The sequence below is a fragment of the Cynocephalus volans genome, chromosome X, assembly GCF_027409185.1.
Source record: "Cynocephalus volans isolate mCynVol1 chromosome X, mCynVol1.pri, whole genome shotgun sequence".
NCBI lineage: Eukaryota > Metazoa > Chordata > Mammalia > Dermoptera > Cynocephalidae > Cynocephalus > Cynocephalus volans.
Window position 1 is genome coordinate 55,764,782 of NC_084478.1, and position 142,598 is coordinate 55,907,379.

The 142,598-nt window shown below is 51.5% G+C and overlaps 1 protein-coding gene across 9 annotated transcripts; it reads right to left on the minus strand.

Annotated features, from left to right (window-relative positions):
- Positions 1–2,165: 2,165 nt before the first annotated feature.
- On the minus strand, positions 2,166–117,784 carry BCOR (BCL6 corepressor). Of its 9 annotated transcripts, none has more exons than XM_063083387.1 (16): positions 117,751–117,784; positions 27,558–27,683; positions 26,174–26,252; positions 22,402–25,245; positions 21,696–21,749; positions 21,029–21,215; positions 14,248–14,508; positions 13,534–13,878; positions 12,591–12,916; positions 11,996–12,250; positions 7,062–7,228; positions 5,654–5,799; positions 4,733–4,810; positions 4,384–4,540; positions 2,847–3,134; positions 2,166–2,552 (listed from the first exon to the last, which is right to left on the minus strand). In XM_063083387.1, the coding sequence occupies exons 2-16, from the start codon at positions 27,641–27,643 to the stop codon at positions 2,510–2,512; spliced, it is 5,316 nt and encodes a 1,771-aa protein (XP_062939457.1). In that variant the 5' UTR covers positions 27,644–27,683; positions 117,751–117,784; the 3' UTR covers positions 2,166–2,509. The 9 variants fall into 9 exon arrangements, with proteins under 9 accessions (XP_062939457.1, XP_062939462.1, XP_062939456.1 ...); XM_063083392.1 differs by lacking the exon at positions 117,751–117,784 and adding an exon at positions 46,587–47,299 and having other exon boundaries at positions 13,534–13,776; XM_063083386.1 differs by lacking the exon at positions 117,751–117,784 and adding an exon at positions 46,587–47,299.
- Positions 117,785–142,598: the final 24,814 nt, after the last annotated feature.

Sequence of the window (142,598 nt, forward strand, 5' to 3'; positions counted from 1 at the left end):
CTAATTTATACCATGCCTGCTCCACACCTGTGAGAGCACTTGTCTACCTATGATGTTGAGTCCTTCTAAACATATGGTAAGCAACTCTACTCCCCAGTGTAATCTGGTCCATACCTGTGACCCTCTTCACTCCCATGGCGAGCTCCTCTACACCCATGGGGAGTTCCTGGACTGGGGTGGTGAACTCCAACTCATCCAAACTTTTCTCTGCCATGGTGTGATCTCCCAGTCAGTTCTTCTACATCCATATTTTCAACTACCCTGATTGTCCCTGCAATAAATGTCCTGTTTACCTGCTCCTCCAACTGCATGAACCACAGCCATAAGCCAAGCTCATTCCTTTCCCAAAATCTGTGGCTCCCACCTGTTTTCTTGCCTTAATTAACAGAATGACCTTCACCCAAGGTAGAAACCTCAGGCAGCCTCAGGCCCTCCCTTTGCTTCCAGCCCAAATACAAATACAAAGAGCCAAATAAATGCCCTTGAGTTTGTTATTTTTTAAATTTAGGCTCTTGGGAGCCCCTTGTTGCCTACAGTAGTTCAGACTCACCAGTCCTCTTTTGCTTTTATCATTTCTGCAGCTCCGTTTTACTGGTGTTGCTATCTGCTTTTTTCATTTTGCCACTCCCACCTGCTGTTTGATAACTTCCTAAAAAACAAAAATCTCAGCAAACTTACCACTGGTTAACTCTGGAGTGAAGGAAGGGGTATTGGCACGGAATGACAATAACTTTCTTATTTTGAAAATGCTTGGATTTTAACAATTTAAGGATTTTTATTTAAAAAGAAAAATAGATCAAAAGACCTTGTTGGTTGTCTTTTGTCTTCAGGACACATACCCAATCCTCCCCAACAAAGGACTCTCATTCCTCACACAGGGTTACCTGACCATGCTGGATTTCCTCATTCCCAACCATGCCTCACTCTTCCCACCTATCAGGCCAGTGTTTGTTGGCCCTTTTCTCATCTGCCCTCCCCTCTCCACATTCTTCAAGACCAGACTCAAATACAGTGTCCCCATGGCCTCTTCCTTGACCTGGCTACCCCCTTCCACTGGCTCTGCCTTGGCCTTCTCAGTGTTCAACTCAAGAGCATAAAACCCTCAAGGATTTGACACTAGAACTCAAATGCTTACATGGTCTATGGAAGGGCTAGAGGAATGGGGGTCAGGGACAACTCTGGAACCACGGAGTTCAAGAAAAATCTGCTGAGGCTGTCTGTCATCACTATTGCCACATCCACTACTGCATTTCATCACCCACAAAGCTGAAGACCAGATGCTGGAGTGCTGGTCTAGTCACTCCAGCTGGCTGGCATGTCTCCCCAACCTTTCTTATTGGCAGCCACTATAGTAGAAAGGTGCCTCTACCTCATGTTGCCTTCCAAAATGCATTCAGAAACCTAGCTGCAAGGGAGTCGGTAGTCCTCAGCTTTCTAGTGTCTGCAGTAAATGATAGGTGTAGAAGAATGTAGGATGGAAATCAAGTACTAACGACAGTACGCAATGCAGATACAGCTGGAAAAAGGAACAGAAGTGGAGGGGTTGAAGCTATATGCTGTGACTGTCAGGCCAGGTAAACTTGGACTTGATCCTAAAGGTAACAGAAAAACAGGAGGCCCGGAGGAAGAGAAGTGAGACAACAAATGCCCAGATTAAGGAAAAAGCACTCCTAATAATAAAGGGTTGGCCATAAATTGGGACTACAGTAGGTCAAAGCCAAAGGCAATGCAAAGAGACAGGGAAGAGAAGGACCTGAGAAGCAGAAAAATATATATCCAAGAACTGGGCTTTTAGAATAGCACTCCAAATCATATTCTGAGTATAATTTTTCTGAAATCCTCCAGTCTGCCTTGGTTTACAGAGACTATAAATTGCTTTAAAGGTATCTATAGGGAATTGATAATCAACACCATTTAAAACAAATAGTGACAACAATAATGCTGTACCAATACATAGGACGCAAGATACTTCAGTTTTCTCCTTTCCTTAACAGGTTTATTGCCTTTTAAGAAAATTTTTGTAAAATATAAATACAAAGGCAGAGAAAAATTACAAAGTTAAAACACAGATTTCAAACATAAACACACAAGTCAGAAAATTTTAGTTTTATATACATTTTCAAGCAAACTCAACATATTATGTTAGTTTTCAATATTTTACAGGGTACAGAAAAAAATAGCTCAAAGTCTTCTTTAAATAAGAGCATAAAATGTTTAAACATATAAACAATCCGGTTTGATGCGTGAAAACTAATTTCACAGCTTTTAAATTAGGATATAAAAGTTTCATACAATTAGTTGTTGTGTGTGGATGTGGTTTGAATTATATTACACACTACTGGATTACATCCAATAGCATTTACCTGGCCCAAGCAGGTACTCTGTAAACAAAACATAAAGTTACAACATCACCAAGTGCCTTCACCAAATTTGCTCCGCCAAACCAACCACACGGTTCTGGCCACACTTTACACAGTTATGGCCTCTGTCATCAGAGCTTTGTATGAAATTAAGTCAAAGTGTGGAGCTCCTTTTCCTCATTTTTTTTCCTCCTTAAAAAAGAAAAGAAATAAAACAAATGTTCCAAGTAAAGACAAACATATCCCAAAGCATGTGTGCATTGAAAAGAAAAACATTATAACAGCTTCATAAAAACTGACTTAAAAGTTTAAAAAGAAAAAAACATGATTCTAAGTCCTTCTGACTGAAGTAATTTCTCTTATATAAAGAAGAGATATTTTCATATGTAATAGTGTCCTTTCTTTACAGAAATAGTTGTATTATGACACATATGCACAAGGATTAACACTATAACACACTGTACATGGTGGGTTTGGTGAGCTCACCAGTAGTTGTCTGAGACAATGTCGCTGGGGTGGAGCCACTCCATGGATGAGCCCAGCAGAGTCTGAAGCTCGCTCGTGAATTCCACCAGATCTAACAGCTCCTTACTTTCTGGATTGAAGGCTTCCAGGTCTTTGGAGCAAGAGAACAAGAGACTTGCTGAAACCTGCCGGTAAAACTCTGCCTCTGCAATGGTGACAATTTCCACATTTGGAAAATTGCAGCGGAATATGCGGGAGGACATTTTCAATTTCTTAAGCACGTCCGAAAGCAGTAGCCAGTTTCGTGGCCTGCAAAATAGAAAGGAAAGTGGTTCAAGCTTCTCGCCAAATGAAAACTGCTCCCAACTATTAACTACCACACCCCAAGTAGACCACAGCTGGTTACGTTCACTTTGACACCCCCCCCATCTCTCACCATACCTACTCTGACTACCGTCCTCTTCTAAGGTAAGGGAGTATCTCCTTCTACTGGTAGGAACTCTGGATTCATCTGGTCTTATTAAAAGCACATCTAGGGAGGACCGTCTGAACCAGCCTCACTGCTCCCATTGCAGATGGAAATCAACAAGTAAAGTCCTGCTCATTCAGCTCTGGTCACACCTCTCCAAGTACCCTTCTATAGTCACTAGGAGAAGCAAGTCTATATCCCAGCCTCACTGATCTCTCTTCTTCTCAGACCCTCACTAATAGAGCATTATAAACACAGAGGGCTATCTCTCTTTTCCTTTCATACATCTCCATCCCCACCCCTCCATTATTTTGGGAGTGACATTTTCAAGAAGGAAGGTATACATTCCTTACATACAACCTTCCACACTTTATGATTTTAGTCACTGTTTGTAATGGCATACATGTTTATAGCTTCAGAGCCTGAGCAGGCAGTTACTCATTAAGCAACTTTCTTTGTTAACACATGGCAGAGCATAATCTCTTGACACAAGGTGCCTCGTTAGCGCAGTAGGTAGCGCATCAGTCTCATAATCTCTTGACACACACACAAGGGATTGGTCACCAGGGTACAGTGATCCAAACATAGGGGCAAGACTGAATCTAACCAAATCAAATGACACACTAAGATCCCAAGTATAACAACTGTCCTAATCTTAAACAGGAAGGTGGTAGGTGTAGTCCAGTATACCTCAAAGACCTGGGAAGGCCCCTATGGTGGCCTGTTGGGGAGGCTCCTAGGGAGGACCCCTTCCCAAAGTGTTTAGTGACCAAAGTATCCAAGGCACTGACTTTTCTGTGAAATTCCAGTCACTGATTTCAATGCCCTTTGGGCTCTGGAGCATGACTTAAGCCTTGCTCTTCTGATGAGGGCAGTTTATACCATGCTGTGACCTACCCCTCACCCTGCTGGGTATAATTAAGCTGATGTATACCCTTCCTGAAAAAGAACTACTGCATTATGTGAGCGTCACAGACATTTAAGAATTCACTTACCCACCCACCCTCATCTGCTTAAAGGGGCTTTCTAACTCCTGCCAACCCAAAGCAGCTCAGATAGTTTTCAACCACACCATATAGCCATGCTCACCCCTGAGCGACAGACACTTGGATGTTATAACATGGTAATAGGGGGCTTTCAGAAAATTCAAATTCAAACACATCGCTATAGGAATCGTCACCATCCTCATGGTCTTCTGGTCCCGGGGGGTTTGCTAAAACATCATATCCACTTTCATCATCTGGTTCTAATGAAGGGCCAACAAGAGAGAAAGGAATCAGTAAGCTATAGCAAGGTTTCAGCTGTTATCAAAAAAAGGACTTTTCCCAACTGAGTCCTGCTCTGGGACCCACCGCCCGCTTCTACCCTCTACGACCAGAGAGAACTGTCCTCTAACTCATTCATTTCCCACTGAATTAACAAGAACAATGATGCTTACCACACATGGAGCTGCCATAGAACTCCCAAGAGCCAGTGGAGTCATCATCACTGCGGCCCTGTAGGTCATTTAAATAATCTGGAGAAAGAAAGAAAACATTTTTTAAAAAAAGATAAAACCTACTGGTGAGAACAAAATGCTGGCAGAGTTAGGGGGCATTCTTATCAATTCACGACAGGCTGGCATGTCACTTCCTGTCTTCCCCTTTCTGTACGCCTTCGATGTTATTTTCTGTAGCCCTTTTCTCTGCCATATCTGACCAAAACCTACCTTTGATAGACAGACCACCCTGGCCCACCAAAATGAAAGCTAGACTGGCAAACTAAGAGTTTTTTCAACCCTCAAATGCAAAAATAAAGTAGCATTATACTTATGTATCTCTTCTTTGACAGACTTAGCTGCTTTTTCCAATAAGTAAATGCAACTTATAGTAAACAAGGGTGGGTCACAAGTGAGCAAGTGGTGTTCTTTGGCAGTAAGTGTCTGATAAGGAAATTTAACTGCAGGTGCCTGACACACATGAAAACCTGTGCTTCTGCTTTAGGGATCTTGTAATTCCTAGGGCTTAAACAATGGTTATCAAGTGACCAAACACCACAAAACTATCCAAACAATTTTATGATGGGAGGTTTGAGTTATTTCACCCAGACTTGAAATGTAAATTTATGAGCCATACGTAAGTTTAAACTGCATTTGAAGAAAAAGAAGTGACTTTAGGAAATCTTTTAAAACATTAGGGTGAATAGATCAATTAGTTTGACTGGAATAAGTTTACATCATACAAAAGGCCAAATGCCCAGCTGCTGTCCTAAAAAGTTTTAAAACTCCAGCCTTTTGATTTTTGCCCAGTTAAATCCAAATCGAAAATATCTAGTTACCATCTAATTTCTGAATAAGACCATTTCTTGAATTTAGTTGTACCTGTTAAAAACTTTTCCATGAGTTCGCTGTGGGTCATTTTCATGATGGTTCTACCTGAGTACGTAGCCAAAGTGGGGTCAGCACCATAGGAGAGGAGCAAGCGGACAATTTCCAAGTGATCGTTCTCTACGGCATCATGCAGAGGCCTAAGAAGAGATGCGCAAGGGGATTAAGATCATGCACGTGACACTTGCTTCCCGAATCGTCACATTTAACAACAGGCAAAATTGGGTGCATGTGTATCTTGTGTACTCAGCCTCCTAGGGACAACGTTTCACCTAGGAGGTGTGCACTGTCACTGCCATTGCACAGATAGGGAAACTGAGGCACAGTGACTGGCCCAAAGTCAAGTGAAGAGTTACTCTGCTATTTCGACACCTCACCCTTTACATGGCAGGTGAAGGGACTATTCCAGGCCTAATTCTCAAATGGAAATCTATCTTAACCAAATGCCTAAGAAGTTCAAGCCCAAAATGAACTTTAGTAACAGACTGTGTAAAAGTAACTTACAGGGGGAGAAAAAAATCCCATCATTATGGAAGTCAATACAACAAGCAACTGTTATATACCATTTAAAAAAAAAAAAAAAAAAAGCCACCTCTGCACTGAAAAGAAACTAGGTGCAAAGGGAAGTGATTAGTGGTAGACTCTCCCAAAAACCTGACCCCAGGACCTCACACAGGTCAATGAAACCCTCTGGCCACAGAAGCCAAGGGCCCAGTGGGTGTGTTCTCAGGAGGGGACAGAGGCCTCCCGCTCACGTCTACAGGAGGGGGGAACATGACAGGGGGACGAGACTCCCTGCAGTCCCATACTGAGGGAATGCTATTTGGAAAATGTGAAAGACCAAATACATTTCCACTTGGCTATTTTTGTGACTGTCAGAAAACCCCAGTACCCTGCCTCCTAGCAGCATCCCACTCACACAACCAGGAAGATGCTTGGGCTGACTCAGACCTGGGTCTCTGACCAATAAACCAGGGTTAAGGCCAGGGCCAGGGCCAAGGATGTGGGTGGGGACAGCAGGCCCTGCCCAACTAGTGGAGGGGCAGTTGGTCCTCTATCTATACTCTCAGGACTGTCAACTCACGTATGTTTTAAACACAGTGATTTCATAGATGGTGACGAAGAGGCCAGGGTCTTAAAAGGCAAAACCCCCGGATTATCCATGCGAGTCTCATATTTTCAGAGGCTTTGGTCCAGAGCAGCATCTCATGATTAGCCAAGATTGGGAGCTTCACATCTCAGTATGCCAGCAATGTCTGTTGGATTCAATTCTAGAGGACTCGGCCATCAATGTGCTTATTACATGTCACTCTCCAGTTTTCCTCCTGGGATTCCCACATACCCTGAGAACCACCACTTGTGCCCCAGCAGGGCCAGGATGAGAGCGAGACACACCACTGACCTGGTTCCATCCTGAGCACTGCAGTTGACATCAGCGCCATATTCAAGGAGATGTCGCACGATATTGAGCCACCCCCTAGCACAAGCTTCATGCAGGGCACAGTAACCTGCATTGTCTCTATGATTCACGTCACAAATCTTGTTCTCCAGGCAGTACAAAACCACTTCCTGTGGGGAGGGGAAGGGGAAGGCCATCAGATCAGCACACAATGAAACTGTAAGGGGGACCTCTCTGTTCAAAGGCATACACCCTCAAGCCTAAGAACCCACTGTGGCTCAGGCAGGCCATGGAGTTTTGCTTGACGAGGGGCAAACACGTGTGTGAAGGGCTTGGTGACAGGACAGTGTCATCTAGGGCTCTGCAGGCTGGTGACTGTGTTTGAAACTTGGCTCTGCTGCCCAAGCTGCCTGGTCCTGGGCGAGTTATGCTTCAACTTCTCCAAAGCCTCCATTTCCTCCTTTGGAGGAGAATAACAGAGCCTGCATAGGGCTGTTGAGAGGATGCAATTAGAGAGCCACAAAAGCCCTTAGCCCAGTGCCTGGCATAGTGAGTACAGAGGGTTCCGCTGCTAATATTTCAAACGATGCATTAGTAAGTACAAGGGCATCTCACTCAATCAGTTCATTGAGTAGTAGAACTGGATGACTACATGTATTTAGGTAACTAAAGTAAGGACAACTGATTCGTAAGAGATTAAATGACTGGAGAACATTTCTCAACTTGGAGAAGAGGTTAGCCAGGTCTTCATGCCCCTTGAAAAGGCCAGGAATCAGAGCCTGGGAGGCAATGCTTCTGTTTGTGTGCTAAGTATAGTTTAAGAAGGCTCTTTCCACGTACCACATATACTATCAAGAAATGGCATAAATGCTTTCAATAACCCCACCCTCTCTTTTGCCTCACTCTCCACCTCACTCAGGGCTGAATCAATATATTTCCATATTTACTTAAGTTAATGACAGGAATCTGATATACCACATATGCAACCTACACATTTCTAGAACTAAATAAAACAGGCCTACCCTTCTCCCTTTGCAGAACGTGTTCTGTGTCAACAGTATGCCTGAGAATCACTGTTATTAATCTTACTTCTTTGGCATGTTAAAATATTAATATGAACCGCTCCCAGTAAGCAGACCAGTAATTTATTTCATGTTTTGTTACCTTGATTGAGAAAGTTTTTAAACACATACAACAGCCTCTGCCACCAGAAAACAGGTTACACTATGTTCCTACAAGTCATGTCCAGCAGAGAGCTGTTAGATTCTGAGAACTGGGGGGTAGGCAGAGCATGTGGGTGGCTAAACACATGGCCCACTTGGTAAGGGGGAGCTCAATGAGTCACAGCGGGCCTGCCTTTATGACCATCTTAAATAACTCATCTGTTATACCTAAAACAGGGGTCATTCTAGCCACCTATAAACGTGAGGTAGGTTCTGAAAAACCTTTTATGCCCTTTCAGTCAAAGGTGATTACTCACTTGGGTGCTAACTAGAATGTTCCATATGCTCCCCCTGTGAATCTGAAGCTGCACGCTGGTAAACCTGGCCATCTGTGCCCTGGTGCTTCAGGTCACTGCAGCAACTCCCTTCCAAAACAAGGGGAGGAAGAGAGAAGGCATGTCCACAGAAGCGTTTCTTCCTTCAGGTCCTAACCTGCCAGAAAGCCCACAATTCTCTGAGCTCCCAGGCCACCTGCCCCAAGCACTGGTATCCAGGATACCGCATGAAGCTGCTGCTCTTTTAGCAGGCCCTCACTAGCCAGACTCGAGTGGACGGCTGCAAGCTAATGAGTTGTGTGCCCCAGCCAGAGAGAGGCCTTGTCACGTGACTCTGGGATCAGCTCAGAGCGCCACCGACTGCTGTGCACAGATCAATTTACCCGGATCCCGGCAGCCTGCCTGGTGTCCCATCAACCCAGGCTTTATTTGTTCTGACAATTACAGCCTTCACCTGGAAACCTTCATCGCTACTAGGGCTGATTTTACGGAACCTAGAAATGAAAGGATGAAGCTGAAGTTGTAAGTCAACTCTCTTTTCCTGGAGGACGGCAGGAAAGGCAGCAGTAACCCAACGACCAGGTCAGATGTTTGCCATGGCCTGTCCTACCTCAATCGTGTTAGTGTCACTAATTCCTATAATACTTCTCATTTCCTCAAATGAGTCTTATGTCATCCCAATGACCTATGAGATATCAGGAAGGAAAATTGGTATTGTTCTCATTCAACACTTGGGGAAATTGAGGCCCAGAAAGGTTAAACCCCAAGCTCAATTAACATGTAGTACGAGACCTGTAAATCAGGTCTTTTGGTACCTGGATAGTCCAGCCATGACCAGCATCCCTCAGACCCTCTCAGTTGGGATCCTAGCTGGGCGGGTGATGGCCTCACCACTGTCACCAACAGAGAGAGTGGTGAAGACGCTGGACAAAGCCTCCTACCCAATATATTTCTTGGTTTATTTTCTAAGCTAGAAATGGGAATGTTCTAAGGGCAGCCCACCCATCCCCAAACAAAATCAAACTGTTGTTGTTGGACAATTCTCTGTTAAGCAGCTATAAGCCGAATGCCATTAACCGCAAAATGTAACCATAAAGGCCATAAACTCAACATTGTTAATTAATTAAATGCCTCATTAACTTTTTAAAAAACATGATTTATTCAATTCATAGAAAATTTAACCATCACCACTAAATGCACGAGCATGTGGTTCCACATTGGCATTTTAGCCCAAGAAAGAAAAGCCTCTTTACCTGGATGGAAAGGTTTGAGTGTACCTGGCCTTTTAGGGGGTCTAGCTAACACAGATCTGAAGGGTGTTACTAAACCTCAAGAACCAGCTTAATACAAAACAAAACTCAGCCTTTTTGTTGCACATGGTATCTTTAGCTGAGCAGAAAACAACAATGGCAAAGACTGACTTCAGGAAAACTCTCCCAAAACGGCATTCAAACCACATCTCACTGGGGTTAAGCAAATTGTCCTTCCACTTTAAAAGGTTTAAATTGCCACATCTGAATGGCCCATCATCCCAACATTTTAAATTCTGCCTAAAGAAATTCCAGAAAGTTGGATTCAAAGTTAAAAGTTTTCATATAGTAGTTAAAACATTCCAGCATCAAAACTGGTAACTTGTGAAATTTACATATTGAAATTTACATTTGAAGGAAAAAAAAAAAGTTGGCCTTACATAAACATTCCTAAGTCTGCCTGAGCCATCAAAGGCAGGTAGGCTGAAAAAGTATGGATCAAATGCTCCTTGGTCCAAGCCTCAGACCCACTGGCAGTATGAAAATAACCAAAATGGAAACTGTTCCTTAAGAGGACCCAAAGGTCCCTAGTCCCAAAGGAATGAGACTGGTGAAAATGGTGCCATGATCAAAGACCAGGCCAGGAGCCCCACCCTCTATGGCCAGCAGAGTTTACTGCTCTCCTGCCCTTCCTCACCTCTGGAGCTTGCTGGAAGCACAAGCCTAGTTGGTAACGAGCGGCCTCGCTTGCTGGAAGGGAATGAACGCTAGGCATGCCGCATCTACCCTGTCCTCCTAGGTACTGCTGCTCTCAGCTTGTGGGAAACCAACTGGCTGCCACTTGGTTTTAATCCGCAAGTAACTGAGCTAATTACCAAATCCTTCCAGAGAGTTCTCTCCAAGATAATCCAGATCTCAAAAAGAGACATGTTACAAACAACAGCACATACAACCAAAAATACCACACTAGTGCATCAAAGGACCTTCCCGCAGGTGTGCACAGACTTCCAAGTTCCTACAATCATGCCTCAGGGGGAGGCTCTGGATCAACGGGAGAATGGCAGCCGGGCGGTCCCACCAGGAAGGGCACAAGGCACAACGGACAGCAGCAGGGTCAAGGTGTGGGGGCCGGAGTTCTGGCCAAATCCTATGAGCCTCCAGCTGAGTGTGGGCCCCCCACCCCCCACATACCTCCACACTCAGCTCGCTGAGCTACATTTTAATTTCACCATCCAACTCCCAGAGGGCTGATGCCAGCATAAAAAAAATGCCTTTGCCCTGTGGGCTATTACATCACAAGTTCAACTGACAAGTGTGTGGTGGGAGAGACGCATGGGGGCAGAGGGAGTAATCTATCTCAAGGAGGTTTGAACTGTAAAAAGGGCAATTCCAATGTGAGCCAGTCCTGGAGAGGAGCTGGGTCCAGGCGTGGGGGGAGAGCTGGGCTTGGAGCCAGGCTGCTGGATAACTGTCTGTCCAAGTCATTTAACCCCCATGGGACTCAGTTTTCTCATCTGAAAGCGGGGATAATACTAGTTACTACTAATGAAGATGATGAAAGGGTGACATGAGTTACTCCGGATCATATGGGCTTAGAAAGAACACATGGAGTGCTTGGTCAATATAAGCTATCATCGTCGTGGGCCATGCTGGGTGATGGGAGGAGCAGTGAGTATGGGGCAAAGTCTGGGTCTGAGTCCCTTCTCCTGTCCTCAGCCCAGGGGCTACTTTACCCTCTCTCACCTCAGTGCACAGCCGCTTCGGGCCTGCTCCCCCCACAGGGCCACCCCTGCACCCACAGCAGCACCACAACCCCAAATAGAGCTAACAACTTCTCTCCCCCTTACTAATCAGAATGCAAAAGGGCTCATTAAAATTCCCCCAGTCGCCAAGCCCTGGGTTATGTCAGATTTCATATCAGAGATAAGTGAGCGAGACTGGAGGATGCCGAAGCAGCCTACCTGCCTGAACATGAACTGAACATCAGAGAGGCCTTTCTTTTCACACCACGATTGAACAAGCCACCAAAGAGACAGCAGCGAGAGTGGGGCTAACACAAACATCCTGTTGGAGCACCAGCCCAGCCCCCTGAGGTGAAAGGGGTTGGGATCTGCTCTCCAAGTCCCTCCCCTGCCCCAGCCAGTGTGCCACCCCCCACACACCTGGAACAGCAGCACAGGGACACTCACCTCATAGCCAAGCCGGGCTGCCCGCTGCAGGAGGGTCTCACCAGCATTCTTATTGACAATAAGTCTCCGTGCTTCTGGTGGCATGGGGCGAGACTGGGTGGTCTCTTGAGGGGAACTTGAACGTGGCAACTGTGTGGACTGGGAGGCTGGGAGCAATTGCTGCAAGCGATCGAAGGGCTTCAGCTCCTGCTTGGCTGGTGACAGATCATAGTCCGAACTGGGCTCGGGCCGCTTTCTGAATCTTCGGACAGTCACCTATCACAAAACCAGGTAGTGCACACAGTTAAGGCTGTGGGTGTCCTCCCAACACCCGCCTCCACTCCTCCTCCCCTGCACTGAAGATTGCACTTTTTCTCGTCTTTTGGGGGAGGGGGTGATGTCAAAGGAGGGTAGGGGAAAGGGGGTTTTATTGTTTTTGTCTAGTTTAAAATTTTGCTGCCACCCAGAAGACATGCTCCTCTGGGACAGTGGAGTGATGTGTGGGGGAGGAGTTCAGGAAAAGGAAAGCTTTGTCCCTGAGAAGCAGCAGGAGAAGCAGGCAGGCGGGTGGGATATGCTCCCACAGGCCCAAGGGGAAGCAGAGGTCGAGAGGTACCTTGCCCTCAGCACTCTCCACATAGTAGTCCCCTGTCAGCGACAAGCCCCGCCTGGGCTCCTGAGGTATCAAGTGCTTGGTTTTGCACAGTCTCTTCCCGGATGGCTTCTCACTGTTGTCGGTGTATTTCTGCAGCAGGGAGGCAGCCTGGCAATCCTCTTCTTCGTCTGTGCACAGCACATCTGTCTTCTGGCTTTCTTTAATTTTCTGCTGTTTGGCAGGCGGCCTCGAGGCTGGCGTGCAGCTTGGCTGAGTCTGCTTTTTGCCGCTTGCATTGGTGGATGAAAGGCTCTTCATGGGCGGAGAGCCGGAGAACACAGGCAAGCCTAAATACGGAGCGGGGCGGGCGAGAGAGAGGAGAATCAGGCGTTACACAGTCATAGCCGGTGCAGAAAGAAAAGCCCATTGTAACACTGATCACTGGAGCGGTCTCAGTTTTTAAAGATACACCAATTATGTTTTCAAAGCATTAATATTTTAATTATCCCACATTCAGATGGCAAATAGGTTAACCCACAAGATGCCAAGTGGCAAGTTTCTTCAAAGGGCCTGGACAAGAGGACAGAAGCCAGCTCTTCCTGCTGTCCCGCCCCCGCCCACTGGCCCAGGCGCAGGGCCTGCCCAAGGCTGGCCAGCCTGGGTGCTTAAGACCCGGTGAGTGGAGAAAGCCTGAGGCTGGAATGAGGGTGCTGGCAAGGCCCTGGGGCCACCTGACTCCCCTTCCTGCCCAGCCATGGGCTGGGTGTGGAGCAGCCCAGGAAGCCAGTCAGGTCCCTCTTCTCAGCTGCATTCTAGAAGGAAGTGGGGAGGGCACAGGGAACAGAGTGAGCAAGGACATCCCGGTCAGAGTCAACTTCTGCAGCCTAAGTTCCCTTCAAAGGCCCTTTCCTACAGAGTTTCCTCCAGGAGCAGGGTGGGCACTCACGGAGTGGCCTCCACACACCTTGTTCATTGTCACTGGATTTGAGGGACTCTTCCGACCAGCTTCTGTTGCCTTTGGCCTCTGCCCTTTTCCTGCCAGGTTTCTCTTCAGTGATGTTATTCCCCTGGGCAGCAGCCTCAGGCTGAACAGCCTGGGTCACTTCCTTCCTGCTTTGCCGGCCAGGTTTGCTCTCTGCTGCCGACAACTGCTGCTCCCACCGTTCTCTAAGGTGCAGCAAGTGGCGTTGTTTTTTAGGATGGAGCCCTGTTAATTCAATGCACACCTTCAGGTTGGTCAGCTCACTATAATGTGGGTCTTCTAAGTGGTTAGAGGAACTGTTTGTCATTTCCCTCTCAGGCCAGTCATCTAATGGAGAAATAACTACAAATTAATCAAAAAGCCCCCTGGGGGGAACAAACTGTCTTACACATCACTAATGGGGAGGGGGGAGGGGAGGGGGGTGGTCACTGTCTCAACTTGAACATGTCTCTGGGCTGGAGAGCCTGCATCTGGCTTGCAGGGAGGAGGTGTGAGCAGCTTCCCAGGGCTCCAGGGTGGGAATCTCCCAGAGATGGTGTGGGAATGGAAACAGAAACGCTCTGCTGCTGTGCCCATGGTGTCCCCTCACCGACTGTCTACGGGGATGACACGCCACACATTCATCAACACCTCCTGGCTGTCCCCGTGGCCACATGCACAGGCCCCCAGTAGGCAGCTGAAGATGACCGAGCTCACCTTTAGAGACCCGTCTTCGCTTGGCCTTTAGCAGAGGGTCCTCTGGCAGCTCTTCCACGGGGGTCTCTGTGAGGCTGCTGTCCCCTGAGACTTTGCGTTTCCTGTCTAGCCGGAGGGTGGGGCTGTGTGGCATGTCCACAGCTGCGGAGTCCGCAGGCGGCTCGCTCACAGGCTGCCTGTCCACAAAGTACTTCTCCACAGGAAGATCTTTGTCCTCCGGGGCTTCAAAGAGATCGTGTTTGTTTCCAGCACTAAACTCGCCTAAGGGGAGGGGAGACAAGAGGACAGAAACGAAAGACCAAAGTCACCAGGAGAAGGCCGGATTTGGGGAGCAGGTGGGACCACCATGCCCAAGGGAATCTATTGATAGACCCTTCTTTGGAGACTGGCGGCCCCCTCACAAACTGGAGGTACAAAATGCTCAGAAATAGAACTTTTTCTATCTTTTTCTAGTGGGGACATGAGGGAACAAAGAAAGGAGATGAGACATCAATATTCTCTTTTTCTAAGGCACTATATCCTTTATTTCGGCAGCAAGATCCAACCAAGCCAGGGCTGACCTAAAAATCTCTATGGAAACAATTGCTGAGGTCATTATTTTGAAATAAACGGAATGATGTCAGAAGGAAGAGACCAAATATCCCCATAATGACATCTACAGAAGGGATAACACCAATATTCACTTGGGCCAACAGAGGAAATGAGGAGAAAAGAAGGGTGGGAGCCAGGGTGTTGGAAGAAAACCTAGATCCTTGATGGGCAGGAGTCATGGTCTCTCCCAGAGAGCTCCGGGCCTATTGGCCAGGCCATCACTGCAGAGGGAGGCAGGGAACCCAGGCAGACCCAGGGGTACTGGGAAGAGGGGCCTGGAAAAGCCACAGGCAAGGTTTCCTAGCACACGCACAAATTCAGAGACAACTTCAAAGAGCTCAATCTGACGGTTGCACACACGTGGTGGGAAAAACATATCACCAAAATCAAGGGGCTGCTCTCATTTCCTGTCCAAGATAGGGGGACCCCCATGGGGACGCTGGTCACCCCAGCTGGCACTCTTCCTTCACTGTCGGGAGTGTCTTTGCCAGGCCAGGTCGGTGCGCCACTGCTCATCCCAGCACCCCATGCTGCTTCTGGCTCCCTCTGCTCAGCCTACCATTGAGGTGGGGCTTTTCCTGGAATCTTCTCAGCCCAGCGTCACTTCCAAGTTTTGCCCTAGCCCAAGAAACAGCTCGCTGACTGCTTTGCTGTTGCATTTTTTCTAATACACAATAAAGTAAAATCGATAGTTACTTCACAACCACCGTAAGGTTAAGGTGTTCGTCCTTGGCCCACTATAACACTCCTGCACCTCAGCAGGGAGATGAGTCTGGAATGTCAGTAACAGTGAGCTGAGCTGAACAGGTCACTTTCTAGACGCAAGATAAGCAGACGCCTCACATGCTGACCTTACCCCTCCTTTCCCCAGCCCACTTCAAGTGTCCCTCCCACTGTGACCAGCCCCACTCATCCCCTCAGCAGCCCTCTCTCAGGGGCACTCTCAGCGTTTAGTGGCAGTCTGCCACGGAGGCGAGCCTCACCCTGGCCTTGGCTAACCTGTGCTCTCAATGGTGGAAGGATCCGCTCACCTGCTCTTCAAAGGTGTCTCAAGGCAGAACAGATGGAGCTGTATCTACACTTGCAAAGGAATGGCAGAGTCTCCCCAGCCATCCCTCCTCCTCGCTCACGATGGTGCACCATATGGACTGGGAGAACTGAGTCTGGGACTCAGCACCCAGACCACTTTAGGGAACACCACCCCAGGTCTCTGTAGCTACACCTGGCACTGAGTGGGCACCCAAGAACACAGCCAAGGGGAGTCTTCCATCATGGGAGAGTCCTAACACAAAGCTTGGCCACAGCAGAAGAAAACACACAAGCTGCCCAAACCTCTGGTCCCTGCTTTCAGGACCATGCAGATGAGATGACTACAACTTGGCCTGGGGATGAGAAAAGGGTGGGCTGCGGGTCCTCACTCTGCTGTGACCCTCTAACTACCCTGGCAGTAACAGCACCTCTTTACAACTCGGCCCCCTTCAGCTATAAAGTGGGACCATCACTGCAAGCTGCCTCCCTGGGGTGGGCTTCACAAACACAGCTGAGCAGGGCAAAGGGAAAGGTCAGAAAAATTACTTTAAAAGGATGCTAAGACCCTCAGACCAGCTTGAATCTTAGCCCCGATATTTATGAAATTTTAAGATGTGAACTCTCCTAGTTACACCATTTGACTCCCCTGGTCCAATCAGCCTTCCAGTGTAAGAACCATCTGAAGAAGCACCATGTGCAACTTTAAAAATGCACTTTTAAACGTTTAAAGTGTACTTCCCCCTTAGATAGGAAAGATGGCAGGTGACTGGGTGATGTCCCAATGCCTTCCAGGGTCACAATCAGCCAGCATGCAGCCTTGCCACCTCAGATCAAAAATCTCTTAAAAAAAAAAAAGGGGCCGGCCCGCGGCTCACTTGGGAGAGTGTGGTGCTGATAACACCAAGGCCACGGATTTGGATCCCTACATAGGGATGGCCGGTTAGCTCACTTGGGAAAGCATGGCACTGACAACACCAAGTCAAGGGTTAAGATCCCCATACCTGTCACCTTAAAAAAAAAAAACAAACTCTTAATCCCAAGTGTTTCAGATTCCACTTCCACATTTCACACTTGAACTCCAGGTCACATATAGTTGCCTGTACTTGTAACAGTCTTGACCCTGTCTAAGGCATCTTAGGGAGAAGATTTCCACTTAAGTTTTCACCCTTACTTCAAACTATTTTTTGTTTTTAAAGATGACCGGTAAGGGGATCTTAACCCTCGACTTGGTGTTGTCAGCACCACGCTCTCCAAGTGAGCTAACCGGCCATCCCTATATAGGGATCCGAACCCGTGGTCTTGGTGTTATCAGCACCGCACTCTCCCAAGTGAGCCGCGGGCCGGCCCTCTTACTTCAAACTTTTTAACAGTAAAAAAAGTTTCTATCTCACCCACCTGATCTTTTGCCAAAACTGCCAGTATCTTTTGCACACAGAAAACACCTGGAAGACTTGTGATCATTTATTTCACAGGCTTGTGTCAGCAGACAGTGACTGGGGACCTCGTCACCCTGCTCCTCGCTGAATGAGAAAACCCCTACGAGACAAGGGGTCTTGCCATCTCTGTCTCCTCTGGGGTTCCTATCTGGGAAAAGCTAACCAATAGGGGTGGAGAGGGTTCCCCTCCACATACCACCTCCTGCTCCTCTGGTTCAGGTGGGGCAGGGAGGACGGGGGAGTACACTGCACACAAGCTCACTCCCTTGAACCCCCACCATTCCCCATTCAGCTGGGGGTGGTATTCCAGTGCCTGGAAGTCTGTGGCTCACCTTAAGGATGGTCCGTCCCTTCCTGCCTTGTCCCTAGGAACCCCAGAGAGCAATGCCTGTGGTTTCTCATCCTGAACTGTTATCAGAAATCCTCCATCTTCCCTTGCTAAATTTGGGTTTCACTGAAATCACATCCACCCACACATATAGCATAGCTGCTTTCCTCTCCATTCTCAAGAAGATCGTTTCCCAAACTAGGTCTATCCCCCTTCCCCCAATCCCTGAGCCTCTCAGGGTAAAGATTCTGATTCCCCTCAGTGTAGGCCCCAGGACCTTACTCTAGGGTGATCCATCTTCTATGGGACAGTAATAATCCTGAAGAATAGCCACTTGACTGCCCAAGGTACACATGGCCACCAGCTATGGAGGAGAGCTACATGTCACATTCCTGGACACTTCAACTTGGAGCTCCTCAAACAGGGCTATTCCAACCACTACCCACAGGATTACCTTTGAGGGCAAAGAAGATGGGTGGACAGATAGAGAGACAGAGGTCCTAACCATTAGGCCCCACCATCACTGCTCCTTTAGGCCCTTCCAAATGCAGGAAGCCATGTGCTCTTGGTCACGCAACGTAGGCAGGTGTGAACGTGGCTATGTTGTTCATGGTTTAACATTTGCTCCCTGTGGCATGGTCACATGACTCACAGCACATACATCCCATAATTTATCATGGTTATGCCACAGCAGTACCTCATGGAAGCATCACCATGGCAACATTTACAAGTTGCCATGGCAACAAAGCAACTTCAACACTGTTGCAGCCACGCCTAGTGAGCCCTAAACAAGAGAGTACTGAGACTTTTGAGGGTTATCCATGATGTCAATTTCCTTTGTAAGTAACGTAACAAAGCATCTCTGCTCCAAACTCACAGTAGTTTACAAAGCATGCAGGTGCTGCTTTCCTGGAAGAGAAGTTTCCTGAGTCAAGAAGTCCCATGAAGCTCTCTGACTTAGGCTTCCTCTAGTTCCTGCCCAGGCTCTGCCATTGAGCAGGTCTTAGGTACTCCTAGCCAAGTGGCTGGCAAGGGTTACCATTCTCGAGAAAGAAGGGCCCCATGCCTCCTTGTCTGTTTCAAAATGCCACTGATGGTTCCTATTAATGAACTTTCAAGGTTGAGGAGCCTCCTAACCCACTTGTTAACTTCTGAAATGAAAATTTAACTCAGCCCCCAAACTATAATAAAGAGTAAATGAAAATCTTGACCATGGTGTTTTCAAGTTCATTCATTTTTCCTAAACAAGCCCCTCCCAACAAGACGCACCCGCAGGCGGTGGCTGAGGCTGTGCGAGAAGCACCTGCCATCTCAGAAGCTACTGGTGACCCAGGCATCTGAGAAGGGAAGGATTCGGGGAGGTGTCCTGTACCCTTCTTTGTGACCCCTGCCTGCCCCTAATCCTCATCCTAGCTCCCAGATTCTCACAGCTTGGCTCTTGGCCACCATGACACCCCTGAAACAAGAACTGAAGAGACCCACGGGGACCAGGGACTGGGCACCAGGGCCCGAGCCCACATGAAAGATGTGATGGTCAAGAAGGCCCAGGTAATTTGCAGCTGAATGGACCCAGCACCTGCTGTCCCCTGGATGAGGTAGCAGTGGCAGCAGCAAGGACTACAGCTCCGCTAGGTTATTCCTCTTCAACCACACACAAGTCTCCAGAAGAGCCTGGGGATGATGACCCACCTCCTCCTTTGCCCCAATCTTTAAAAATGAGTCCCTCACCTTCCCCAACCCTTCTTCTGTTGTCACGGCTCATCATCCGGGCAGCACTCAGTGGCAACCTATGGTTCTCTAGCCCCTGTCCTGGGGACTCCAGGAACAGAGTCTGCTGGCCTGAAGCTTAGAGAGGTTTAGGGGAGGGGTAAGGGAGGCCTTTCTGAATCATCAGGGGCTCGGCCCTGCTCCCCATCAGCCACACCAAGTTCTCGTCTCTAGGTTCAGCAGAAAGATGGAGAAAGACACAGAACTTCTCTGGGAAGCTGGCAGAGGTGAGGCCACTCAGATGTGAATTTGAGGGCAGCAGCCACCATGGGCCTGGCCATGTTACTCAAAAACCAGAGAAAGGGCAAGAAAACTTGAAGCTGGCTAAGTTCCCATCCCTTCCTCCGGCTCCCCTCACCATCCACTCAGAACAAAGAGGGATTCTCATTGGTGGGCAGTCCCCCTCTCCTAGAAGCACCTTCCCCTCAACTCAGCCTTGCCCACTTCTCCCAGGTCCCTCTGAGAAAGCTTCCCGAGAGCCAGTGCTATATGGCAACCAAGAAGAGGGCTGCGCGTCTGCAGCGAGCACAGCGAGGAGGAAGGCTTTCTTCGCCTCTTCACCTGAGGGTGGCTTGGCCCCTCCATTGCCCCATACATCCACCCTCTGAGGTGCAGCAAGTAAGGAAACTTCAGGTACAACAAGAGTCCCTGACACTTGGGTAAGGCCACCACTTAGTGGCAAAAGAAACCACCTTCTTCAGGACTAACTTACAGCAAACTGGTCCTGGTTTAGCTTACCCAGGAGCCTGGCAGGTGGCCTTCATCAGCCCAACCCCAAGGTTGAGCTGGGGGTGGGGAGAATGGGGTGCTCTGGGCAGCAAGAGCCACACTCTCCCTGACCACAAATTCTCCTCAAACTCCACCAGGCACTGATGACCTGTGCTGGGAACGCCAAACCTATGCCAAACCAATGGCACGGAGCTCTCACATGCACCCACCATCCCCTCCAGTTCACCCAGACACTCTAATTCATGTTGGCCAATGAGGTTTTTGAGGTGCAGAGCAGGCTTCAAGGCTCAAGCATGCACAATGGAGAAACAAAGAGCAAGATCTTCTCCACTGGCTGCCAACACATCTTATCACCCCGGAAGTCTCGTGAGCAAAGACTAAAGCCAACCCCAGCGGCAGACCAGCTGTTGGGACTGAAGACAGTGTCCTGAGGAAGGGTACTAGTTTTCTCTCCACATTTCACCTCCAAAACATGAGCTACCCCGTCTGGTGGGAAGAGCCCCCCCATGTATGTCATGCTGTCAGATGGCAAACAACGGACACAGGAAATACTTATGTTCACCTTCTCCAGTGCTACAAAACAGCACCTATCAGTACCCCACAGGCTTCTTACCCCCATTCCTCTGCTACATTGCACTGAATTGTTACTAACCATGGGATCAGTGTTTCTTTGGTAAAGGAGATGTGTTCCAGGAAAGAATCTTTCACAGATGTCTCCTTCCTGGCTGTCACAGTGTTCAAAAGGACAATCAGCCCTTTGCTCCATTTCTCTGAGCAGATGCGACCCGGACCTCAGGCCATCATAAGTGAATCGCTTCCTCTTGCCTCCCTGGGCTCTGGGAGCAGGTTCACCCATTCTCACCAACGTGGTACCACACACAAGCTGCTCAGATTTACTTACATCTCTCACTGTCATTCTGGTCAGCAATGGCCTCCTCCAGGGTGACCGACTTTGGCTTTTTGTCCTGATTTCCTTTCAACCTTTCCCAGTCGGCTGGGCTGAATTTGCACACCTCGGAGTCTTTGGTTGCTGGGTGGCCACCTTCTCTCTCTTTCATCTCCAACTCTGAGAAGCGCATCATTGCACGCTAGAAAGGGAATGGAGATGAAAAAAAAAAAAAAACAACACCTTACCATAAAAGCTATTTCATTTGCCTTACCTTAAAGGAAAGTATTTTCAAAGAAAAGTTTGCCCAAAACCAACCACAATTTATGAGATACAACTCAAGATATTTTAAAGTTTAACAGGTAAAATTTAAGAGTATCTATATGTAAGCAGTCACACATTCTTTACCCATAAAGTCATATGTATATAGATATATATGCGGTGTGTATGTATGTCATACATACACTATTGCATAGAAACAGACATTCTCTTTTGAAGGTAAATAAAACAAAACAAAAACACAACGCAAAGAAAACAAAACAAAAACACAACAGAAAAGAAACAAAATGCACAATGAGTAAAGACGACCATGGCCCACAAACTTCCCTTTGTATATTTGGAAATGAAATTTAACTCAAAAGGTTTATGTAAGATTCTAGTAATAAAAATTTGAAGAACTGACCTCACAGTAAGCAGCAGGTAGACATAAAATACTGTCCTCTTGTAATCCTTCCATCTATGTAATTAAAATGGGCACTCAATGGATCATTTAGATAACTTCATCCATTTTTATAAGCATAAACCAATTTTTTTCTTAACATTGCAAAACAATTTGGCTTTATTCATCTTTTAATTAAAAGTAAAATATCTTAAGGAAATTCCTATACAACATCTATCATAATTCACTAGCAAGTTAAATACATACTCTATCCCTTTAAGCGAACTATCTTTTTCTTTTTTTTTCCTTTTGGTGAAAAACTTGCACGAATCCCACAGACATGCGGCTGCTACACATCTCTACCAAGTATCAAGTAAGGCATTCAAAGCAGCACTTATAGGTATATCCGTTATCTTACAGGCAGAGAAATCAAAGGAATTGGTAGGTAAACGTCATGCAGTCTTTAGACATCCTTCATAATAATTAAAACCTGTTATCAGCATTTGACTGGAGTTCTCTTATAACCTACAGAATAACTTCAAGTATCCAGACATACCTAAGTGCTACCACTCACTTCCCCTTACTGGCCACATTTCATACATTCAAATTACCATAAGCTTCATTAACTAAATCTGACTGGTGCCCTGCCCTACCATACTCCCCCAATCCTCTTTACACATTAAAAAACTGACAACTGGTAAAGTTACTGCAATTCAGGTGGGGGGCTCACCTGCAATGCCCGCTGCTCCCGGCTGAGCTGACTGGAATCTGCATACAGTTCGGTAGTGACACACTTGAATCGGTCACCCACGTAACCCGCCGAGTTTGCGATTCTCTTTGCCAGCTTAGATGGCTTCGGTTTCAGAACTTTGCCATCATTTGATTCTGCCTCCTCGGCTCCATCTTTGGTATAGGTGGGGGTGATGTCCACACTCGGTGGGGCACCGCCCACACAAAATGGTTTGGGATCCTCTTGGGTTTTACCAAATGTGACAGCAGGGCCATCGCTTCCCAGAGTTGGCTCCAGGAATGGGGCTGAGACTGGCATCCCTAGGTTCTCTTTGTTGGTACCTGCTGGAACACTGTCCTTGCTTAAGCCGAAGACCGACTGGCCTGGGGCCTGCTTGAAGCTATAGGCCTCGTGGAAGTCACTGATACGGCCCAGCTCCTCTCTCAGGGCAATGAAATCGCGGTGCTGCTGCAGGGCAGGGTCAGTTGGGGGCTTGACGGGCTCAGTGCTCTGGCCAACACTCTCTGCTGCGAAGCCAGGTTTAGTCACATTTGCGTCAGTTTTAGCATCTGGTTCTTCTCGGAGAAGGTCTACATAGACAAGCTTGTCGCTTTTGATCACAGTCTTCCCTTGATTCCAGCTGGGGTTCGGCTTCAGGCTCTTGTCAGTGGGGACTTCTGGGTGTAATTTGGTGCTGCTAGCGTCCAGCATCTCAGAAAACCGATTCCGGAGGGTTGGGTCCTCATAGCGGGCTCTCTCGTGGGACCGGGACCTCCTCTCTGGTTTCTCCTCCTTAGTAATCTCTATGGGCGTGTGTGGTATCAGCATGGGATGCACCATGCCCAAACCCAGGGCATCTTGGTAGGTCACAAACTCTGGCCGGCCTGTGGGCAGCCCGTAGGGCAGTCCAGGCTTTGGGGCAAGGTGTCCAGGAAAGAGACTGCCGTTGGGTAACAAAACTGGGTGAGGGTAGACAGGTCCCTTGCCATGTAAAGAGAGGGGACTTATCGCAATGCCCTCAGGTGCTGGGTAAGGGAGGTAACTCCTGGGGTAGGGAATTGGTGGGGACCTGAATGCCTCATTCGGAGAGAGAAATATTGAGCTCGGCGGGAGGCCATTCTCGTTTGCTTTGAAACTTGGTTCTGGGTTGCTGGCTTTGGCACCCTTGCTGCTGGTGCTGCCGCTGTGCTTGGCAGGCGTGGTCGGGGGCTGGCCCACATGCTGAATGACAGACGGCGTGGTGTCCACGGAGCTCCTGCTGGTCTTGGTGCCATCTGCATTGGCATTGGGAGCTGGCGATGCAGAGGCTGGGCGGCCCGCGCTCGACACTGACCCTGAAACGTTAGTGATCACGGCGTCCGTGCCGCCCATGCGGGGACACGATGAACTCCTCTGCTGTGGTATGGCCCAGTCCAACGCCTTGTTTTTCAGCGATATGCTTTTGCCATTGTTCTCTTCGTTAGGACTTGGCCCAGGCACCACCCAGGATGAGGGAGCAGTGCTAATGATTTCAGATCTATAGATAGCACAGCCATTTCCTGGAGGAGATAGTGTTTCTTTTGGAATCTCACTTCCGGAGAGCACTAAGCTGCTCCCAGCCCTGCTGTGAACCAGGACTGTGGGGGCCATCTTTTTCATGTGGTCTGCTTTGGAAGCATCTACATCCACCACTTTAGAAGACAAGTCGAGTGGCTTATCCGTGACGTCTTTGGTAACACTTTGCTTCTCCAACAGAGGAGGTGAGCCACCATCCTTCCGCTCTTGACCTGCTGTTTTGCGGATGTGCCCGGGCACTGGCTGGGCACTTTCGCCCCCCTCGGGAGCCTTGGGATACTTGCCATTGGAGAGCCTAGCCGTGGGGAACTCACTGTTGACCGTCACGTATGGCTTGGACAGGGTGACAGAAGGGGAGGTGGAGATCCTGGCATAGTGCTTGTGGAACTCCGCGTAGGTGTCTGCAGCAGGCTGGGTGGGAAGATGGACCCGGGGGGAGGGTCGAGGTGATGGGGGCAGCAGGAGAGCTGTGTCCCCTGGCAGGCCACTGCTGACCACCTTGGCAGAGGGCACCCTGGGCTGTTTACTGTTCTGGATGTGGGGATAGGCGTGGGAATCGACAGGGTTCCCAGGGCTGACGCCCATCTTCCATGGGAGGCTCTTGTCTGCGCAGTGAACAAGAGGTGGGATGGCTGGGGCAGCAGAAGGCGTCGAGAGCCTCATGGGTGAAGCCAAGGATGACGGGATGTGGGGACTGACGTAGTGAGGTGGTGGCAGGTAGAGGAAGCGCTCCCCATTGGTGCAGACCGGAGAATACAGCGGCTGGGCCAAGCTGTAGGACTGCTGAGGTAGCAAGGTCTTGTACATGTTCAGTGAATACTTATTTGGCGAGTCAAGGAAAGGGTAGATGGCCGGCGTGGCACCCTCCATGTAAGGGTTGACCCAGGGCAGCCGCAGGTAACTAGCACCATTGATGTTGAGAGGGCTCTGTTTGTCACTGGCAGGCCTGTCCAAGCCCAGTGTTTCTGCTGTGGCGACAGCACTTTTTTGTATTCCAGGCGGTGTTTTGTATATAGCACTGAAGCCATTTGGGGGTTTTCCAGAGACAGCAGAAGCCTCCACTGTCTCGGGTGTATTCGGTTTGAACTGCATCTCTGGATTTCTTTCTGAAGAAAACCCAAGGCCACCTAGAGTGCTCGTGGCAGCCTCCCGACCTTTCTCGGAGCCTAGTCCACACAAGCTAGAGTAGACGATGTTTCCGGGAACCCGGAGTCCTTCCCGGATCAGGCCAGTGCGATCCATGCTTAGCGCTGCCAGGCCATCTATCCGATGGGCTGTGCTCGCATCCACCTTTGCAGAAGAACAACACGGTGTTACTTGGGACCCTCCTTCAAAGCAGCAGCACCCATCCCAAGGAGAAACACCAACTGGCTTCAACATCCCAGCAGAAAGGGTTAAAGACAGGATTCCCAGGGTCTGTTCCCTTTCCCCTTATCCAAACCCTTCTGCTGTCTGCCTTTCCCTGTCTGTTCAACTAGTATCCTCAAAGCATGTAAAATATTGATTCCTTTAGACTTGAGGCCCATATATTAATTCAGTCATCTATTACTTTGGAAAATTCACCTTCTCAGCAATTCTGAGAATATACCAACTCCAATACCCTCAGCACCACCCTCATAGGGCACAGAACTCACATTAACCCTCCCTGGGCCTGTTAGGGTTGGGGTGGGGTGGGATGTTCATTTCATTTTCCTGGATGTAGAAAAGCATTATCTAACAGAACAAGAAACACTCTTCAGTGGGACAATAGGAACTGAGGACTTTAGCTGGCTCATTTCTAAATCCATAAAGAGGCCATGGGTCAAACTGTGGTTGCGTCTTTTGACTTCCTCTCCCTGGTGTCTGAAGAGACAGTCCTGTGTTTCAAATTTTACTGGAAAGGTAAGCCCTAAGGAGCTTACTTGGAGGCTGAAAATTTATCCAGCTGGGAGCATTGATGTGGCACGTAGCTTACTTATCTAAGAAAAGGCGGTACACATCTCACCAGTCACTAGGGGATGGTGACAACATGTGGCAAGCATGTTGAAAGGAGTGCACCGCCAAGAAGGCAAGTCAGAAAGAGGTTGGGTGGAGGTCGTGTCCGGAAGCACAGACTTTCTCCTCAGCCCTGCCATGACCCTTCCCCCCAGGCCCTTTAATGGTATGCAAATGAATGCTCGATTGATTACTGATCACTGATATTCAGATTTCACATCAATAGAAGCCATTAATCTCTTACCACGTTGTGGTTCAAGGGATTTTCTTCCCTCAGTTCCAGTCTGGTTTTTGAAGCATCACCATCATTTACAGGAATTTTCCTATTTAAAAGGACACACCAACTTCATGAAAGCATTCCTCACTGAATCCATCTTTCATAGATCTCCCTAGCACAGACCAGGTGCTCCTAACCTGCCCCTCTAATGGCCCACATTGAAAGTTGCCCCCAAATGGTAATTCAACTTGACTGGGAAAAACCAAGGAAAGGCAGAACCTTTCACATGCGGACATGAATCACAAATATGTCCGCGAGGTGGGTAAGCCAGAAATTAAGCACAACCACTTTTCCTATGCGATCTCTCTCTAGTGAGGCCAAGAAGGCCGATCTGAGTTCTGCTGTCCTAGCCAGTCCACATAAGCTCTCCTGAAGGGCAGACATTAAGTAGCAAAATGGCCAAAGACCAAAGGGGGGCTGAAGCTTGGAGTCTGTGGGCTGGCTGCATCATCAACCACTTGTGTTACCCACAAGGCCAGCTTCCAAAAGTTGTCCCAAAACAAAGTTAGGGACCATGTCCTGCAAAACTGGTTTCCATGGTGATAATGAAGCCATATTTGACTGCCTTTATCAAAATGACAGGGGGATACACACTAGTATCATACAAATGTCAGCTGCTCCAGGCTGGAGAGGAAGCTGCACATCTGTGCCAGGCTGCTGCGCCTGCCCTGGGACTTGTTATCAGAGAGCATCGATAAAGAAAGTGCTTGGTGCCAACTTCCAAATCCCCAGGATGAAATCGCTGACAAGTAGCAGAGGAAAAGTTTCATCATTACCCCGAAGAGCAGCTTCAAGCATCTACTGCTTAGCTACCTTGACCCCACACTCCAAAATTCCTGATTAGGAACATAACAGAGCCGTCGGGTGACTCAACCCAGGCGCCAGTGGCCTCACCCAACAGGCAGCGGAAGACAACCAGAAAGCCTGGGCTTAAATGAGAGAAAGGGTGGCTATCTCCCCATTTATTACTGAGCAAACTATTTGTTTTAAAAGCACATCGAATGCCGATCCACCTGGGCCCACACTCCTGACATTTAGAGTTAAAGCAGCATATAGACTGGGATTAATTCTCCTTCATAAATATGAAATAATAAATTAAGGACGAAAGTGCACTGAAAGGCCGCTTTAGGGGCTAATCTTTTAAAGGGCGGTGATGCTTCGCTGAGCTGGGTTGCCTGTTAAAACTGTAAATCAAGGGCCGCCAGCTAGGCAGGAGCTCATTCTTCCCCACCCCTTTTGGGCCACTCCAGCTGTGAGAAGGGGAGGGGGTTTCAGCATGGGCTCCGATCAGGGCTGCGGGGCAAGGGCCCACCTCCCTCTCCTCTGGCCTGGCCCAGGTAGCCACATTCACCTGTCTTCGCTTGTCCCACACATGCGGACCCTCTCGCTGTTCATCCAGCTGTGAACGTTCCCATACAGGGGAGTTGCTGAAAGCATGTCGTCTTCTTGGATGGCAGCTTCGCTTCAAGCGTCTAGTCTGTGTGAAAGGCAAAAAGAATCCCAGGGGGTTGAGTAAAGGAGGGCCAAACAGGGAGCTCAAGAAGGCCTCTTTCTAGGCAATTCAGACAGGATGCAGACTGTGCATGATGGCCTACAGATGTCCAGGGGCCAAGGACACATCTGACCCGAATGTACAGCGCAGGGGGCTACAGCTTCCCTGGCAAGAAGCCCTGGGGGTGGGGAGGAGTTTAAAGCAAAACCTGCAGTCCCATCCAAGGGACAGCACACCTCTGCACTTGCCGGGCCCCTTTCCCAGCCTTTGAGAGTGTATAGCGGTCAAATAATATTATTCATTCTTGCCACTTGTTAAGGAAGGTAAGACATTATTCAAGGCAATACTATGGCAATAGGCTTAAGGACCACTGCACCTGGATGATGAATTTCCAAGACTGTTGTGTGTGCAACTTACAGATCGAGGGTAAAAGAGTCAGTTGGTTGGTGAGGCGCCCCACCCGAGCCCTAGATTAGATTAAGCACCTAACCCAGGTGGTTTTGCCTGGGAGCTGCAGAGGGAGGTGGCTGTGTAATTCAATGACGCTTGCTCGCTGGGGACAAGAAATCATTAGTGAGCGCAGAAGTCTTAGCAGCCCAGGCTGATGGGCTCCAAGCCGTTGGCACACGGGGAGCAGGCAAAAGCCACCCATTTTCCACCTCCTGGGAGCGGGAGGCTGGTGAGGCAGAGGAACCCAGACCACCTCCCCCTGTCACCTTCTCTGCCCACCGCCCCCACCCACATCACATTCTAGTTTGCTGCATGAGTGAAGGGTCAGGACAAGCTGCATTTTATTAACAGGATTATCACGGCGCGTGATTTATCCTCGTGCAGGATTTTAATTGCTCTTTGGAGGTTGAGCCGTTTCTTTTGACTGCGCTTCAGCCCATATCCTGCTGTTAAATGCTGGGTTAATAAGTAGGGGAGCCTTTAATGCCTGGGACCGATGGCCCTCAGCAATTCCCTGTTCTCAAACACATCTCAGTTTCCCTTGTCCAGCCCAGCCACAGCATTTTTCTACAGGACCCAAACGTGAGTGTGAAATAATTGGTGTGCAGATCATCAGGGGAACTTTTCTTTCTCCTCCCTCACACACCCACCCAGTTTCCGAAAGCCCAAATGTTCCCTAAGTCGATACATCTCCTTTGTTAGCAAGAAAAAATATGCAAATGCCTGCTTGCTTTTACACTTTAACACACGGAGCAGACCTGGGGGAGCAGGCTGCTAGTTCAGTTGGGTTGGAGGCACCAGGTCCCGGCACTCTTCTGGGAATGACTGAGGGTGGGGGTGGGGGAAGCACCTGGGAGGACTGAATCCAAAAGCCAGGCTATCCTTCCGCATGTCTTTGTCCTTTCTGGGTCTTTTGTCCACCAGCATCCCCCATTGGCCCCCATCCATAGAACAATGTCTGTTAATCAAAATCCACATGCAGCGACACACCACGCATAGTTAGAGCTCAACAATGAAGCTGGAAGAGAGGGAAAGGGCCCTGAGAAAGAGGCAGGAATCTGCAGAGATGCGTCAGGCGGAGTGGGCTTCTGAAAAGCTATTTCCCTAAGAAGAGTCTCTTTCTTTAGACAGACCATAAGTTTCTACTGGGCTAGCCACAGCACCCCCAAAAGGACTGACTAGGGTGTTGAGGAAGGTTCTGTGGGAGCTCATGGGTTTTTCTTCCATCTTCCAAATACACCAATGAAGTCGGGGAGGCCACCACTATTGCTGGGCAGATCACAGGCACACTCAACAGTGTCCCCTCCCCAACTCCTGCCACCCATTCTAACAAAAGGAAGACATTCTGGGTGGCCTAATGGAGAAGGTGGAGCATCATTCCTTGGTGCCAGTGTGTCTTGGTCATCGGGCTGCAGCAGTGGGACTGCACCATGCCATCCTCGCACTGTTTGCCATGCTGAAATGCAGAAATTACATCAGGAGCAAAAGGATCACTTAATCAAACCCCCAAGACAAGGATGAGGGAAGGAGCATTAGGAAACCTCAATCTTCTGGTGTCCCAGTACTTAAAAACCGGCCTCCCCTTTAAACAAGGTGCCTTCTACACCCCTCCTTTAGCAGCCACTTTGTGAAAAGGACCTCTGAGCACCACTCTGAGGAATAGAACCATCCCCCCCAAAATCCCAGCTTCCCTTGAAAGGGCTTTTCTTCAGAAAAGGCAGCCTGGACTTAGTGGAAAGGTGAATGCAGTGTAGAGGCACCTGGGACCAACTGGGTGCTTTCAAAGCCTCTCCCCTTCTCCAGGGCTCATCCTTTGGGGTTTTCAATATTAATGCTGCACAGATAAATGACACCAGCCTTCAGAATGAAATGTTCTCACATGCACAGGGTCAGATGGAGGGTTGAGACCAGGAGTCTGTTTCAGTGTCAGCTGTGTGAGTGTTTGGGGGGGAGGGGCTGAACATAAAGATGCAAAGTGGGGGGGGGGTTGTTTGATGCTTGGATCCTGCTGTGGACTGCGTGCGCGCGCGCACACACACACACACACACACACACACACACACACACACACACACACAATCTTTAGCTGCCCCATGAACTTTTTGTGAACTGTTTAAAAGTGGAGGTCTGTTGAACAAACAGCGGCGCCACTGCCAGCCATAATTTCATTGCAACAAGCTAAAGACTTTTAACTCTTCAGGTTCCTGGCCAAAGATGGAGCAGAGTGCAACTGGCCAATGAGCAATGGCCCCAGGATGACAAACAAGAGCAGCCCAACCCCCCAGCAGAAACATCCTTAGCAAAGGCCACTGCTTACACCAAACCACTATTCAAGAATGGGAATTACCTTTACCCACACCCTACCCCGGCTTCTCTGGGGCGTTGGGGTAAGAAACAAAGAGACTGAGAGGCAGAGGTGTAGCGACACTCAAGCTGCTTTGCTGCTACATATGAGTTATTTTTCAGGGCTCCCCCTCTTCCCTCCACATGCAGGCTATGCTTCTAGAAGTGCCAAGATGTGTGAAGTCACTCATGAAAAGCACTTTCTTTACGAGCACCAACCTACTTCCAATGTGAGCTGCTAAGCTGCACCTTGGCTCTGGATTTTAACCCTTTTTTCCAGTAGTGGAGAGAAGGGGACAAGGATGTGGGATAGGGATGAAGAGGAGATGGCTGAGAGAGCAGGTCAGACAGGGAGAGTGTCTGGTTTTTCAAGAACACACTGGGAACTGTAGTGGCTGTGTACTGGAACACCCAGTTCCAGGGGGGAGACACCTGGCTTGCAAACACAGGCACACACCACATGGTCTCCAGCTCTTAGTACGGTGGTGGCACTTGAAAGTGTAGGAGAGCTTGGGTCACCCTTGACAGACTCTGAGCAGCCAAGGGTTAAGATTCCAGTACCTGGGCTTGGCCTGAACACTGGGGAGAAGAGCCTGATTGGCAGAAGGGGGTCAGAGGGACCAAGGTGAAGAGCCGTCACTCCAACCTTGCCATCCCTGAGAAGGGGCACTGCTGGCCTATGTGAAAGAATGAAGGAGTACCACAAACCCCAAGCAGCACCCACTGCCACCATTTTGCTGATTCCTGCCATAAGGACACCACTATAGACTAAGGAAAAGGACAGAACACTGGTTTCTTCTTTAAAGGCGACTTGTCCCTGCAGACGACAAATAGCAGGTTGAAAGGAAGGAGCAAAGGCCATGAGAAGCTGGAGATAAGTGAAGGGAGGGGAGGCAGCACAAGGCCACTTTCTCTCCACCCCCGTCCCTGTTGCACCAGGCCACTATCCACCTGCCTCCACCCTTGAGGTGGCAATCAGTTCAAGTTTGCACATTGTGTTTGTCAAGTGGCACCGACAATATGAAAAGCATGGCCACCAGACCATACCAACTTCCAGAAATCAAACCATGCCTTCTCGTCTTCATAGACATTGATGGTTACCCTTCTTAGAGGCTTTTCTAAGTTTCTCTGTATTTACCCAGAGGGTCTCTCTCACTAGTGTCCTCTTGCCCCCCCCCCCCCATCAGGTAGTTATCCAGTCAGTGGCCAGAAGGACTGAACAGGTTTCTGGGGGCTTCAGGCTCAGGTGGCTAAGCAGGCATCTGGGATCCCAGCCAGTGTGCTGGGGTCTTCTGTGAGCTGGGGAATCTCTCCAGGTAAAGGGTCTTACTCCCTGCATGGCTGGTTCCCTGTAGACAGCACGCAGGAAGAACATGATCACCACAGCCTCCCAGCTCCCACCCTTACCCGAGGCTGTCTCTGGGCAGGTGGCCGAACCTCTCCAACCTTGGTTCCCCTCTGTAAATATTTGGCACGGTGTTTTCCAGAGGACTAAGCTGCACTATGGACTTGAGTTTTGCCTGGCAATAGCTGGTGCTGGCCACATTTAACCCCATTAAACAGCATCTGCCTCCACTAAACATACTGTATAACAAGCCCCAGAACCACTGCATAGTTTCTTTGTGGCAGTACCACCGCATTGGGAGGGTGGGGGCGTTGAGGTAGGGACACAGAAGAGGTCTGGCCAAGGAGGGATGACTTGCAGCAGTGCTGTGTGAATTTCACAGAAGCCCAAAGCTAACCACGCCAGCCCTTCCTGGAGCTGCTCCAAACACAGACTGAGTCACAGCACCGCTGCACTCCTGGTGTCAAGGAAGGGAGAGGTGAAGAAGTTCCTATTTTAGGATGTTGGGGGGGCTGTGTGGGGGTGGGAGATGAAAAGAAAAAGCTCTTCCGGTTGTGGGGTATGGGGCGGGTCCTTCCTGGGCTGCTTTCCTGGGTGTCATGTAGCTGGGGAGTAGGGGAACCCAAAGCTGTCCCTCAGGTTCTGGGCAGGGTCACTGGCTTCCAGGAGTGTGGTCAAGGGAGGTCGCTGGCCAGGTCTCACCCTCCACCACAACGTCAGTGTCTCAGTGCCGGAGACGGGGTGCGTGGAGTGATCCAGCCATCCCAGGTGCTGTCTCTTGGCCGTGACCGTAGCCTCCAGGGGCGTCCCCACCCACACCTCCAAGTTTTGCATTAGTAACGAAAGTGGGGGAAGAGGGAGACGGGAAACTCGCGCGGCCCTGACCTTTCCAGCACCCAGAACCTTCTCTGCCCGCTCCCGAGGCGCCCGGGTCAAAGCGGAGAGCCACCCGAGTCGAGATTGAACTTGGCCCTCGGCTGCGGCCGCGATAGCGGTAGCGAGGGAAAGAGGGGGAGGGGCGTCCCCTCCCCGCGCCTCAGTCCGGAGCGCGATCGGTCGGCAACAAAGGGATTTTCTCTCCCACCACACACACCCGTGCTGTTCGGGGCTCACCCGCCGAGGTCCCGGTGCGCCACGGCACACACCCACACTCTCGCGACGCGCCCCCGCCGGGCCTTCCAGGAACTCCAGCAGTCCCTCCCGGAGGAGGGCCTGACCTCCCCAATCCCCGACCCTAGTTAACCCCTGGGACCCTGCGGCCCCGCTCGCTCCTCTGTGGTCCCCTTTCCCGAGCCCCCGCCACTGAATCTCTGACAAGAAGAAATTTGGGTGGGCGCAGGGAGAATCGGGATTAACCCGAGACCTCCAGGGAAATGCCGCGGAGCCCACCGGGGGAACCGGCACTACAGACCCCTCCCCGCCCTGCCCTCGTTCCAGGCTTTCTTCTGATCAGGCTGCTGTGCTGCTCCTCTGGAAGCCTCCCCTAGAAAGATGTGAGCCAAGTGTAGCCAGCAGTTAAGGGGGTTGGGGTGCGGGCCTCGGGAGTTGCGGGGGAGGGCATCAGCAGAGACCCACCCTGAGAGTCTGTGCCAAACCCGGGATGCCGGCCACGCAACTCCCTCCCCAGGCAGAGCCATGGCCGGGGGTAAGTGTCACGGCCTCCCCCAACTCAGAAACCAGTGATGAACAGACACTTCCCCTTCTCCTGCGAAGTCCTGTCCAGGCCACCACCTGGGCTTTTTTGTTCTTTCACTTTCCTTCATGGTTGTGCCACACTGGGAGTAGAGTAACCACGTGCACATTCAAGAAAGGGTAAATTTGGAAACAGGTGTCCCTCAACAGGAGGCCACCCAGAGCCAGAAACCTAAGTTGAAAATCAGCTCCCACCATACATACCCTCCCCTTTCTCCTCCTTAAAAAACCACATACATGCCCCCTTTGGTCTAGTCCCTACAGAGCTGGATCCCCACTTGGGAGTCTACACAACCTGAGGGCAAATTCAGAATAAATGCTCCACAACACGCCTCCAAAGGCCAAATCAGTGCATTTCTGTCTCCACCAGGGCTTTGTGGGAATAAAACGCATTTAATGCCGCACCCCCCCCAACAGAAAGGAACAAGCTATACCATAAGGCTAATAACAGCTATCATTAGTAGACACAGGAAGCACAAAGGAACTTTTAACGCATAAAAGATGCATAAAACGCAAGGGGGTCCTGCGATCTGCATGCGGGTTCCTTGCTGATTGTGTGGAGCCTGGGAGCCCCAGGAAGGCTGGGGATGAGGGTAAGAGGAAGAGAGGGGCACCTACTTTCTTTACATGGAACAATAGGAATCCCGTGTCTGCTACTCAGTCTTGGAACTCAGAGCACCCAAAACAAAGCCCTGCAACAACTGCGGTATAGATGGGGGCCCATGAATTTTTGTAGCCCTTCAGAGCTTAATTACTCCTCCTTGATCCGTGGGACTAGACACGACACCGCCAAGGTTAAAATGCCCTGAACAGCGCCGAGCAGATGTGAGCGAGCTGGCAGACGCGCAAATGAGGCCTGCCTCGGAGCACGATAACAAGTGACTAATACATTGCATATCGTTGAAAGAAAATTATTTTTCTCTAATTTGCATTTGCTTGGGGGTAAAAAAAAAAAAAGCCAACCCGAGTCCCTCCTCACAAGCACGAGTCTAATCCTGGAAATACGGCCCGGCTGCTTTAAGAGAGCTGGAAGGAGGGAAAGACTGCCAGTGTTTTGGCGTTACAGACTTGTTTATCTTTCCGCCTTTCCTCCAAGGCGAAACTCGTTTTGCAAGCAACATTCCTACAGAAAATGGCACACGTCATAAAAAGAGACCAATTTATAGAACTGGCACCGAAGTTCATGTATCACTCCAGAAGCATCTCCCAGCTCCCCATGGGGAACCCAACTAGATACAGAAGTCCACGTTAAAACTCAGAGGGTAGACCTGGGGTGTGGGGGGTGGTAAGGAACTAGATTTGCAGATCCTGGAGGCTGCACACCCAGGGGCCAAAGTCACATAGGGCCGAACACAGACTTATGATCCTCCAACGCCCAGGGTGGGCATGGGCTTCGACCTTGGTATTCCAGGGGGAGAGAGGTGAATTTTTACACCCAGAGTGCGCTGGTCCAGCCCAGAGGCAGGCCCCCATTCTTGACCTTCCAAACCCTGCCTGCTCCAGCCAGCCATGCATCCCCAGGACTTGCCGGAGTGGGTGACTGCCACCACCAACTGCTCTCCCTCCCACCCTGGCACCTCCATCCCTACAGGGCCTGGCGGGGTACCAGGAACTCAGAGAAGGCCTGTGGCTGTGGGCATCTATAGTTGATGAAGTCAGAGTGGGTGGGGCTGCGGGCAGGCCTTAGGACTGCACCTTTGTGTCCTGCAGCTGAAGGCAAATGCGCTCTTGAACACGGAAAGGCTTGGAAGGGAAGGTTAACGGGTGCGCATAATCAAAAGCCAACCTGCACCACCCCTTCCCCCAAGACACACCCCCCCATCAGGTCCTGAACCTGAACTTGCGTTTCCAATCTGGGGAACAGTGCCGAGTGCACAGAACACAGCGCCCGCCTGTCTCTAACTTGTCTGAATAACAGGGCCATTTCAGAGGGGAACAACGGCCTTCACAGCCTCTGCAATTTCCAGAAAGCCTTCAGTTAATAACACATTCTTTCCAACAAGCTTACTTAGGGCCGAAAGTTATTTTCCCAAATCTTATAAACTCGCTCATAAGCAGCTGAGGGCCTAGGTCCACAGATCCTGGCCAAACCCCTCCAGACAGAGACACTTGTGACCCCTGTGGGCCTTCTCCTGCCACCTCTGCCTAACAAGTTTCCTAAACCACAATGTGTAAACCATCCCACACCCCCACCCCAATCCTGGGAAGTCATAAAGGTGTGTGTTGAGGATGAGGGGGTGGGGGTGCTGCTGGACTTTCTCTCACCTGAGGACGTGCTGGACAGAAAGTGTCAGCCACCTCTGCAGCTCCTTGCGGGCCTGCATAGTGCGCGCTTTGTGTAAGTGCTGAGGAGGCACAGCGCTGCTCGCGCGCCAACAGCTGTCACATTATTTGCACTCGCTGTAAACAGCCTTCACATTCCCCCCTTACCACATAGTTAAAGCCAGACTAACAATCCACAGTTAGAGATCAAACCAACAACAGCAGCATTGTGTCTGCCTTTGCTGCCTTCGCACCAAGCCCAGCAGCTGGCAGGTTTCTCCGGAACAAGGGACCCCCTTCTCCCCCCACCCCTCCAGGCTCCAGCCAAGGCTAGCCAAGGAAGCATGCATTTGTCAGTGCTGTTTGTTAAAGCAAAAGAGCACCGCCATTTCGCAGAGATTTCTGTGTGGTTTATCAGCCCTTTCCCGGAGTTTGCTCCTTCTGGTAGCTTGGGAAAGCATCATGGGAATCAAGGTTGTTCAGATTCCTGGGGCTGGTTTCTGTGCTCAGCAAAACGGGGGCTGGCCTGCCTTGGCCAGGCTTGGGTGGGGGCAGGGAGGCCTGAAGCTCTCCATGCCATGCATGTCACAGCGGCCAAGCAGGTCTGCACTTTCTGCAGACCACAGCAGAACACCTCCTGTCTTTTGGAGATTGCCCAACTCACTGAATACTTACTGGTCGCCCCACTGATCAAAATGTCTCCTTTATGATTTTTGGTTAAGTTGAACATTTCCATAATCGTCATTATTAGCGCAAATTACACGCCTAATCGGTCCTTAAATAGATTTTAATTAAATAATCATACAAGGCTCATTTTATGACTTAAGAAAGGCATTACTTTTCGTTATAAACTTTCCACCAGGATATAGAATAACGATAGCAGACAAATACTTATTCTTTGAAAATCACCAATAACCGATAGGCAGAATGTCATGAAACATGCCCTGTTTTACCTTCTGAAAATCGAAGCTGAGACCAGACATATCACAGCTGAACAACTTTCCTCCTGGGATGGGAGGGGATTTCTTCCTCCAAAGAACTACTTTTGGGGCCGGCCCCATGGCTCACTTGGGAGAGTGCGGCGCTGGGAGCGCTGAGGCAGCAGTTGGGATCCTATATAGGGATGGCCGGTGCGCTCACTGGCTGAGCGTGGTGCGCAGGACTCCGAGCCAAGGGTTGCGGATCCCCTTACCGGTCAAAAAAAAAAAAAAAGAGAGCTCAAAAAAAAAAAAAAGAACCACTTTTGTTCTCTCTTTGGCCAGTGGAAATAAACCCCAAATGCTACTTTTCCTTACCCATCTCCAGCTAGTCTCTTCTAGAGACCACTCCTCCCCCACCCCCATCCGCTTTCCACCCCTAGTCTGCTGAGAGTCACTGTGCAAGGCAGGCAGGCTGTGCTTGTTAAATGCTGTTAATAAAATAATAAATACAAAGGACGGAGGCTGCTGGTTCCATGGGTGTTTTGACTGGAAATGCCTTGGCACTTGTCATGTGTTTATGGGAGGGCAGACAACTCCAGGATTTACATAGTTTGGACATTTCTGTACTTCATTTATTCTTTCCTAAATGACGTAGGCCTCAAGCTATTTCAAGTTTGCATTTGTACAGAACTGTTAAATGCCTAGGAGTTTCTCCAATTCAACCAAGTTTTAAATCAGAACCAAAGCTGGAACACACTCTCTGACTTGCCCAACTCCACCCTCAGCCTCTGTTGCTGGAGAAAACAAACAGACCCTCGAAAACAATCCTCAGTCCTCTAGCTCCCCACCTTCAACTCCCCTCCGAGGGCCCCTAGGGCAAAGGTTAAGGCGTTTTCAGATTCCAGGCCAGGCCCAGGCTACACACTGTGGCAATCACCGCAGTTAGGCGCATCCTGTCTGTACACTACCTCTAAAATAGTGAGCTAAAATGGGGGGGAAAGTGCTGGCCTGGTAAAACCCACTGTTCACAAAACAATGTCAGCCAAGGCTGTAAGGCATTCTTTACAGAGGGACCAGGGATTCGTGCCTACTGAAGCTCTTTCAGCACAAAGGCTTTTAGGGGAAGAAGGGAAAAAGAGGGAGGGGGGGAGAGGAGGAAAGAGAGGGAGGGAGGGCTCCTGTTTCAGAGCAGGCATCCCCTGAGAGTCAAGAACCAAGTGTAGCTTCAATCAAACGCTGACTTCCCCTCTGGGAGTCGAGTAGGAAACCTGATCACAGTAGCTTACTACCGGCCTGGATCCATACAGGTCTGGTTTTCTTCTCATGCTAGTAATTTTTTTAAATACATATCGATATAAAAGAAGCAATCCCTGGCAGACTTTATTGAAAACCACACTGAGCCCTCATAACATCCGGACTTAATCCCTATCAAACAAACCACAGCACCTCTGGCCTCTGCAGCAGCCCACCCCCTCTCACCTCTTCCAACCAGGTCTCTGCCCTGCAGCCGCTGCTATTCCCTCCCCCGAAATGACGGGAAGGCTTGCCAAAGAGCACCTAGACACCAGTTCTGAAATCAATTCCCCACCATATAATGATCCCACTTAGGGGGGGAAAAAAAATCCAAGTCCTTGCATATGGAATCCTTTAAAAACAGAATGCAAAGAACTGTAACAAAGGGGAAGAGGAACCCATGGAGGCGGACCCGGAGGATACCCTTGGAGGGGAGCTTTACTCTGCAGCCTTGCTCCCAGGACACTGGCCTAGTAGGTCTCAGGGAATCTCAGAGGGAATCAAGGGCAGCAGGGAATGGAGGAGCAATCTATAGCAACAAGATCAGTCAGTCAGAGCAATTATTAATCCTCAGGGCCTACTACGTGCCAAGTATTCTTCTTTGATCCTAAAGGTGGATAATTATTCCCAGTCTTACAAATGAAGAAACTTACTCAGGCTCAGAGGCCATAAATAACTTGCCCCCAAGGTCACACAGCTAGTAAAAATGGGCCACGGTCAAACTCAGTCCTGGAGTTGCGGAGAGGAGCCAATTATTGGTTTAATTGTGCCATTTGAAATCCCTATTTTCACATACTGTCTCCTTAAAGAAGTTCGGAAGGCTTCCTGAGGCCTTGCATACCTAAGTACAGGGTAAAAAGATAAGCCTTTAACGCCCATGTAACTTGGTCCACAATGAGCCTTGAACCCAGTTTCTCTGACGTTTGGTAATCTCTTGGCCCATTGAAAGTGTTTCATAATTTCCCCTACATCCTACAAATCTCCCTACAACTAAATACCCTGGGGGTGAGACCACTCCACTTTCCCTTCCTCCAGTAGCCCAGAATAGACAGGAGTAGGTGGGTCAGCTACACTCAGGTCTCTGGGAGAAGTGCTGCCTACTAGGAACAAGGCTTGCCACCCTACTTTTGCCACATAAAGCAATAAATCAAATTATCTAGATAGAGCGAAGCCCTTTGGAAGGAGCACCTACACCTTATCTTTCCTAGGGTTCAAACAAAAAAACCCCAGGGACCAAAGTGGGGTGGGAGAGGGAATTAAGAGGGAAGTGGCTAGCGAGATGAGGGCCCTACTGGACCACCAAGTGTCCCCACAAAAACACAAGCCCCGAAGCAAGCTGGGGGATGGGGTATCTTTCCTTTCCCCAACCTTTCCTCCCAGAAGCGCCTGGAGGCAAATCACAGGGCCCAACATCCCCTCCTCATCCGACCCCATCCTCAATTTCTAGATCTGCCCCAGGCTTTCAGATACTCCGGGAACTACCTACACCCGACGCCGCAGGCCCCACTGCCGAGAGCCATCTCCAGCTCCGCTCGGTGGGGACGGGCACAGGCACCGGATATTCGGCCGCCCCAGCGGGCTTCCCGGCCCCGGACCGGCTGCTTCTCCGGACGACGAAGCTCCGGATATGCGAAATGGCTCCGTGGCGCGACCGGGCTGGCGAAAGCCTCAGCGGCGGGAGGGATGGAGGGGCGACGGTGGCGCCGGACGCTCACCCCGCTGGCCAGCCGAGCACGCCCCCGCGGCCCGGCTGCCCCTGGTTCTGGGCCAGCCCTCCGCAAGTGGCTTTCTTTCTCTTTTTTAAACTTTCCAGCCTTGGCGATGGGGCAGGATTTTCAGCCCTTCCCCCCAATACTCAGGTCGGGCGGGCCCTCCCAACCCCTTCGGGAAGGCTACTCCCCCCGCCCCCGGCACCCCTAGACGGCGACCCCGGCAGACGCCTCCCCCCACACACCCCCCATCCCCGCCTACTTGGGCCACCTGGAGCAGGCGGCTTCCCGAAGCGGCCGCAGTCCAGTCGAGCCTGGGACCGCAGCGTCCGGAGAGGAACTCCCTGCAGCCCCAACAGTCCAGGCCTGCCCGCGGCGCGCGTGCAGCGCGCCCTACACATAGCGCTCTCTTGGAAAGGTCTAACGCTTCGAGAGGGGGGTGGAGACGACGGCAAGGCGGGAAGGGGGAAGGGCTGCCTTTTTTTTTAACTCTTAAGATGCAAGAGTTTTGGTGTCCCTGGCACGATAGTGAGCGCCCGTGCAGAACAATAGAAATGGGGGGGGGGAGTGCCGGAAATGGTGCAAGAAGACCCTTATAACCCTATAAACCTGCCCCCCCCTTGGCAATTACCATAGCATTGAGACCCCAGTGCCTTCAATGCAATAGTGCCTTTTTATAACTTTTTTCCCGAAATACGTCCCCCTCCCCACATTTTGAAATAACAAGGGCAAAGATAGCTCCCAAAGTTGTGACCTCCCGAAGCTCTTGGGTCTTTCACCTGCTCTGCCCCTGGCACCCTGACCTAATTCACCCTCCTTCCCCAACGGTTTCCCTGGTTTGCACCTAGACAATAAATTTAGTTTAATTTAGCTTCCGGTCTTTAATTTTAGCAGGTCTCCTTTTTGCATGCAAATCAATATGGCAATTACCATCTAAAAGCTCGCCCAGCCCCGGGTCAATGTAAATTGATCATTGTCCGCCTTCCACAAAATAACACCGGGAGTCTGTGGTGCATAATGAGATTATACTGGAAACTGTCTTTTAGATCACAAACTATATTTTATTCTGTCAGGATCTTCTCCGAGCGGACTTCCCCGCTTGTCTAATCACGGGGAGCCGAGCCCGTGAGTGCTGGCTGGGAAGACAGAGGTGAGCTTGTGCCCCGAAAGGGGGCCTTCTACAGAAATATAGCAGAAGAGCACCGTTAGTGAACTCCAGTTCAACAAAAAGTCAGATAGATATCCCTTCTTGAGGAACACGTTGAGCGCAACCAGAGTAAGCCGTCGGGCAGGGCTGGAGATCGGCGGACACCCCCGGCCAAGTGCTTGCGACAAACGCGGCTCAGCCACCGCGAGGGTGGACGGAGGCCAGTTACTCCGGCCCCGGCGGCTTCTCCTCCTGCCTCCGCCACCTAGGCCTCAACAGCGCGCCCGGCTTTGCGAACAGACGGAATCCCGTTGGTCATAACACTGGCAAAGAAGGGGGGCGGGGCCGGCCGAGTCCTCTCCACCCGTGTCTGGGTGAGGCCCCCACGAGGCCCGATCTATGAAAAGGACGTCCGGGGCTCCGATGCAACTCTCTCGCCGAGAGCACTGCCCTCCCGCCCCTCGGCAGCCCCCTGGGCACGGGTGTGACCCCCCCGGGCCTAACAAAGGGCTTTCTGAGCTCCTATCCGCCTCGGGCCGGCGGGGGAGGGGTGGACCCACGCGGTCTCCCGCCCCGCCGCGCCTAGCTGGATCGGCTCGGCCCGGCGCCCTCGAGGAAACCACCAGGATGGCATTGTCAGGGCTGCCGAGCGCTCCTAAGGACCGTCCTGGGGCTCTGGCGGCACTGTGGCCTGCGAGTCTCCTCGCCCAGCCCGCGGCCGGGCCCGGCCCTGCCCCGCCCGGCCCGGCGCGGGCTCCACCCAAGTGCGGTCTTCCCAATAAAAGATGGAATTCCCGGCTGGGCTTAGACAAAGAGGGACCGCGGCAAATCGACGCCGCGGGCAAACCAAACCGTACCCAGAGTTTAGTGCGCGATTGGGGTCACCGAGGCGCCTGCTAATCCACCCTACCCAGTCCGTCCCCAGCGTGGTCTCTTCCAGGAAAAAAAAAAAATTATAGCCTACCAAAATGAAAGCATACCTCTCCTTTATTCCTCCCAGAAGCCACTTCTTTCGTTTCTATTTTCCCCGTCCACTAGGCCCTGAGCCACCTTAGCAAACAGGACCCCAGCTGCCCAATATCCATTCCTCCCGACCAAAACAGAAAGCTACTCCTCTTTCTTCCACCATCCAGCCACTCAAAGTCTAGAACTCAATTTGTTCAGAAGCCTTACCTGCTCAACACATACACTCTTCCCACCCCTCCCCACATACACTCTTCCCACCCCTCCCCACATACACTCTTCCCACCCCTCCCCACTAGAAGGAACTGTAACTAGAAGTAATCTTAGTTAACGGAGGGCCTACCCTTTGGTAGGCTGCTTTGCCCTTAGTTTCCTTCTGGCCCAAAATACATTATTTCCCTGTAAATGAGTGTGTGAATGTGGTTGTATGGGCCACACTTCCATACCCAAGTCGGCCTCACTTCGCAGGAATGTCTTGGCGTCAGGCATTGAAGAGTTTTTGTCATTCAGCCTGTGTATCTAAGCATGGATGTATGCGTGTAAATGCTTCTTGTGTTTCCAAGTGACCCTCTTCACACCTTTAAAATGGGCTTTTATCTCTGGAACACAAGTTACAGAAATTCTGCCCGTTTCCAGCTCAACAAAGTCTGGGATTTTTCTCTTAGAATATCACCATACATCTCTGTATTTGCATACCCATGTTTACATTCCCCTTGGCCAGTTCTTTATCTCTTATGTATCTCTTGTTCCATTTGGGAACCGGAGCCCAAGTGTCTTGATTTGTCTCAGCACATGTCATTTAGGCGCACAACTTAATCTGAGCATTCCAGCCGAAAGTACACCTCCCCACTACTTACATTCTTCTTGCTTTGACTGTAATGTTGCTCATTCCCAGACCAGAACAGTATGGCTTTGCAGTTTAAATGTAAATATAGAAGATCCCTTAGACCACAAACCCTTAAAAGAAAGGTTGAGGAGGGGCGAGAAGCCAGTGGAATATTAGTAATGAGTTATTTATGCATAAGGTAACCCGCCCACCAATTTCAGGCCTGGAAATTTTGAACTAGACAAATGTCTGCAGAGTTGTATTAAATTTTTAGACCAATTCAACATTAGCCCTATATAAGTATACAAATGATGGTTCTCTTAACACATAGCACTGTCCAAATCCCACATACACATATCTCATTCTAACTCCCCACAAGTTCATGATTAAAAGGGTGTCATTTATTTATATGGACAATTCAAAGACTACTTTGTTCTCTCCAATGCATACTTATACACACTGGCCTGGTATTTCAGACTCAGGTCTTTGGTCTGCAGCAGCCTCCTTCAGAGGCCCCACGCGAGCATGAATTGTCTCTGGGAAAACTGAGGTCTACCTCTGCCTCTCCCAAACTCCTTACTTAAGTGGGGGTGCCCAATGTGTGTTCACAGTTCCCTCACTGAGAAGTAATTGGTCAAACTAGATTTTCTAGAAGCTGTGTTCGGTTTGTCGAAGAATCGAGCCCAATGCACCAGGATATGACCATGCACACACAGAAGAGAAAGGAAAACCCTAAGCCTAGACTCCTGCCACCCGCCCCCCACGAGCTACTTTGCCTCCAGAAATTTCTAGTTGGCTCTTTGACCCCCTACTTCATTACATTATCCCCATAGCCTTTAAAGGGTTAAGAGAAACCCCCGCAGCCTTTCCTCCACCCTGCTCGCTGGGCCCGCAAGCTAGCTCGCTCACTCTCTGCTCACCGGAGTCTGCTGCCATCTCCGCGGCCCCCACCCCACCCCCGTCCTTCAGCCGGGAGGGAGCCTGCATGCCTGTCTAGACCGATCTATCACCGGCACACCAACAACACCCGCGAGAGCGCGGAGACCCTGCCCAGGTCCCCCGGCCCGCACGGTTCACAGCGGACAGAACCCGGGAAGCGTGACGCCTGCAGGGTGGGGGTGGGGAGCCTACAGGCGCTAGCAGCCCCCAAAGCACCACAGGTCCACCCCGGCCCCCCGCGCTCCCACCAGGCCGGCTGCCGGGGCACAGTCACAGCTCTGCGCGCTGGGCAGTCCTATTTTTATCTTGTCTAATCCCAAACTGGGCGGGGAGCACAGGCGTCGTGCTTAGAGAACAAGAGATAGGCGAGGGAGGCTGGGAGGAGCAGCCAAGGAGCGACGCGAGCGGGAGCGAGTTAAAGACACAGCGGAGGCGACCGCGAGCAGGAAGAAAGAGCGGGCTGCGCGGGCCTCGCGGCGCCGCAACGGAACGCGCCGCCCGGCGAAGTTACACTCGCCTCCGGCCGTCCCTCACAGCCGGCCCCTCCCCACTTCCCAGCGGCGCTCTCCGCAGCCCGGACCGCGGGGCCCCGGCCTCTGTGGAAGGCGGAGGCCAGCCCTGCAAAGGGCTGGAGAGAATCGCTAATGAGCTGTGCGGCCCATTGATCCAGAGAACACTTCCTAATTAACTCTCAGTCACCTACTGGTGACAGCGCCTCAAAGGACAGCGCTGGGGCCGGCCGAGCCCCAGCCCCGACCTGCCAGCAGAGCGCCTGGCGCCCGCACCCCGCACGCTCCCCTAACCACCCCAGGCAATCCGTGTGCGTGGCGGTGTATAACCGCACACTGAAGGCCAGCCTCGGATCAAACCTGGATGGCACATTAATCCATCGCCTCCCCTCCTTCCTCTACGCGATGAAATCGTGCCCCAAATAAACACGAGAATCAACACTGCAGAGCCCAGACCAGATAACAGGTCGGGGATGGAATGGGAAGGGTCGAGAAACGAGCATATTCCCCAAGTGTCCACGTACAGGAGTCTCCGAGGCCGACTATTTAATGCCTTCCACACAAGCAATTCTGTTGGCAAAACCGAATCCAACACCTCCTAAGGATTGATTTCGGCCCGCGGTGTCCGTTTCTAGTGCCACAGGAAGTGTCAGATGGCTAGAAATACCCAAGTCTGTCTGCGCTCACCACCCACCACCTTCTGGGGTGGGCCACTTCCTTCTCATTTTCACTCCCAGGCCATTTTAAGGATTTTTCTCCAAGAGGCTACCCCTAGAAACAAATACCACTATCCATCTCCTAGCCTCCTCTCAAGAAGGGGGCGGGGGGGCGGACAACACAGCTAAAATCCGAAGCTGTCTAGTCTAGACACAGCTAGGGTTATGCGAATACCTATTTGAAGCGCGCTGGTTTCTTTTTAAGGTTTGTTTTTAAATGCACATAACCCTCCCTCTTCCCTCTTCCATTCCCCCAACCCCCAACCTTCAGACGCCGGTGGCGCGCGCCCTCGCGCGCGGGCACTCACAATCTCTAGCTGGAGATCGCAGACTTTCTGGAAAAGATTCATTAACAGCAAATTAAGCCTCGCCCGGCCTCGGCCTACACGCGGCCACACTCAGCTGTCTCCGGGACCCAGAAACGTGCCCACTCCAGCGTGCGAGCGGCGGGAAGCCCGCCGGAACCACGCGTGCCCCAAGCCGCTCTACTCCGCACAAGGTGCCCCAAAGCTCGCTTGGTAAACAGCAGGCGCTCGTCGCCGACTTCCCGAGCCCCCGAGTTGGCGGAGGGCTCTGCAGCGCAGCCACCCGCCCGTTCTCTGCGCGGGCCCCGCGGCGCGTCGGCGCTTTACCCTCCCAGCCCCGACCGAGGATCGCGCCCGGGTGCGCAAGTTCCTCTTCGCCCTGAGCCTCCGCACCTCACGCCCTCCGAGTGCGACCAACTTCCTCCGGCCGCAGACTTTCACACGCCCATCAGTGCTTCCCACCAGAGTCTCCACTGCCCAGCTGAGGGCCCAGGTTTCGCCCGCCCCCGCCCTCACCCTCCCTTACCGCCACCGCCTCCGCACAAGCATTCTGCTCCCACCACTGGGGGTCCAGAACTTAAATCCTACCTTCACAACTGCGGCGGGGGGGGGGGGGGGGGTAGGTTAGAGGTAGGACGGGGCCGCGGATTGAAATCATACAAGAACCTTTACAAAACAAAGCGTCTGACCTGGCGGGCGGACGGGCCGAGTCGGAACCCCTCGCTCTGCTCGATTTCCTAGTAGCTTTTTTTTTTTTTTTTTTTTTTTAATATTAATCCACGTGATTCGCGCTTTGGGGCAACCCAAGAAAAAAACCGGGACTCCCCTCCCGAGTTGCACGGCGGCGGCGGCAGGTCGAGCTCTGCTCGGCCCGAGGCGCCCGCCACACACCCTCGCGCACGCACACGCCGTCGTTCCACTCACAGGAACAACCGGCCCCCAGAGAGGCGAGACGAGGCGGCGGCGGCTGGGGGTTTTTACAGTTCTTTCCCGAGTCGAAAAAGAAAGCAGACGGGAACCCGCCGCCCTCCCCTTCCTGCTCGCGAGCTAACGCCGAGCCGAGCTTCCCAGCTTCCAGCCCACCCCCCCCCTCCGGCCAATTCGCGGCGTTCAGCGGCAACCGCGCTCCCGCGCAGACACACTCAGGCTGCAAACTTCCACTCCGCGAACTCCCTGCTCTCCTCCCAGGCCCCAGGGAGGTGGCAGGCCCCCCGCCGCGCCCGCTCCCAACCTCGCGCCCACGCGGGGTCGTTTAGGTTGGCTGTATTTTAAATAACTTATGCCACTGAAATAAAAACGAAAGCGAGCAAGGCAGCCGAAGGCAAGCCAGAAGCAAAAGCTTCGCGGGGTACGCGAGAGTGTCGGGGAAGAAACCCGGGGCGGGCGGAGGCCCCGGGGGAGGGGGCCGACTGCAGTCCGCGGCGCGCCCGCCCGCGGCCTCCCCGGGAAAAGGTGTTCCGGGCACTGACCTGAAATCCCCGATCGGGGAGTAGGCAGGGAGCCTGCAATCCGGCGCTTTGAAGTTTTCCCCCGAGCAGACTCGAGGCAGCGAGGAGCGGTTGGGTGGGTGGGCAGAGGTGTGCGGGGTTGGGGGGGGTGGCGACGTTAAAGAGCGGAGGAGCCGGGCCGGGGAAGCGCGGCGAGCAGCAAAGTTTGCTGTCCCCGGCTGCCCACAGTCCGCTCGCGTAACCGCGCTCGCTCGCCTCCCTCGCCGTCTGCTGCCAGCCCGCTGCCCTCGGGGTCGGCCCCGCGGAGGGGTGGGCTCTTGGCCGGGTGGGGGCGGGGCGGGGCGGGCTCGGAGCCCCAGGGCAGGTGGCGACGGCCCCGCGCGATCCTCCGGGCTCCCGCAGCTGGACTGGGCTCGGCCGGGCTCAGCACCTCCCGCGCTGCCGCTGCCGCCCGCGCTCGGGCAGGAGCCCCAGCGCCATGTTGACGGTTCGCCGCGAGCGCCCGCTCCGGCTGGGTGTTAGTGTGTGTGTGTGTGAGTGTGTTGGCCAAGTCGTCCCTGCGCGGCGACAGCGCGGCTTGGGCTCTCCGCCCGGCGGCTCGCGGGCTCCCCCTCCTCCGCCCGCCTAGCTCCCTCTCTCGGTCGCGGTCTGGGCTCCGGCGCGTCTCCCCGGCAGCCGCCGAGCTCGGCCCGCGTTCAGCGAGGAGCGCAGCTCTGCCTCGCCTTGCTGTTGGGAGCCCGGGCTCCGTCTGCCGCCGCACGCCGAGATCCCAACGCGTCCCCCTCCCTGGTTCCCTCCTCTTCCTCCTCCCCCTCCCTCCGCCCGTCCCCCCTCCCTCCCTCCCTCCCTCCGCCCGTCCCCCCTCCCCCTCCCTCCCTCCCAACAGCCGCCTCCCCTCCCCCCGCAGGCGCAGCGCTCGGGCGACAGCCGCCCGCCCGCCCGCCGCCTCCAGCTCTCGCAAGTTTGAGCTCCCCCAGTCTCCGCTCACCCTTTTCTGCGGAGCCTCCGCGGTGGGGCTTCGGGAGGGGTGATTCCCCAGGAAAGGTTTGCCCGAGTTTCCCCGGCTGTCATCGATTCCCGGCCGGGCGCATTTTGGCCCCTCCAGGTCCGAACCCCGGACCACTTGGGTGGCGCCCCCCTCGCCTCCTGCCCTGCTCTGCCCTCCCCTCCCCTCCCCAGCTCGGAAGCGAGTTGGTTGCGCACGCCTGGCCCGGGCGCACGTCCTGGGAGAGCCGGAGACCGACTTGGGCGGCGGCAGCGACGGCGGCGCGGGCGGCCCGCAGAGCCTGAACCGAGAGGATGGGGGCGGCGGGGGCGGCTCTCCCAGCCGCGCGCCGAGACTCCCCTCGCTACCCAGAAGGCCAGTGGAGGACCGCAATTACCATAAAGCGCCTCGCACTCCGCACAGCCAAAGCTGTCAAACCCCAGCGGCAGCCACCGCTGCCGCCTCTAGCCACCAGCGCTGCGCTCGCCTGACCTCGCGTCCCCTCCAGCAGAGCCTAGCGAGTGTGTGTCCGCTCCCACCCCCACCCCAGATAGCCCCCTTTTCCCAGAGGAGCTCTATCCTATTTCGGATATGTAAGAGCTACCTGAAAACGCCACCCGGGGCAACACTGGCCGTTCCGCCCGAACTCCGCGCCCGAGTTCCCCGGACGTTTCAATTGTGTGGGAATCGTTTGGAGACGGGGGGGTGGGGTGGGAGGGGGGAGCAGCCGTGGAGGCAGAAGAAGGCGAACGGGCGGCGGTAGGGGAGCGGAGATCCGCCTGAATTTCTCCCGGTTCTCGAGCATTTCACGGTCTGCATCTCAGATGGTTGGAGGGTCTACCCTGGCCCCTCACCCCAGCCTCGGGAGATTATCTCCCGCGTTTTATTTTCCTTGGCAGGGAGCAACTTTTGGCTTACACCGTTCGCCCCATAAATTTCCACTCGGTAACGTCGTGCTGATCGGTGTTCGGCGGCGGCGTACAGCCTGCGCCCGCAGCAGTTCAATTCAATTGACACGTATTGAGCTTCTCCAGCGCACCCGGCGCGGCGCTAGGCGCGGGGGGGGGGGGGGGGGAGGGCGGGGACAGGCAGGCGGGAGGGGAAAGCGAAGAAGCGAGGTTCTGGCCTCCCCGGAGCACAGAGCCTCAAGGGCGAGCTGAGAAGCCCCAGTTCGTAAAGCTGGCGGGAAGGGGTGGGAGTGGGGGAGGGGGTATTCCGGCCTAACCGCACCCAGACTGCGGGCCCCGACTTCGCGGCCAAAGGTGACCCCATTCGGCTGCTCGCTAGGGTCTCTTTATGCTGGGAAGGGGGTGGAGTGCCTCTTTCTGCCTAAGGACAAGATGGTGCAGGCTCGATGAGAAAATAAATCCGAAATGGAGGTGGCCTGTAAATCCACACGGAAAGTTTTAAAATATCCTGGAGTGTCCCCATGCCAAAAATAATCAAAAGCATCTCAAGTTGATTACTAAGTCAAGGTCAAGGCCAAAATCAGCTTTAGCTAGCAGATATTTTCCCTTTTAAAAATTAGACTCACTAGTGACTGCGTGACTGGTATTAGCTGCGATTTTATTCATTCTGTTTTAGTTCTCAGCACATAAGTCATAAAAACAGCCCTTCTCAAAGCAGAAGTGAAACATCTCTACCGTTTGAAACCCGAAACTTCAGCAGAATTAAATCTTCATGCTCCAGAGCTGCTTATAACAACTGATGCAAAAGACAGGCGGGCAAGTGCCCGTGAGAGCAGTGCCCAGCAGGGCTGGGCCACGAACGGTTCCAGGACCCGCGCCTGCAAAACAGAATGCACGCCTTTTTCTTCTGGTCTTTCTGGGGGTGGATGTCTCTGAAAAGTAACCCACACATTTTTTTAATCTCCGGTAACAAGCAGAAAGACACCTGGACTATTACGCTGTAAAGCTATTTTTTATAAAGACATTTTAGGGCCAGACATTAAAAGTTATTAGACTGAACGCATGCGAGTTACAGACACAGCTGGAGAAAAGGCCTCTGGTTGTGTTGTGTGTTGTAGCAACATTTCTTTTTGAAGGGACTCCTTTTATTCAAAAGTCTAAAATAACCGGGAAGGCTGAAGTTGGCTATTTGTGGGGAAACTCTCTGAAGGTGGTTCCAGGCGAGGAGGCCGCTATGCCGCTGCGGACTGGGAGGGAGAGCTGGCCTGGGCGAGTGCGGAGCCGTGCCAGGCTCTTCCGGCTCGGTTAGGCCGCACCACAGAGGCCCTGGCCCGGTGCCCGGCCAACTTCTCTCCCCTCCCCTAGTCTCCCCAACTCTCCCCCCAGGCACAGGCTTTTCCCTGAGTTCAGAGTCGCATGTAACCGTCCAGAACTTTTGGAAAATCCAGGAACCGAGCACGGGGCCAGCGGCCTCTCCGAGTCCTGCGGCCTCCCGGGGCTGCTGACAAAGAGGCCTGTTTGTCTAACTTTAAAAGTCCAAGAGTTAAAATGAATGGGGGGGGGGGTTGCTGTAAATGCAAAGGGGCCGCGGGGAGGGTTGATTGCGGGAGAAATTTGATGCTGGAGACAAACAGGCCAGTAAATTCGCCTTTGACGTAATTTGCAGTATTCACCACCCTCCCACTCGCCCTTTAGTAGGGAGTCTCGCCTCCGTGGTATCCCCGTGCGGGCTGGTGGGATTAAAGAGTTTCTCTTCCATCTCCTAGGGATATATTTTCCAACTCCGTGGGATTTTAAAAATATCTTATTAAGGGAGTCCTAAGAGGCGGGGGGTGGGGGGGGGATTCGTGACTCACTGGGAATTAAAATGTGGGATTTTCCCGAGGTGCTCTAAAATGGAGGGGATGGGGGCGGGGATTACACCTATCTGTCCGGTTAGTTGGAATTATTCCCAGGAAGAGCAGCAGAATGCTGTCGAAGGGCAGTCCCATCTTGGTATCCCCACTCACGAAAGGGCTCCGGGAGCTGGGGACGCCACGGGGCCTGCAGCGTGTGCGGACGGCCCGGCCCTTCCCCTTCCCCCTCCTCCCCTGCCCTCCACGAGCCCCTCGGGAGCTGACCCGGGGGTCAGGCCGCTGTACCCGGCACTCAGCGAGGGGAGGATTTCAATGAAAGTAGAGGAGGAGGCGGAGAGAGCGAGCGAGGGAGCGTAAGGGAGGGGGAGGTCGCGCAACCAGCAAAGAAATAAATAGGCGCCAAAATGAGAGGTGCCGCGGCGTGGGCTGCCCCTCCTCCACCTGCCCCAATCCCATGGAAGGGTCCCTTGGTTATAACGTACCGCTCGACCTCAGGCTCTCGGGAGCGCTCCTGCTGCAGATTGTAACCAGTCTCTGCAACTGGGCAAGCAAGTTGGCCCTCTGGGAGCAGGCCTGGAGCCTGCCTGCCCTTTTCAGGCTGACTGTGCAAGACCTGCCAGGGCCTCTTCCACACCTCCAGCTAAGTGCAAGCCTAGAGGAAAGGTCCCGTGGTGAGGTCCTTATCCTGTGTTTGGGAGGACCCTGGGATCCCAACATTGTGTGTGTGGTGCATGATTTAAAAGTGTGTGTTTGCAGACACTCGCATATATTTTAACATGTATAGGATCCAAATCATAAAGGTAGGTAAGCCTCAGATGGTCCCTCTCAGACTCAGACGCTGTTCTCAAGGCCTATGGCACTCGTTACTGGAACAGGTGGGACTTGGGTGATTACAGATAAATGTATTTCTACTTTACATAATGTGGGATTGTCTATTACTGTTTATTTTTAAAACACACGAACACCCACACAGTCTTCCGGTCACTTTGTAAAAGAACTCTGGGCTTACCTAATGACTTTTTATCCACTGGCCCACCCTCCAAGCACAGGGCATATATCTGGCTTCTCCTCCTTAACTCAAATGAGGTCACATCTGAAGGCCCATCTTTGTCCCAGGGATTTCACTAATCCGGAAACATCTAAAGGTAGCTGCCTTACAGGGGACAAGACCGCTGGACTTAGGGGTCGCCAGGTTGAAGATGGCTGCTCTTTCTCCTGCCTGGCCTCTAGAGGCTTATCGAGTGTTTGGGGGAGGAAGGCCCAAAGGGCAGGCACTATGTACTTCCTAGCAACCTTCTCCCAGAATTTCTGGTCTGAGCTCGATTTATGTCAGGCCCTGAGCTTCCCGAACCCAGACACGGGTGAGTAAACTGCCTCCTACACTTCGGGGACTGCTGCGGGAATCAGGACATAAATACAGGAGGTTTCTGGGAGGTTTGGCCAGGCCCTAGCTTAAGAGCCCTGGAAGCCGCCGGGCTGGGCCGGATGCTCCTGCAGATAAACCCGGACGCCACGTCCCGCCCCGGCTGCTTATTTAGCAAGGCGCCTCCTGCGCATATTTTCCCCGGCTGGGGGCAGTGAGTGGGAACCGCAGCGAGAGGGGGCGGGGAACCACCAACTACTCGCCCTCGGACCCCGCTTGCCAGCCTTTCTCCCCAGCCGTCTTGTATCCAGCTTCCCTCCTCCACTCCCGCGGGTCCCCTGCGGAGACGCGCCACCGCGGGACTGGAAGGATTTTGAAGGCTCCACCAGCCCCTTGCCCGCGCCAGGAAGGGGGATGCGGACCAGCAGATGGAAACGCGGCGCTGAATACGTCTGAGTATCCCTAAATACCTCTGAGGCCCCCCCCCACAAAGTCGGGCACAGAGGTGAGTGGCGCGGGATGGTTGCCTCGAAAAGGTCGCATCCAAGAGCAAAAGCTTGGGGCTCGCGCAGGGCTGGGGATTCCAAAAGGCTTAATCTGCGACACATTTTCCCCGCTCGCATTCCACCTCCCGGCCCACTCGGCTCTGCCTCCACCCCCGGTGCTCACTCCTCCCCCATCCCTGCGTTTCCAGCGTGTTAGCAGCCGCGCAGCCCCTGGCCGCGAGCGCGGGGGGTGGGGGGCACAGGGTGGTTTGTGTTGCGAGGCCTGACAGAACCTTCTGTGTGCGGCGGAGGGAGGAGGCTAATGCATAATGCACAGCTCCTGGAAGCCGGGCCATTAGCGGCCTGTCGGTGACACAGACAAACGACTGAGAGGGAGGAGATCCAGCTCGCTCTAGAGTTTAAATATACCAGCGTGGTGGGGAAACGCCATGATTTAAAAGTGTGTGTTTGCAGACACTCGCATATATTTTAATGATTTCCAGCAGGCTTTGCGTCCCAGCCTTGCATCCCTGGAAGGGGGGATGAAGGCAGAGAGGCCTCAACCCGACCCACCACCAGCTTTTGAGATGAAGCGGGGAAGAGGTTGGTAACGCAGTGCTGAGAAAGCGAGGCCTGGGGAAGCCACACGACCCAAGGCCATCCCCAGATCTTTTTTTGTTTTTTAAATCTAGTCATCGGGCCTTTCATCCCGGACTGGACCCTCTATGCTGTACCAGAAAGGCCTGGAGGAGAGAATTAATCCTGCCACCTTTGCTTCCCAGGAGCCCATATTTTTGAATCTTCCTTTTCCACTGACAATCCAGAGACCTCCTTCCTCCCTGTTTAACACACCAGTGTTTTTTAGCAATTAAGGCGAGAAGGGGGTGGGGATAAAGATAAGCCAATTTTTTTCCGCCATGCAAGTGTGAAAGATAAGATAACGCTAAGCTGGGGCAAAGCGGCTGCTTACAACCTCCCCTCAGCGATTTTGATCGGTCACTTCTTATCTCGAGAAAATGCTCCTTTCGAAAACTGCATCAAAAAAAGAAAAAAGGGTGAAGGAAAGCATTTTCATTTAGAAGTGACATTTAAAACCCACCTCCCCTACACCAACAATCCCCTCCCCATTGGCCAGGCGCCCCAGGAAAGTCTCACCTCGACTGTAGGGTTTCAGACTTTCTTGGGGGGGGGGGGGGCAAGATTACTAGTGTAATTAGACTGAATAAAACCAGGGATGCGTGATGAGGCTTTATCCTGCATCTAACCTAAGCTTGCGGCCGGGTTTTCCTTCACTTAGTTACTGGTCGATGTTAGTGTTTCACCATCGCGCTCGTGTGCTGAAACTAAACAGGTAGTTATATTTGGGATGGTCATATAACCATGTCAACACGAAGTGGTTGTTAATGCGAAATAATAAGAAACTCTGCTGATTTTTACAGGCCTCTGTAAAGGGAGGCAAAGGCATCCCACGCCCCAGAAATCAAGAACTCTCGGCCGAACCGGACTCTCGGAGAGTTATATAAATCCTCTTTTCCGCAAAGGAATCTCAAGAAAGGTTTTCAGGAAGATTTTTATTTGCTGAAGGCTTCGGTATCGAACTTCAGGCCCGCAGGGCGGCCTGCAATTTCCCCCCAGCCTCGCTGCTGGCCCCGGCCTCTGCCCACCTCCCACTCCGATCTCTCTCCCACCCCCAAGATGCCATCCCGGGTCGGCATCTTGGCACCCGGTGCACGCCGAGTCTGCTCCCTCTGGGCCAGGCTGCAAGACCCAAAGCCTGGGGCCAGCCGCGGCCTGATTGTCCCCAGAGAGCCGAAACCGCCAAGCGGGGAAACCCCTCTCTCGCCCTTCCCCGAAAAGCCTGGCCGCGGCGTAAGCGCCGACCGAGCGGGCATCCGCTGACAGCCGGGCCTCACGTAAGGTCCACACGCGTCCCATTAGTCAGCCCGCGTTCCCCTCGGGCGAGCCGTCTGGCGCGGCCCCAAAGCCAGGCGCAGGCGCGGACGGGGAGGAGGTGCGGGGCCGCAGCGAGCTAGGGGCGGGGGCGCGGGCCCCGACCGGGCTCGGTTCCGCGTTCCTGGGTCCGCGGGTAAGCTGAACCGGCGGGGCAGGCCGCTCCCTGGCTGGCGCCGGGGCGCCGAGCTGCGCTTCACGTGCCCGCCATATCAGCGGCGGCGGTGGCTGCGAGGAGGGGGACTGGGAGGCGCGCGGCCGCTCCCGCGGGGTCTCCGTCCCTCCCCCGCTGCGGGCTGGGCCGGGACCACCCTGCAGCCCCCATCCCCGCTCAAGCCTAGAGTGGCGTTGCCAGACGCCGAGAGGCTCCTAGGGCGCCGTTTTGAGAGCTGCGCGGCGGCGGCAGCAGGGGAGGGTGCTCCTCGCGGCCTCCCCGGGAACTTCCCGGCCGCCCCGCCGCCGCCGCCACCGCCGAAGTCAAGGGGACCGGAAGCCCTCGCGCCGCCTCGAGCGGCCTCCGCTGGCCCCCAGGGCTGTTCCAGACGAGGGATGGCCGCGCATCACCCCTGATCCCTCCTGGCCTGCGCCCTGGAGTATCCCCATTTAAGCTGGGAGGACCCTCTTCGAGGTCCGGTGAGACATTCTTCTGCTGCCGCCATAAGCACGCCACCTCCTCCCTCTCCCAGCCCCGCAGCTGGAACGGGAGGGGCGCGGAGCCGCCACTCCGGCCGGGCAAGAACACCTGCTCCCGGGCCCTGCAGCTGGGCGCGTGGTGCTGGGAGAAGCTGCCTACTGTTGTGTGCAGAGATCGCGGAGGAGAAAATGGGGCTCCGAAGCACAGGGCCAGGAGCAGCCGAGCTTTGGCCACCCCTATCACCCACCCACTCTGGGCGATCAAGCCTGAAGCCAGAGGGCTGCTGGAGGCCCGAGTCTCCTTTCGAGGGTCGAAGAGCCGCCACCCCTGGGATCCGGCTTCTGGCCTTAGGAGATCGTTCGCAAGACAGATGGGACAAAACCTGTTTTGGGAGCCTTCCCGGTGTCCGCCCCCGTTCTCTAAACCAGACACACTCATCTCCCCCTTGGCCCCACTCTAGCCTCCGGCGAGTGACGAGAGTAGGTCATGACGGCACCAGCACCCCTCCATATACACACGTAGGGACGTAGGGTATGATACGGGATTAGACTGCCATTCCGCGTGGGGAAAGGCGGATGGATTCTCCCCATCTCGGAGCCCCGAAAAGATCGGGCGGCCGAGCTGACCTGCGCCGCTTACCCTGATTCACCGCGGCGGCACCCCCCCCCCCGTCCCGCCCTCCCCGACTCTCCTGGCCCAGGGCCCGGCCGGGGAAGGCGTTGTTTTGCCAGCGGGAGCCGAGCGAGTGAGCAGAGAAAAGCCTCCCTGCTCTAATGAGAGTGCACACAGCGCTGCAGCGAGGAGGATGATTACCCGGCAGGCGGGGGGGGGGGGGTGGCGCGGGCCTGGGCCGCGGGAGGCGTGTGCGGCGGCCCCGCGGGCTTGGAGTCCCCGCCTGTCTGGCTGCTAATCGCACGCTTTCTGTTACGGAGGCAGGCGGGAGCCGGCGGCCGAGCCCAGCGCCGGCGACTCGGCGGGTGACACGGAAACATGGCGCAGCGCCCCTCCCCCCGCGCTCCCGCCTCCCGCCTCGCACTTCCTCCCGCCCGCGCGGCTTTTGCAGTTCTAATGCTCTGCTTTCGGCCTGGCACCATTACGCTAAGCAGCCGCTTCTCGGCAGCCCCGCGCGTCTCTTTCCCCTTTGTTTTCGGGGTCTATAGAAAACGTTTGCTTTTGTCCCGAGCTCTCGTTAAACCAAACTTGTGGTGGCAACGGAAGGCGGTGCGGGTGGGGAGGGGCCCGGGGATTTTGGCAGCAGCAGACCAAAGCGTGGTGGAAACTTCTCTCGCTGGGTTCCCCGCCACCCCGCCTTCCTCCCCCTTCCACCCCCACACACAGACCAGCCGGCCTGCTGACTCTTCCCCCTTCTCCCCCGAGAGGCCCCAGCGCTCCAGGAAGGAGGTCTGGGCCACAGGGACTGTGACCAGTGCTAAAGAGCCCAGGGTGCGTGTCTGTGAGCCTCGAGTTTTTGGCACTCGGTGACCTCGCTCTCGCAGCCCCGACTTGCCTTCCTCTCCTTCCTCTTTGGTCATTCGGGGTTTTATATCAGGAGGGAAGAGAAAGTGTTTCGGTGGTTTTTATTTTAAGGGTTTGTTGGAATCTCTCACCCCCAACTGCACAGCCGCCTTTTTTACAGGATCTAGGGAGAGAAGGGGGTAATGTGGGCTCTGCAGGGAAAGGGTCGGAAAACCTAGCCCTGGAAGTTGGATCATACTCTACTGTCAGGCTCATCAACACTCGGTCGGCACGCGGGATGGGGCGACCCTGCAGAGTGGGGAACACGAGGGCCAGGTTCCTCCATCCAGGAGACGCCAAACCTCCCTCCCTCGGGACGAAAGACCAGGACCCTCCCCCCGCCCGCTCCCCAGCCCAACGCGCACGCCGCGGCTCTCCGCACCGGAGCTGCTCAGGCGGCAATTTTTTAAGCCTGCAATTAAGCGAGGCGTCGCCGTGTCCTCTGCTAGTGTCGATCCTGTCAGTCGCACATGGCCTTGGTGCTCCGGTCCGAGGCCCCGCGATTAGTCACAGGCTCGCTTCGCTCCTTCCCTAATCCGCCTCTGCAGGCAGCCTGGGGACGCGGCCGACTTGGCGGCGCTGGCAGGGAGCCACCAAGCGCGGAGCGGGCCGCCTGGCCAGTGCTAGCCACGCTGAGCCCAAGCCGGCGCGGGCCCCAGGGTGCGGGCTTGGCGCCCCCGCCCCTCTTACCTCCCCTGACTGGGGCGGCGGCGTCCCTCCTCCCGCCCCTCTCCCGGGCCTGCGAGATCTGTTTGTGTGGTGTCATTTGCATAAAAATAGGACAAGTGTTTCAGTGCGTTCGAACGCGGGAGGCGAAATCCTTATTGATGTGTCTGTGTGGAGCCTTCGGTTGTCGGAGCGGTTTGATTTAGGGTGTTTGTGTTGCCTTCTAGGAGAAATGAGAGGAAATCCTGCGCAACGCCTTCGGCAGCCCCGGCCCCCCAGAGTATCCCCCTCTGCGCAGCCTGGAACGGTCCACCGCCTGGGCCCCGGCGCGCCAGGTCCACAGCGAGCAGGCTGAGGGCCAGGCGGGCGGCACATTATGACTCATAAAACCGGGCGGCCTAATCACCAGCTGCCAACCCATTTACATGTGGCGCTTCCCAATGCTCCCTTCGCCTGGCCGGGCCTCCCGTGGGTTCGCCCCATACACGGCTAGAGCCGCCAGTGGGAGCTAATCAAGTAGCCGCTCCTTCCCGTAGGCAGCGGGGCTTCTTTTCCCGGGCGACCCCCGCTCTCTCCGCCTCTGCGCCGCTCGCCAGCAACTCCTCAGCTTGGACAAATAGCTGGGAGGGTGCCGGCCGCGCGGAGCCAGTAAATCAATCATTAACTCTCCGGTGAGGCCTGGCTAGGGGAGGGAGCAGCGGCCAAAGACAAGTCCGCAGGGCGAACGCAAGGCCCCCACCACGGGTTGGCAGCTAACCACGTGCCAGCTAACAGGGTGCGTGAAGGCGGATCCCGCCGGGGCTTCCCGGGCCCCTCCAGAAGCCTCCGCCAGCCAGGCCTTTCAAGCCCGCACCTCGCCTGGCCGGGCAGGTCGGGTTGCTGCGCGGCCCCTGGGCGGGCTTGAACGTTAACGAGCTGCCTCGGGCCTCAAGGCCTGCTCTCCCCAGGAGAGCGTGCCGCGCTTGGGCAAGCTCCTAGGATCCGGCTGGGCTCCTCCTGGCTCAGGCTTGCCAAACCAAACTGATCGCACCCCGTGTGGACCAGCTCTCTGCGACACCCTCCTCCCGGAGCCCACGGTGGGGCTGGCACGTAGGGGGTTAAAAGCCCCGGTTCGCCCTGGCTCCTTGGCGCCGCGGAGGAAACGCTGATCAAAGTGCTTAGGGGCAAGGAAACGCACGTGCGGGACCGAGTCGAAGGAGGCCGACTGGAGACGGCGCTGGAGCCGCCCACCTCGACCCGCTTCCCACACTCCCGGGAACGCGGCGGCGGCGGCGGCGGCGCTGGCCCGCGCGATTCGCTCGGCGGAGCTACGCGCGGCGAGGCGGGGAGGGGGGACGAGGGGGCGGGAGGCGAGCCCGGGCTGCGCGCCAAGAGGCCCGGAGCCGCAGATTAGTCACCGCTCGGCTCGGCGCTCAAGGGTGCTCCAGAGAATCGGGAGGGCAGGCGTCGGCCCCGCTCAGCCGGGCTCCCGGGGCCTCGGCGCCGGTACCCCCGCCCCCACCCCCGCGCGCGCCCGGCGCGGCTGGCTTGACTCTCAGGGACTCGCGCAGCCAAGATCCACTTGTCAGTTCAAGGGCAGGACAGAAACTCTGCAAGCGGAGTCTTGCGAACAGGAAATTTCTCATTGACAATGTGCTGCCCCTCCCCCACTCGGCTTCAAAACAAAACAAAACCCCAGCGCGGGTGGCCAACGCACCCAGCCTCGGCCCGCCGCAGCCTGCGCCCCTCCACGACCCCCGCTTCTCGGCCCCGTCCCCGGGAGTGGAGAGCTTGCCGAGCCCCGGCCTCCAACGCAGGCGGCAGCGGCGGTGGCAGCGAACAGGCCCAGGTGACGGGCTCGGCTAGGGTCCCGCGGAGGGCGCCTGGCTGCCACCCTCCGGCCCGCGGGCGGGGTCGGACGGGGACGTGGAGCCCCGGAGGCTCCGCGCCCTCTCGGGTTCTGAACCCCGCTGTGCGGTTTTGCGGAGCAGCTGGAGACTCCCAGGTCAACGGCTCCCTGGAGCGAGTGGGGGCGGGGAGGCCGCGCGGCGCTGCCGACTGGGCGAATCCGCTGCGGGAACCCGGGAGGGCTGCGAGCTCGGCCTGGCAAAGTTCCTGTGGAAACTCCATGTTTTGAAACTCCAGCGGCGTTGCGGAAGGAGGGGGAGAGGGGAGCGCGCGGAGCGCCGGGGGCAGCCTGCACTCGCCTTTCAGCTTCAGGGGAAATCTGGAGGGCGGGGATGGCCGGGTCCCCGGGCACATTCTTTTGTGTATTCCCCTCTTTCCTCCACACTCTTAAGGGAAATTTATAAACCCACTTTGTTTATTGAATTCAGCCAGGAGAGGAAGGCTGCCGCCTTTTTAGGGACCCTGATGTTCAGGGTAATTTTGTATTTGACACATGTAAGTACTTAGTATTCCCAGGTAAGGTCAAATTATTTATCATCTTAATTTATATTTCAATAGGCCTACAATTTAGAGGCGCAAAATGCCTCCTTATGAATCATTATGGTCTATTAGGGAAAGTAATGTATAAACAGCACTATTTGGGAGGGAATTGCTTATGTTGACATTTAAATGGCTCTTCAATAGTTAAAAAAAAATAAAGACATTCGAGTGCCTTTGATTAAATATACAGTTTACAAGACCATCAGCAAAACCATCAGAAATAGAAATTCTTCTTGGGAGTTTTATTTACTTCCAATTTTTTTTTTATGCCTTCCAGGACACGTGTGTCATTTGATCCCTATAGGGTAAATCAACACATTTCAGGCAAAATATCACTCTCCTCTCCCCCAGGGAATGTCTTATCAGGAACCCAGGGAACCTCTGGAACTGAGAGCAAACTCCACCAGCAGGGACCCCAGTGGAAAGTTCGTAGATCGCTGTACCTCAGTGACAGAATCAACCACTTTCTAACAATACTGCAGCTAATTGTTGAAACAGCATAGCTTCCCTGCAGCAGTCAAACCTTCCTGAAGGCCTGTGTCCATCCATCTATCTTGGTGTTCCTACAGCACTCAGCACAGGGGTTCACATTGTTGTAAGTCATCCTTCTGTACCTGCTAAAACATCAGCTTCTCAGAAGCTCTTCCTAGCTGCTTCCACCCCCTCCCCTGTGTACTATTTATTGAATGACCCCGTTGTATTCATTTGCTTGCAGCACCTCTCATCTTTAAAATGCCCTTTCTTAACCCCACATCTCCCTTCCTGCCTCCCTATTTATCTGTTTACCTGTACAGCTGTAATTGAAAGAGGTGTCTATATCCATATGCATTTCCACTTCCTTACCTCATGTTCACTCTAAAAATCAGCTAGTTTTGAAATTATTCTAAGACATTAGAATAAGTGCAGCTTTGTTTATAACAGCATAGGATTAGAAACAACCTAAATGTCCAGCAATGACATTAATGGCACACACATACACACAATGGAATATTCTCTAGCTGTTTAAAAAAAAAAAAAAATATATATATATATATATATATATCTGTTCTTTGTACTGATGTGGAATGACCCCCTAAAGTCTATTGTTAAAAGAAAAAAACAGGTGCAGATGGTGTGTATACTATGTTGCAGTTTGTGTAAAAAAACAAAGCAAGGGGCACGCAGATGCCTATTTGTGTATTGAAGATCTCGCTTGGGAGTCCCCCCCCCCCCCCGTTTCTTTGTACATATGCATGTCCTCCTCATTTTCAGAAATGGGAACACACTGCATAAGCTGTTCTGTACCTCACCTAGGAAACTTATTGCTACTTACAGATCATTTTCCACGTGGAGATGGGCCTTGTCTGTAACATGGTGCATAAATTTCACTGTATAGATACATCATCACGTGTCAACACTCTTCAACCCACTCTTCCATTCTCCCAGGTTTGTTGCCAGGAGTGGGTGGTGTTTTTCAGTTTTTGCCTTCCTTGGCCTCTTAGAAGCACTTAACACCCCTGACCCATCTCTGCACACCCCCCGCCTTGCTCCTCTTGGCTTCCCAGATGCCACACACAATGGTTTTATCCTTGCTCTGAATCTCTTTTAATTTCTTTCCAGGCTCTTCTCTGTGTTCTACTAGTTACTTTGGGCGTGGGCCCTCCCTTTTTCCCTGCCAATCTCATCCAGGTTTACGGCTGTATTTATTTTTGCAGGGGGGGGGCTGCGGGGGAGGTTATGAGGCTGCACTCTAACCAACTGAGCTAACCGTCCAGCCCCAGGCTTATGGGTTTAATTACCACCTATTTGTTGTTGACTCAAATTAGTTTTTTTTTTCCCAGTTCCAGACCCCCATATCAAACTGCAGGCCTGATATCTCAACTTGACATCTACATCCAGCTTAACAATAGCTAACATTTACATAGTGCTTGTTAGGTACACAGCTTTCCTCTAAATACTTTATATAAATTAACTATCAATCCTTACAACTACCCTATAATGTAGGTAGAGTCATTATCCTCATTTTACAGATGAGGAAACAGAGGTTACAGAATATTTCCAGAAAATGGTGGCACTATAGGATTCAAATCCAGGCAGTCCTATCTCCATAATCGATGTTCTTAACCACTCTGCTACACTGCCTCATAGCATGCAAAAAAACTGAATTCTTAAAAAAAGGAATTAATCTACAAATATTTGGGGGTATTTACTAAGTGCCAGGCCCTGCAGCAGGTGCTGGGTAAACAGTGGTGAGCAGGACAAACTATCCCTTCAAAGGGGAAGAGTTCTTCCCTTAGAATCTGCCCTGGCTCCAACTCCCTTCCCTATCACAGAAAATGGCTTAGCTGCTCAAGTGCTTAAAGCAGAATCCTGGGGTGGGGGGTCATTCTTAACCTCTCCCCTTTATCTGCTACCTCACCTCCCTACAGTCCCCTGGCAAAGCCAGCTGATTCTACTTCCAAGCGTTCTATCCAATAAGCCTACTTCTTCCCATTCTCCTACATCCACCTTAAGCCAGGACACCATCTTTTCTTGCCTGGATTATTAGCCAGGATTATTATTCCAGCTGGTTTCTGTGCTGTCACTGTCACTCTCCTCCAATCCATCCTCCACATGGCAGCTAGAAAGGTCTTTTAAAAACATATCGCATGTCACTACCTCTCTAGTTCCCTCTGCACTTGGAACAAAACCCAAACTCCTTAACAAGGCCACTTTGTTCCCTACCATTTCATTGCTTGCCACTGTCTACCTCATCTTCTGAGGGCCAGTCACACAGGCCTGTTGTCAGCTCTTGAATAGGCTCTGCAAGTTTCTCCTTGGGCAGTCATCTTCCCCGCAAGACTGTATGTTCCCTAAGGGCAGGGTGTATCATCACTGTGTACTGAGCTTGTATCAATGTACTGCAATGAGCATGTATAAACAAAATGTTACAAGGCTTTTGCTCCCGCCTGTATCCCCCAGTGCCTAGCACAGTGCTGGCACAAATGCATGCTAAAAAAAATACTTGATAATTCATGAAAGATTGAATGCTTAATACATTTTTGCCAGCTGAATAAATATTCTATATCAGGCTGGCCAGTTAGCTCAGATGGTTACAACGTGGTGTTAAAACACCAAGGTCAAGTGTTCAGATCCCCCCATACCAGCCAGCCTCCAAAAAAAATTCTATATCAGAGCCAGAGAAAGAAACCAAGTTCAAGAGAGCAAGACAGTTGTGGGGTTGTGCTAAAGGTAAGGGAGGTTCCTGAGCTTGCAGGGAGTGGTTCTCTGGTTATGGTGAGGACTGAGGCAGAAGAAATTAGGAAAGTGAACCATGAGGCTGGAGCAGCCACTATCTTCTGGGGAGGCTCGAGGGAGGCTGATGGGAACATGGGACGCATGTATACAGGTTTTTGTCATATGCGCCAAGTGACCTGGGTGTGTGTGCTGTGGGAGGCCTTGGGAGTGCCATCCTTACTAAGTGTTGCAGAATAGCATCTCCAGCAGATGAGAGAGACACCCTAGCTAAGAGCAAGACAAAGCCAATCAGAGCCCCCTCACAGTACTCTGCGTATTGCCAAAGATTTGGTCCTTCCTTGCTTGCAGAAGATTGACTTTTTTCCTAGAGTCCCTCAGAAACTAGAAGTGTAGGTTCTGGTCACAGCCGAGCTTGGGCAATTGGAGTTCTCTCAATTCCTTGCAACTTGACCTCCACTGTGTCACTACATTACATTTGATAGCAAAGCAAGTCTTTTTTAACAATGAATAATTCCTATATGATAAAAATAGCTACTGTTTATTGAGGACCTTCGCTCTTTCCAGTGACTATTACGTGCATTTCCAAGTTATCTGACTTGTGCCACAAAATAACCCCATGGGTCAGGTATTACTATTCACATTTTATAGTTTAGGGGACTGAAGCTCTTAAATTTGCCCCCTAAAAATACAGGGCTAATGTAGCAGAGTGTGGCTACAGGGATTCGACATGACTCCAAACCCAGGCTCTGTCCAATAGAGTATATTGTTTGCCTCCTATGCATATGCCCGGTTTCCCCCAAACTTAGACTATTTATGGGACCAGATCCTACATAGCTTCTCCAATTGTATCTTTCTGGGGTTGTCCTGGCAACTTGCCAACTGCAGTAAATATCATAAAAGGAGTTTCCTTCTTTCTGGGATCAGCAGGTCTTGGCTGATCTGTTGCATTCACCATGGGAACCTAAGAATTTATCATCTGAATGAAGAGTTTCCTTCCTCCTAAGTAAGCCTTGAGAAAGTGTGAGGCCAAAAAGTTCAAGGGAGGGCCTTCCTCCCCAGAACAAGTAGATCCTCTAGCTCTGTTTGGAATGTTTCTGCACCTACCTCCACCAATGCTAAATTATGGCTCAGTGTTTGGCGAGATTATAAACCTCCTTGCCCTTTCATACTCCCAGGCAACATTTTTCCCCGTTTTGAGCTTCTGCAAAGATTACTCTTACTCTTACCATGGAGAGAGCTAGAGCAAAAAGAGATGAGATGGGAAGGACCCATCATGCAGCTCTTCTGAAGCTGGAGAGCTCTTGAGATTTGGGGAGAAGACGGTTACTAGCTTTCTTCGGCTCTTAGAAGAACAATAGCTATAATTGATTAAGGGCTTTCTATCTGCCAGGCACAGTTCTAAATACTTTATATACAATAATAATCTCATTTTGTATAGATAACTACATTAGAATAAAGGTACTATTATTATCCACATTTCACAAATGAGGAAACTGAGTCTTAGAGCATAATAACTTGCCTGGACGCTCATTACCTGATTCCCAAAGCCCAAACTTTTACCATGCCATCACCACCCCTGCCATCACGGTGTGACACTGGCAACTAAATTTCAGACTTTCCAAGCACCTGAGATCCGCTTCATTACCCTGCCAATTCCACAGGATCATCATTATTGGGCACTTTATTTGGCTCTGAAGGCAATGGCCTTCACTGCATCCTGGCATGCAAATGTTGTCCCCTGAGGACATGAAGGCAGTGAATTTATCATGCAGGTGTGGTTCAGGGCGAGTGGAAACTATGGGATGAACTGCAGACAGAAGGTGGTCATTCCTGCCCTACTCTCTCTCTCTTTTTTTTTTTAAAGATGACCGGTAAGGGGATCTCAACCCTTGGGTTGGTGTTGTCAGCACCACGCTCAGCCAGGGAGTGAGCTAACGGGCCATCCCTATATAGGATCCGAACCCGTGGCCTTGGTGTTATCAGCACTACACTCTCCCGAGTGAGCCACGGGCCGGCCCCTGCCCTACTCTCTTTGACAAAGCATGCTGGTCAGTCAGTGAATGCCCCCATTAGTTCAATGCCAGTGGCTGTGCTGAGACCTTTCTGGCCTGCTTGCTGGCACAGGGAATGCTGACGAGAAGATCAATCTCCAAGATAATTTAGGTTCAGTCTTTCCTCGAACCAGCCATTGTCCTCTGCTCTAGGTCTGACGACTATGATTAATGCGCCACCAAGTATTTCCTCTTCAGCTTCTTCCTTGCTTTGGGGTTTATTTTCCAGCTGTTGCCAGAGTTTCTTGTCAGAAGAGAGTAAATACAGACTAGAGCACAGCCCTTGGTGTTGCTCTGAAAGTGTCCCAGGTGGCAGACCACACAGGGCCATTCCTGGCGTAGGTGATGTTCCTGATTTAGAGTTCAGTGCTAACCCACCACCTCCACCAATCGAGGCCTACTCCTTTAATTATTCTGAAAATACCAAAAATAAAGATTGCAGGGAAGGCAATTAATAGGATCATATGGTCTATTCCTCATTTGTAATTAGATATTATTATTTTTCTCCATACTTTGTTCCAATAATGATTTAAGGCTGCTTCCAAAGATACACAAAACCCAGCAAAGATCAATAGAAGAAATGGGACGTGAATTATAATGTCATGCCTGCTTACAACGTCTTTGCCCCATTCCACATAATGGAACTGAATTCATAACGCCTTTCCAAAATGACATAATTCAGCTCTTTTGGTGGCAACAGTAGGCCCTTTGTAAAGTGAGCGGGTGGTACACAGTAATGGAAAGAACCATGGAGGGGACCAGAAATCCAGTTTCTAATGCTGGCTCTCTCAGTTTGTGACCTTGGGCAAGTCACTCACGCTTTCTGGACTTTGGATTCTGAAATTCTCAAATGTGTCTGCCAATCCCTGAGGCCCCCTCTTCCCTCCCTCTCCCGCTGACGTCCAAGGGCGCCATCAGAGAGGCAGAAGCCAGCACTGCCCCCTCCCTCTCCAGCGTAAGGCTCCCTAGGAATTACTATTAGAAATATGGCTTCCCAAGAAGTGCACCCTCTCTCTCTCTCTCTCTCTCACACACACACACACACACACACACACACACACACACACACACAACACACACACCTTCCCGGATGACCGAGACAATAGGACTTGAATGGTCTCTGCCCCCAAGGCAAGGACCCCCTTCCCATCTTGAGCTAAAGAGAGCCTTTCCAGAGGAGAATGGCCTGGTAGCATTCAGGAGATCTTTTTGGGAGGCAGGGAGCACACCCCTCCGACCTCTCTCTCCCCACCTCAGGCATAAGCTACTCTTTCCTCTTCTTGCAGTTCAAGATATTCTTACAACCTGGCCCCAGTCTCATCTTTCCTTCACTCCCTCCTAACCATGTCTTCCCGTGCAGCACCTAATACAATGCTTAGCATATCATTTGCTTACAACACCCATGTTGTCTTCTGCCCCACTCAAAATCTCCATTGACCCCTACTGCCTCTACTAGGGCTTCTCCAAGTTTTTCTCAAAGTATTCTACAGGCCAGAAGGGGCTGCGGGGGCTCAGCCCCGATCACTTGCTTGAAGTGGGAGACTGCTTGGAAGGCTGTTTTTTCAAATGCATGCACAAATAAAATGTTATGCAAAAGAAGTCAGCCTCAAAAAAATATGCACAATAGGATTCCACTTACTTCCAGTTTTAAAGTGGGCAAAGGGGTTCATCTAAGGTGTTAGAAGTCAGGATAGGGGTAAATCCTAGAGGGAAGAGCACAATGGGGACTTCTGGGGAGCTGGGAATACTCTGCATGTTGAACTGCATGCTGGTTACACAGGTGTGCTCAGCTTGGAACAATTCATCACGCTGTATACTTAGGATTTATACACTTTTCTGTCTGTGCTGTACTTCAGTAAAATGTTTACAAAATAAAAAACATAATAAATTTTTTAAAAATAAACAAACTGGGGAAGAATAGGGCTTAAAGTTGCATGCACACTCTGGGCAGAAGCCCTCGCAGCAGGAGCGTGTGGACGTTCCGAACGGAGTGTGGGTGCAGGGGGTTGGGGGAGGGCCGTGTGGTTGTTCTAGCGACAGCAAGGAAGCAAACTTTTAAACCAGGTGAAGAGAAACAAACTTTCTGTTCCACCATACAGCCGCGTGGTTGAGAGGAAGACACCAGGCCGATGTGCCACGTTGGCGTGGAGGGTTTGCGCACTCCTGCGAGGCAGCCCTGGCCACGGCCCGGAACTCCAGGGTGAGAGCGTGGAGGAGGCAGCATCAATGGTTCGGCCAGGCCCCCAGCCTGCGGTTCCTCCTGTCTTCCTCGCTGTCTCTGCAGGAACTTGCGCTGCAGCCCAACTGGACTTTTCCCCATCATTGCCCATGCATGTTCCCTTCCAGGAACACCCCTTCTCCCTTCTTTCCCCTAAAGCTGCTTCTTCTCTCTGGTCCCCACCAACCACCTGGTTATACTGTCCAGGAACCTGGGAGTTACGCTTGACGTCTCCAATCCCTTCACTCACACCCCAACCTGACCCATTATCAGATCCTGTTTTCTTTTCTCTACACTGCTCTAGTAGTCATCCATTCCCTCCGCATCCTGCCCCCTGCCCTGCCTGGCACAACCTCTCGCCTGTATTACGGCAATGACCTCCTACCTGGTCCCCCTCATCTGCTCCTGCCCTTCTGCAGTCCATTTCCCACACAGCAGTCAACAGCAACTACCGCATCTGTGAATATCATCACTACTGGTGCCGTTCCAGGCACTCAACACACCATGGGGAATAAAACAGATGCTGGCCCTCAAGGTGCTTATATTCCAGCAGGAGAAAGATGGACAGACTCCTCCCCCCGCCTCCCAAAAAGATGGACGATAAACAATAAAAGTAACAGGTCATAAAATTACCTCAGACAGTAGACAATGATATGTACCATGGAAAGAAAAGTGGGAGCAGGTAAGGGGCATCAGGAAAGCAGAGTGTGGGGAGAAGTTTGCAGAATTCAGGGGTGGTCGGAGAAGCCTCTGAGAAGGTGAGATATGAGGCAAGAGAGTGAACCAAGCAGATTTCTGGGGGAAGAGTGTTGAAGACAGAGGCACAGCTAGTGCAAAGGCCCCATGGCAGGACAGTGCCTGCTGTGTGTAAGGAACAACCAGGGTTCCAGAGTGGGCAGGCTGCAAAGTAGCAAGAAGAATGATCAGAGAGGTAAAGGGGGGCAGATCCTGCAGCCAGACTGTCCTAGCAGCTTTCACTACTGAGATAAAGATGAAAACGCTAAGCCAGCCCACCAGGCCCTGCCCCTCGGACCTTCGCTCTTGGCAGCTCTGTTTCCAGCCCCATCCCACATTGGAGCCTATCTAGCAACTGGCCCAGATCCTTGTTCTCTCCACCCCCTTCGCCTAGTCATTCAGAGCTCTATTCAAACAGCCCTTCCTCCAAGACACCTTCCCTGAAACATCATCCAGACCAGTTGAGTCCCCCAGCTTCATGCTCTCAAACCACCCTGCCCTGCCCCTACATCACAGGCGTCCCCAGTGCACAGCAATACAGAATTAAGTCTATAATTAGTTCATTTGCTTCATCGCATACCTGATGGTTGTTTACTGTGTGCAAGCACTGTCCTGGGTGCCAGGGCACCGTGGAGAACAGGACCCGACAAGATCCCTATCCTATGGGAGATGGATCATAAACAGAAAGCAAAAAGAAGTAACTTGAGATGACGATGCATGCTACAAAGAAGATGCAACGGGTTAGTGTGGCTGAGAGTGGTGGGAGAGAAGGACAGCATTAGCCAGGATGGCCGGGAGGAGAAGCTGAGAAGGAACCCATGAATGAGTATGGGGGAAAAAGAGGGTTCCAGGCAGCCGAACAGCAAATGCACAGGCCCTGGGGTAGAAATGATCTTGAACTATCTGAGGAAGAGAAGGAAGCCTGTATGGCTGGGGCAGAAAGGACGGTCTCTCCAGCTAGAATGGGAGTTCTACAAGACTCAAGAGCCTTATGTTCGAATTAGTCTGTTTCTGTTGCTTATAACAGAATACTTGAAACTGGGTAATTTATAAAGAAACGAAATTTATTTCTTACAGTTTGGAGACTGGGAAGTCCAAGGTCCAGGGAACACATCTGGTGAGGGCCTTCTTGTGGGGGGTGACTCTTTACAGTGATGCAGGGTATCACATGGTGAGAATGGGCTGAGCAAGAGAGCTAACCTGCTCACTGGATCTCCTTATAAAGCCATCAGAACCCTGCCTATGACCACCTATTACACCACCAACTCATTACTCCATGAATGGATCAATCCATTCACCAGGGCATGGTCTTTGGATCCAATCTAATCAGGCCCCACCCTTCAAATAACATGATCAGATTTCCACCTTCTTAACACTGTTACAATAGGGGTCAAGCTTCAATGAGTTTTAGGGGAGCGTTCAATCTGCAGCAGTTCTCTGTGTGCTGCAGCCATCCCTTGGGCTTGCTCACAGTTGACGCTTGTTGCATTTGTTGAATGAAGATGTAGATATTTCAGTTCTGCCTATCCATCAATCCCACTTTCTCCACAAACTCTTTCCAGCCCTCTCTAGCTCTCCAAGAACACTCCCTCCTCTAAACCAAAACCTCAGGACCTTCATTTGAGATCCTTGAATGGCCTACTTGGGGCCGGGCAACCCCTTGAAAGGGTGTGAAAATGGCAGTCCTCAGTGTGCATGTCTACTTTTCCAGGGGTGCATGCATCAGAGACCCAGGAGGCAAAAATGTTTATGGAATTGCATTCTAAACCCCTTGCTTTGCAGATGAGAAAACTGAAGACTAGCAGAGGGAACACATTCCCTAGGCCTGCCTGGCTCCCTCTCATGATGCCAGCTGCTAGGCCACAGGATCCACCCAATCTGGCTGTGAGAAGCCAGGGTGGGGTCCTCTTGTTGGCACTTGCTGTCTCAGAGCCTCTCGTCCCGCTGTATGGTTGTCCTTGATTTTATCTGTTAAGGCGCAGTAAGTACCTTGAGGTAGGTCAATGTCTTCCCTTCTAAGATTTTATATTCCTTGAGGGCAGGATCGAGTGGCTGGCTCTTTAATGTTACTTTACTTCCATGTCTACACACTTCCAGTTGAGAGACTCCATGAGCACCCGCTGCCCAGTAAGCTCCTTCCTCCCATGCCCAAAGGACCATGGAATCCGCCACGCGGGGCATTAACTGGCTTGTGGTCAGGCCTGTGGCTGGATATTCTTAGCAACCTTTGGTCACCCGCCCCAAGAATTTAAACTCCCCTGTCACTAGGGCTTAGATCTCTCACTGCCAGGGCAGAGATGTTTTCTACTTGCAGGCAGGCCACTCTAAGTACAGAGCAAAGTGGAGTGTGCTTGTTTCAGAGGCCTGAGCTTTGGGGCAAAGCCCAGCATCACACTTAGCCTGTTGCTCGCCCCGGGCCTGACTGACCAGCCAGACTGTTTGGAAAACATGCTCTGGTTTAGCAGAACTGCACCGCATGGCAGAAGCTTTTGGCCCCAGCACAGCAGTTATCAAGTCTGACCTCGTTCCTGGGCCCTGAGGCAACACTCTGAGGCCTGGAAGTCATGCCACTCACTGACCTTCATTTATGGAGATTTAAAGATATAAACTGCGGGCCAAGCAGCAGTTTAAAAAAAGGGGGCGTGAGGATTAGGAATCCCCATTCTCGCCCTTTCCTTAAATCCCTCAGTGAATTCCCCTTCTGGATAAAACTGCTTCTTCCACTTTCTTTCTTTTTTTTGTTTTTGGCAGCTGGCTGGTACAGGGATCGAACTCTGGATTCTCCCACTTTCAAGAGGATATCATATTCAGCCTGCCATCAAGCCGTGTGTGCAGTGGCAGGAAGTGGGGATGGGGTCTCAGGGACCTCCAACAGAGCACTGTGGGAGAGAAGGGCTGTGTATGGAGTGAGTAGGGGTGCTGCAGTCAGCTAAGCACGTTTTTTGGATGAAGGTTTCTGCATATTCACTGTCCGTTCATGATGGCATCCAGAGATAGAACCAAAGTCGGACTGCCCTGCAGAGCTGGAGCTCTGGCAACAGGAGTCGGCTTTGTCAGCTTTTTCTGTCGCACGCCCCGACGCTGCCTCCCTCGGCTGCAGTGTGCACACATCAGAGTTGCAAACAATACAGCCTTGGCCTCTTCCGACTCCGAGCCATTTCTTTTTCTTGTTTTCTTCCACACTTTCTCCTTTCTCTTGGGGTGGCGGCATCTACAGCTGTGTCTTTCCTCCATTTATCTGGCTCCGGAAGTGCCCATGCACAGACTGGGAGGAGATTCAGGCCAGGGAACGGGAAAGCTTGTGGGGGTGGGGGGGAGGAAGGGGATTCAGGGAGAACAGAGATGTTTCCTTTCTCTTGGCACCAGTGTTCCACCAGTCCACAGCAGGCAAAAGTCAGGCTCAGTATCAAAACCCCGAGTCTTCAAGGGTGCCACGTGGTGAGGAAGGGCATCTGTGGAATGGGTTTTGGGGAAGGGGCAGGGGCCTTGGAGGGGAGGAATAAGCACCAGAGAAGCTGTGGTAGGAGAAACCTTCAGAATCCCCACTGGGCTCTTTGCTACTGTGGGATTTGAAAAATTGGAGAGCTAGGAGCTTAAGGAAACCGGGAAGATTCTGAAATCAATTCTATTCTACAAACACTTCTTCAACCCCCCGGATGTATAAGTCAGGTGCTATGGGAATGAGTAAGACATATTCTCAAGGGAGACTGCCCTGGAAAAGCCACTCCAGGCGCCTTGAGGGGGAGTGTCAGGTCAGACAGAAGAGGGAGGGGTATGCGTGGTGGGTGATAAAGGCAGGTGTGCCCAGCCTGGCTTGTTCTGTTCTGGGAGGCCATTCACCCAGTCCACTCAAGGCCAGCTGAACAAGTGGGAAGAGAGGTGGCAAAGGCAGATGAGGTGGTCCCTGCAGCATGCTGTGTGCCCAGGAGTGAGGTATTAGGGGAAGGGGCCTGATTATTGGAGAAATGGAGTCTGGAGGGTTTAGGGCTTATAGTTGGAGTTTTTCTTCACTAACCTCAACAGTGGACAGATAATAAAATAGCAAAAATAGAAATACTGGCGGCTGACATGTTTGAGCACTTACTGTGCTGGGGCACTGGATAATCTCACGTAGTCAATAAAACATGGCCACAAGTTCTTTGTAGCACTTCCTACCAAGGGGTATATTATGGGCTGAATCGTGTCCCACAAAACTCAAATGTTGAAGTCCTAACCCCCAAGACCTCAGAATGTCACCATATTTGGAATAGGGCCTTTAATGAGGTAATTAAGTTAAAATACAGGCATATGGGTGGGCTCTAATCCAATATGATGGCATCCGTATAAGAAGAAGAGATTAGGACACAGACATGCACAGAGGAAAGGCCATCTCTGTGAATACACAGAGAGAAGGCAGCCTTTACAAGCCAAAGAGAGAGGCCTCACAAAGAACTAACCCTGCCAATAACCTGGTCTCAGACTTCCAGACTCTAGAACAGTGAGACAATACATTTCTGTTGGTTAAGCCTCCCAGACTGAGGTACTGTGTTATGGCAGCCCTGACAGACTAAGACAGGGTGGAATCTATGTCCCCTCCCCTAGAGTCCTGGTTGGCCTAGAGGCTTGGTCTGACCAATAGAATATGCCAGAAGTGATTCTGTGTGACTTCTGAAGTGAGGCCTTAAGAAGACTCACAGCTTCCTGCTTCGCCCTCTCACACGGTTTTGAGACTGCCACATGAGGAAGCCAGTCTCACGTACTACAGGATGTGAGGCCACAGGGAGAAGAGCCACAGTTCACTCCAGCTGACAGCTGGCACCAACTGCCCAACTGTTCCTGAGACCATCTTGGATCTCCCCACAGCTGTCCTCTAGCTGACTGTAGCAGGAGTGAGCCCAGGTTTAACTAGCAGAGAAACTGCCCAGCCAACCCATCCCATTGTGAGGGAAGAGGAAAGTGTTTTTGCTTTAAGCCATTATGGTTTAGGGTAGTTTGTTACACAGCAAGAGCAAACTGATAGATCTCGTTGAAACATACTGTAGAAGGGTTTCCATCCACAAGTTCTAGAAACAAGTATGTTTTTGTGAATATTGCGGAAAGCCCTCAATTACATGGGGAAAATCTTTATCTAGAGCTGTTACTTCCCTAAGGGCTTCACAGCTACCTCTGGGTTGTGCCCCCCACCCCCATCCCCGTCTGTGCTCACTGATTCCAATTCTAGGGCACAGCACAGAGGTAACTCTCTCAGGAGGTTGGGGGGGAGGGGCAGGCACTGCCCTGCCTGAATCATCAAGGAAAAGAAGGGAGGACCTCCATTTCTATATCTGCCCTCTAGTAATACACAGCTACCTATGCAAGTTAAATCCCCAGCTGCCTAGTAATCAAATGTCCTCTGCATACACACAGCCATAGAATCACTCTAGAAATAACCACCATTTATTAAGCACCTACTAAATACCAGGTGCCTATTTAATGCATTCTCTTATTCTTCCTGGAAAGATGGACAAAATAAGGCACTAGTCACAACTACTACCCTATTTTGTAGATGATGAAACTGAGACTCAGAGAGTTAGTTATGGAGCTCTCCTAAGGTCACAGAGCTTGTAGGCCTGGACTCCCAAATCAACGGTCTTTCTCCCAAGCTGTGATGCTTCAGAAGGGTGGTATAAAGACAATGGGGATTTCTGCCCCGGGGAGTAGAAACAGGAGGAGCTGGTCATGTAATGGGAGGGGGCCAGGCCTCAGTGTGGGGCTCAGGCCAGGACAAATATTTAAGGAAAAGGGAGAACTGTGGGCAGAGCTGCCAGGAAATATCTCAGGGAGAAGGAGAAAAGAAAGAGAAAGAGGGAAGGAGGATCTAGGAGGCCTTGGCCAGGCGGGGGTAAGGGGGAGCAGAAGCTCTTCCACTCTCCTCACCTGGGGAGCAGGACCCCTAAGTACAGACTCCACCCCTCAAGCACACTACCCCTCCACCACCCTCCCTCTGGCTTCCTGACTTCTCCTGGATAATTCTACCCTCCCTTGGCAACTTGCCAAGCACCCCGCCCTCCTTCCCTTGCTCCTGTTTATTCAAATCCCTAACAGGTAGAGACCAACCTGATTAAGGATGCACCCCCTCATTTCCTCCTCATGGCCACACTATGAGGTGGGCATCTCGTTACCTCCATATTAGTCCATTTTTTTTGCTTATGACAGAATACCTAAAACGGGGTAATTTATAAAGAAATAAAATTTACCTCTTACAATTTCAGAGGCTGGGAAGTCCAAAGAACACATCTGGTAAGGGACTTCTTCCTGGTGGGAACTCTACACAGCGTCCCATGGTGACCAGGGTGTCACATGGCAAGAATGGGCTGAGCAAGAGAGCTAACCTGCTCACTCACTCTCCTTAGAAAGCCATCATGATGATACTCAAGACCACCCATTAAACCATCACTGAATCAATCCATTCATGAGGGTACAGTCCTCACAATCTAATCACCTCTTAAAGGCCCCACCTTTCAATTACCTTAATAGGAGGTCCCACACTCTTAACACTGTTACAGTGGAGATTAAGTTTCAACACTTTTGGGGGACACATTTGACCCATAGCACCCCCATTTTACAGATGAGGAAACTGAGTCATGGAGATGTGAGAGGATGGGCAGCCTGCAATATGGCCTAGCCTCGTCAGTCAGTCTGGGAGGCCTCTCTTGGCCTTCCCAGTCCTGAGACCTGCCATACCATGGATTCCTGGGGTGCTTACTCACACATCACTCGCTTGGGCATGTGGTGTGTCCATCAATGACATCATGGAGGCATATGGCCATTTCTAGCCCTCAGCACGGTGTTGGGCACACAGAAGGAGCCCATTAATGTAAGCTCTGGGGACTAAACTGTGGCATTGCTGTGCAGCTCCAAGCCTTACCCCACCCAGCTCTGAACAAGACAGGCGCTGAAGGTGAGGCTAGTGGTGGTGATGGGGGACGGGTGCTGCCAGGAGGTTAAGGACCCCCAGAAGGAAGAGCAGGAGGACCAGAGACAACGGTTTCCTCAGAGGAAACACAGGCCCGACTGCCTTTTTCTGGAACAATAGTGTGAGAGGAGGAAACAGCCCCCTTCACAAATGCCAGCAAATGGCAGCAGGCACACAATGGCCCCTCCCTCTGCTGTCCTGCCTTCCCAGGGTACCCCATTTGGCAAATTCTACCTACTCTGGCACCAACTGGAACCCAGTCTCCCTCTTCATGCCTCCTCATCCTGAGGTACCTTGAATGCAGCCCTGGAAGCCAAGCCATCCCCTACCTGCCCCTGGGAGCCAAGGAGCTGGCCCTGATGGTCTCCATTTGGCCTTTCTTGAGCTCTCCAACTGTCTCCAGAACTGGGGTGAAGAAAGCAAAGTCAGAGGAGTGACCCACTCATGACCCTGAGGTGGAGGAACCATGCCCACGAAACTCACTCTCCAACTGCCTTCTGTCTACCTGTCACTCAGTCCACCATCCCAACACGGGTGGGCCTCCCAGGGCCAAGCCAGGGTGTCTGTCCTGAAAACATTGTGTCCTCAGCCAGGTGTTACCATTTGAAGCCCAACGAGCTTCCAGTTGAGATCAGGCACATGGGTAGGGCTGATATGGGGTCGCAGGGAACCACAGGAGGCGTTGTGGATCTAACCCCTTGTGTACCCAGCAATGCCCCTCGGGGAGCTGAGCTGTCAGAATTGGAAGGTGTCCCCCTTCTCCCCATCCCTACAGCCCAGTAGACATGAACAACTGCAACTGGAAACCTAGTACCTGGCACTGACTCTGCCCTGTGAACTCCCAGACTTCAAATTAGAAGGGGAACTCATATTTGCCCAGCACTTCAGAGATCATCTCACTGAATCCTCATAACAATCCCATGAGGTACTGTGGTGGTTTTAAAGACGTCTGCAAGTTACTTGACACTTCCCACCAAGAGGTGAGGTCTATGCCCCCACTCCTAGAAATCTGGGTGGGCTTGTGACTGCTTTCAATGCAACACAAGTGACACTGTGAGACTTGTAAGAAGGCTAAGTCAGAAAAGGCCATGCAGCTTCTTCCTGGCTTTCTTGGGGCACTCACTCCAGAAATCAGTAAGAAGTCAACTGCCATGCATAAAGTCACCTGTAAGTGCCCCAGTCAACAGCCCAGCTGAGCTCTGAGCCAACAGCCAGCATCAGCTGATAGCCACAGGACAGCGCCATCTTGGATATCCTTCAGACGGCTGCAGCCCCCACTGATCTCTGACTGCAACTGCATGAGGTACCCCAAGTGAGAACTACCCAGCTGAAGCCTTCCCAGAATTCCCTGACCCACAGAATTACGAACAAACTACAATGGCTGTTTTAAGTGGTGTAATTTGTTCTGGAGTAATTTGCTGCACAGCATTAGTAACCAAAACAGAATTGTGGTGTTGTTCCCACTTCACAGAAGAGGAAACTGAGGCTCAGAGGGGTTGAGTAACTTGCCCGTGGCCACACACCTGCTCAGTGGTCAAGATAAGACTCAAACCTGGCCTCTCTAAATCCAAATCACAGCCCCTTTTCACTGTACCCCCTGACATTTTCTCACTTCCAAGAAGAGAACATTCTTTTCAGACTCAACTCGTTTCCAAACCTGGCTGTGCGTCAGAGTCAGCTGTGGCATGTTAAAGATAGAGATTTCCAAGCGCCACCCGGGCCTATTGAGTCAGAATTTTCAGGCATGGTGCCAGGACTCTGCATTCTGAACCAGCACCCCAGGTGACCCTGAGGCCATTAGTGTGTGAGCCAGCCAGTGGGCCCCAGCAAGGTTTTTTTCAAAATATTCTCATTGTCAGAAAATCATTCATGATACGTGCTCATCTGATTCAATTTAGACTTTCTTGACCCTAACATCTGGGAAGTCTTTTCTACTTCCACACAAGTAAGAGATAGAACTTGATGGTAGTGTATCTGATCAATAAGTACGGATGCTCCTCGACTTATGATGGGGATATGTTTCAATAAACCTAAGTTGAAATATCATAAGTCAAAAACGCATTTAAGGGCTGGCTGGTTAGCTCGATCAGTCAGAGCAGTGTTTGTTGATAACACCAAGGTCAAGAGTTTGGATCCCCATATGGGCCAGCCGCCAAAAAAAAAAAAGAAAATGCATTTAATACACATAACCTACCGAACATCATAGCTTAGCCTAGCCTACTTTAAACGTGCTCATAATACCTACAGTTGGGCAAAATCATCTAACACGAAACTATTTTATAATAATAAAGTGCTGAATATCTCATGTAATTTTTTTTTGCTTTTGTTTTAGCAGTTGGCCGGAACAGGGATCGAACCCTGGACCTTGGTGTTATCAGCACTATGCTCTAACCAAATGAACTAACCGGCCAGTCCTTATGTTATTTATTTATTTATTTATTTATTTATTTATTTTGGTGGCTGGCCGGCTCAGAGAACCGATCTCATGTAATTTATTGAATACTGTGCTGAACGTGAAAAACAGAATGGTTGTATGGGTAGTCGAAGTACGGTTTTTGCTGAATGCGCTTTGCTTTGCACGTTTGCATCCCATTGTAGAGCTGGAAAAATCCTACGTCAAACCATCTTAAGTTGCAGACTGTCTGTATTAACACTTTCCCAGGCTCTGTGGTTCCTGCCCTCTGAGAACATTCAAATGAACTGAGGGGATAAGATATGAAGTCATTTCAGAGCAACCAAATGATACGTCCTGTGGCTGTGGCAATAAGCACAAAGTCAACCAGGAGAATTAGACCAAAATGTGGCCCCCAGTAATTTGGGAGGGGCTCCGCAGAGCAAGCAGGGCCTGGAGCTGGGAGTCAGGGTGAGCAGCGAGACCACTCCGGGTGGGGCCCAGGGGCCGAGGCTCCCTCCAAGGGCAGAGTGGGCAGGAGGGCGTGGGTGGGCAGGGGGAAGCAATGTGCTGCTTGGCGGGTATGCTCTATGGCAGCTGTGGAGCCAGAGGAGAGGGTCAGAGCAGGACCAGATTAGGGAGGGATAGGGGGACTTGATGCCTGATCCAGATTTTTATGCTCTCAGTTCCCAAAAATCTACTGTCATTAAAGCTCAAGGACCACATTTCATATTTGACTGAAAATTCAAAGGGAACCACAAACTTTTATTTCCCAGGGCATCAGCTAACATTTTTCCCATGACAGTTTTACAGAAGACAATAGGGAAAATTTTAAAGGAAGAAAAATACTTTGTTTCTGCCCTTGAGGAGCTTAAAACCTATAGGGTCCATCAGAATACCTAAATGGAAAAAGAGAAAATTCCAAGTGCTGACAAAGAGAGCTCTCATGCTCAGCTGGTGGGAGTGTAAGTTGGTACAACCACAAATAAAAAAAAAAAGAAAAAAGAATTTAAAAAGTAATGAAAAAAGGAAAAAAAAAGTTGGTACATCCACTTTGGAAAACTTCTTAGCAGCATCTATGAAAGCTGAACTTAGGCAAAACCTATGGCCCAGCAATTCAATTCCTGGGTATACATATACCAGCAGAAACATGGACACCAGAAAACACATACACAAATGTTCACAGTGGCACTATTAGCAATAGTCCCAAAGCCAAACCTCCTAAATGCCCATCAACAGTAGAATAGTAGATAAATAAAATGTGGTATATTCATGCAGTGGAATACTACACAGCAAAGAGAATGAATGAACTATGCTACACACAATACAGATGGATCTCATACCCATAATACAGAGCAGAAGCAGCCAGACACACAGAAAAGTTCATACTGTAGATTCCATTTCTACAAAGTACCAAATCAGGCAATGCTAATGGATGCTATTAGAAGTTAGGACAGTGGTTACCTTTGGGGCCATAGTACCTGGAAGGAGGCAGGAGGAAATTTCTGGGATACTGGTAATGTTTTGCTTCCTGATCTGGGGTACTAGTTATACGGGTGTGTTCATTGAGTTGTACGCTAATGATGTGTGCACTTTTCTGTATAGCTATTTTGCTTCAATCAAAAGCAAATCAGTATCATTGTCATCATCATCATCATCTAATGGGGAATGAAGGCTAAAAGCACAGAAGGGTTTCTGGGACACAGTTGAAAAGAGATTTACACTGAGAGTGACAAAATAACAACATAGCCGTGGGAAATTCAAACATGGTTAAGTTCAAGATGGACCCAGTAGAATCAAGCAAAGTTGCCAGTGCAATCAGAGACCATGCTGCAGTTTCAGAAATGTCCAAAACATCCCATATTGGCAGCTGGTCTAAAACGTGGTCCCCCTTCCAGTTGTAGGCTAGGATTAGTTACGGAAGATGGTCACCTCACACACCTTTAGAGACAGGAGCCAGAATTCTCCCAAGTAAGAGATGGTCTGAATCCCAATGGGCCCCACCATAAAGCACATCTGCCCCAGAGCCCCATTCTCTCTGCTTACAAGATGCAAACCTTGATGCTGCCACCTTGAATTTTAGACAGTGGATTCCTTTGATTGGAATCACTCTGGGCAATGGTGATTAGATTCCATTAACTACCAGAATCAATCGAACGGCAAGTGTTCCTTCCTAATGGGAAGGGCTGGGTTCCAGTATTTGGCTGACTGCAGAGCCCTGGAAGAATTCATTGAAGGGAGGCCTGAAATTAGAAATCATCACCTTCTGAAGAGATACTTAGGGATCCCTCCCACATTATTCAAAGACAGCAAGAGAAAGGTAAAGCAGGACTGGGAGAAAGTTGCTGCAAGGAGGAGCTGGAATCTTCGACCTATACCCTTTATACAACAGATGAAAGTGTGTCCTGGACAGCCAGTGAGACTAAGTAAAGGTCTAGCTGGTAGTAGAGTGAGGCCCAGTGGTGACACCTCCTGGGTCCTTCATCAGATTTGTGCCACCAAGACATGTTCAGAGGTCAGCAAAAAATCTTACTGGGTCTGGGATCTACTCTGGTCTTTCCCACCTGCACCTTCCCTGCACCAGAAGCCCAGGCAGACAGAAAGGTCTCCATCACGGCCTTCTCTCTCAGCACTGGGATGGCCTGTGGCCCATCTTTCTGGGTTTCCTGAGGTTGGCAGAAATGACCCAGGAACCTCTGGTGTCATAATAAACCACCTCAGGGATGCTAATGTGTAATTATCGCATGGATTTATTTAAATTTAATCTAAAACAGAGGATTCCAACAAAAGCAGTTTTATCATTTGATATATGTGTTTGTATATATAAAAATGTCATAGCCAGAGACACAGTTTTGGTTTGAATCATCTGTTTCAGATTGCATCATTCTTCCCAATTCCTCACCCCACCCCATACTCGTGCCCTTTGCTGTGTGACTTTGCAATTCATCCCACTAGAGGTGGAGTGTACCTCCCCATCCCATCCATATTAGGCCACACGACTTCTTCTGGCCAATGGGATGTTGGCAGAAGGAACAGTGTGCAAGTTCTGAGCCTAGGACTTAAGAGTCATTGCGTTTGCATACTCCCCTCTTGCACATGTGCCACTGCCATAAGACAAACACCTCCCAGGCAGCTCATTTGTCCATGGAGAATGAGGGACACATGGAGCAGATCTGGACCCAACCCACACTTGGAGTCAAGTCCAGTTGAACACAGTCTAGGTCAGTTAACCACAGGTGACCCACAAACATGTACATAAGAAACAAATGCTTATTGGTGTTTCAGGGTGGTTTGTTATATAGCATTATCATGACAAGAGCTGACTGATACACCACTGAGCACATTACTCTGTCAGCCCAAGACTCATAGTGCACAGTCTGCCATCTAAAAGAACATCTCATCTCTCTATCCCTTTCTCCTTCTTAATTCTTCATAGCATTTATCACAACCTGAAAAATGATATCTTTAAAAATGGCATCTTTTTTTGCTCATGTATTTATTCTCTTTCTCTCCCCATTAAAATGTAGTTTTATGATGTCCACGATACTGTTTTGTTCCCTGCTATAAATGCCCAAAGCTTTGGTAGGTGTGTGGTAGGTATTAAATGATTATGTGCAGAATAAACGTATAGTCTTTTTCTCCTTAGTTAATATGCCTCTTATCTAATTTACGTCCCTGTGCGCAGCTCCACGACTTTGCAGCAGGCAAAGTTGAGGAAGAAGAAAACATTTTGCGGAGAAAAACCTGAGAACAGGAGACCTTTGAATGTCATCCTGGTGAAGTATGAGTGATTCTTCCCCAAGGAGCCATTCACAGTGGTTGGGGCCCTCAGAAATCACAGCAGGCCTCCAGAACTGTGACAAGTCAGCAGGTGGCTTGGCCAATGCCATCTAATATAACCACGACGCAGCTAAATTTTTGTGGACCATATCAGGGGCTGTCTTCAACCTTAGGAGGTTTTGTCTGTGTGTCAGCTCACTGGGGGGAACTTCAAAGGAACTTATGGGGCTTCCAAGAGCTGTCAGAACGTTTGACTCTCTGGCATTGTGCCGGCATCACACGTTAATTAAATTATATGGCAAAAACACCACAATATCAAGGTCAGATATTACAGCCGTCAAAGCCTAACATTAGCACAGTATTTTATAGCATAGAGCAAAGTATACCTTTAAACAAATTCCTTTATCTTTCCCCGGTCCCCTCTTGACTCTGGCTCTTAAGACATCCACCACTGGACACTTCCTATGTGAAGAGCACCACAGACAACCTTGCCCAGGGCCCACCAGATTCTCTTTGGCTTCTCAGACAGTGGAGGTTCCTGGAGTCGCACCTACTTGGTCTGTCTGAGCCTCAACTTTGTGATCTCAGGCCTTTGTGAGCCCAGGCTTCACCCTGATGGAGAAGAACATATTCTTCCTGAGTGTGTCCATAATGCAAATGCTAGTTCTTTTTTTTTAAAGATGACCGGTAAGGGGATCTCAACCCTTGGCTTGGTGTTGTCAGCACCACGCTCAGCCAGTGAGCCAACCGGCCATCCCTATATAGGATCCGAACCTGTGGCCTTGGTGTTATCAGCACCGCACTCTACCGAGTGAGCCACGGGCCGGCCTCAAATGCTAGTTCTTTCTTCTAAGATGATTCTATCAGCAGGAAGGCAACTAGCCAGGCTAGAAAGTGGGGAGTGGGGTGGAGGGGAGATTTTCCCTCCAAATACCTTTTTAATAAGCACGGCTAGAAACTCTCCATGAATGTGGAAACTGTCCACAAGAAGCCCCTGCCACTTACATGCTGAGCACGAGCAGTTCTCTCAGTTAGGGATGATTATGAAGCCACATTCCTGGTTTCCTCGGGTCTCTCTCGCAGTTACCAATGAAAACTCAGAGGCCATTAACTCAGGGCCAAACAACCTATGGGCAATCACCAAAGCAAAGTTGAAACCAAATATGTTTAAGTCACTAGTCTTCCCCAACACCTATTAAGCACTTTTTATATGCCAGGCACTGTTTTAAGTGCTTTATGCCCATCAACTAATTCATACTCCCAGCATTATGAAATGTGTTGTATTACGAGTATTACCCTCCATTTCACGGATGGGCAAAGTGAGGTGCCAAGAGTAACTGCCTAAGGACACACAGCTAGTCAAGTGACAGAGCCAGGTTTAGAACCCAGGCAGTCTGGCTCCCCCAGGCAACAAACCATGTAGTCTTTGCTATTGAGTCCCATAGCTTTATTAAGTGCCTGCTACACACAAGGCACACTGATAAGGTGCTGGATGGAGCCGGGAGGAGGGGTAAGGAACAAGCAAGCGACGTATCTCTGAAGGCAAAGTATTCCTAAGTAACATTTTAAGATAAAGTTAAACTAATTCATATCTTTGAAGGGGTTTTGAATACTTTCAAAGGGTAGGTGTGTTGAATAAATATAGTGCTTTTGAAAATCTGCTTTCATATATGGGTGTTCATTGTACTGTTCTTTCAACTTTTCTGTGGGTTTGGGACTTTTCAAAATAAAATTTTTAAAAAGAACCAGCCTTAATAGACTATCTTGGGAAGGGTAAGCAAGAAACTGGGAGCAGTGGCTACCTGCACAGAGGCAAACTGAATGACTGAGAAAGGGGTGGGAGAGGCTTACTTCTCCCCCTGAACACCCTTTCCTATCCTTAGAATTTTCTGCCATGTGCAGGTGCTACCTATAACATCTGCCATTACGTGAGGCTGTACAGGTGGAGCCTTGGGAAAGAAAGCATAGAATCCCAGCTCCCAAGTCCCTATGCAGCAGGTCAGCCACCTGCCCAGAGTCTGAGGGAGTCTTTGGTTATCCAGCTGTAAGTGGAAAGTGGGCAGAAAGACACCATCCTGCCCTTTGGCTTAAGAAATATATGCCCGAGGAGTAAAACCTAGGACTGCTCTTTCTCCGGGCTTTAGTGTGAGCTAAACACTGAGGTTTTCAGCTCCATGGGACTTATCTCTCTTGGACAGTCTGTATGTTCTCTAAAGAGGGGCATGGATCCTAAACCTGGTGTCTCCTGCAGCCACACCCAACAGCCACAAGCACAGTGTGGGACAGACAAGAGGGATGTGAGGAAATGCTTGCTGAATGAATGATTACACCGTCTCACCTTCCATGAAGGACCATGTGGCCCGATGCTCTCCCCATTTGTATGTGTGGGAAACTCTTGAGCATGTATGTCACTCTTATGACAAGCGAGCAGGGCTTCCCAGCCTTGATGCACATCGAATGTAATAATATTTTTACGGTGCACAAGGATAAACAGCGACTGAATGCTCACAGTTGCTCAACATGGCTGCTCATGGCCTGAAGCTACCAGGCAGGGAACTTGGGCCACCCCCAGGCCTACCAGGCCACTCTCAGGGGCTAGGGGGACCCCCTCTTGGCCCAATGGCAACCCATTCGCTCTCGGGAAACTCTGTGTTGAGGGATTTTGGAGGCCATTCACTCTCAGAACTAGCAAACCTGAATGGGGAGGGGGTCATCTGAAAGGGCTGCCAAGGGACAGCAGGGCTGCCTGGGGCTGAGGCTTGTTCTGGGTGTGCCCAGGTTTGAGGGGCAACCGGGCCTGAGCGGTGGGCTGGAGAGGGCACGCTGCCAGCTCTGGCTGGCCCCAAGCCAGGAAGTCTGACTGAACTTGGGCCAGCCCTGTTGGCCCACAGACTGTAAGCTGAACTGCTCCAACGCTCCTTGGCCTCTTTGTTTTCGCTTCCCCACAGTCCTCCCTTAGTGTTTAGGAATGTGCTTTGAAGGTTCCAGCGTGTTTCGCCTCTGCTTAGGGAAACCAAGAGCAGAGGCTGGGCCCAGACCAGATTGCTTGAGGGAGGGCACCTGCGATCACACCAAGGGTCAGGTGAAATCTGGGGGGCACAGAGTAGGGGAACTTAAGCCAGCCCCTCTTCTCTGCCTGGAGACTCTGCTTGTAGTGCTAAACCTTGGAGATTCTCAGGTTTGTTTTGTTAAGGGAGGCAGTATTCCCTTACCAGCTCCCCCAGAGAGCCTACATTTGTCCAGGAGCTTTTGGGGATAAGCTACACTCTTCTATTTGTCCAGAGCAAGTGAGAGAACTGCAGTGCGTGTTGTGTTCTAGATAGAAAAGTTACCTCCTGCTCAATTTGCAACAGAATAATTCTCCTGGCTTGCCTTGGAAAACAAAGTCAGGCCCTCCAAGGAAGGGGAAGTGAAGGACTCTGGCCCAGATGGCCCCTCTACCACCCCACCCTGGGATAACAATCTCGCAGGGCCAGGCACTTAACCAGGTCAAGGCTTGGCTGGGGTCAGACATAGAGGGGTCCCTTGCTACAGGCTGCCCTCCAGCCTCGCCACCCACCTGTAAACCATGCTGTGTGCTGCGTTTAAAAGTGGAACCTTGAGAGTGGTTGACTTCCTTCTCTTCCCCAGTCCCCTCACCCACTGTCCTCCATGGCTTTTGTCACCAGGCACATAGAAGCACCAAGTTTCCCCTGCTCAGTCCTTCGAGGGCTCATAGCACTTGTGGCCCCATATGCCCAGCATACTGCTTTACACACAGCAAGTGCTTAATAAATGCTAAATGATTAAAATACCAGGCATCTTCAGTGACCAAGAGCACCACCCTGGATCTTTCTCTAACTAGAAGGTACTTTCCTCTGACTTTTTCCCGAAGTGGGGAGCTCTGGCTTCTGGTCTCATTTTTGCCACTCACATGTCACCTTGAGCTAGTGTTTTCACCCTCTGAACTGATTTCCTCCACTGGGTTAAATGGGAGCTCCATGTTTGCCAGCTGTCTCTTTACCCCCAGTTCAATCCTGCCTGGACCGAGTTCCTAGTGAGGTCCCTGGTCTTCAGCTGAGGATTCTCCTCTGCTCCTCCACAATCTGTTCAGCTTCACAACACACATCTAGTCCTTGGGCTCTTGACATGTCTGTTCTTTTCTGTCCCTACAGCCATTTATACAGCTCCAGTCACTGTGTGCAATGGGGCCATGGCACATGAGCAATAACTCCAATGCCACAAGGGCATGCGAGTCATTTTTCTGCAGCCGGCATTGTCTGTTTGGTAGACCTCCCTCCAGCCTAGTGGTGACACAGGACATGTTTAGGTATGTGTGGGCTAGGGATTTTTTTCCCCTGATTTCCATTTCTCCTTGATTTCACTACCAGCGTTAATGTGCATGCCAAGGCTCTGCTGAGGGTAAACAGAAAGTGGGATCAGAGGGATCCCTTCTTCCTCTCTAAGAAGATTCACTCTCTCTGACTAGGTAATGACTGCTTTTTCCTCCCAGCTTCCTCTCAGCCTACGTATATTTAGTGCACGTTGCCCTGGATAGAGTTTAATTAGGCACCAATACACCCAGGGGCAAAGACCAAGGACCCCTTTCGGGTTGAGCAAATGGGGCCCAGGCCCAGCGCAGGAGCCTGCAGCCAGGCCTCCTCCGGCTGGTAGGTGGCTGGTAAGTGACGGGCTGCCAGCAGGTAGAGGAGGTTGTCCATTCTCAGCTAATGATCGCCTTAGGCACCAAGCAATGGAAAATCCAGGCAGGCTGGCGAGCTGCGGGGAGCAGTCAGGGACAATTGTATGGACCAGTTTAACACATCTTCAGGAGGGATGGCAGAAGGAATGCTGTGTGTGTGTGTGTGTGTGTGTGTGTGTGTGTGTGTGTGTGTGTGTGTGTGTGTGTGTGTGTGTGTGTGTGTGTGTGTGTGTGTGTGTGTGTGTGTGTGTGTGTGTGTCTATCTGTCTGTCTGCGTGTTTCCTGGTCTCTCTCTTTCTCTCCCCCTCCCTGCCACCTTTCCCTCGCTCTTGCTCTTGCTTTCGGTTTTCTCTTCTGTTTCTAGCCCACGCCAGTTGGAATTAGAAAGGTCTTTGAATCCATTTATTTGTTTTAATAAAGACAGCATTTTTAACCAGCATATTTGCAGCAATTGAGTGTTAAACTAAACACCAAGCTAACTAAATGTGTTTAGGGGGAAATGAAAAGTAAGTTTACAAGAAACATATAATTAACACGTTCTTTGACATTCCCTAAGCTTTTGTCTGGCTGGGGACAAGACAGAGGAGCCATAATCAACTTTAATAAAATGAAAGATGGTATCAAGGCAAAAAGGGAACAAAAAAGTTTGGAGTGAGAAACAAAGGCTGAAGAGGGGATTCTTGAGTTAGAATAAATATGTTTAAAAAAATCTTTTGTTTCCTTATTTTTAGTGAACAGCCATTTTCTTTCCCAATGCGAAGGCTCCAGTTTGTACTGTACCTGTTAGCAGCAAAAGAAGCTGAGACCTGGCTGGGGGAGGGAAGGAGGTGTGACAAGGAACCCGCAGGAGTGGCATGGGAGTTTCAGGAGGCTGATAAATCTAGGCTAATGGAAATTACTACGCACAACACCAGAGTCTTCACGTGGCCTGACTTCCAATAAACTGTTCCCCTCCTCACCCCTTGGAGAAAGTGAAATAAGACATTAGACTTTCAATAATCTCATATGGTGATGATCAATCAAAACCCAGAGGAGAAGGCCAATTTATAGAAATCGTATCTGCTTCACTGGGCGGCTGGAACCGCTGAAAAGAACACTGTGCTCACCTTTGATGTGAAGTTGCCCCAAAATGCCAAATGCCAAAAGACACTGCCTGTACACATGGGGTCTTTTTTTCCAAAGAGGCCTGTTTTAGGCAGATCACTGTAGGGACCTGCGGAAAGGCGCTAGCACAGCTTAGGCCACATCAAAGCTATTTATTTTTACTATATTTTGGCTATTTTAAGTTGGAGTTTCCTTCTTTCTTATTTGTTTTATCACCAATGAAGTTTATTTACTGAATTAACTTTTAATGGACCCTCTACTTTGTTCTTCAAAGTTGGCTTTTAGAACTTAGGCTTTTGTAACCCGGGACCCCTCTTGCCTTTGTGATCAGCTTGCCTTTGTGCCCCCACCCCCTAGCTCAATCCTGGAGGTGAAAGGCTCAGCCTCTGTTAACTCCTTGCCTGCTGGTGTCTTTTCTCTGTAACTACTAATCACCTCCTTTTGATCATTGCCAAGTTCTCAGGTTGAAGGAAGGAGAAAGGACCTCTTGACCATTCTGGCTGGCTTTCCACATGAGCCTGAAAATGTCGACAAATTTGAAACATCTGCCGGGTTGCTTTGGTCTGATTGCTAAAATATGCCGACCTCAAGCCCCCTCCCCCCCGCCCCATTTAATCTGTTTCATATTCACAAATTAAGCATTTAGTCTAGGTAATAAATCAGGGCGGTTTACGAGGCTCACACGAGACAAACAAGCGAGAAGGGCTCAACACAAACCCCTGGAAGCAGAGTGCACGCAGCTTCCTGGAGTCGGGAGCTCCCCGCGCCCGAACGCGGAGATCAGCCCTGGCGCGCCCCGACACGCCACCAGCACCCACACTTTGGCCGGTCCCGGAGAGGGCGGGGTAGAGGGTGCAGGGGAGCAGCCCCATCCTGGGCCTACACCCCTTGAACCTTCCGCGCGAACCCGCGGCGCCCGGCCCGCCCCAGCTCTAGGCAACTCGGCGCCCCCGCTCCGTCAGGGAGCGGCCGCTGGCAAAGGCGACAACCTCACCCGGCACACACCCTGTGGTGGGCCCATTAAGCCTCTCCCTGCCTAGAAGGCTGGATCCCCCGCCCCCACCTCTTCCATCCAGCTGGGCTTGGCCTTAAGGATCCCAGGCCCACACTCACCAGGGAAGCGAAAGATCCCCCTCCACATTCACGTGTGACCTCCAATAAGCCTGGGTGATACCCCCTCCCCGCCCCAATCTCTCCATGCTGCCTCCTCCCAGGTTTCGGTCCCAGCAGCCACAAAGCTACTTTCAGATTCAGACGGCGGGGGGGAGGGCTCTCCTTTAGAGTTGATCAAAGCTTAAGAAGGACATGGGGAGGGGAGCGAAGGCACGAATAGGACCCAGACCCCCCGCTGCAGAAACCCCAGCCCAGGCTTCAGTGACCACCCACTCGAGGGGCTCCAATCTGTGCGTTTCCCGCCCTCCCCTGTGCATCAGCGAGAAGTGGACCTGAATCAGGGACCTCGGGGCAGTCTCAGCCCAGGACCTTGGGAGACCCTGGAGGGAAGGGTGGACCGGGCCTCTGTAGCCCTGCTATACTCGAGTTCCCTGTCGCCGGGTGTTCTCGATGCTATCGTGGGACGCGGCGGCAAAGAGGCGGAGGGCGGGAAATCGGGAAGCCAGAACAAGCAGCCCATCGCGGACCTACGGGGAGGAATAGGAACAATTCCCCACTCCGCGACACAGTACACACGTCGCCCTTCCTCTTCCCCTAGCACACATTCCGACTGCGAAAGCCATTACCGCCGGCGCGCGAGAGACTTTTTAAATATTTACAGCCCGCTCTCCGCACGGTAGCCTGATCCATCTTGTGGGCACGGAGGCGGGGCGCGGAGACCGGGCTGGGGGCGCCAGCCGTCTCCCCCCCGCGTCTTCCCGGAGCCCCCACCTTGTCCCCCCACCCCAGGTGGGGAGGGGGCCCGAGACTGCACGCGGCGCGCCCGGAGCCCTGCCAGGGCCTGAGCGGGCGGGGGACAGAGTCCGGGAGGAAGGAGGGCCGGGAGGCTGATTTAAAGGTTCTCACCGGGAAGCAAGCGAGGCACAGACCTGAGAGCCGCCGCGCGGTGAAATCCGAGGAGCTCTCTTGGCGAGGAGGGGCTGTCAGAGGCCATTTATCTCTCGCCAGAGTGGAGGCTCGGCTCCCACACCGCCCGCGAGTAACAATGGCAGCGATCAGCAGCTCTGCACGCGCTTCAGTGCATGAATGGATTGCGGAAGATGCCTGCGCTCCGCTCCGCTCAGGCGGCTCTCGGAGCGCCCCCTCCCCGCCCGCCGCCCCCGCCCCTGCGGTCTCCCTCGGCCCTGCAGGCGCCTCGCGCCTCGGGGTTCGCAAGTTGGGCCCCGCGGCGCGGCAACTCTCACCCAGACCCCCCGCCGCCGTTCCCAGGGCCTTGGCACCTCGCCACCAAGTGTCATTAGGAGGCTGAAACTTGACACAAGCCTTGCCAGCCTCCCCGACGCAGGCACCCCCGCCGGCCCCCTCCCTCCTTCGCACCCCTCGCCACAAGTTTACTTTCAAGGAGTTGGACTGTGTTTCCGCCGGGCTCAGATGGGTGTCTTCACCTGCCTGGCGGCCTAGGGTGTTCGCAGGTCCCTGCTGGCCCCCAGCCCGAGCACCCGAGGCCGGCGCTCCCCCCAGCCCCCTTTGTGGCGGCTAACCCACCAAAAGTCCCTACGATCGCCACACGCACATGCATTCTGGGCACCCCACTCCCGCCCACATGTCCCACCAACTTTCGAGTCAGCAGCAGAATCGTGTACTCAAATTCTTTCTCGGCTGCTTACAGTCTCGGGAGTTGGGAGAGCGCTACAGACCGCGAGGTCGGCCGCAGAACTGTTCCCCCTCAACTCTGCAAAGTAGGTCTCAAAAAAGCCCCCCTCCAGTTTCGGCCTAGGGCTGAGAGCAGCAGGGAACAGCAGTGAGGGATACCCTAAGCCATCTTGGGTTTGCTTTTGTGGAACTAAACCAGACCATGGGGAGGTTTCTGTCTCGGGGGGCGCCGAGCCCCGCATGCGTCAGCCGGGAGCTGGGGAGTGCAAGAGGTGGGCATCCGCGGCGATCCTAAGGCAATAACAAGTAGCCAGCGGGAAGAGGCCGAGCTGAGCCCAGGTTGCGGGAAGACGGCTACACGTACGCAAAGACGCACTCGGAGAGGCAGAGCGCGACCCGCCGACCCAGGAGACTGGCGAGGACACGAGAGAAGCTGGCAGCGAGACAAAGCGGGAGCAGAGAGCCAGGGAGGCTCAGCCGCAGACCCGGAAACAGACAGCAGCAGCCCCGACGCGGAGGCGTGCGCAGCCAGGCCCTGCCTGGCATATCCCCATTCGCGCGCCTAGGGACACGGATACAGACTCTCTCGGCAGGGCCTGCTGCCAGAGTTGGTCTCTATCGGGCCTGAGCCGGCCTGGCGAGTCGGCTAGGGCCTTCCCAGCAGATGGTGGAGTCCTCGGGGTGGTCTTCACGGATCTGGACCCCTCTGGTCTCCGCCCCTCCCTGAGCCCCCGACAAGGGTAGTTTAAGAGGAGCTCGGCACTTTCTCAGGGTGCGAGTTTGGCCGTCGGAGAGCTGATGTCTCCACTCTGGGGGCCTCGTGCAACTGTTTTCCTGACTTGGTGGTGCTGGAGGACCGCCACCCTCCACCGCATTTCCATTTGAAGTTCCCATCTCAATACCCTTAGGGCACTGCCCACGCCCAGACCTTCCAGCGATCTAAAATCAAGCTGGACTTCTGCAACGAGGAGCAGTGCAATGTGGAAAGAGGCCCCCAGACTCAGGTTCCCCGCGACTCCCCCCCACCGTCCGCACACTGGGCCTATCAGCGCCTTCCACCCATTGCTCCCCCTCTGCCGGCTCTGCAGCCCCCGGCTGCTGCTGAAGAGTGCGCCTCTCCTCCCAGGAATGAAGCTGAGCGCTTCCCCGCGGCTGTTGGCTTTGCACACAGTCGCTGCACCCACCCCCACCACACGCGTGCACACACACACACACACACACACACACACAGTCGTTCTCGCCCTTCCTGTCTCCCTGCTGGGTGTCCTGGAAACCTGACTGCCTAGCCCGAATGCACACTCCAGGCAGAGCAGGGAGCCTGGGAGACTAAGCGGAGTGGCCAAGAGGCGAAGGAAAATGCCCTTAATGGGGGAGGGGGCTCATGTCTGAGAGAGAAAGAAGACAGCCAGCAGACACAGCCTGTAGGAGAGGGGGAGTATAAAGGGAAAGCCAACACTAATCCCTCAGCCTGCCGATGTGGGGCCTGACAGTTTACAAAAGCCTTTTCCCTGAATATTATCTCATCTGCGCCAGCCTCACGACCGGGCTGTGAGGGAGGTAGGGCAGATAGCATTACCCCCATTGGCAAAGGAGGGAAATGGGGCCCAGAGAGGTTAAGAGAGGTCTGTACTAAGGTCACAGAGCTAAGAGTGGTGGAGGAGGCCCGAGGCCTGGATTTCCTGCCCCAAAGTTCGCTTTCCTGTTCAATAGTTGTGTGTGTGTGTGTGTGTGCGTGCGCGCGCGCGTGCATGCGTGCGTGCGTGCGTGCGTGCGTGTGTGTGTGTGTGTGTGTGTGTGTGTGTGTGTGTGTGTGTGTGTGTGTGTATCTGCGTGGAGGGGAAGGGGGACTACCGGACAAGAATTAACAGTCCAGTTAGGGAAGTCCAGGAAGGAAGGACACAGCTCCACACCTCTTCCTCTACCCAGCTCGCACACAACAGCCCCTGCTCTTGCCACAGCAGCCTAAAGCTGGCCCCCAACCCGCTGGCCCAGGGGGGAGCTGTTAGTGCCTGGCTGTGCCTTCAGCAGTGGCTACTCCAGAGGTCTTGTCCTCTTTGGGAGGCCCCGTTCTGCTGGGCTCCACTCAGACCTCCTCTCTGCCTGTCATCCCTGCCCCCAGCCTTGGCTGCAGGATGCCTTGCGTCCAACTGTGGTTTCCGGGCAATAAAACAACTATTAAAGTCTCAGGCACGGCTGGTGATTTGCATCACATCCTCCCGTGCATGGATTCAATATTTAATACACAATATTGAATACGGATATTAAAAATCAATAGCTGCGGACCCCGAGGGAGGCGGCACAGTGCGATCCTGCTTCAGGAACACAACCAGCTCCTCTAAAAAGACAGGAACGGCAAGTTCAGCCAAGCTGAGCCCAGCACCAGGGGAAGTGAGTAGTGGATGCATCTCAGTTTCCAAACTGCACCATTCCTAAGTGCAGCTAAAGGGAGTCCAAAGAAATGGTATGTCCCTAGGCTTTGCTAGTTGCAGGGCGGGAGGGTTGTTTCCAAGCAGGCTACCAGCTGGGTGCCTGGAGTTACTGTTTTTGTTGCTGCTTGCACTTTGGTTTGGTTCAGGTCTGAGTCTTGCGTGCAAGCACTCAACTCTTCCTACCATGATGGCTCCTTCCTGGGCCTCATGACATCCAGCACCATAGGCCCCATGGGGATCTCTTGGCATAAACTTCAGGGAGATGGAACAGGAATTCCCATGGCTCAGAATATTCTTTGCACAGTAAAAGAAACATGAATGCCTGATACCAGGCTCTGAGTTGCAGGGTCTTCTGAGGCACTGTGCCAGCCTTTACGGCAGAAACCCTTTGGCCACATGACCCACCTAAGGGTCTAGTGATGGTTGGGTGTTGACAGAGGGAAGGTGAAGCACTCCTGCTCCAGAGTCAGAATCCAGATTGTCGGGCCGGCCCGTGGCTCACTCGGGAGAGTGCGGTGCTCAGAACACCAAGGCCTCGGGTTCGGATCCCATATACGGATGGCCGGTTCGCTCACTGGCTGAGCGTGGTGCTGACAACACCAAGTCAAGGGTTAAGATCCCCTTACCGGTCATCTTTTAAAAAAAAAAAAAAAAAAAAAGAATCCAGATTGTCTAATAAACAGCCAGGAGAAGAGCTAGCTCCTGGGATGCATAATCATCTTTGCAGGCTGAAGAGGAACACAAATTACTCTCTTCTTTATCAAAACATAGAAATATACCCTACCCTAAACAGAAACAAGGTTCTCACAGACATAGGGTCAGAAAGAGAAGAGAAAGTGACAGTGGGAGACACAGTTAGGTTATCTGATCGAAAGGGCCTGGAGAATTTTAAATGCCAAAAAACTAGGTGAACTTGACCTACTGAAGTGCCATCCTAGACACCAAGTTATAATATTAATTTTATGGATTCCTTTTTTATCATAGCTTAAATCAATGTGGGTTGAGTTGGCAATCTTGCTCTGGTTATAAATAGATTGAGGGCTGGCTGGTTAGCTCAGTTGGTCAGAGCACGATGCTGATAACACCAAGGTTCAGGATTTGATCCCTGTACCAGCCAGTTGCAATAAAACAAATAAATAACTAGATTACAAGGACATCTCAGGAAAACCCCCATAGTAGGAATTTAGGTAAAAGTTAGAAGTGAGGGAAAGAGGTGTTGGAAAATGACAATTAATGAGCCTGTGGCCTCCACTCTTTGTTCCCTAACAGTTGTTAGAGAACTATCAAAGGGGTGAAGTCACCCTTCTCAGAACCATCAAAGGAAAAGCAGATGCTCTCTGGCTGCTACAGATCCCCTCAGTGGTAGCTCATATACCAAGCCCCCTGAGAGTCTGCCTGTGTGCATTTATGCGTTTTGGGGCTGGAAGTGCAGCTACATTTACAACATTGAGCCCTGGGCATGTGAAATCCACTAGCAAAAGTCCTGCTCAGAGGAAAAGACGTTCTAAGGAAATGTTGGATATAGGTAGGGCAACTGCTCTAGCATCAGCAGCAACGTCTTCCTGAGTCCTTCTGAACTGTCAAACTGCTTCACTTCTTCCCACCTCAGCCAGGGCCAAGCTCTGGACCTCCTACAGAGCCATGCAGACCTGAGTTTGCTGACCAGACAGTGTGCACCTAGCACAGACATGTGGGTAAAGTATGAGATGGCTAGCCAAGGGAGAACGGGGGGTGGGGGTGGAGAGGACCAAGGCCCAGGACAGGCTAGTGACACAAGCTTAAGAGCTGAGCCAGCTTGCGGAAGTTGCACCTCCAGAACCCACTCAGAGTGATATATTTCCCCAGACCCACCTGGTACTTCAAACCAAGAGGGAAAGCAGCCTTGTGACATATAGGTGGGCCAGGCCCAAGGTATAGGAGAGCTCTGCTGCATGAGGGACCTAGACACCAAGTCAAGTCCCAAACGCCCAAGTGCCAAAAGGGATTGAGACCAGGGCAGGATGGAGGGGGTATCTTCCTGCCTTCCACCACCCCATCCTTCCATAATCTTTTCCTGATATGAACTGAAGTTGCTAGGAGCTGTTCTTGGAGCCCCTCCGGGACTGTCACTACCTCCTGTCACTACCTTGCAAGACAGCGAGGACGATGGCTTTCTGCCTGGAGGAGCCCCTGGATAGTACCACGAGGGAGCATCAGATTCTGACGCGAAGCCTCACAGTTCCAATAAGACTCCCCTCCCACGCCCCCCAGAAAAACACCCCTGGAACTGCTGGGGTGAATGTGGAGCCTAGGACTAGGGTCAGCAGAGGGACGGTCCACACCACCAACAAGTTGCCTGCCGAGATAACAGCTGTGGGAGGGGGAGGGGAGCCGCAGGCAGCCACGACTGAACGGTTGCGATCTAGAAAATTCAACAAGAGGCCGCCGCGGTGGCGGCGGCGGCGGCGGCTCCAATTAGCTGAGCCAACTGGGAAGGCAGAGAGGCGAGGCGGCGGCCCCGCCGATCATGCCCGGGGCGAGCAGGCGGGAGGGGGCGCGGGGCCTCCGAGCTGCCCGGGCGGCCCTCGCCCGTCCCCTCCCGCGGGCTCTCGGAGCGCGCCTGGTGTTTACACACTGTCCTTCCGACACGGGATCAAGTTTCAGGCCGCGCTGGAGGCGCCGGGGGCCGGCCACAGGCCTGGGAGAGAGGAAGAGCTGGAGCAGGATCTAAGGCAGCGCTGCGCCGACGAGGAGGCCCGGCGCGCCTGGGCACAGCTAGCGCAGCGGTTCCCCCGGGGTGGGGTGGGGAGAAGTCCCCAGGGCAGGGTGAGCAGGGGCAGGTGGGGATGCGGGGCCATTTCACGAGAAGCACCTCCGAGTAGCAAGAGTGGGGTCCCGCGCTCACTCGGGCCAGAGAACTTACTCCTAGGAGGGAACGGACGGTATGCTCAGAACCCAGGCACAGCGACTGTCCTGAGCGCCCCTTGTGAGTTCTTCACCCCTCTCCCCCACAGTCCCTTTGATGTACTACCGGATCCAAGCCATTGTTGGGGGGAGGAACGCGAGATTGGAGACCTCAAGCTTCCCTGCGCGCCCTAGCCCCAGCGCTGCGAGGCCTCGGGCCGAGTGCCGGAGGGCTCGCCGCCGCGCACCTCCACTGAGCTGGCAGCCCGCGGGTGCCCCACGCTGTCAAGCGGTGGCGGGTGAGCTTCCAGCAGCACAAGCACACTGTAAACAGCCGCGTGCGCGCCCTCCCCGCCCGGGCTGGGAACCTCACCCAAACACCATGTCGCCTTCTCTCTGGCTCCGGGGCGAGGCTTTTGTGGCCGAGCCTAGGGAAAGAGCGCTCCCACCACCATCCCTGGCCAGCCGGCCTCGAAGCGAGCGTTCTGGACCTGCAGGGGCGCGGGATGCTGCGGGGAGGGGAGGGAATCAGCGCCTACCCCCTCCCCACTGAATGTCTGCTTTGTTCCGGAAAACAAGGGAAGCATTAGGCTGCTGACCCCAGGGAAACACAAAACTTCTTTTTGCATCTCGGGAAGGGCGGTTGACTGCGTTACGGAGCTCCCGAGACAGACCGAGGAAGGGAAAAGCCGAGAGGGCGGGAGTAAGAGACAGGGAGACTTCCCAAAGAGGCTGACTGACAAAGTGGGGGCAAATCCGCTCCGGGTGACCGGGCCAGAGAACCGGGAACCCGATTCGGCACGAAGGTGCCTTGCGAGTTCCAGCGAGCAGCCGGCCCGGCCAAGTGGCGCCTGCCCAGCCGGCGGCCGTGCCAGCTTCCTGCCCTGCCCAGGACCGCGGAGCAGTCGGGGACGCCGCCTCAGGCTGGCCCGGAATCTCAGGACGATGGGGGGTGGGGGACACGAGGCCGAAAGTAACCCCTAAAACTAGAGCTTTCTGTGTACACACACACAAACCTTCCCCCCCACCCGCCGTGGGTCCGGATCCCGGGTCTGTGGGGCATCGGCTACGGGCTTTGAACCTTGGGGTAGGGAAGAGCAAAGGACCAGGGAGCTCGTCAGCGCTGAGAGTGGGTGACGGTCTGAGGTGTCTTTGGTCTCATGTGATGACCGCTTGTCCGATCGCCTCCCATTCCGGCTCTGCCGATCCAAGGGTGCCGGGTAAGTGCTACCCTGGCCGGTAGAGCAAGCAAGTGGACGAGCTAAAATCTATCTGCCGTCACTCGCCCGACTGCCACCCCTCTCTTAGTCCTTCCCGTATGCAAGGAAGGAGAGGGCACCCAGGCACTGCCCCTCCCCAGGCGTGCTACCCTCAGCCTCGGAAGCTCAGACTGAGAGCTAGGGTTTTCCCCCTTTCCCCTGGGCTCGCTGGGTTTCTAACTTCCTCTAATACCTCCCTCCTCGCTCCGAAAAGCCCCGAGGAGAGGAGCCGAGAGGAAGCACGCCGCTAGTGTGCGAAATGAAGACCATGTGTGGGGACCGCGGCATCAGAGTACAGCCGCGGGGGGTGGGGGTGGCGAAGGTCCCCGCGCGGCCCGAGGCTCCGGGCCGCAGCAGCCAGCGCCTCTGTTCGGCATTGGGGACGCGGAGCCGAGCGAGGCAGTGGAGAAGCTGGGCTGGCCTCGAGACGGGCGGTGGGGAGGGGGTGCGAGGGCTGCCGCGCCGTGGGGGGCGGGGGGCGGGGACGCAGCCCCGGCTTCCTGGGCCGCAGCTGCGACCGAGGGCGCAAGAGCAGATCGTGCTCGGCGGCGGCGGCTCGGCTCGCGGCGCTCGCAGCTGAGAATCAACAAAGGGAGGTGGCGGGCGAGCAGGGGGAGGGGTGCCGCCGAGCGTTTGCTGGCTGCTGTGGAATAATAAAAAATAATTAATAATGATAATAAGAGAAAAATCCCCTGGCTTTCATGGCTCTGGGTTTCCGTGTGGCTGCGGCGGGAAGCGCGCTGTCCTTGAGGCGGCCTCTCGCCTGGCCTGCCCGCCCCTCCCCCTCCCCCTCGCTCGCCCCCTCCTCTTCCAGGGAACCGGGAAGAGAAAGGTCTGCAGCTGACAAATATTATCCATTCTCCCCATCGATCGCGGAGTGTACAGATGTGAGCGCTTGATGTGCCCGCGGAGCGGCGGATCCTCCCTGCTCGCTCGCTCTCGCCCAGGCTCCGCTCGCCGCCCCCCTCCTCCCCCTTTGTTCTCCTCCCCTTTCCCTCTCTTTAAATAGATTTCAGGGCGCTGCCTGTTGGAGAGCAGCTGGCGATCTCTCCCGAGAGAGGGAGCGAGCGCAGCCCGAGGTGCCCTGTCACCAGCCTCCCCTCCCCCACCTTGCTTTCCCGCTGCGCCCCCCCCTCCAGTTTCCAAAACAGAGAACACTGGGAACACCCACGTCCAATGCACCGCGAGTTTCTCGAAGCCTTTGGACTCCCGCGCTGTCCCCGTGTTGTTCCTTGTGTCTGTGTCTGTGAGGGGGAGGGAGGGGAAGGCAGGGAGGAGACCCAAGGCCGTGGCAGAAGAGCCTAGGGTCGGGATCTTTCCCCGGCAGCAGCAAGGACGCAGCCCGGGTCACGCTAAGAGGGTACAGTTTACCCATTAGGGAAAGTCGGCGGAGGCGGCCCTTTTATTCCTCTTTTGCAGATGGCAGATTAAGCCGGCAGCGCCCGGCCTCAAAGGGGCCAGCCTCTCGGCAAAGGGTTAACCCGTTGGCGGGTAATCGCGGACACACACACACACGCGCGCGCGCGCGCGCGCGCCCTCCCCGCCCGCCGGAGCGCCGGCCACGGCCTGCAGTGCGCCCCGGGTTGGGGGAGTAGCTGGGGGGGGGTTCGGGGGGAGAGGCGGGGCGGGCTTAACCAGGCCGCTCGACTGAGCCCGGGCCACCTCGCCGTCTGTCACTTAAATGATTGTCCTCCGCACCGCTCAGTGCGGTCAGTACGGACTGTTAACAGGCAGTTGCAATCAGTTTCCGAAAGGTCAGCCAAGGTCCTCCGGCTCTCGCAGACGGAAGGCATTACGAAACCGCTTTTGTATCTGCAGGCACTTTAGAAAAAAAGGCGAGGAGGGGCGCACTGCAGCGCCGCGGCTGCTGCGAGCCCGGGGAAAGGGTCGGGGGCCGCGGGGCGGGGGAGTCTGTTCACCCGGGGCCTGGGCCCGGCGGCGGAGAGATCACACGTGGAGTGACCCAGGCCTTCCAGGTTTCGATGGGGAAGCAGGAAGAGGGGTGGAGCAGGCAGCAAGGGAAGGAGGAATGAGAGGAAGTGGGAGAGGCGTCCTGGCTCCCCTCGTCGCCTGGCCTGCGGCCCACACCAGGACCCGAACGGGGGCAGGTGGCCTTGGGCGCGGGGAGACCCTACTCGGACTCCCAGACCCTCTTGGTGCCAAGAAGTAGGGCGGGGGATAGTTAGGGGGGCGGGAGGAGAGAGACCATCGCAGAGCGAGCGAGTCCCCGTGCGGTGTCTGAAGACACTGCTGCCGCCGCCGCTAGAAGTCGTCCATCAGCAACCAGTCCAACCTGCCAGTGATAATGTGCGATCAACACCAAATCACCCCCGCCAGGCGCGATCCATCATCGCAGCGCGCCGCAGGCCCGCGTGAGGCTGACTCGCGGCTGGGGAGGGGGGGGTGCAGAGTAGAAGGCGGTCGCCCAGCACTTCGGGACTCTCCGCGCACCTAGCTGCCCCTCCGGTGCACCTAGGCCTGCTCCCCGGTGTTCATAACTCTCCAAGTTCCCCAGCTGCAGAGCGAAAACCCGGTGGCTCAGAGTTCCGGGCGCAGATCACTTAGGAGCCTGCGCTTCCTCCGCGCCCTACTACTCTGGTCACACCCTGCGAAGCCATCTCTTCGTCGGAGCTGCCCGGCCTTCCCCTCCCCCACCTCCGAGAAAGCGTGGCTGGCGGGAAATTAATATTTAATATCGTGAAATTGATTAAAGGGCTGGAAGCTGGCGATGGGGTGGGGGGAAGGGTAGGGGCTCCGAGCGTAATTAAAGATCTGAGTCGTGGCCGCTCCTAGTCGGCCCCGGCCATACGTGGCCTTTGTGAAGCTGAGCTGGGGTCCGGCGGGCTGGGGGTGGTGGCCCGCGCAGCCTAGGTTCTGGGCCGCGCGGGGGGTGGCGAAGGGCTAGGGCAGCACGGCGAGGGCGGGCTGTCCGGGAAGTGGTTAGTATCCACAGCTCACCTGGAGCTGCACGGAGCGCCACCCCTCCCTTGCCCGTCTGTATCGCTGGCCTGTCTTGGCCACTGGAGCCCGAAGGTCTGGTGCTGAAGCTCCTCGCTGATTATTTGAAGGCGCTCGGAGGGACTTTGAGGGCACATCCTCCCTGTGGCTCCAAAACCACCCCACCCCAGTGCAGCCTCACTCGGGCCCGCTCCGAGGCCGCCCCCAACCCCCGATAGGAGTCTTCTAGGCCTCCCACGCAGCATTTCGGGAGGGGGGAGTCAAGTCCGCCCTTTTCCCCTGTAACTTGGGGAGCCCAAGGCCGAGACTGCGCTTTTCTCTCCAGTCCAGGCCCCAACCTGGACCGCTCACGCCTGGGGCAGCTTCTTAACTCGTTCAGCTGCGCTGCAGATGGGGCCTGCTGCTCCAGGCGGTTGTCTCCAGGGAGTCGTCACCGAACCAGCTCGGCCCGCCGCCTGTCGTGCCGTTTAAGGTTACTACGCCTCCCAGAAGGAGCATCGCGGTTGCACAGAGTTGGAGAAGGGTGCAGCTGAGCTGGCGCCTGGCCACCCGAGCTGGCGCTAGGGGAGGAATTCAGTGGAGGCAAGGTCAGCGGTGACTCGGCACTGATTACTGTTTAGAAATCGGATGGTTGGTTTAGGGGTGGGATGACCCCAGCTCGTGGAAGCCTGGCTCCAAAGGGCTGCTTTGAACTTTTTCTTGTATACAATTTTTTCCTTGGTGAAGCACTCTGAAAAGTACCAAGTGTGCAGAGGGGAGAAAACACAAAACACGCCAAGCAGCATCCTTGGTCTTAATCAGTTAGGGGACTAGGAGGGCCCGCCGGGCTCCAGGCCCGCTGCCGGGAAGGTCAGGACCACGGAGGATTAGGCCCAGCCCTGGGTTTATTGCTGTACTTGAACAAAGTGCCGGGGGCTGCGTGAACTGGGGCTAGAGAGAGGTAATTAAAGAGGGGCTGCAGAAGGAAGGAAAGGCTGGTGTGGCTACTGCCCGCATGGGTGGAGGAAGTGTTTTCCATAAGAATAGCAATGTTCCGCAGAACGACTTTATTTCACCAAAACAAAACCAAAAACTTCACATTTAGCCTCTCAAACTGAGCTGATAAGCCACATGCAAACTTTGGATGTAACCTTAAGCCGGTGGGAGGTGTCAGCCCAGAGTTTACAAAGGGTAATAGGGGAACCTCTTCTGGGTACTTATCTGTTCCTACCATTGTGATTCTACCTGCATCAGCTACTCCCTTGGGGAGGGGCTTTCTGACCTCCTAACCTCAGCCCAGTGGGATATCACTCAGAATGCACCCCATTCATCAATGCCATTTCTGCTAAATTGGACCTCAGGTTTTGGAGTGTCCTAGGAGGAAGGCAGCCTACACAGTGCGCATACCGATGTCAGAGCAAGTGTGAGGGGCCGCACATATTCTGTAGCCTTTACTAGACAATACTATGGATTTCGCAACCAGACGTACCAGATTTTCCAAGACATTCCTGATTTCAAGAGCTCTGGACCCTGTGTCTCAATGGGGCATGAAGCCCTACCTGCGGTCCCTGGTATTGTGGAATTGTGCACCAAAGGTGTCCCAAGTCTGGAGGAAATGGCTGGAGTGTTTCGCCTGCACCCACTGGTCCCTGTTGGTCCACCATGTCTAGCCCAGCAGCCATCCTCCTCGAAGTCCTTATCCCAGCCAGAGCCTGTCCCTATCTGGCGTCTCAGGTTGTTGAGGGATAAAATAGCCCTTTAGGGCCCGTCCAGGTAGGGCGCGGGGCTAGGGCCCATGGGGGAAGTGGCAGGGCCGGGCCTCGGGGTAGCTGTGGGCGGAGGAGGACGCCTTCTCGCCGGCGGCTTGAGCGCGCGCCGCGACTCGCCGGGGACTGCCGCCGCCTCTCCGCCGGCCGCCATCTTGGCCGGGCTGCGCGGCCGGTGCTGCCCCCGGTGGCGGGACCGCAGAGCCGCAGGCCGGGCCGGGGCGGTCGCCCGGGCGCTCCAAGGCTGCTGCGGACACTCCCTCCGGAGCTCCCTCCCCGCCGCGGGCCACGCTGACCCCTGGTGAAAGCGCTGCCTGTCGTGGCCACTCCCCGAAGCATCAAAGCGGGTTTTAATCCCGAGAAACGACCCCTTGTTGCCGGACTCCTGCGATGGTCAACATGTTATCACCTCTCCCGCGCACAGCGCCCGATCCACGCACCCTGGAACTTGGCTGCTGTCCCCAACTGCAACCTGCGGAGGCAGCTCCGGGGGGCGACGCCTGCAGCACAGTCGCCACCGTTCAAGGGGTTTCCCAGGCGCTGTCGGGGCAAGAGGATCTGAAAGTTACCACAGGTTAAGGGCTCTTGACTGGGGAAGATTGTAACTTTATTTGTCCACTTTTTTGAATTTAACACGCCTTTGTGGAGAACTTGCTAAGGGCCAAGCACTGTGTTAGGACCTAGAGAAATCCAAAAGTACAAAAGTGAATTTTTTAAAAAGGCACCTCTGGTCCTCAAGTAATTTACAATCTAGGTGGAAAGGCAGACTTGTAAATGACTAAACACAAATAAAAGGAAACGTGAAATGAGCGTAAATAAAGGGCATGAATCCTGCAGTAAATGACCTGGGGAAGCGCTAATTAATTATTTTAAAAATAACCTTTATTCCTAAAAATGTAGAACCAGTCCTGAGAGGGGAGGGGAAGATAAAAATTAACTAATGCTGGATAGTTCCAGAGTTCCAAGGAATAACAGTCTTTACTTCTGAAAGGTTGCTGTTGAGGAAAAATGTTGAAAGTTTTTTACTAAGCAAAATACCGAGAATCAGAAACTCAGTTCATTTCTCAGCTCCTGACATTAGCGGGGTGGTAGAGATGCAATTTTCCATCAAAACACAGTACCCTGTTTGAAATCAGTAAAACTCCCACCATATTTCATAAAAAGAAGAGTATTAGAAAATAAAACTAAATGGAAGATTGAAAACTCTTCTACAAAGATTTCAGACTTAAAGAAAATGGGGATTATAAAAAGAAACAAAATGCAGGGAGAAAAAATGATCAGCGTATTTGCAGATGGTCTTCAAGATTTAGACATACAGAAAATTTTCCCAAAATGATTTGTACAGAGGTTGGAGAGTGTGGGAAAATTAGTCATAGGTCAAAGAAAATCAGGCAAATAAAAGAAGAGGCAATTATTAACTCTAGGAAAACAAAAATCTTACAAGAAAAGAAATGCAATCTCTGAGCTCATTTGCCTCAGCAATGAATGACATATATGTGGTTACAAAGTAAACACTGGATATGAATTTAATAAGATATTGTGATTTAGTGCTATAGTGAGAATGGGGGAGAGGAAGTTGGTACAGAGATCTAAGATTCTCCTCTGCTAACCTAGGAGATCAAAGGACAATAGATGAAATAGATTACTTAAGAGAAGGCCACATATTATTTGGAACTATAATGGTATCTGCCAGAAGAGACAGGTAAAATGGCCTTTACATATTATTTGGCTTCATAAATGTCAGGCAAGTATGCCTTTGTAAAAAAAACAAATTAATTTTCTTAAGTTAAAAAAACACAACCAGCCAGCTGCCAAAAACAAAAACAGAAACAAAACAAAAACACTCAAGCACTTAGAAGAGTAAACCTTTGAGAATTCCCAGGCACTATGATGTAACTAATGTCCTTTCAAAGGATCTTCCTTCAACATACCCAACTCAAATTACCCCAAGTGTGGAAAGAAACGGAGGGAGGGGGATGAATTTAGGGCTCCTGGCCTATACAATCCTGGTTGTAAGGGAAGAGTAAATCATCTAAATTTGCCCTTCTCAGGCCAGTTACAGCTTTATTGTGAACATAACTTTTTCTTTTCTTTTTTTTTTTTTTGGTGGCTGGCTGTATTGTGAAAATATCTTTCCAAGTATTAATGGAATTCCCAATACCAATATTGCCCAGGTTAGAAATGAACAGACAGTAAGCCGCTCTCCAGGGCTTATTAAGAAGGCTCCCAAAGGCCTCTCCTACCAGCCTATTGCTGACACTAGAAAAGTTCCTCTTTAGAATTGTTTAATTTTGATCAGGAATTGCATTCTCTGGATTATCCTTCACTTTTAAATGCAAATTATCCTCATCCATTACACATTAGTGTGAATTTTAGTTCACAGACAGCTTGTTAGGATGTCTAACTCTATTGTACCACCTGTTAGAGTCTTACACTCAAACACCTACACCAAGTACATAAAGGCCTGCACTTAACAACATACCTTAAAGCCTTCACATTTAAACCCAAAGAACCAGGCCTGGCCAGTTACTTAGAGCAGCACTGATAACACCAAGGTCCAGGGTTCAATCCCTGTGCCAGCCGACAAAAACAAACAAAAAAAAGAAAACCCAAAACAAAATCCCGCCTTGCTGGGTAAACAAAACACATTAGTAGGACAACACCACTGTCCCTTTTCTTTTCCAATCCAAATAAAGCCTAAGAGGGACCCAGTAACTTATGAACACAAGAGCCTGTAGATGAGAGGCAACAAAGAGCGAGTATATGGACCTACTGCGCCTTCCCACGTGCTGGGTCAACGCTGGCTTTGTCTGTAGCCTTACATTGGTCTGCTGCACTCCCAAGATGCCCTTTTGACCTCCATCCTGCCCTGTGTCACCTTTTTTTCTTCTTGGTCAGAGACAGAATCCATTTCTCCTTTGGCCTGAGAATAGAACTGCCACTAGCTTACCAGGTGACTTTGTGAGAATTGGAGAAGGGTGGCTCTGGGCCTGAATTTCAGCCCTCACTCCCTGTCTTTTTTTTTTTTCTTTTTCGTGACCGGCACTCAGCCAGTGAGTGCACCGGCCATTCCTATATAGGATCCAAACCCGCGGCGGGAGCGTCGCTGCTCTCGCTGCTCTCGCAGCGCCACACTCTCCCGAGTGCGCCACGGTCGGCCCCTCACTCCCTGTCTTTGATGGGGACTTTTGTGCCATACACAAATTGCACAGTTTGATGCAGTCACCCTGCTGGAGAAGCCAGCTTATTTCAGGGGCCACCCCCTGAATGCTGCTTACCTCTGACCCATAAGGTTCCTACTGAATCTGGGTTTCTTTTGTTTCCAGCATAGAAGGAGTTGGCCCTGCAGACCTAAATCACCTGAAGGGAGTCTGGGATGAACCAAGTACATCCTAAAAAGTCAGGAAAGCAGCAGATGATTCAGAGTTCATCGAGGAGTTTTCCACTAACTCTGGGACTTCAATTTGCATTGAGATCTAAAACGTGAGCATAATGCCCCCAAATCTTGCTGAAAATGAAATCTTCATGGGGGAAGAAGAAAGCAGGCCAGAGGGTACATGTGCCTTTTGGATTTTCAAAAATGGGAAAATGATTAGATTTCAGATTTAGAGAAGGTGCTTCATGTTAAGGGAGCCAGAGAAAATAATAAGTGCCAATTCCAAAGCAAAACAAAATCATGTTTTTCTACCATGTTTCTATCTCTGTCTCCTAGTCGAGCCACAATGAAATAGCAGATCAAATAGCAGATCAAAGGCAGAGGCAAATACAATTATGTTGCCTGTGAAACCCCTAGCATGAAATTAGAAGTCAAACTCTCTATTCAGGGGTTAGAGACAAGGATAATGGGAACCTGGGGCCTAGAGATGTACCCAGCCCCATTCAGTCACAACACTATCCATGCTGGATATTTAAAACCACACCTGGGGATAGGGTACAACCATTAAGTATTAAAGTAATTTCTTATTTTTTCTACATTTACTTTAGGAAATGCATTGACTACATTCCAAGCTTTGTATCATATAAACATATCTGTATGGGAGGGATGATTTGTAAGGCAATAGTGAAAATAATGTTGCCTGGAGCGATGAAGGGTTATCACAGATCTCCCCTAAGATGGTGGGCAAGGATGGTGGCAGACAGATTTCTTTCTTTCTTTCTTTGTTTTTGGTGGCTGGCTAGTAACAGGGATCAAACCCCAGACCTTGGTGTTATCAACACCACACTCTAACCAACTGAGCTAACCAGCCAGCCCCCAGCTTCCCTTTCAATGCTGCAGCACCTAAGACCCATATGATCCCATCACTCAATTCTTCCTTGGCCCTTCTCACACTTGACAAGCTCACAGAGAGAGCTGTCCTTTGATATTGTCTATTTTTCATAAAATCCATATTTGCTTTATAGCTCTATTTCTTTTTCCCTGGCCTAATTTTAGCTCTCTGCTTCCCCAGCCCCCCACATAATTTATGAGGCCTCCTGAGGGTATAAGCGCCTATTATAACGTAGACTGTTCTGTTTAGAGCCACTGCTAATTAAGCTTTGCTTTCAAGAGTGCCCGGCATGGCTTCCCCCCACCCCAATGGCCACAAGTACTTTGCACATCTCCCAACTGAGAAGTAGGGTCTGTGTCCCTTCCCCTCAAATCTGGGCAGGCTTGTGACCACAGTCACAGCCAGTGAATATAGCACATATGATGCTGCATGACTTTCTGAAGGTGCGTCAGAAAAGGTGATGCAGCTTCTGCCTTTTCTGCTGGAATGCTTGTTTTTGGAGCCCTGAACTGCCACTATGTAACTGAAGTCCTACTACCCTTAAGCCACCATACAGTGAGGAAGCCCAGGCCACATGGAAAGCCCTGTGTTTGTGCTATGGGACACAGCTGAGGTCCCAGCTAACAGTCAGACGTGGGTGAAGACGCCTCCAGATGATTCTAGCCACCAACTGTGAGTCTTCCCACCAAATTCCGGACCCACAGAATCCATGAGCAGAATTAAATTGCTCTGAGCTCCCTTGCAGCTGACATGTTATAGGGGAGGAGATCAGTTTCATAACATGGTGCTAAATCCATGGAAGAAGGTGAGCTGTATGGAATACAAATGTGTGGAGGGCAAGAAATTTTTGACTATAACCCAAATCTTCCACCTTTGATAACACAAGGTCTTGTTCTTTATGAAATCCCTGTAGGACAGTGACAATCCCTGTAGGACAGTGACTTGTCTCCTCTTCATATCTGATCTCACATTTCCCCTAAAGGATCTGGTTAAAGGACCCTATTTGTCATTTCCTCCTGACATACGTTGGCTGCACAAGGGAGCCAGTTCACTAGGCAGGAAAGGAGAGGGACCAAGCCATGCATTTCCGCCAGGCTCGTTTTGCCCTCCCAACTATTCTCTTCTCTCCCCATATTTTTTTTGCCTCTCCTGGAAGGTGCTCATCTCAGGGATGGGGAGAAACAAGAGATGGAAGAAGTGTCAGCTTACTTCATTTTCTTCCTAATCCCCCTGCAAATTCCACATCTTTTCATTCCCTGACCCCAACTACCTGACTTGTGTCACACTCCAGGTGCATGAGGTTCCAGTCACATAGCAAGGCCATACCCATAGAATCACCCAGCAGTGCACTTGGCCTCTGCCCCTACCCTTTCCACCTTCCCTGAGGCAGGCATTCACAGGCCCATGCTGTCCAGACAGCCCACTGGCCCTGATTCCCCTCCTGGGGAAGTGTTAAGCTCACGGAGACCTGGAGAGGGACTTCGAGACATCTGGAATGTGCAGGACTGAGGAGGGGAACATGGGGAAACCAGGTCCTATTCCCCCTGCCTCCCCAAACCAACAGAGCAGCCAGGGAGCAGGAGAAAAGAACAAACAAGTAAAGCAACCTATGAATGGGAAAAATAGGCCAAATTGTGGGGGGTGGGGGGTGAGAGGTAGGGAGCTACTGAACAGACCAGAATAGGAGAAGCAGCAAAGAAAAGCAGGCCCCTCCCACCCTATGCCAGGGATGAACTTGCCAAAGATAAAATACAGCCCTGATACAGGAACAGAGGTCAAGGCTGAAGGGACAGTTCTCCTTCTGACCACAGAAAGCCAGCACCAACTGAGATTATCTGCCAGCCACTCATCCCCGGCATCCTGGACCTCAGTGCACAACGAGAGCCCAGCCACAACTCAGCCCTGTGAAGGAGAGTTCAAGGGTCTGCGACCTGTCCCTTCCTCAGAGCCTGAGACCAAAGGCTGGCATGGCTCCTCAAATTCACAGCTTTGGGGCTGCCTGCCTCTTGGAGAGTGGAGTCCTACAGCTCCAATTCTCAAATTTTAAAAGCAACTCTTTCTTCTGACCCAAACCCCAGGCCAATGAGACCTATGCCTAGCTAATGCCTTATACAAATCTTCTTTCCTGCACTTCAAAAATATCAACCCTCAACCCAAATCCTCCCTTCACTCCTTCAAGAGCAAAGGCACAATATTTATTAAAAGCTTATTACCTTCCTGATGCTTTACGTGCAATTACTTCATCTAATCTTTCTCCAATCTTGTGACATAGGCATTCTCATGCCCATTTTGCATATAAGGAAACCGAGGCTCAGAGAGGTTACACAATCATCGGGGGCAGAGCTCCCATCTTAAGCCTAGATGTATCCTGCTTCACAGCTTTCCATCACAGCTTGATCTCCCATTTTGATCACTTATTCTGTGCCAGGCCCTGTGCTGGGCCTGCAAAGATAAATAAGACAGTCCCTGCCCTTGGGAAGTTCATAGTTTAGTAGGGGAGACAGATGCAATACAGTGGGAGAGGGGCTCTGAATTCGGGATGGTCCAAGTACCATGGGAGCCCTTGTGACTATCCCGATCGTCAGTGCTCCGCCACCCCGTCTCTACTTTCTTAGCCCCTCTGATTTCTTCTCGCAAGGCTGCTCTTCTCATTCTTCCTGAGGCACCAGCTGCTGGCTTCCTTCCCAGGCCTGTTTCTTTCCTCCTATTAACGGAGTCTGCACCCATACACCTGGCAGGGATCCTGGCACCCTGCTTGCTTGGAGAGGCTTCCTTGGTTGGGTAGACTTCCTTGGCCTTTGCGGCCTCAGGAGACGAGCTAGACCCTGACTGCAACCCCAGGCTTACTCAACTGGGAAATGGGCGCAGGGGCCAGCACTGAGCAGGCCGGTAGGCCTTTGCAAGGCTTTTATTGAAGCCTGTTAAAGGGCTTTGGGCTTCCTCTGATGAAAGGCGCTTAAGTGCATCTGGTTATGATTACAGGGAAGGAGAAAGCCAGGCAGTCTCTGGGGGGTTGGACCAGTCATCTGGCTCTGCCTTCCTTGGGGCAGAACTGGCTGCTGGTGAGGCCAGGAGGCCAGGTGTGGGGGCAGGCAGGAAGCAGAACCAGTACAAAACCCTCCAACTCTCCAAGGCTCCTGACCCCAGGCCCTGGCTCTGTCAGGCCCGACTCCCAGAAACACCGTCGTGGTTAGCGATGCCAGGCTCTTTTGAGAAAATCAAGTGGAGAGTGGCTGCTGCCCCCCCCTGACAACAGCTCTTCGTCGATCTCCACCACCTTCAATCTCCAAAATACCCTCTTGGGTATTTTGACCCTCCATCTACCTTCCCCACTGCTTTTCTCTCCCGGACGAAATTAAAATAGGCTTTTGCCGCAAGGGTTTCTGAAAGTGATAAAAACCAAGGAAATGCAGACTTTCAAAAGTTGAAAAACCTCAACGTTTTCTTTCTGCTTTTCAACTAGCCGAGTATTGTTTCCCATAAAACAGACATCGTTAAGTATGTTCCACGTCACTGTAACTGACAACCATGCTGAATTAAGGGAAGAGATTAATATGAAAATAACGTGGTTGCCCCGGAACGTCATTGGGCAGTAGTTCCAAGCCGCTTTGTGCCCCGCACCTGTCCCTGCGCGGTACTCCACGTGGACACAAAAATCTCTTGGGGGATCGGATGGGTTAAACACAGTCTGCCGTTCTAGAAACGAAAATGCATTTTCTTATTCCCGCCCTGATTTAATCCTGCTGCGTGTTATTATTGTCAAGTCTCTTCGCACCATCTTTTCTAAAAAGAAAACCCGTGGGTCTGCACGGCCCTCCGCCGCCTGCTTGGCTTTTATTGTGCACGCAGCCTGGTCTGCGTGGATCCAGCACGTCGTGACCGCCTCGCAGGCGCGCACGGACACCCTCGGATTGGCATTTCGATAAGAGCTGGGCGCATTGTCTCAGCGGCGACACACGCGCGCGCGCACACACATAATAAAGGGCTATAACCCCTGGCCAACCCTCTTCGAAACCCATAATTAGAGATGACCTTTGCAAAAGGCAATTAAAATATGGTAATGATCGATGCGCTCGCCTGTTTCCAAAAAAGGAAAATACACAGGTGTTGGCTTCAGGAGGCTCCACCTGGCCGGGACCGGAGGCCTCCTTGGGCTCATGAATGAACTCTTTCTCCCGGGAAGATACGATTCTCCGCTACCTACGCGAGTGCTGCCTCACCCTCCCCTCCCCCACCAGTTCTCTGGCAGCCAGGAGCTTGCTGGCGGCGGCGGGGCTTTGTCATCGGAACGCACACACAGACACGCACACGCGCGCACCCGGCCACCACGGGACCGCGGCGGCCGCTGCGCCGTGTCCTTCCTCGCCGCGCTCCTCTCCCCGCCCTCCTCTTTTAAACAGCTCCTCTAAACCCTTTCTTCCGTCCTTTATGTGTGCGATCCTTTGCATTTAGGAGCTCCGGAAGCATTTTAGGGGGGCCTCCCGCGAGTCGCGGGACGGCAGTGGGGAGGGAGGACTCAGGACTGGACGCACACGGAGAGGACACGTGGGCAGTAGGGCTTTGTTTTGCCCCTTGCCCCTGCCCGGGGGTCGCAAAAGCCTCTGCCGAGCTGGGGCACACTGGCAAATTGGCAGCGGCGAACACCAGCACCTCGCCCCCCCAACCAAAGTGGAACGTAAAATCCCCTCCGGAATTCACTCCGGATGGGGAGCATCGCTGCGGGGAGGGTCTCACTGTCCACAAGTTGCTATCCCCACAGACAAATGTGCAGTGTCATTATGGTGGCTCCTGTTGCTCGAGGCCTCGAGGGTGCTTGGGCAGCGCGCGCGCACCCTATCCCTACAAGGCGCGGAGAAAGAGAGGGGGGCCTAGGGGATGGGGCTCCCCCGGGGGTTGTCTGGAGAAAACGCCGCATTGGGCCTTCCCGCACCTCCCGGCTGCCTTCCGGGACCGAGAGCACGAAGCCAGGGCGGCCTCTCGCCTTTCATTACGGGGCCTACGAAAGCAGCAGCCCAGGCAAATATGTAGCTATTAAAATTAATCGCCCTGCGTTGTCAGCTGAACATAATGCAAATTATTTATGGGCTGTCTGCGCAATATTTATCATCGTGCAGGCTCCAGGCACTTCGTGCCTCTCGGCCTCCCCCGCCCGCCCTGGCCCGCACAGGGCGAAGCTGCGGGCAGGATGCTGCGGCCTGGGGGGCTCTGGGCACCCAAATGGAGTTCTGAGGGCGAGGCTGCGCATCAGGCTGCCTTCCAGGCCGAGAGCCTCACTTTTAGTTCCCGCCATTCATTGCACATTTATTGGAGGCCTACTACGTGCGAAATTAGGAGGTCCGCTTATTCGGGGGGTAAAAACCAATTTGGAGAATTCTGAACCAAACAGACAAGCTCGGGTCCGAAGAGCGATGCAGGCGGAGGCGCCTAGGCTGCCCAAGAGAATTTTCTGTGGCTCATGTCTGTCCTCCAATCTGGGAAACCCGTGTTTGCGGAAGCCGGATTCCACTAGGAGAAACCAAGAGCATCGGATGTGCCCAACAGATCCTAGTACGACGCTGTCGACTGGAACAGGAATTTGGTGTCCTTTGAGCATCAAAACTTGTTTGCTGATCGCAGATAACAGATTAACTGCTAATTGTCAAAATCGGCCAACCATTTAGTTTATCACTGCTGGGGGCCTCTTGATATTTGCTGTACTTTTTTATATGTAAAAACAACCTTGGTAACTCCTAAACGGCTTTTGTCTCTTTGAAATATGATGTTTTAAAAAAACAGCAGCAACACGCCACCCCACCCCCTCTCCAACCAAGCTTTCAGTTTAAAAAAGCAAAACAAAAACAAAAACCAGGAGGAGAAATAATCTATAAAACAATCCCCCCCTACTGGTCGGCTCTGGCGTTGGGGCTTTTTACGCAGATCGAGTCGCCCTGGGCTGCGGAGGTAAACAGGCTTTCTGCACCGCTGCTACATGAATCACGAGGGGAAGAACCGGGACTGAGGGACAGGGGGAGGCCTCGGGATCCGGGCTGGGTGCCAGGGCGGGTAAGGTGCAGTACGAAGGGCAGTGAGGTGGAGGCGGGTTAACCCAGGCCCGAGGCCCGGGGGCCAGGGAGGGGACAGGAAGGCGGGTGTGCCGTCCTGCCGGAGGCCCCCGCTCGCAATCTGCGAGGCAGGGTGAATGCGCAACCTGGGTCTTCATCCACAGCGCGCCAGGGCACCACCTGGGGCCGGTCACGCTGCGTGAGTCCATCTGCGGGGAAGGAGGTCACCGGGCACCCGCTACCACGCAGTTTCCGCAGCTCTGGGCCTTCAGGATGCAGAGGAAGGCCTAGGTCTTCTGGTGTTCATTTTAAGCAAATTATCGCCCTTCATTGTCCCCACCCTGCACGCCGACGTCACCTCGCACTTAGTTGAGCAAGCCTGAGTCGAGGGCTACTTCCGGGGTCCTGGGTGCTGGGGGGGAGTGGCTGTCTACTGGCATCTGCTCTCCAGACTAACTGAAGTGGACATAGCCAGGAAACTACTTTGAATTTATACTCTTTTGGTTGCTTCTTAAAATGTGATTCGACCCAATTTTAAAGGCCCCCTTTCCCATTAACCCCAAATTTTCAACAGATTTTTCTTAGAACATTCCAAAGGCTCTCCCATTGCTTCTGAAACTTAATTTGAAATGATACAAAAGAAAAGGAGGTTCAAAATATTAGGTTGCTTTTGGATTCCCTTTATCTCGAACGTTCCTGCATAGATTTCAGGAAGGTTGGTTTTTCCTTTTTTATTCAGCAAATCACTGGTTCTTCTATGTGAGAGGCTGAACATTGACCACAGTGAAGTGGACAGGTCAGGCCGCATTTAGAGTGCTTGAACACTTTGGTCTGAAACTCACCTAAGGGGGTCGGGGTAAGTGGTATTGTTCCCATTTTACAGATGTGGACACTGGGCTCCTCCCTACACGTTTCAGGAAGCCAGTGTTCCTAACCGAACTGGGGCCAAAAGCCAGGTGAAACCCGCCTACTCCTGTGGTCAATGTCATTTAGTAAATGCTGGGTCCTTTTCTGGGATCTGTCTGCTGGGACCGGGGCAACCCTCCCACTTAAGGCAGCCCCGACAACCCACATTCTAGAGAGGCCCTCCCACAGCCTGCAAACCTCACGGGTTGTCTATTACAATTGTCTGTTTACTCGGTTGCCTCCACCCGGTCAATTCTGACTCCAGGCCCGGGAGCACAATTTTAAAGTGTTTCTGCAGACAGACCCTCTGGCCGTGCCGGAAGTGTTTTATGGACCTGTGAGCCGAGTTAATCCCAGGAGGCGCGGCGGGATTAGTCCCGGGTGTGGGTGGGGGATTCCTGAGTTTAGGTTTAATCCCCAAGGAGAGTGAGGAGATGGGGGTCGGGTGGCTTCGGCAATGTGTGCTCCCTCCCCATTAAACTCCGGGATGTGAGCCAAGGCGGGTGGAAACCTAGGCATGTGGCCCTAGACCCCCAGCCCTCGATCCTCGGCACGGCATGGTACGGGGGGGGGGGGGGGGCGCCCCGCATTGGCGCACCCTGGGAGACCAGTGCGGACAAGGAGACCGAGTGGAGAACGCAGTTGTGTGTGTGTGTTTTCCCAGGTTTCATTCTTCCAGCCCTGTGGAAAGGAGGAGAGCCGCAACCCGGGGAGGGAGCCGGAAAGAAACACTTAATCACCGGCGTCTCGCTGCTCGTCACGCGAAGATGGCAGCGGCTCCCCTGGGTTTCAAGGTTCCGGGAAAGGCGTGTGTTCTGCCTTGAGGCGCGGGGGCTGCTGCTCTCTCTCCCTCGGCTCGGCGGCCGGCCCGCGCCCACTGAGCCTCGCTCTCCGCCGGCAAGTGCGGCTAGGCCGCCCAGCCCCCAGGCCAGCCCCGTCCCCTGCGGGCCCCAGCGGCGGCGAGGGCAGTGGGGAGTCTGCACTGCCCAGCCTCACATCCACGGATCTTTGCGAGCTAAAAGTGATAGCTTGAGAGGGTGGGGACACACACTGGCACGGGCACGCAGGGGCGTCAAGCTGCGGCCAGTTCAAGACGCGCAGGGGAGACTCCTACTAGCGGTGGCCGGAGGCCGAGCCAGCCTTTGCGGGAGAGGGGATTCACCGCCACCCTCATCCACGCGCAGGCCCCACTGCCCGGCCCTACCCTCTGACCCGCAGGCCATTGCGAAACACGAAGCGAACAGGTCCCCGCCAGCAGTCGCCAATTCTCAGGGGAGATGGGGCCCCCAGGCCTGGTTGCGTACCCCAAAGGTGCCAGCGTGCGCACAGATCTTGGGGAGGAGGTGGGCAGCGCGGCCCCTCGACCCGGACTCCCCTAGCACAGCACGCTACCTCCACGGGCTTCCGAAGCGCCTGAGCTGGGAGAAAGAAGGGAAAGCGGTGGCCGGGAGGCGGGCGGGCCGCTCGCTTGGAACGTGAGGGGGTGTGTGTCTTAGCGTGCTCGGGCAGGGGGACCGGCGTTAGGGGAGGCAGGGTGAGTATGAGCAACTCGGAACCAGCCGTGCTAACCGAGACTGAGGAACTGAGCTCTCTAGCCCCGGGTTGTGGGGTTCCGTGCCCAGCGCTGGCTTCTCAAGCGGAGAAGAGCCCGGAGCTTCGGGAGGCGCCTCCGGGCGTCTGGCCAGCTCCGCGGGAGGAGCCTGGGGGCGCGCCCAGAGCCAGGGGACCTGTGTGAACCAGCCGGGGGCCCCCGCAGGCGGCCGTTTAGCTCCGCTGCCCCAGCCCACTGACACTCGGCGATAAGGAGTTCCTTGGCAATCGGCTGTCTCCAGCCTCTAGTCACCTCCGGCGGACGTGACCGCCGGATGCTATGCGGCTAGGTGGGCCAGGGGCCTTTGCACTGCCTGCCTTGAGCCCTTTTCGCCGCCGCCGAGCCACAGTAACGTGCTTCTTTTTTTTTTTTTTTTTTTTTTTTAAAGATGACCGGTAAGGGGATCTTAACCCTTGACTCGGTGTTGTCAGCACCACACTCAGCCAGTGAGCGAACCGGCCATCTGTATATGGGATCCGAACCCGGGGCCTTGGTGTTATCAGCACCGCACTCTCCCGAGTGAGCCACGGGCCGGCCCGTAACGTGCTTCTTTCTCTACGACGCTGCAGAACTTTCCTTTGCAAAATAAGGGCCAAATGTTGAGCCTTCTGTCTCTTCCCATATTTTTCTTTGGAAGGTTGAAGTCCAGGTAGCTCCCTCGAACCCCCCATCCCCCAAACTGGAGAAGCAACACAGCGCTCTCCCCCCCGCACCCCAATCCAGGGCCTAGCTATGGGCAAGCCGCTTAACAGTTCCACACCTCAGTATTCTCATCTATAAAATAATAATGGTGTCTACCTCATAGGGTTGTTCTGAGGATAACATGCCTTAATACATAAGGGGCTTAGAACACTGCCTCCAATACAACGCTACATATGTCATGATTTGGTACTCCTTTTCTTTGGATAGGGAGGGGGTAAGAAAAAACGTCCAGGTTGAAATTCCTGGACGCCCTATATGGAGTCGGGGGGGTTTTAACAGGGTGGAAAGGGCACTATTGCCCACAGAAAAGGCAAAATGGGTTCAAGCTGTGTCGACTAGACTTTCCCTTAAAGGCCTGCGTGTGTGGTGGTGGTGTAGAATGGAGTGCTCTTTAATGCGCTCATTTAGACTGGATTAATGGTAAGTTCCTGTCAGGATGCAGGCACTATTACGCACCCTCTCCCTGCAGCCTTGGGGAACAGCACTGGTTTCAAGGACCTCCAGCCTACTCTTCCAGGCCACCCTTTTTGATGGCTCAAGGCCACCACCTATAAATCAATTCTTGGAGGAGCTGGGCAAAAGCCACGTCCTCTGAGGGTGTACTTTGGTCTGTTTAACACTGGTCCAGGGCCGGCGCGTGGCAGGCCTTGTCCTTGAGCCACTGGTGGGCCACATTTCACTGACATACAAATGCAAGTACTACTTATGTAAACAGAATCAGTCAGATTTCTAATTTCAAAAGGCTTCCCATTACCTTTGAAGTGGAGTCTCCAACACGATGGGGAGGAGTTGGGGAAAAAGAAGGGCCTGAAGAGGCCTCGGCTTCCCACCTGGCCTCTCACCCATAATTCATTAAATGAGGCTGCCTTTTCCTTTTCAAAGACGACGCAAATGGCCTTTCCCTTACGTGGCTACCGGCGTTTGCCTAATCACTGAAATGTGCTGGCGGTGCGCTCTCGCTCTCAGTAGATCCTTATCAGAGCCGTGCGTGTCAGGCTGCCAGCCCCGCGAAAGGCAAAGAACACGGGCGCATCCACGTTCGCTCCTGAGGCCTCAGGGTCACCTCCGGGGCTTCCCCTGCACCGCCCGAGGCCCCCACAAGCTTCTGCCGGCCAGCCTCCGGAACAAACCCGCAGCCCTAAATCAGGATTCCAGTTCTCGAGCGCCACCCGGAGAGTTCCCATTTCCCCTCCTCCGAGGCCGCGTGGTGCGCAAGTGAGAGCCAGAGGGCGGCGGCAGCACACGTCTCGGCATCCCCCTCCCCACACCCAGCAGCACGTACGCAGGAAAAGAAAAGCCAAGAAAAAAACGAGGGCTATAAAAGCCAAAACCTAGGGCCATCTACTACTAAGTACAAATAACCCCAGTCAGGACTTTGCAGGGAGTAAGCAACCCCCAAGTAGAAACTACAACTAAAATAAATCCCCTCTTCAAGTTTTATAAATTAAGGGTCCTTGAAGGTAGAGCGCAAAGGGGACCCTGCCTTCTTAGGACATACACCGGCTGTGCCAAGATAATGGTGCTCAGCTCGGCACCTCCTGCACATGTTTAATACCAGGTAGAGAGCAAGGTTCGCATCTACCGATTAAGCAGTTATCACAGTATTTACAATTGACTCAACGTCAACGTGTATTGGGGGGGGGGGGTCTTGCTTGAAATATACGTTGGCAACCCGTATTTAGATGGGATAAGTTCCCGCAGCTGTCTGACCACATTTGTCTGGTCCCTTTGAGAATCCACGTTTTCTAGCCCGGGAAGGGGCAGGCGGCCCTCATGGCTCCTCCTTCGGCGGTTTTCTGGCGAGGAGCCCAGCCCATCCTCCCCAAGCACCGGGAACGGAGGCAGCCACATTAATACTCGCGGGCAGCCTGCTCTGACCTATACTGTCATTTTTTCCATCGGTCAGGAACGGACGGGGGGGAACCTCTCCTCCAAGGGGCTCTGCACGGATCGTTGGGTTTTCCCCGGCGAACTTAACACGAAGGCAAAGGGGGCAGATGGAAACCAGGCCTCGGCTGGCCGGGCGCGCTTAAGCACCGCACTCGGCAGCTCGACGCAAAGCCAGGGCTGGATTTTCGCGGCCCGGGCCCGGCGGCCTCCCCGCGCCGGCGCGATCCTCTCTCCCTCGGGCTGAGCAAACGTGCTCGCCTAATTCCACCCTGGAGACAGCAGCTGTGCGGCGAGAGGGGGAAGAAAAAAAAACCCGCAACTTTTCCAACAGAAAGTGTGTGCGCACAGGAGGGGTGAAGGCCCACCCCGATTCTGTGCACGTACCGACACAGCATCTAATCAGTGTCACTGCCAGGAATACGCTTCCGCAGCGGGCGACACCCCCGCCCCCGCCAACCTGCAGGAGGGAGGGGGGATGCAAATGGCGTCCGTCTAGCGTTGTCCCAGACTCTGCGCCGCACCCGCTGCCGCGACTCGGAGCAGACGTTGCTGCGACCTGGGGTGCAGCGTTTAGGGACGCGAGCACGCTGGCGGCCCGGGTCCCTCTCCCGCGCCCGGGTCGCGGGAAAAGAAACAAGCACCACTCCCTGCTCCGAGGCAATTCTCCCGCCCCTACCTCCGGAAGAGCCGCCCTTCCTCGACTGGGGTGGGGGGCGAGAAACTTTGTAAGACAACTGTTCCGCGCCTTCCCCGCGTGGCGCCGGAGAGGAACGTGTGTAGGTTTCCCGTCCGAAACCAGACCACACTACACTCTTCCAGGTCTCGAACCTGAACCTCATGGATTACGGGAGGGGGGTACATTTCGAGTCACTGGGGGGGGGCAACAAAGTCAGGCGTCCTCAGGGTTCTGGCGGATAGCCAAGTTTGTGCCCTTTCCCTCCCACGCTGGAGTAGAGCGCACCACTTTGGGGAAGCGTGAGACCCTTCGCCCCTGGCCACGAGGCCACCCCTGCCTTCAAAGTGGGCCAATGGTTTCTCTACAGCACCCCCTCCTGCCCCGCGGCTCCCACACTCCTGGGGAGCCCCCAGAGTTAGCCCGCGTCTTCCTTCGCCCGCTCTTCCGGGGGAGGTGGAGACGTGTACGTGTTTTGACCACCGCCGCTCCGGCCCGCACCCCCCCGCGGAGCCACCTCGGCAGCCCTCCCCGGCCTCAGCCCCAGCCGATCCCCTCCTGGAATAGACCCGCGGGACACACCCGCCCCCACGCGTAATGGGGCGCCCCTGGGACGCAGGCAGGGACGGCGGTTCCGGTCGTTCCAGGATTTGCGAGCAAAAAGAAAACAAGGCCGGCGACTACAACAGCGGCGCCTGCATTCTCGGGGTTCAGAGCCCGCGCAGTCTCCGCGTCCGTTCCGCTCTTGCCTGGGGGGCCCGCTTCCATCCCCATCCCCCACCCCACCCCCAGCGATTCCTCATTCCGCCTGTGCCGCACCACGCGGAGCTCCGAGCGCCCTGGCTCCCACACCAGCCCCTCCATAACTCGCGTGCCTCCCTCGCTCCGGGCTCGGGGCACCGCTCGCTCCCAGCGCCCCGAGTACTCCGGTTCCACCTTCGGCTGCGAAAGCCACCACCCCCGCCCGGTCCGGCCCGGCCCTTGGTGCCAGTCCGGTTCCCCAGCCAGCTGCGCCGCCACCGCCGCACGTGACCCGCCCCCGTCGCGGCTTCCGCTGAGCTGCCTGTTCCGCAGCACAAACAATTTCTGCTCTGACGCGGGGTCTCTCGGGCCCTGGCGTCCTCTCCTCCCTGCCCCCCCTTCCGGGTACGAGAACTCAAAACAACTCTCTGACCTTCGGGCCGACCAGCTCCGGCTTCCATCGACTCCGGCATTCGGATCAAACCCAGCAGCCGCGGCTTCTAAGATTTCACTCCGCGCTGGGCTGGGGGGGAGGGGGTGATTTCTCCGAGAGGGGGTGTCTCATCGAAAGAGTTACTTCACGATCCTTCCCTTCCTCTGAAGTGAGTTTTTAGACTATCCAGAGGCTCTGGGGAAACGCGAGCAGCCGCACGCAAAGGAACCCCCACCCCCACCCCCGCACATGCCGCCTTGTCTAGTGTGACCCGATTTCCAGGGTCAGCAGCAGAGGGCCCGGCCAGCTTCGGAAATACCACCAAGCGGTGGACTGTGGCACCAGGCAGGTGTGAGGTGGGGGGACTGTGCTAAATAATAATGGCAGCTCCCACTCCCACGTTTTGTGCTAAGTACTTCACAAGCCCTCCAACTTTACAGAGCAAGAAACTGAGGCATAGAGAAAGGTCAGTGATGTAACTCACTCAGTCACCCAGCTAGTTAAGTGACTTAGTAAAAATTTGAACCCAGACGGTTAAACATACGCTATAGTGGTCACCTTGGTATCAAAAGTACAGACCGTTTACAAAACCTAGTGTTTGCTTGAGGGCTATATATTTTGCATATAGCATTGTGGTTGAAATATAATAGGCACTCAATATTTATGGAATGACTGGATGTCTGAATAAATGATTGACAGAATCATTGATGACAAGTGATTTTAAAGAAAACAGCCCTAACCATTGTTCCTTCTAAGAGGATTGTTCTACCTTAAGCCTTAATAAAACCTCTAGCTGTTTTTTGAGTGTTTGCAGATAACAGGAAACTCTTATTCAAAAATATATTAACCTCCCACCCCCCACCAGCAGCAGTCAGCCTGGCAAGAATTTGAACTTGCTGGGGCACATACCTAAAGCAACTTCTACTTGGTCTCAACCATGTTTTCCCCTCCCTGTTCCTGCTCTGGGCCAGACAGCCTGGAACTGCAATCGAAGTGATTCTGAACACATAGCAAGAGAGGAGGAGGGTACACCCACCAAACATGGTTCGTTGGTTTCCCTTCGACAGGCCAGTCCAGGTGGGGGGAGCATGGCTTGCAGCTCAGTGGTTATTTTTTAATTCGCAGACCACATGGTGCAGCTTTCTTCAGAGTCACAGCCCTTACCAGCTGTGAGGTCCATCTTGAGGAAGGCAGTCATCTACCTTAACCAACGCCTCTGCGATGCTGATCAGAGGGACCACATCTGCCGTTTGGAGAGCTGCCCCTGGTGGTCCATGCTGTCCTGCTCCTTCCAGTGGCCCCAAGAGAGGATACGATTTAAAAACATTCTTGTATATAGATAGTCTAATAGAATGTATTTTATATCTTATTGTTACCACCACCACCCCCATTTTCTACACCTAACTAGTTATCCCTTCTATGTCACTCATCGGGCAACTTGAAATGAGGACAAATTTCACTTCAGGCTACCTGAAAGTAAACTTTCTTCTTTCCGATTTGATCCATCCAACGTTTGTTGATGACCTCTGTGGTATGTCACTATACTAGGCAGAACATGGAGTAGGAAAATGCCTACTCACTATTTCTGTCTATTGGTGTAGTCCTTCTCTTTCTCCCTCCTTCCCTCCTTCCTTCCTTCTTTCTTCCTTCTCTCTCTCTCAACAGTTGTCTATTTTGGCTCATGTTCCTATGATTATGAACCGAGAAATGAAAATGTGTATTTTCTCTCTAAGCTACAACCCAATCTTGATTGTAAGGCTAGGGTTTTGGCTGCCTCTTTTAGTCTGGTCTGCCGTGGCCATCAGGACCCTGTGACCTCAGCCTGTGGCCAGCCCAGGTTGGAAGCATCAGATGATTTCCAAAAAGGCCACAGGACTCAATCCCACGTTACTGGATTGTAGCTGAGAACAGCCTTGCCGAAACCCACCCCTCGTGCAGAGGGGACTGGTAACAAGGGATGCTGAACTGGAGGTTCGGAATGCAAATTTGATTTATTATCTGTGTACAGCCTGGGGAGGAGAAAAGGCTCATAAGTGTTCTAGGCTGGTCATTCTGAATGTGAGCGTTTATTTATCTGCAAAGCTGCCGAATGTCCCTGCAGGAAGTCGCAGGCGTAGCAACCCCTGACTGCACAGACAAAAGTCTCCCCTTTACACAGGGCTGCTTTTATTGTTTCCAACAGCTTTGTGCTTTCCCTAGGGGAAGAGGAGAGTCGCATAGTGAGTTTTCTTCCTCTTTTCTCACACTGCAGAGGAAGTGATGTTGTGGAAACAGTGGCATTAACTTGGCCTGCAAACCACATTGGAGCCAGAGTTGGGAAAAGCTCGGTGCATGGTGGCACTCTTGTGGCTCTCCTCCTCCAGGCCCTGAGAAACCCCAGCCTGGGTCTGAGCATGGGCACAGTGGGCACACACAGGTGGCACAAAGCAAGAGAAGCCATATTTGGGAATCATTCCCTGGATATAAGGAGCCCTGAGGTATGGATGATCTTGACCCCTTCGAGCCTGCTTCCAATTAAGGGTAAAGCCCCCGAAGGACTTGGGGAGCATGTTTCATTCATTCTTCATTTGTTTATTGGACATTTATTGATTACCCACTTTGTGTCAGGCACTGTAGTAGGCCTGAGTCTGCAATGGTAAGCAAAAGATACGGTCCCTGCCCTCATGGGTTTTTCATTCTACTTTGCTTGGTACACAAAAGGTACAGAATGTGGTCCCTACTGTCAAATCCTGAAGGTTCTACCTCCTTAACATCTATCCAGTCCTCTTCCTCATCCAGCTGTCTTAGTTCAGATCTTTGAGGACTCTGATGAACGGTTGGCCCCTCTCCCCACAAGCTCATCTCTTCCATCTGATCATGACACCCACTGTTTAAGTCTTTCAAGTAGCAAGAAAGGGAAGGAAAAAGGGGTCAGCTTCTTTTATAAAGATTTCTCAGAAGTCCCACCCAATGATGATTTCCACTTATGTCTCATTGGCTGCCTCTTGCTGCAAGAAAGAGGCTGAGTGTCTCAGTCAGTTTGGGCTGCTATAACAAATGACCACAGGTTGGGTTGCTCAAACCAAAACCATTTATTTCTCACTGTTCTGCAAACTGGGAAGTTCAAGATCAAGGCATCGGCAGATCCAGTGTCTAGTGAGGGCCCACTGCCTGGCCATCTTCAAGTTGCATGCTCACATGACAGAGAGCAGAGAAAGAAGAAGCAAGCTCTCTCATGTCTTTTTATAAGAGCACTAATCCCATTCATAAGGACTCCACCCTCATAACCTAATCACCTCCCAAAGGCCCCAACCCCAATACTATCACATTGTGAGTTAGGATTTCAACATATGAATTTGGAAGGGATACAAATAGTACTGAAAAGTGTTATCTTTTAGCTTGGGTACATTGCTACCTCATATGGCAAAGTCAGAGGGGGGGATGGATATTGGTGTAGACAGCCAGCCTCCTCTGCTCATATACTCACAGAGAATATGTGACAGATAGTATAAAAACATTTAGCATGTGGTAGGAGAAGATTCAGTAGCGACCTTTTGGGGTCTGTTCCTGCCTGGATCACCTTCCTGTCACTGGGGGTTGAAATGCCAGAAGCCTCTGTTGCTGTGGCTGTAGGTAGAGCCTGCCACTAGCTAAGCCAGTTCAGTTCTTTCCCCTGGGAATGGGGGATTGGAAGAGAGAAAGCTGCTTAGTAAGGGCAGGGCAGGCTCCATGGGCATGCGACTAGTGTAGTCACATGGGCCCCATGCTTGGGGTTTAATGCTCTGCAGTCACCATCCTGAAATTCTGATAATATTATTTTCAAATGTGTGTTTGGTAAATGAAGTCTGATGGCACAGTGGAGCATGCACCAGGGTCTTGGAGCTTCTGCTCATGCAGGGGCCCACCTCCTGCTGCCTCTTGGCTTACCTCCCTGAGATGGGTACTCAGATATCCAGTCCCCACTCCTGGTGCCCTGGGTCCTGCCCAGCTTATCGCATACCACCCTTGCCTAGAGAATGCTGCTGCCCTCTGTTCCTGGCAGGAGCTTGGGTGCTAATATTGGGAAGGTCAGGGTCATAGTTAGGTGTGCCTCGTGGCATCTTGGAGTGGGGCAAGATGTAGTTTTCCCCAGTAGCCACAGCACATTTGGCCAGCCACTCGGCAGGAGCCTCTCTACCACCTTAGATCCAGGTGCCAAGTGTGTACCAGCATGGAAATTGTGATCCCTTGGAAGCCACCTGTCTGCCATGGATTGGGGCAGTGGGTCCGCATTTTTATTTTGTTCTGGGACCCAAAGATTATATAGTCAGTTCTGACTGCAGGGCCATTGTGTTTCAGTCTGTGCATGCCAGGCCAGAGAAACCCAGTCTGCAGAAAGAGAATAATCAAGCAGAAGTGCAATGAGTAACAGAGCTCCTTAAGAAACACGTGGCCCCAGAGAGAGCAAGGATGGCTTCCTGAAGGGGTTTCAGTGCCTGGATCCTGTTCCTGCAGAGGCCTGGCTACGCTTTTGCTCCTGTGTTCCTCCAATCAATTCCCTTCTGTTCCTTGTGCTAGTATGAATGGATTTCTCTGATTGCCAACTAAAAGTTCCCTAACCAAGACAAAAAAAAGAACTTGGTTTGCAGTACAGGGTATTGGGTTTCAGTCACGACTTTGCCATTTAACTAGCTGTGTGTTATTGGTCAAGTTAGTTATTCTCTCTGAGCCCTTATTTCCTCAACCTTAAAAAACTGCCGAACATAGTAGCACCAGCGCTGTAGATTTCTATGAGGATTATCTGTTTATGCCCTTTCTTGTCAATAGAAGGATTTAAGGCACAAAGTCATGCAGGAAATTTAGAGTGAAATGACTTTCTTCTCTCACTATTTTCTCAATACTTAAATACTGTTTATTTGAATCTGGTTAACTCCAAGTTAGAAGATGGTCAAACAAGATAAATGTCATAGGTTTGAGCACTGGACAGGTTTGCTTGGTGCTTTTCCATGACTAAAGACTAAATCTATGAGGTTACTATTCCAGTTATCTATTGCTGCTCAGTGAACAACCCCAAAACTTAGTGGTTTAAAATAGCAACCATATCAATATATCTCACGATCTTATGGGTCAGGATTTGGGGCATGACTAGAGTGGGTGATTCTTCTGCTCCATGTGGGGTCGACTGGGGCTGCTCGCTGGTACTCAAGTGTTGAATGTACTGGTCTAGAGGGTCCAAGTTGGCTTCATGCACGTGTGTGGTGCTTTGCAGGGAAAGCTGGAAGGCTGGGCCCAGCTGGGACTGTAGAATGTGGCTTTTACTTGTGGCCTCTCCAGCATGGTGGTCTTAGGGTAGTAGCACTTCTACTGGTGGTGCAGGTTTTGCAGAGTGTTCCAAAAGACCAAAACAGAAGCTAGATTTGGAAGTCATGCAATAGCACTTCTACTGATTCACTTGGTTACACGAGAGTCACAAGCTCACCCAGATTCAAAAGCAGGGACTACACAAGGGCATGAATACCAGCAGGCACAGGTCATGGGGGCCATCTTTGGAGACTAGCTATCACAGTGGACCAATCACTCATAAAGTTTGTGCCTTTAGTCCTGGGGGCAAAGTGTAGTCACATGGATGGGAGAGCTCAGATGCATTCTTATTCATCATCATAAGGGTCACAAGAAACCCTGAGTGAGGAGCAGGAGATGGAAAGGCTCTGGGGAACATCAGTCTCTGCATAGTATCTGAAAGTGAAGTCCCTGGGCTTTGGGTATTAAACCCTAGTCTTGTTTCAATACCAGCCTCTTGAGCTCTTGAACTTACAAAAAGTCTCAGATTCCTATGAGGCAGTTACTATAATTATCTCCATTTTCTATATGAGGAAACTTAATTAAATTGCCCAAAGTCACAGCTAGAAAATGGCACAGCTGGAATTTGAAACCAGATATTTCTAATGCCAAAGCAGTAGGTTATTTTACAGTTTACAATTTAAGTAACTTTCCCAAGCTCACACAGAGAAACCAGAAATATAATTTAATGCCCGTTCATGGCAAAAACAGTTAGCAAACTTAGAAGAGAATGGAAATTCCTTCATCCGATAAAGAGTATGTGTAAACACAATTTACAACAAACATTACATTTAATGGTAAAATATTGAAATTTTTCCCCATGAGATCAGGAACTAGACAAGGATGCCCACCATCACTCTTTCTATTCATTATTATGCTGGAGGTCATAGCCATTGCAATAAAGCAAGAAAAAGAAATAAAAGGCATCCAGATTGGAAATGAAGGTGTGAAACTGTCATTATTTGTAGATGACATGATTGTGCACACAGAAAATCCCAAGAACCTACAATCCAACTATTAGAATTAACAAGTGAATTCAGCATGGTCACTGAATTTAATTTGGAGCTATTGTGAGGATTCAGTGAGAAATTTATATCACATATTAAACCCTTTCCTATTTAATGCTCCCAACCACCTCTCTTTGGCCTCTGACATTGGCAACACATCCTTGACATTCTCTTTTTCTTGGCTTCCTTGACATTGTCGTCCTTTGGGTCCTGTCCTTCTCTCCCTCTGGATTTCTTTCCCTGTCTCATCTTCAGGTGTCTGTTTCTACAATGTCATCCATGCTCAGAGTTCTGTCCACAGGCAGTGCTGTGACATCACAACTTCCTCATATTCTATGTGGATGGTATCTTCTGTGGTTGCTGGCACCCTCATCTTTTTCTTCCCTGGACTCTTTCACTGACCTAGTTTTCAGCTCTCCTGTCTCCAGTCTTGTTCTCTTTGCATCCTCTTGTCACACAGCCCCCAGGGTGACCTTCCTAAAATACAGGTTTGATCTTGCCATCCTTTCCCTGTTTAAATTCTTTCAAGACCTTGAGACACCTTGATTAAGTTCAACATCCTCTGCCTGGTGGTCTAATAGCTTCCTGTGATCACTCTCCCACTCAATCCTAATGTACTGTACATACTCTTTCTCACCTCCATGCCCGTCTTAATTTGGGTATCTCTAAAAGCTGACCCTGATCCCAGGATTTTGGGGCATAGGACAGGTGATCCCAGGAAGCACAGTGAGAGGGTGGAAATCGAGACAGGGAAAGGAGGAAGGCCCATAAAGCGTGCATCAGTGAGTAGGTTACAGATGTGGGCAACCAGGGCTCAATCTTGCTGGTGACCTTCTGTGATCCTGTGTAGCACACCCCTCAGGACTGTCCCAATGAGGGGTGAGGAAGTACGAGTATTTATCTGCCAACTCCCATACAGTGGTGTACTGCTAAACCAGCTTCTGGGAGAGCAAAAAGTCTCAGTTTGTAGTGTTTGCCAATTGTCATGGTATAAATATTCCCAGCATGGCTGGTTCCAGGTTACCAATGGTTTAAAGATTGGCTTGCAAATGTTCTGACTCTTTAACAATCTGGCTTTCCAGAGCTAGTACCACTGCCCCAGCACACCACTGCTGTCATTCCTCATTACCAGAGGGATATTTCTGGGAAGTTAAGCACTTATGAGGTATATATTCTGGCCATCTGAGCATGCCCTGAAGCCAAGAGAACGCCCTCAAATGGAGTTGCAGGAAGTCCTCATTGTATTTGGGAAGTCTTCGCAGGTTTCCTACCAGGGTGGGGCATCAACAGAGCTCGATTCCAAGGTCTTTGCACAGGCTCTTCCTTCTTAGTCTCTTTGCAGAACTCCTGCTCATCCTTCAGTCTTCAGTTACAGTGTCACCACCTCTGTGAAGCCCTCCTTGAGTTTCCACAAGCTGTCCTTGCTCTAATTACAGCACAAAAGCATGCTCTTGGCTTGTTACCTATTATCTGTCTTTCTCTCCCATTAGACTGCAAGCAGCTGAGGCCATGGACATTGTGTATTACTTTCTGTACCAGGGACCTTGTCTATTACTGTCTGTACCCTTGGTGTTTACCACAGTTCCCAGCACAAGCTTAGCTACTTAATAAATAGATAACTCACCCCACCCCACCCCTGCATGTAGTAATGGTTGAGTTAAATTAGCACTCCCCCTCCCCCTTCCATTTATATATCTACTTCTGAATCAATCAGCTGGTTTCTCTACGGCTTTATTGCTAATTCCCATCAGTTTCCAAAGAGAACTTTCGGCAGCAAGCAGGTGCTTCCTTTCCCGTGAAGGTGTGAGCGACCATATTTTCTGAAGCAATGATCAGGACACGTGATCTGACACATGTTCCAACACATGGGCTGACAATGGGACAGAATATTTTAAATCCCCACCATGTCGGCAAATCCGGGTTGTGTGGCTCGATGTAGAAAAGAGCCAGGAGCCCGGGCCTCGTGATGCACAGCCAGAGCAGGCAGGAGTTCAGTTTTAAAGACCACTGCGGTTTTAAGAGCAGCACGCGAAGATAGCTGGAGAGAGGAGAAGTTGATTTCTGCGGCACTCTAGCTGGAGCGATCATAGGGAGCAGGGAAAAATTTGTGGCAGAAACAAGCTCTCATTAAGACCATATGCTCTATTTCTAATCGATGGCTCCTAGAAGTAATTCCCCGACATTTCATTCATTTTTATTGCCTCCCCTTCAGGGGCAGAAAGAACAGTGTTGTTAGCCTGCATTTATAGATGAGGGTATTTAGAAACAGAGAGGTTAAATGGCTCAGCCCCAGTCACAGAGTGAATCAGAGACACAGCCAGCCTCGAATCCAGAATTCCGACTTGAGCTTCTGTGCCAAGATCCCTCGGGGCACATTTCCTCTCTAATTTGCATAAATCATCAACATTTTTTTCCAGGCTTGTGCTGAGAAAGCCCCTTTTCAAACAGCGGAAACTCCCTTTGCCTTCTGTCGCCTTGGTTTTATTTTATGAACCAAATTCTTTTACTTCAACACGTAGACTTGCTATTTTCCCTTCCGTTGAGCCCTTTTCAAAAGAGGTCGTGACCTTTGCTTATAGATGCAATGGAAACGGGTGAGCCCCAATGAAATAAAACAGATGATCTGGAGACCATATAAAGTGTAATTTCAACTAATGTTCAAAATACCTTGTGGTTGATTATAAATCTTGGATTCTAGCAGGTTATCAGAAAAATAAGAATGGCTAAATGACGCTACCAGTGTCTGAACCCTGTTGGTTGTAAGGCATGCCTCCAACTTTGGGAGCAGATTCATAGGATTAGAAATGAAAAACTGGACAGACCAGGGCCACACAAGTTTTGAGAAATTTCAGTTTGGAAATGTGTAGGGACTCATCCCTGAGATTGATGATATGTAAATCGGGGCTTCTGATCACCAGCATAATTACATAATTACTCACAACCCTTTCACATATTTAAGAAATTCTTAGCTCATGACCTCATGTGCCTGAGGGTCCTTAGGTGACTCTAGTATTGAGGTTTCTGGCAGGAACTGCACTTCCTGGGATCTCAAGTCGGCACTTAACACATTGCTGATTCTCAAGAAATAATAATAATCCTCTTGAGAGTAAAAACATGTGCAGTGTGTTTGGGAAAAACTCCCCCTCCCTCTGAAGAACATTAGATAATCAAGATAATTTATGGCTTGTCTGTTTAACCCTTAGAGAAAAGGGAATTCTATCTATACAACATCTTTGGTAAAATGCAGTTCAGCATAGAGAAAAAGCTTTTCATCTACATGGTATAGTCACTTACTTTATTACTTATCAAATTAGTCAGCTATTGCTGTGATAATGCTGTGTAACAAAAATTTTAAATACACCAAAATTCAGGGACTGAAAACTTGGATTCCCTGCTCCTGGGTGTATGGGTCACTGGGGTTCTGTTGATCTCTACTGAGTTTGGCTGCCCTCTGCAGCTTGGGTCTGGGTCTGGTCCACGTGTCTCCTCCTTCACATTGGACCAGTGGCTTTCTGGGTCATTCTCTTCCTAGGGCAGATCACTGGAGAGCAAAAGGCAGGCCAAATGGTATAAGCACACGTAAAGCCTTTGCTGGTAACAACACAACTGCTCACATTCCATCAGCTAAAGCAAGTCACACAGTCATGCCCAAAGTCAGCGAGGTCGCGAAGCACACCACACCAAGAGGGACGCTGAGGGGAGTGAATATTTGCTGAGCAATACTCCAGTTTCCTACAATCATCATCCCTACTAGCCTATGTTATAGGCTGAATTGTGTCCCCCTGAACTTCATATGTTGAAACTTTAACCTAGAATGACTGTATTTGAAGGTAGGGCCTATAAAGAGGCTATTAAGTTGAAACGAGGCCATTAGGGTGGGCCCTAATCCAATATGACTGGTGTCCTTATAGGAGGAGGAATTTGGACACACGAGAGACACTGCAGGAGTGTGTGCATGGAGGAAAGATCACGTGAGGACACAGTGAGAAGGCAGCCATCGGCAAGCTGAGGGGAGAGGCCTCAGAAGGAACCAACCCTGCCAACACCTTGATCTTGGACTTGCAGCCTCCAGAGTTGTGAGAAGATAAACGTCTGTTGTTTAAGCCCGCCAGTCTGTGGTATTTTCTTATGGCAGTCCCAGCAAACTAATACAGTCATCCTTCAGTATCTCCAGGGGATTGGTTCCTGGACCCTCTCAAGTAGATACCAAAATCTGCATATGCTCAAGTTCCTGACGTAAAATGGTGTAGTATTTTCACGTAACCTACTCACATCCTCCTGCATATTTTAAATCATCTCTATATTACCTATAATACCCAACAGAATGTAAATGCTAAGTAAATGGTTTCTATACTGTACTGTTTTTTATTTGTATTATTTTTTACTGTTGTATTTTTCAGCATGTGTGAATATTTTTGATCTGCAGTTGATTGAATCCTTGGATTTGGAACCCATGGATACAGAGGGCCGACTGTACAGCCTGCAAACCCCCTGTGGGCAGGGCTATGTCTTACTTATTATGCTGTCCCCCCCACAGTACTTAGCACATTACCTTAAGTACATATTTGCATATTTGTTGAATGAAACCTCTTAGTTTCAAAATCAGTAATTATTTAATGAGCAGAATTCATGATTGCAAATGTTAGAAACCCACTTAAACTTGTTTAAGCAAAAAGGAAATCTTTCTGGTCAGATGGCTGGGAATTTTCTGGGGTAGCTTCTAATGTCTCAGGAATGATTCCAGGAACTAGGGCTTGGGTACTGGGAACCACATAGTTGCCCGATCCTCTCTCCATACCCTCTCACTGAGGCCGTTGGTCTTCTTCCTGCAGAGAACATGGCTAGCAAGAGAATGGCAGATTATATTTTCCAAAGGTGGCAGCAAGAGATCTCCCATCCCAGAGTCACATCTTACAATGTGACTTTGACACCCCTCCCATCCAGAAGTGGGGTCTATGTTCCCTGCCCTTGAATCTGGGCAGGACTGTGACTACAGCAGACGTGATACAGTGTGACTTCCAAGTCCAGGTCATAAAGGACAATACAGCTTCTGCTTCGTTTGCTGGAACGGCTGACAAGTCTGAGGCTGCCATGCTGTGAGGAATCCCAGGCCACATGGAGATGCCACATGAAAGTGTTCTGGCCCAGAGCTCCAACTGAGGTCCCAGCTAACAGCCAGCAGCAGCCACCACATGTGAGTGAAGTTGCCTCCAGATGATTCTAGCCCCCAGTCATGTAATCACTCCTAGCCTCCAACTCCTCCCCGTCGAGGCCCCAGATATTGGGGGGCAGAGACAAGCTCTCCCCCTGTGCCCTATCAGGATTCCTGACCCACAGAATCTGTGAGCGTGATACAAGGGCCATTCAATGACACTGCACTTTGATGTAATTTGTTATGTGGCAATAGTGAGTTGAATAAAGAGCCCCAGATGACATCCTTACAGCTAGCCCTCCACTTCCTCTTTAGAAAATTCTGGGAGTGGACTCCAGTTGGCCAGGCTTGGGTCACATGCCTACCCCTTGAGCCAATCGCTCTGTCCAGGAGGAAGTAGAGTAGTTGTAGCTTAGGTTATGTGTTAATTCCTGAGGGGTAGCTGGGGGTGTCACTACTGCCAGCCACACCACAGCCCCATGACTGGACTTACTCCCTGAGGGTGGTGGGGGTGGTATCAGAAGAAGGGATATGATCTTGTATTGTGGGCAGACTAAAATAATAACCACATTCTATCACCTCTACTTTCTTTGGTACCATTTTTGTTTATTTGAGGTTTAAGATGGTTTCCTTTAAAAGAAGACTGGAGGCCAGGCTCTGTTGCCTACAAGCTGTGTAACTTTGAGCAAGTTACTTTGTCACTCTGAGCTCAGTGAGGATATTTCTTACACCTCTCTGGCAAGTTGTTAAGAGCTTGTTAGAGACACTTTTCATTTTAGTTAAAAGTCATGTTGGGTCAGTCATCACTTGGAAGCAGGGACTTCAAAGCCCTACCGAGTGTCCACATTGTTGTATGCATTAATTTCAACATGGCTTCCATCTTCCCTTTTCCACCCAAAATACACAGATACACACCAGCACATAGGATGTGCATACAGATATTAAATATATTTTTCATATATGCCAAAAATAACCAAAGTTCTCTTCTTTTCTGAAAGCCAGTGATAATTTTGTAGCCTAGAAATATTTCTAGGGTCAATATTCTCTATCAGGGATTGGCAAACTTTTTCTGTAAAGGGCCAGAGAATAAATATTTTAGGCTTTGCAGGCTATAGGGTTTCTGTTGCAACTACTCAACTCTGCCATTGTAGAGCAAAAGCAGCCACAGACAATATCTGAAAGAACGGATGTGGCTGTTTCAATAAAATTTTATTTACAAAAACAGGCAGCTGGCCAGATTTGGTGCACAGGCTGTAGTTTGCTAGAGAATCTATAGGGGCACTGTCCAATAGAAGTATAATGCAAACCACATATGTAGCTGCAGAGAGAGGAGGTGTCTCCTCAGCATCAGTTTCCTGTGTTCAGTAGAACCAGCTCCCCTGGTACAGGAGAAAGCATCCAGGCAGAGCATCAGAGAGATGCAGGGAGTTGTCATAGTACAGCAAACTGTTCACCGCAGCTGCAGGTGAACTCAGGTAGGCCAAAAACAGGGCATCAATAGTGCCTGCCTCGGGGAGCGAACCTGAGAATGATGCCTGTGCCTTGGAAGGCAGAACCACCCAATGAGGAGGTGCTAGGGCACTGGAGATTTCACAGTGTCACCAGATCAAGGCTTGCCTGAAGAAAGTACAACTTTCTGGTTACATGAACCAATACATCCCCCAGACAGAATTTAAGCCAGTTTCAGTGGGTTTTCCTTCGTCTTGTAACAGAAAGCAGTTTTTACTATTCCAGGAATTAAATGGGTTAATCATCCCAGCAACTCTTGGGATGCTGAATACTTTTACTATGAGAATTGAGATTGACAGAGGTATGGAGATTCTCATTTAAAGTGTTTCTCAGTCCCTTTATGTTTGATAAGAAGGTTCCCTCCCACCCCTGTCCCCTGAAACAACAAAATGAACCCGACTTAAAAAAAAAAAAAAACAACACCCTGAGGAATTTCAGTTGTACTCATTCCTGAATTGCACATGGCAGTCTGGTTGCTTGAAGGCTCAGTGTGTTGGCTGAAGCAAAGTGTAAACAGAAGCCACGCCACCAGTACAAAAGAGACCAGGTGGGTGTGGTAGGGTGGCTCCCGAAACACCCCTTCAGCTCCCCTCTTGCTGACAGTCCTCTAGAGCAAGACCATCTAGCTGATCTCCTACAGGTGTCTGAGCTAATTCCCAGAGAGCTGTGCAGGAGGGGTGGCCATGTGACTCCATTCTAGCCAGTGGGACACAAGTAGAAGTCAGCTGGCACTGCCTCTTCTACTGCTTTTTCCTTTTGCTGGAGCTGAAGATGTGGCAGCCACTGCTAAGGCTGGAGGATGGGAAGACAGAGAGGCCCTGGCTCCTCCTTGGCCTTCGTGGGCCACCATTCCAGAACTGGACTGTATTACCCTGCCTTCTTAGTGCCTGAGCCAAATAAGTTCCTTTTTAGTTAATCCACCATGGTTGTTGGGTTTCTATTATAGGCAGCTGACTGCTGTCATGTGTGGTACAGAATTATATAATCCTCTTTACTTTTACCAGGATATTCCTTTACCTAGATAACAAAATACCACCTTCCCTAGGAGCATGGGCATGTGGGAGACCTTGGAAGACAAACTGTGGCCTGGGCTATAGATCAAAGTCAGGACAGGTGAAAGAAGTTTGGGGATAGCTAAATGACTGTGGGAGGAACTTTCCAAGCTTATTTTTTTAAAAAATCTTCAAGGAATCCAGGGAAGATCATAAGAATAAAAAGTGCTCAGAAGCCAACTCCTTGCCCCTCATTGATATAGACTCTTGGATTCTACTGGAGGAGAACGAGCCATCTGAGGCTAAACAATAATGCCAAGCATCACAATTGTGAACATCTTACATCTCTCGAGGATTTTAGTCACCAAACCCTTGTCCTTCATGAAAAAGGCCTTTTGTTTTGGCTTCTTGTGCTTTCAGGAATCCCCATAATTCCCTCTACTACTCTTCCTGGTAGTTTATGGTACAACCATCACAACGAATTTCCTTTTCTTCTTGCCTTTCCAGAAAGAAACCTAAGTGCTAGTATTATTTTCCACTTTTAATCATCGCTTGACAGAGATGGAAAGTTAAGTCATGTAAGTGCTTTTGTGTTTTGTAGTTCTTTTCACTATTTTGGAAGAAAGAAATAGTTCCATGGATAAAATGTGGGTTTACACCAAACCCCAAACATTGTGAGCCTTAATGGCAACCATGTGTTACTCCTGAGAATACGCACCTAATTTGTTTGAGGAGGAAAAAATACAGCACTGCTCAACTTGTACGCAGAGTGAGCCAGAAAGTTCCAAAGACATTTGGGGATGGATAGCTATTGCAGGTATCGCAAAGTAAAAAAAAAAAATGTATTTTGTAAAAACTTAAGATGTAGATTGCAATAGGAATATTTGAAGCAAGATTGCCTTCCCACAACTCTTGAGTCATAAAACATGTGTCTCAGAGTTGGAAGGCTAGAGATGCCTGGAGGTGCATCTGGCCCATCCTGCCGCCTTCTGCCTGGATGGTCCACAAAACAGCTAGGCCAGCATGTGACCCTCGGAGCAGCGGCCAAGAAGAGGAGATAGAAACAGGTGGGGCTGCAGAAGACCATGCAAAAGAGGCCCACCCAAGCCTTCCAGTCCTCTGCAGTTTCTCCTTCTTTGTTGGAACCAGAGCAGGCCTCCTGTGGCCCCTGCCCCAGCAGCGCCCACCCCTGGGAATGGCGTGGGGATGGGGACTCTCCACGGGGATCAGGCCTTAGCCTAACACTAATCCTCGCCCTTCTATTGTCAGGAGCCTCAGGTGGGCTGGGGGCGGTGGAGGAATAAACTTAAAGACCCACCTGATTCCAGGGCCGATGACTTTTGACCATTAAATCGCGATTTCCCACTGGAAACGCCTGCGCGGACTTAGCATAGTGTGCGCTGATTCAGTGCTTGTTCAGGGGCTGTGTTTGGAATCAGAGCTGCGTTTGGAAGCACCCCAGCCCAGAATTGTAAAGTGAGTAGGAATTTTTGCTTGGTCACACACTCTGGTGTGCAAAGACTAATGTTTTATTTTCCTGAAATGAAAACTACCTCGGCTCTCAAGCCCGCATTTCCACTGATGGTGGAAAAGGTAAGTGTGCCAGTTCCAACCAGCTCAGGCACTGCCAGTTTAAAGATAGTCCCTTTCAGGGTACATGTGATTCCTCCTCCACACCTCCTCCTTCCCTTCTCCACAGGGGTAATCAAGGGCTGAGTGCTAGTCCTGGCATGATGAAGGGCCCACACGCCCCTCCGGTACTCTCTGACTTCTGCCCATCTGCTGATCTATTTCCGCCGCATACCAAACTTCTGCAAAACAAGCACATTGATTTGTCCTGTAGAATCTGTGATTTGAACAAGGCTTGGCGGGAACAGCTATCTCTGCTCCACTTGGTGTCAGCTGAGGTGGCTCCGACGCTGGGGGCAGGGATCATCTGAGGGCTCTCTCTGATAGTGGATGCTGCTGTCATCTGTGACCCCCATCTGAGGCTGTCAGCTGGGACACATGGCCTCTGCTTGTGGCTTGGGCTTCCCCAAGCACGGCGGTTGGGTTCTCAGGGTGAGTGGAGAGAGCCAGAGCCAGGCAGAAGCCAATTTGCCCTTCATGACCCAGTCCTCAGAAATCATGTCACGTCACTTTGGTCACATTCTTTTGTCAAGGTGGTCACAAAGGCCTGCCCAATCTCAAGAAGAGAGAGATATAGACTCCACCTCTTGATGGGGGAGTGGCAAATTTCTGGAAGAGTGGGTTAGATCATAAACAGTGTTGAGGCCATTTTTAGAATGCAATCTGCTACAACCTCTGTTCTTGATGCTTTTACTGCTGATCTGTTTAGATCTGCCATGGTCTCTGGTGTATTCAGTCCATTCTGGTTCCCTCACCACTGCCCAGAGGCCTCTTGGTTTTCCAGCCTCACAGCCCATCGTGGGGATAGGGAAAATTTTTAGAGCTCTATTTTCCCATGCTTGAGAGTTCTGGGAGGCTATCCTCGGCCATAGCTGCTCTGTGGCTCTGGCACCATGTTGGATGCGAGGCTTCTCTTTGTAGCTTCCAACCACTCCTCGGACCCTCTGCTTGAGCTCCAGCCCACTCGTACCCCTTCCAGCCAGCAGGGAAGAAGCAGCAGCAACAAAGGGTAGACTGCTCTCATTAAGGACACTTATTGCAAATTGTATAATCCCCTTCATTTTACACCCTATTGGTAGGAACTTTGTCACTTGGGCTGCCTTCTGGCAAACCATGTGTTCAGTAAAAAGTTGGAAGTTATCAAGGGAGAAAAGAATGAATTTTTAGGGAGAACTCTTATCTTGACCCCAAGAGGCAATATCTAACCTGAGAGCTTCAGGGAGAGTCAAAACCAGTAATGACAGAACCGGGCTCAGGGGTAGGGAAGCATGTGGCCTGTTGAAGGAACAGGAGTGTAATGAGTGAGAAATGTGTCTTGTGGAGGTGAGATGAGGATGGAAAGTGGGTGAGTACCAGATCACGCTGGGCCCTATTGGCTGGGATAAGTAGAGTTTGGAGGTTTTTTTCTAGAACATGTTTCCTAACACACTCTTCAGTGCTTACAATTCCTACAAGTAGAAATTATTTCTTTGATTACGAAGTCCATTCAGGCATGGAGCCAGGGACCGGGCCCTCCTCCCACAACCAAGCACACCATGCCAGCACCTTGGGGCCTGCCTGGGGATCAGAGGCATGGAGAAGGGGACCAGACACACCCTACAACCAGGCACATCGCCAGCACCAAAAAGCATGCCAAAAACTTCACCTCTATGTTGGTGGCCCCTCACAGTCACCACAGTAACCATGGCTGCCACAAAAGCGGCTAGACACCAAAACCACAACACAGATGGTCCACCAACCACTGGAGTGCATTGACACAAGGAAAGTCGCCAGCAGAGATAAAGAAAAGAAGAGGACGTCTCTCTCCACAAAGCCCATTTCAGAGTGACAGAAGAAGCATCTGCTCTATGATAATATTGGAGGACCTGATCACACCTCTCAGCATTGGACAGATCATCTAGGCAACAAATCAACAGAGTAACCATTACTCTTTCAGAGGGAGAGAAGAAATCTAGGGTAATTACAAGGGAGAGGAGGGAGGTAGTGAAGGATGGGGAGAGATTGGACAAGGGGCATAAAGAATAATTACGATTTGTAACAATATACATGCTAGTAATATTGATTTGATCAACATATCTCAATGTTCAACCCCAAAAATATGTATAATCAATTTTGATTCAATAAATAAAATAAATTTTTTTTAAAAAAGTCGATTCAACACAAATATTTATTGAGCGCCTACTCATAAGAGGAAAACAGAAGGCATTGCTGGGAGGTAGAAATAGCTCGATGTTTAAGAATTTTTTTTTTTCTTTTGGTGGCTGGTGCAGGGATCCAAACCCGTGACCTTGGGATTATAAGGCTGCATTCTTACCAACTGAGCTAACTGGGCAGCCCCAGCTTGATATTTAGAGTATGAGCATTTAGAAGGTACCCAACTTATTAACCGAGTATCATTGGGCAAATAACTTCACTTCTCTGAGCCACAGATTCCTCTCTAAGCAATGTTGTGAGTTTTAAACAAAATAATGCACATAAAAGTTCATGGTGAACTCAGGTGCCATATAAATGTTATTGGTATGTCATTACAATATTGGAGTAAAGTAGGTCATCACATTGTTTCTGCTTACCAAAGGTCCTGTCTGAGGGCAGGTGGGCTAGGGGAAAGTGCAGCTATAGAGAAGGACCTGGCAGGGTCACTGAGCACTGGACCCTGAGGGAGGGAAAACAGGGGACTGCCAGTGAGATGTGCTGGCTACAAGTGTTGGTGGCCGTGGAAGGCACTACTGGTGCCCATCCCCACATCCCCTCAACCCATCTGAGTTCACTTGCACCTATGGTGAAGTTTCTAGAATGCCTACAGTGATCACTTTTCTCTTATTCTCTGCCTATGGGCTTTCTTTGGCACCAGGGAATTTGCTGGAAATGCCACAGAGTGAACACCCTTGGGTGGGAATCCCTCCACCAATGGGGAATGGGAATCTGTGGATACAGGTCCCAGGCTCCCTGAGTGGTGATAGATTTTGAGGTGTTCTCCGCACAGTATCTCAGAGGGTCCCCAGTGGGATTGCACCCCATTTGCCAATGGTGGTAACTTGCTCATTAACAACCCCTGAATTGACTTTTCTTTGCAGTCTAACCTCCCCCATTCCCTCCCTGTATGTACTTCCTGGATTGCCTTCCAAATAAGCTGTCTGCTCCCAAGTCCTTGTCTTAGGCTCTGCTTTGGGGGGAACCTAAACCAACACCCATTCCCACCCCTTTCTCCCTACTTACCCCACTGCATAAGGTGGAAGGGCTAAATGTTCATTTTCCCGGCTCCCTTGGCTGGCATCTGTGACCATGTGACCCATTGCCAGCTATCGGGTCAGAAACTGATGTCTTCTGGAAGGTTTCTTGCAAAGCTTTCCCTTCTTTATCAAAGGAGCCGATATTTTGGGTGCTGCTGCATCTCCTCCTGCCTTCTTGCCTTTACTGTGCTGGAGCTGCAGCAGCCGTCTTGAGGCCTGTAGGAAAGGCCAAGAGAATCACACAAATGTTGCTCCTGATGTTTTGAGTGGCCGAACTGACTTCTACAGACATCGAAATCTCGACAACTTCTTTTGTGGGGAAAGCGCCCTTATGTTTGTTCAGGATGCTGTTCACTGAGTTCTTGGTTACTTGCACCCTAACACATTCCTAACTGATCCAGTTGCTCAGTGTGCCAAAATTGGTGGTGGCTGCTTCACGGATTTCCTAGTCCTGGGCAGGGAGTCAGGCTTCTCTGTTACAAGCCGGCAAATGTTGGGACAGTGCAGCCCAGTCCTCTCTCCTGTCTCAGAATTCCACAGCTTCTCCCTAGCAGGATAGGGGAGGCCCCTGTAGATGCCGCCTCCCTCGGAGTGGCGATTAGCAGGGCTGGAGGTCTGCCTCAGCCTGCCTCCTGCCTTCTCGAACTTCCAGTGCAAGGAATGCAGACGGCTTCAGGGACCGCAGGCAGGTCTGGACTAAGGCCTGCTCCACTTGCTTTCCAGCCTCCATTTTCTTCTTTTTCAATTCAGATTTACAAAGAGAGCAAGCTCTGAAGGAAAATGAAAAGAATCTATCCACAGTTTGGGGGACGATTCCCTGATTCCCCTGTGACTGATATCTCTTCACTTTCTGTCTTGTTTTATCTCAGTGTGTGTATTAGTCCATTCCTGCTGCTTATAACAAAATACTTGGGACTAGGTAATTTATAAGAAAACAATTTATTGCTTACAGTTTCTGAGGCTGGGAAGTCTAAAGTCCACCTGGTGGTGGTGACAGTGACCCAAGGGTCTCACATTGCAAGATGGTGGAAGCAGAGAGAGCAGAGAGAGACAGACTCTCCTCTTCTTTAAAGCCCTCAGAACCACACCCCTGACCACCATTTTTAATCCATTTACTACAACATGGTCCTACAATCCAATCACCTCTTCAAGGCTCCACATTTCAATTACCACAATAGGATTTCCCACCCTGTTAACAGTCATAGTGGGGCTAAGTTTCTAATACATAAAACTTGGGGGACACAATTCAAGCTTCAGGGAGTTTTGGGGGGACACAATTCAATCCACTAAAATGTGCAAGTCCATGAAAACTAGGCTTCCGGCTCCTTTTGACCGAATTGTGTACAATTGTTAACTACTGAGAACCTAGATTGCTCTGAGCTAGGGAAAATATGGAGGAAAGAGAAGACCTGTCCTGTCTTAAACAGGATATAGTCTAGGTGGGGAGGCACATGAAGCCACCCAAGAAAGCCTATAACCAGAGAGGTGCTGTAGCATAAGGATTAAGAGCACATGTTCTGGAACTGACCAGCCTGGAGGGAGCAAGCTATTTAACCTCTTTGTGCCTAATTTTTTCCTTTGTAAAATGGAGAGAATAATCATACCTAATCCTTGAGATCATTGATGCCGATTAAGTAAATTAGCTATGGTGATGTTGATGATGATGACGATGACGATGGAAGTTATGTGTTCACCCTTCACCTCTACAGTGCTCTGCACATCCAAAGCTGCAGGAGTGGTTTCCTTCATGAGTACTCAGTATGTACCAGGCACTGTGTGAGGCACTGGAGCTATAGCAGCAAACAAGATAGATAAGGTACCTGCCCTCATGATCTAGTAGGGACATGAACATTAAAGTCATTATGCCTGGGACAACTAAGTGTTCCAGGCAGAGTGCCCAGCCAAGGTCAAGGCCTTGGGCTGGGAAGGGGGTGGGTTGCCAGAGCCCAGAAGGGGAAGACGTAAGCTGAGCCTGGAGCAGGGCACAGATCCCATGGACATGGAGGGTTAGGTGTACTCAGACATTCAATGTCAGGTATCAGTGATTTGGACCAAACTGGTTTGGCATTCTGTCATGTAGATAAAAGATGTGTGAGAATCAGAAACAGTGCCTCCTTCTGACCTCTGCTTTGCCCCCTGCCCATTGGCAGTGTGGAGGGATCCAGGGTTCCTGCAGGAGCCAGGTGACCATCTCCTGCAGGCAATGGCCACGTAGGAAGATTAGCAATGGAAGATTAATTTCTCCTTGTCATTTCCCCAAGGGCCTTAGGCAATCTCCGGAGCGATTTTCCTCACCTAGAACACCGCCCTCAGGAAGCTGGCGATGATCTGTGGCCGAGCAGCACTGGCTGCGTCTCAGGTTCTGAGCTGCATGGCAAGCCAGAGAGAGATGCGCCTGCTGAACAGTCATTGCCATCATGTGATGGATGCCCAGCAAAAGAAAGGCAGGCATAAGCATCACTTTGCTGTGTGGGCTCTGCATTTGGCTAGGGAGTGTGAAGGACGCCTGAAACTGAGCTCCCTGACTTTCAGACGGCCACACGGAGCCGGAGCCGAACCAGGCAGCCTTTGTGTCAGACGACATTGCTTTTCCTAGTCGGGACTCTGCCTGGAGGGCAGGGTGCTGAGTCCAAGGGCAGTTTCCTCCTCTGCTAAAGAAAAGGAAGAGGGCAGCAGGGCTGTCACGTGCTGGGGTCAGGGACCAAACCGCACTCCAAGAGGGGAAGCTGAGGTTAGAGCTTAAAAAGGACTTTCTGGCTATAAAAGTAGTTTTCAATCTAAAATTCGTTGAGAGGATTTTCGATGAAACACAAAAATACCGTGGTTTGGGATGAATTTGAAGATGCTTAGGCTGGGGAGTCAAGGAATGGTCTGAGGACTGGAGCAGGCTGTGACCCACACAGGGTTTTGTTTCTGGGCCACACGGCAGACTGTACCCTTCAGCCACTCAGCTGCACCCCATGCTTGGTCATTCATTCTCCCATTATGCATTTATTGGGCACTGATCATGTTCAAAATAGGCTCCACCAGTGTGACCTTGGATGCAGAACTGACCTTTCAGACTCCATTGTTTCATCTCTCAATTGCGCTTTATAATGTCTTTGTCACAGGCAGGTGGGAGCTCAGATGCGTTAGCACGTGTAAGGCGGCCAGTGTGTACAGTTATGGCATCAGATGGGGTGCCTTCAGCTGCCAGGCGCAGAAGACACAACCGCAAGTGGCTTAAACAAAAGGGAACTATTAGCTCACAAAAGAACTCCTGAAGACATGGATGGACTTAGAGAAAATTATATTAAGTGAAACAAGTCAGGCACGGAAAGAGAAATACCATATGTTCTCACTTATGTGTGGGAGCTAAAAATAAATAAATAAATAAACACAAAAACGAATAAAGGGGGGTGGGGAAGAAGACACAACAATCACAATTCCTTGAACTTGTTAAGACAAGTGAACAGATATGATGTGGGGGGGAAGGGGGGAAAGAGGAACGGGTAAAGGGTCATAAAAAATCAACTACAATGTATACTGAGAAGTTAAAATAAAAAAAATAAAAATAAATTAAAAAAAAAAAAAAGAACTCCTGAAGTAGGATGGTTCCCAGATGGGTCTAGCAACTCAGGGGCTTTCCATCTCGGCTCTGCTGTCCTTGTATTGTTGGAGGTGATGTTCCTCATGGTCTAAAGACAACTGAAGCAGTTCCAGGCATCACACGTTCAGCTTATAGAAATTGGCACTTCCTTCTCGGTGAGTATTGGATTAGTGGATTTTGCCTCAGGTCGCATTGTCTAGGACTGGGTCACATGGCCATGCTCAATCAATCTTTGGTAAGTGATATGAGGCCACCGTGACTGGTTTAGTCCAAACATGATTCACCTCCCCCAGGACTCGGGAGAGAGTTGCCTTCCCTGATCACAATGGAGGGTAAACACCAGAAAGAACAAAATTTGGGCTTAGTCATTGGGGAGGAAGTAGGAGAGTTGGAGCATAGAAGGAGAGAATTGATCATTGGATAGACAGCCCATCGTTTTGACCACTTACCTACCTACTTACCTTTTTATTCTTGACTATATGTCATATTTCCATTAATAGAGAGAGTATAAAACCCTTGCTGGCAGGAAACCTGTTTATTTTCATATTCCCCAGTCCCAGGCACATAGGGCACTTTATATAAGCATTTGTTATTGAGGACGATGACATTATATATAAATTATTGCAAACATCAGCAATAGAGTTCGTACATATTTCTCTCTTTTTTTTTCTGAGAGCTGTCGGGGACTTTAGGAAACATAATATTATAATTTTTGAAGTGGTACTTAAAGCATTACTATGAAATTCATTAAGAGAGAAAGATCAAGGAGGAGATACTACAGAGAAATAAAAGTATGTCGTCTGGTGAGAGGAAGTCAGGAGAAAAAAATGAACCAACATACATCTAAGGGAATATGTACACACAGACTTTTTTGGTAGAACTTTCACTTCCTGCTTTACAAAAGTAATCTATGTTGAGAATCCCCCCTGCCACCAAAGTAAAGCATTTTTGAATTTTGGTCAAGCTAACAAATCAATAGTGGCACCCAGTGGCTAGAAGGGTTAATCAGGAAATGGCAATTTCTCTTTGCATCTCAGTTCTACCAACTGTAGCTGTATTTAAAAATTAAACCACTGTCCCCGTGGTAGAGATGGTGAAACTGAGTTCCAGGAGCCAAGGGATCTGTTTGAGGTTGCATGGCTGGTACAGGGGTGCAAGGAGGCGCCAGGGCCTGTGTTCCTAACAGTCGCCCTGTTCTGGCGAGTCCCAGGCAGGAACAGACCCAGAAGACGTGGACTCTGTCCTTGAGGAGTTCTTCGCGAAGTGTAGTGAGCACAGAAGGACCCTAGAGAGCTCTGGACACTGATTCCTGCAGCCAGGAGGGTTAGAGGCCAGGCTGGCAGTTTCCAGCAAGAGGAAGGAGACTGGAGCCAGGCTGGGAGGTGGCCTGGTGGAGGCTAGGGTGGACCCACATTTAAGTCAGGCAGGAAGGACACCTGGCCAGTAGGTGGGAAAGGCCTGCCGAGGTCACACAGCCTGTTGGTGGCTGGTCCAGGATGGCTTCCTTCTTTAAGAGTGCAAGAGTGGTCCCCCAGGGGGCCCCCTCCCTCAGCCTGCTCGACGGAGCGGGTAGCATGGAGCAGAGGAAGAGCAAGGCAGGGCTGAGGTGTGGTCTGTGTTTTCTTAACTCTGCTTCTATCTTGCCTCCCCACTCCTCTGGCTTTCCTCTGTGCCTGCTCCTGTCTCTCCCTGGGGTTTCTGGGGGCTGGAAAAGCTCAAGTCTTTGCGAAGCTAATGACCTGCCTCTGTGTGAAGCTTAGTGGAGGCTGGACCTCTACACAGACTCCACTGATGGCCTCTTGGCCCATCTGCTGGCATCCCCAGAGCCCAGCACTGGCCCCTTGCAGGCTGCAACCCCTGACCCCTCCTGTGCTGGTGGCCCCAGCCCCACGGAGCACATCGGAGCCTCCAGGGGCTGCCCTCCCTGGGCCCTAGTTTCTCAGGACTGAAACCCAGGACTCCCCTCTGGATGCCCACCACAGCCTTGCTTCTTTCAACCTTGGTTCCCACTTGGGGACCCTGGAGCCACTGCAGCTTCCTTGGGAACCTCATCAGGCCAGGGCCAGCCCTCCCAGGATGGCTGGGAAAAGTCATTCCCAACAATTTCCGGACGTCCCATCCCTGGAGTCATCACCTCCATTCCTGTCTTCTAGGCCAGCCAGGTAGAGAAAGCGTCCAGGACAGGTTTGTCCTGTTGAGGACCTCAGTAGTCAGGCAGGGAGGACACCTGGTAGCAGGAAGATCCGACCTGAGCATGTTTAAAATTGGGAGGGAGCTCAACATGGACAGTGCCAGGATCCTGTCCTTAGGCCAGGGCTCCCACGCAGAGCCCTGCCTGAGCCGCAGTTGTCCCCTCCGGGCTGAGTGCCCTGGCAGGGCTGGTGAGAGCGCTCTCGCTCATGCAGAAGCCAGGAAGGGGCTTTTCTCTAAATTCTGCTGCCT

What these genes read in the sequence shown, in the direction of transcription:
- BCOR (XM_063083387.1), bottom strand. Translation starts at nt 27,643, where the DNA reads ATGCTTTCAGCAACTCCCCTGTATGGGAACGTTCACAGCTGGATGAAC. An exon ending in TGGAGAGTGCTGAGGGCAAG is followed by an intron (nt 12,251 to 12,590) that starts GTACCTCTCGAC and finishes GTTTTGTGATAG; the next exon opens with GTGACTGTCCGAAGATTCAG. An exon ending in AGTGCTCAGGATGGAACCAG is followed by an intron (nt 5,800 to 7,061) that starts GTCAGTGGTGTG and finishes ATCTCTTCTTAG; the next exon opens with GCCTCTGCATGATGCCGTAG.